Source organism: Photinus pyralis, unplaced genomic scaffold, assembly GCF_008802855.1.
Source record: "Photinus pyralis isolate 1611_PpyrPB1 unplaced genomic scaffold, Ppyr1.3 Ppyr1.4_LG3b, whole genome shotgun sequence".
Classification (NCBI taxonomy): Eukaryota; Metazoa; Arthropoda; class Insecta; order Coleoptera; family Lampyridae; genus Photinus; species Photinus pyralis.
In genome coordinates, this window is record NW_022170510.1 from 26463749 (window position 1) to 26583142 (window position 119394).

Sequence of the window (119394 nt, forward strand, 5' to 3'; positions counted from 1 at the left end):
CTCGTTCCACATTAGGTCTTAACTGTACGTAAAACCATGAAGAACGAATACGACTGTTGCAAAATCTGTAAAACATTGACGCTCATCTTAAGCTTACGTTCGTTTACGTAACATACCCATATGTAAGATCCGATCGATATTGGTAAGAGGTTACCAGCTTTGATCACGATGGGCTTATCGCATCGCATCATCGTGAAACGTAACATCCTCTTCATTTTTTCTCCTCTCGTGTACCAGCAGCTGTGATAGATTCCCAGCGAAATTTTTTGACCCTAAAATTATTTCTTCTCGGCATTTCTATGCAAACAATTAGGAAACTTATTTATTTTAATGGGCGATTCTTGGGTTAATACTAAATCGAATGATTTATACGTATGGCAGTTGTTTAGTAAGGGTCCCAAATAGTCTCCTTCACTAAAGGAGGAAATGGTGCGAAAGTTACCCATGAAAGAATGATCCCAGGTGGGGCCTATCTTACAATTTAGAAAGCTGTTCAACACTTTTGGAGAATTTTTAAGAATATTGATGACTTATAATGACCCAGTTCTTAAAAGACTTATGAAGACACTAAAAAAAGGCTCTAATGGATCTTCTGGATGCTGTCCCCGAGACTGTAGGCAATTCTTAAAACCCGTTAAAGATTATTACAAGCTTTAAGAAACTGAAAGAAGAAGTTCGTTTTTCAAGAAATTTTAAAGACAAAGACTCAATACTAAAATGTCCATTCAAGGTTCTAAAAGCCTTATCGAGACTTTCAAAGACTCTTAAAGATTATAAAAGTCAATTAAAGGCTCTTAAGTCCTCTAGCTAGAAGGAGGTTGATGAGGGCCTTTGGAAGATTTTCACTGTTCGACAGGGACGGACTGGCCCGGGGGGGCGGGTGGCGATTGCCACCTGGCCTGTACGTCATAATGGCCCGTTGGAAATTTATAAGTATGTGCTGTATTTAGTTTCTTGCACTATTCATAAGTTATTAACACGTTTCTCTAATTGGGGTTGATGTTAGGTTGTTAAAAAATTAAAAAATTCTGTTTTAATTGAAGTGTTTTACAATGAATTTATCATTTTTTGTCGTAGCATGAAAGTGATGAAATACAATGATATGCGACTTTTAATTATCAGCTGCAATTTAAAAAAACCTGTATTGTAATTGATTTCCGAAAAAGGAGTACTTTAAAATGAAGCAAAAAATGTTTTTGTGGTGCACCGCAGAGCTACCCCCCCGCCACCTTCATTACTACACTAATACTTTAATGGCCCGTAACCTATGCAATTCCACCTGGCCCGCCCCTGACTAGAAACCAATTTCGAAAGAAAATTCAAAGGGCTGTAACTTTTGAACTAGAAGCCCAATCTTGGAACTGTTTGAAATTATGGATTCTACAGGCCACATTCTATAAGAAAAATTTTTTTCCGGGTCGATCTGAGACAATTTTTTTTTTCGGGGCTCAAAGTAAGGCAGTGTATAACCTTCCTTTTTTACCAAAAATCGACTGCACCAAAATTTCTCGGGAAAACACTTTTTCTTATTAATTTTGGTGCGTAGAATCTAAAACAATTCGTTCTTTTTCGATCGGACTTCTCAATCAAAAGTTATGGACTAGAAACCAATTTCGTAAGAAAATTCAAAGGGCTGTAACTTTTGAACTAGAAGCCCAATCTTGGAACTGTTTGAAATTATGGATTCTACAGGCCACATTCTATAAGAAAATTTTTTTGCGGGTCGATCTGAGACAATTTTTTTTTCGGGGCTCAAAAAAAGGCAGTGTATAACCTTCCTTTTTTACCAAAAATCGACTGCACCAAAATTTCTCGGGAAAACACTTTTCTTATTAATTTTGGTGCGTAGAATCCAAAACAATTCGTACTTTTTCGATCAGACTTCTCAATCAAAAGTTATAGACTAGAAAAGAAACCAATTTCGAAAGAAAATTCAAAGGGCTGTAACTTTTGAACTAGTAGCCCAATTTTGGAACTGTTTGAAATTATGGATTCTACAGGCCACATTCTATAAGAAAATTTTTTTCCGGGTCGATCTGAGACAATTTTTTTTTCGGGGCTCAAAAAAAGACAGTGTATAACCTTCCTTTTTTACCAAAAATTGACTGCACCAAAATTTCTCGGGAAAACACTTTTTCTTATTAATTTTGGTGCGTAGAATCCAACACAAATCGTACTTTTTCGATCGGACGTCTCAATCAAAAGTTTAAGAAATATGAAAGCTAGTACAAAGCCTTAGAGCTCAATAAAGCCTTTTCGAAATTTTTGGGGACTCCTAGGGTTCCTTCAAAAGTTTTAATGACTTTTAAATACTAAAAGCCTCGTAAAGGTTCTGGAGGTAGGTTGTAAGGTAACTCTTCTAGCTTTTAAGGTCTATTAAGGACTCCTCAAGATGTTATAGATTCGACTTTCAAGCAATCTTAAAGACAAGGGCTCTTGAAGGCTCTTACTATTCAAGATTCTAACAGCCTCTTGGAAACTTTTAGCTCTTAAGGACTTTCAAAGATTAATAAATACCTTTACAAAATGGTACTTTTTTAATAGCTATTACGACCTTAAGAGCTTTTTTGGTTCGGCGCTTAAAGAGAAGATAGAATCTTAAACACTTGGAAGGCGCAAAGGCCCATAAAAGTAGTTTCTCAGACATTTTTAAGGCGTATTAAAGATTTACAGCCCGCTGAGGACCTTAAAGACTCTTAAAGATTATGACAGACAACGAAAGGCTCTCAAAGCCTCTCGATGGCCCTTGAAGTCTCCTGAAGCTTTTGGAAACTCATGTACCTAGGCCCTTAAAAGCCCAATACTTTTATTTTAGGCTCTTGGGGGTTTTTGGAAGTGATTCTTTAAAAAACCTAAAAACTTTTAAAATCCCCTACAGCCCTTCAAATTCACATTCGAATATTAAAAATACTAAAGATTATTAAGGGCTCCTATCAGTGGCGGTCCCAGGATTTGGTAAAGGGAGGGGCCCAAACCCAAACTTTGTCCCAACATGGAAAAAAATGAAAGAAATTTCGCATAATGGAAATAAGATCGACACAAAATTGATGAAAAAAATGGACAAGGGGGGGGGGGGGGCACTGGCTCCTATAGACTTTCAACAGCTCTTAAAAGTCTGTTAGAGTATCGAAGACATCTAAAAGAGTACTGCAGACATTGGTCGAAATTCCAGGACAGAACCATTCCAAAATCTTTCTGGAACCCCAAATGAGAAATTAGCATCGTCCATCTTGAGTTAGACGAGGAACAGGCGGACAAAGCATTTCGTGACTTCTTCCTTCCTCGTAAAGAAAGGTTCTGGAATCTGGGGACTGTAAGAGATCCTTCGAAACTATAGGCGACTCTTAAAATCTGGTGAACATTAAAAGCTCTTAGAGACTCTTCGTAAAGGTTGCCTTTTCAAGAAATCTTAAAAACAAAGGCTCTTAATACTAACAGCCTTTTGGGGAATTTTGAAGATTAATAAATACCATTCAAGGATCTTAAGTACTTAAAGGTTCTGAAGGCTCTTAAAGAGAGACACTTTACAACCATTAGATGCTGTTAAAGACTTTTAAAGGGTCATAAAAGTATAGACGAACGTTAAAGACCTTTAAGCTCTTTAATGCGAGTTTCTTAGCTACTCCTAAGGCCAACTAAGAATTTACAAAGGCTGTTAGGAACCGCTTCATAGCGAACGTGAACGAAAATATGTCTGGCGATAACAGGCTTGCGGAAAGCAAACGCGTTTTTTTCCGTTTTGTTAGCAACGTTATAAAAGAAGGTGCGTGCCATTTTTTTTGTAAGAAAATGTTTAGTTCGCTTACGCGTCAAGATTTGCGTTCGAAATTGAACAACAAAACTTGCAATTATTGAGTCAAATTTATCCGAATAATAGTTTTAATTGTGGATTACACCGGGAGGTTAGCCCTTTGTTTTTCAAGCGATAAAAACTACGGAAAGAAACACACCAATTTTGTATATATAACACGACAGGAAATTTAAAGACAATTATTCAGTGCATTGGCCCGCAATAAACCGTAGTTCATTTTCTAAGGACGAATAAGACTAATTTGTAACCTGAAAGGAATCTCATCCACGTCAATTACTGCAAGTTATTTTAAATTTTTTCATTTGTATAAAGTAGTGGTTACTTATTTTTAGGAATTTGTGTATTAATTTTGTTTGAAAGAATTTTAATATTCCTAAAGGAATTGACCTATGAGAATCAATTGCATAAAAAGATTTTTAAATCGAATCCAAACAAAGGATTTTTGTTATTTTGATTCATTGATTGAGAAAGTTGCATCTAAAAATAACTGTCGTGGTCCTTCTTGTTGTTGGGTTAACACACAATGGGGTCGAATCGATAAATAAATGGAATATTACGAACAACCATCCCCCATGAAACGTTAATGGGGGATGGTTGTTTGTAATATTCCATTTATTGGTTGCGTCCATTAAATGCTATTAAGCTCTAGAAGACAAATTTCTTCGATACTCTTAAACCGTATTAACGATTTACAAAGGCTGTTAAATACTGTCAACAACTCGTTGATCGGCCGACCGTTGATTAGTCGCCTTTTACGACATGCAGTGCCTCTGCAGTAGGGGTATTCTTTCCCGCCCCTACACGGGTAAAAACCAAGAAAACGCAAAGAAAACATCAAGCCGTGAAAAGGTGTGACACTAAGAGCTGTCGATGAGAAGGAAATTCAAAAGGCGACTTTTGTAAACGCCTACTTACCGGACAGCGCCTACAAGAGCACGGAGCGTATCCTTGGTTTGTTGCAGAAGTAGAACGCCGACTTCAACACTAAGGAATGGCGAGTGCTGAAGAGAGAGCAGGAGGGTTTCCTTGATCCTCGACCCTATTCAACAAAACCAAGTGACAGAGGCGGGAAGAAAGATGGGAAGGGTACAGAAGTGCCCTAGCCAAGTACAATTCCGCTATAAGAAGATCCGGCAAATTGTGTGAAGCACGCGCCTACAAAAAGACAACTCCAATTATTGCATTGGGAATCTTAAGAAGCTCGATAGGAAATACACAGCGAGCAGTCACTTTCCAGGCTCAGAAGAAATAAACACTTCTCTTCGACAGAGGCCGAAGGCCAGGTAATGCCTCACTCCAGAGTTAAAAGCGAAGCCTCAAAAGTCTTAACAGGAGAAGGTAGAATGGGCTCTAATGGCTTTTTTTGTAAGACGTCTGATGGAAATGGAATCTTTCCAACACTCTTCCAAAAGCTTGTTGGGCACATACTGCATACCACATGTAATCTGTTGAAGGGGATGGAGATAGAAATTCACATTCAGGGGCAACATCGCCACCAGGTGTTCTTCCACTTAATCCATTAGAGGGTACTTTTGATAACACCTCGCGTGAAGCCATGGAAGCGGCCACTGAAATCAAAGGCCTCCCCTCCAAAAGAACAATAGGCTGGATAACGGCCATTTTGAGGAGCAGGAAGATAACGGCAAGGCTAGACGAGTCAGTCACGAGAGTGTGCCTTCAAGGGATAGATACAAAAAAGTGCAAGATAGGTACTCTAGAATGAGAGTCTCGTTAAAAACAACATTTCGAACGTTAGGTACCCTTATTTTACTTACGTGCTCCGTCAGTTTGCTCGAAAACCAGCAGAAGAAGTACAATTCGGAAAGTTCTAAAACTATATGGTTAACCAAGTTAATAAATGCGCCATTGAATGCACTCATCTGCAAATAACCGCTAAGCATTTTAAGTTTTCCAACACCTCTTCATGTTACCGAAAATGTAGCAAGAGCAGCAAAACACAAACTTATGCCAAAACAGAACTGACAGACCATTATGCCATTAATGCACTTTTGCAAGTTAGCGCAACTTCTAAAAACAAACTTGTTCAGCTGAAATCGGACTCGTGGCCTTACTTTAGTAATCGTTGATGGTATCGAATGCACTGTTTAGCTCGTTCCAGCATTTCGTCTTCCATGCACATTTCAAGACCTGTATGAATGCATTTAAAAGAATGCGAAATAATATCGAACTCTTCTGCAATTACGGCCATAACTTTTCCGTAAAAGACGTGAACATTTATGGTGTTTCCGCCGCCGAGCACCCCCACGTAAGTGTGCATGAACCAGAGGTAGTAGTAATACCGTTGTGTATCGAAGGGAAACCATGGATTTCCAAATGGGAGCTTTCCCGATCTTACAACCAAAGGTCTTACAACCCACATAAACACGCAAAATTCGCCAAAAATGATATTATAAAGCCCCAACTTGTCCAAAAGGTCAACGGCTTTACCCATTATCGTCTTCCTATACGAGTGCATTGCGAACTGAGGCCGCCATGTACTAATTGTCTCCTCCAAATCGGTGAGAAGCTCCTCAATATTCTCCTTTTGGGCTATTATGTTGTAATACTCGTACGATACCATAAAGAATGCCATGACCATGGGAAAATCTTCACAAAGTCGCTCAAAATCAACGAAGCCGTTTAGAACTAAATCCATAACTAGACTCACTTCGTGAAGTACGGTTATTAGTAACGACACAAGAACAAACGATTTTGAGAAAATTCCCATTTTTTCGTTAATGTGAACATTCGCGAGCCATTTAAATGCTCGTATGTTGAACGTAAACAAACCTTTTCCAGCCATTTACTCGCACCAAATGCTTTCATTCAAATGTCCGCTACGTTTTATTTGTGCCACAAAGTTTGTTAATTAATGTATCGCATGTTAAATAAGCAGGTAGCTAACTTATTAATGCGAAGTAAGAAGTTAGGATATTTCTTAATTATGTTATTATTTATTTTCATGGTGCATTTGCGTGCTGCATCTGTTTAATTCCCATTTCGTCGAGTCAAACCGAAAGCGAGAAAACTGAGAGTAGATTATTCTAATTGGGTTTTAATGGAACTATCTGTACCTACTAATATACCGGGTGTTACATAAAAGTAATTAATGGAAAATGTCGCAAATAAAAAAAATGTGCCAAATTCTTCACAAAAAAGCTTCCTAGCTTAGACCAAAAAGCGCTCTTCGCCCTACGCACGCTTTTTTGACTTTTGTTCGTGTTTATTACTAACATTCCATTTATTACCTAAAGTCAGTAAACACAATCGGCACGTGAGAATAAGAATGACGTTTTACAACTTATCCCTTAATAGGGTACGACACCCTCATTAAGTTGTCAATGGCCTTCTTTTTTGTCGGCGGCCTGGTGCAGATGTTAGGTTCTACTTTTCTTTACACTTTACAGTATTAATATTAACACAGATTTTAGTATTTAAATGTGATATTAATTAATCATTATATAAACTGCAGTATATATACATACATATAGCTAGGAAGCTAATAACGATGCACGGCTTAGCTTAGGGTCCAAAATAAAAAACCTCCACGGCACTGGCAAAATTTTTAATTAGCCCCACGGTTGGCTCAGTAATAAAAATATTTTAAAACCCATAACCTGTCGAAAGTTTGGCCCTTTATCTCCTTTTGAATGATCTGGTTTGATTGAACTCAAATAAATACGCATATGACTTCAGTGGATTGAAATACAGAGTGACCCAACGAGAAGTATACAGAGGGCTATTAAATTTAGGAATTTCGAAAAATCCTCGAACACGTCAATTTTGTATTCGAGGGGGGCAACTTTTGGAATACAAATCACGAACCCAAGTCTTCACCCCTCTACGTAGGGAGCTTAACCCCTAAAATTTTAAATGGAATCTTATGGCAAATGACACACTATTTGAAAGCAAATTTAATCGTGATTACTACTGCTTTGCTTTTTAAATTCTATTGATTCGGTTCGGAGTTAATTCGCATTTGAATTGGTTTTTTCTAAAAAACCAAAACAAATGCGATCTGTCACCTTTATTAAAATTTTATTTTGACGCTTCAATTTGTTTGTTAAACTTAAGTGAACCTGTCAGTTCTCCTTGGTCTATTGTGCTACCCTTCACGTTGATAGGATGAATCCTACTTAGCTTTAAGATGGACGACGCTAATTCCTCATTTGGGGTTCCAGAAAGATCTTGGGGAATGGTTCTGTCCTGGAATTTTCGACCAATGTCTGCAGTACTCTTTTAGATGTCTTCGATACTCTAACAGACTTTTAAGAGCTGTTGAAAGTCTATAGGAGCCAGTGGCGGTCCCACGCCCCCCCCCCCAATTTCCATTTTTTTCATCAATTTTGTGTCGATCTTATTTCCATTATGCGAGATTTCTTTTATTTTTTTCCATACATGGGACAAAGTTCGGGTTTGGGCCCCTCCCTTTACCAAATCCTGGGACCGCCACTGATAGGACCCCTTAATAATCTTTAGTATTTTTAATACTCGAATGTGAATTTGAAGGGCTGTAAGGGATTTTTAAAGTTTTTATGTTTTTTTAAGAATCGCGTCCAAAAACCACCAAGAGCCTAAAATAAAAGTATTGGGCTTTTAAAGGCCTAAGTACATGAGTTTCCAAAAGCTTCAGGAGACTTCAAGGGCCTTCGAGAGGCTTTGAGAGCCTTTCGTTGTCTGTCATAAACTTTAAGAGTCTTTAAGGTCATCGGCGGGCTGTAAATCCTTAATACGCCTTAAAAGTGTCTAAGAAACTACTTTTATAGGCCTTTGAGCCTTCCAAGTGTTTAAGATTCTATCTTCTCTTTAAGCGCCGAACCAAAAAAGCTTTTAAGGTCGTAATAGCTATTAAAAAAGGACCATCTTGTAAAGGTATTTATTAATCTTTGAAAGTCCTTAAGAGCTAAAAGTTTCCAAGAGGCTGTTAGAATAGTAAGAGCCTTCAAGAGCCCTTGTCTTTCGATTGCAGTCGAATCTTTACAATCTTGAGGAGTCCTTAATAGACCTTAAAAGCTAGAAGAGTTACCTTACAACCTACCTCCAGAACCTTTACGGGGCTTTTAGTGTTTAAAAGTCATTAAAACTTTTCAAGGAACCCTAGGAGTCCCCAAAAACTTCGAAACGGCTTTATTGAGCATTAAGGCTTTGTACTAGCCTTCATATTTCTTGAAATTTTTTCTCCCCGATAGGTTTCTGCAATTTTATAGTCTCTAACAGACCCTTTGAAGGGTCGTTAAGCATCTATAAGGTATTTTAATAATCTTTAATATTCGAATGTGGAACCTGTAAGTGCATTTAAGATCTTTTAACAGTGAAAATCTTCCAAAGGTCCTCATCAACCTCCTTCTAGAGGACTTAAGAGTCTTTAATTGATTTTTATAATCTGTAAGTCTTTGAAAGTCTCGATAAGGCTTTTAGTACCTTCAATGGACATTCTAGTATTGAGTCTTTGTCTTTAAAATTTCTTGAAAAACGAACTTGAATCTTTAGGCCGATTCTCACTTTCGTGCAAAGAACCGGCCCGGCAACAGCACGGCACATACTCGGCACGGGCAAAGTTTTTTGAGTTCAATTCACACTGCGACACGCTTGCCGCAGGTAAGCAGTTTCTACGTGAGTTTCAACTGTGGAAATGTTCGAAACTTCCACGTTAATTAAAATAGGTCTAATATTAGATGATGAAGAACAAGAAAGTACATATTGCAGAAAAATAAAAATACGTTTTTGTGTATATAAAATGCATAAGAAGTATCTTTTATGACCGAAATCATTCTCTCGGACACATTCAATCAGCATCTCATCTTGTTCCGCTGAAAAAGTGTTCCTTTGCTGACCCTTCAACCTTTCTTGTACTATGAAAACTGAACTAAAGTCGGTGACCTGCACAGATTGTATTCACACTTGTCGGAACGTGCACGGTACATGCCCGGCAAATATTGTTTCAGAAGAACACCGTGTGCAAAGGCCGTAGCTTGCCGAGTCGTTGCTCGCATAGTGTGAATTACACCCCAAAAAATTCATAAGATTCAATAATATAGATATTTTGCTGAGTCGATGCCTTGCCTGTGCCGAGTACGTGCCTTGCACGAAAGTGAGAATCGACCTTTTAACGGGTTTTAAGAATTGCCTACCGTCTCGGGGACAGCATCCAGAACTTTTTATATGCTTTAGGCCCGTTAGTCTTTTTTTAGTGTCGAACTGGGTCATTAAGTCATCAATATTCTTAAAAATTCTCCAAAAGTGTTGAACAACTTTCTAAATTGTAAGATAGGCCCTACCTGGGATCATTCTTTCATGGGTAACTTTCGCACCATTTCCTCCTTTAGTGAAGGAGACTATTTGGGACCCTTACTAAACAACTGGCATACGTATAAATCATTCGATTTAGAATTAACCCAAGAATCACCCATTAAAATAAATAAGTTTCCAAACAGCATACAAATGCCGAGAAGAAATAATTTTAGGGTCAAAAAATTTCGTTGGGAATCTATCACAGCTGCTGGTACACGAGAGGAGAAAAAATGAAGAGGATGTTACATTTCACGATGATGCGATGCGATAAGCCCATCGTGATCAAAGCTGGTAACCTCTTACCAATATCGATCGGATCTTACATATGGGTATGTTACGTAAACGAACGTAAGCTTAAGATGAGCGTCAATGTTTTACAGATTTTGCAACAGTCGTATTCGTTCTTCATGGTTCAATTTGTTTGTTAAACTTAAGTGAACCTGTCAGTTCTCCGAAACGAATCAATTGAATTAAAAAAGCAACGCAGATTAGTAATCACGATTAAATTGGCTTCAAATAATGTGCCATTTGCCATAGGATTCCATTTAAAATTTTAGGGGTTAAGCTCCCTACGTAGAGGGGTGAAGACTTGGGTTCGTGATTTGTATTCCAGGTTGTCCCCCTCGAATACAAAATTGACGTGTTCGAGGATTTTTCGAAATTTCTAAATTTAATACCCTAAAAGCCCTCTGTATACTTCTCGTTGGGCCACTCTGTATATGTTGTTGAAATTTTAATCACAGATACTTGTAGTAAAGGCAAATATATCGCATATAGTAAAAATCAGATGTGCGCATGCGCAATGCCAACTTTCTTATTTATGGAGATATTTCTTTGAAATTTTAACCAAAGATGCTTATAGTAAAAGCAAACGTATTGCATATTGTAAATATCAGATTAATAAGCGCATGCGCAGGACGCACAATATCAACTGCGCAGTAAGTGTCAACTTCCTTATTTCTGTAAAATTTTAAACGTATAGGTATGCCTCTAGTAATGAAAAACATAGCGCACATAGGTATGGCCTTTGGGGAAGTAGGTATTGATCATTTACCTATGGAAAATGCGCTGAAGTTACTCGCCTTAGGGCGAAAACCTTTTTACTTATTTAGTTGTATTTCGATTTGTACACAAATTGTTCATTCTACATATTGTGGAATATAATGCTTTCTAGATTACTGTTTGCTACATACGCAAAGTGAATTGTGTTTAATTTCAATTTAAGGGCGATGCCGAAGTGATGAATAGTGAAATCCGCGCATGAGCGTTGTAAATTTACATGTTACAAACGTGAGTACACGTAGGTAAGTGATAAATAATGTTTAAAGACCATTTAATTTAGTTTCTCGTTAATAGTGCTGGTTCCTGTGAGCATTTATCTAAATAAACATTTAAATATATTACAAATTTAAATGTACGCTACTACAATACGAATTTTTAATTCTTAAATTACATATACCACTCATTTACTACACATTTTCCAGATGTAGTTCAGAATTCGTCAACTTAAGAATCTTCTGTACCTACCACTGTACCCAATGTAAATTTTAATAATAGCGCGCGCCATAAACACTCAAGTTGTTTTTTTTAAATGGACCTTTTAACTACAAAATGTGTGGACTATTTTTTAAAAAAAAGTTTATAAACAACTGAATACCGGTTGTTTAAAGATTAGATGTTATTTTCAAAGATAAATACAAAATATTGCAAAAACTGAAGGAATTTTGACGAACAGACGGGCAGCGGGCGGATAAAACGCAAACAATAGCACTTTTTTTGTTTATTTTTAAAAAAATACTTACTGTATATTTTTTTTATTAAAAAAATGTGCAAAATTCTCGAAAGAACACCTTCCTAGCTCAAACCAAAAATAGCGCCTTTAGAAGTGTCTTCAAGAAGTAGTAAGTGTAGGGGAAAAACGTTTCCCGCGATTAAATAAAGGTTTTTCTAACTTTGTCGAAAACGAATCGACGTATTTTAAAAAATCAAACGTAAAAATAAAGGACTTCGAAAGACCTTTCAAACAAACTATTACTCGATATCACTTGTTTAAAATTTGTAAGGGAAGTGGTGGGAAGTTTTAAATGAACACCCTGTATATTATGAAGCTTCAGTTTGATACTTTCATTTGCAAAAATAGACAGTGCATAGTTACCTAAACCTTTTTGAATTAAAAAGTTCAGCATAACTTTATTTTTACACGGATTATTAACGAGCTCCTAGCGAGTTTATAATTTTGCGGTCTGTCTGTCCGTACGTTAGCACGATAACTCATAAACGAATGGACCGATTACAATTAAATTTTGCAGCTAGATTCTTTATCAAATTTGTAGATCCGAGTTGTGAATTGGCAATGCAGACCAAAAAATAAAGTAGGCCCTTTTGACATCTCCATTAGTTATGAACCGAAATGCATGAAATTCAATATGCGCATAGCTTTAGCCATATAAAACACAATTCCAAAAGTTGAGCCTAATCGATCAACATTCACAGTGCCCTTTTCGCATCTCGACCATTTACAGACAGAATTGCATACTTTCTTATTTAGGAAGGTACCTATTTAAATAAAATCTGTTACATAGCCACTTGGAATAGAAGAAAATATAACGCCAGTTTAAAAATTTGGTTTTGCACATGCTATAGCCATACCCATCAGGAGCGCTGTTTAATTTATGTCTAGAGAACAATCAAAAGTATGTAATAAATACACAGAAACCGAAACAGAAAACCTTTTTACACAGATGAAATAAGTAAATAACATTCCTTTAATTTAATTATACCTTTTAATCTCCTACCAGCGACACGTCTGCTTTGTACGGTGACCTACATGATGTTTGCGTTCTAATGTCCGCATCCCAATATCTGCGGTCTACCGTCTTGCAGTCCAATATCCGCGTACTAGTCTTACAATCCAATACCATAGCGTCGTGTAATCTTTGACACAGGGTTTTCTCAATTGGCTAAAAACCGAAACAGGAAATGATCCTACACATTCGACCAAACCATGGCCCATATGAATAAAAGGAAGCACATTATGCTTATACTTGCAAAATTCAAAGTAAATACGCGTAAGTGCCCCTTTATACTGGATTGGTCTCTTATTGAGTATTTACTTTGAATTTTGCAAGTATAAGCATATGCTCCCTTTTATTCATATGGGCCCATATAATAGCTGAATAAATGTTCCTATGGATATGTACTAAGCGATCAAAAATGAGTTGCTGTCGAGTCACCTTTGGAATTTTTGTTTACATAGAAACTCAAAAATTTCCAAAGGTGACTAGACAGCAACTCATTTTTGATAGCCCGTTATCTACTCCATAGGAGCTTTAATTGCAACTGTATCAAAATGGGTTTCAAATTAAAAAAACACCTTTATTTTATCTTATTTAATTGTTCCTCATAAAATTAAAATTTCTTAAAGCTCTTCTTAGAGCCAGTTTGTTTGGTCACTTTAAGAACGTTGAATCTAACAGTTTTTGAAAGTGGACGACATTCACCAACAGTCACAATATCACCAATTTCAACATCCCTAAAAGAAATTACATAAGTTTCCGAATTAATAGCGCACAACCGAAATGTACCTGAAGCAAGGCGAAAGATGAACAGACATATTGCGATGTCTCTTCTCGAAACGGTTGTATTTCCGAATGTAATGCAGGTAATCACGTCTTATAACGATGGTACGTTGCATTTTCATTTTTTGTACGACACCGGTAAGGATGCGCCCACGAATGGAGACATTTCCAGTGAATGGGCACTTCTTGTCGATGTAGGTGCCGTCGCTTGCCTATAGTTTATAACATCATTATGAAAAGCATTTAACAACCAGTAACCTTTTTTGATTTACTACAACACCAACACAAAACTCTCATTATCGAGTCCAACCGAAAAGACATAAGGCTGTATGTAAATCGAAAATGGTTCGTAACGCATTATGTTAAGCAATACCACCAACACCACAAAGCGATTAAAGCAAAAAAAACATGCAATTAGTTCCCTTCACCGACGTTGACTTGCCACCGCACCACCTGAAATAGTCAAAAATAAAACAAACCTCACGAGGCGTTCTAAAACCGAGACCAACATTACGATGGCGACGAATTGTCTTCTTCTTCGTATAGTCCTTACGATGAAGATTAAGGTGCGGTTGTTTTTGAAAAGCTCTCTCTGTCTACACACAAAAAAAACTCGTTAGCATGCAAACGACTGTACTAACCTCGCGTGGCGTTCTGAAGCCGAGCCCCACGTCACGGTGGTAACGTAAACTTTTACGCTTTTTACCACCGAGAACCTTTTTACGGTTTAAGAATACCGTCGGTTGGTGTTGAAATGATCTTTCGTTCTGGAAAATTGTGCGGTAATTCAATTAGTATGAACGCAATAACCTCAATTTAATTGTTCCAACACGTGGTAAACAATATCGAAGTTATTGCAGTAGTTACACGGTTCCTTAATGGAACAAAGGTACTTTTTTAATAATAAATACGAAAAACTATAAATCGGTATGAAATACAAGATTAAATAAATAAATTTGTAAATTTTACTAACCTGGTCAGCCATTTTGTAACTGTAAAAGAGTGGCCTTTCACTTGAAGTTTACTATCTACTGCTTCAGTGACACCAACAAAAAATTGGTAAGTACCAACTACACTGAATTGCACGTGGTCGAAAATAATATCACACACAGGGTGTGCCATAAGTTACACATGTACAAGACAATGCATGTTATTCTTCTCATGGATGTAAAGTAACAGAATATTTACAGTTACTACATTGGTAAAATTAATAATGTGCAGCGCAAACTAAAATCTACAAAAAGAAAACTCGCAACGGTGAAAATAAATTTTATTTCCACATTAACAAAAAATTAAAACTTCACTCCTAGCTGTCGGTCTTCAATGCAACCATTAGATGTTTTAAAACTCGTTTCCAGGCATTATTTATAACTACACTGTAGCTGTTTCCAGTTGTTAATTGAAAAATATAGTATTGCTTATACTTTTCTATTGCTTCTTTACATTCTTTTATGGCGAGAGCATGCCTAAAATCAATCAATGTAGTTTACAGCAGACTAATGAGTAAATGCGGATACCTACCTTCTATCACAATGAAATTCTATATCACTTTTACCTAATTTTAGTAGCACTTGATCACTGGAGGCGTCCTTTGACTTTATTTCGTGTAGCTAAATGGTAAATTAAAGTGTACAATACAAAATATAGGCTTTTTTTTACCTCAATTTCACCAGGTGCAAAAAATAATACTGCTAAAGAAGAGACGGTACTAGTTTCCCGTATTAAGGACGTTTTACGCACGTTAAGAATTATTTCATTTATATACACCAAAAAATCGGGGGGCAATTTTCTAGTCATCGCATTAACGCTACTGGAACTGACTGTTGCTCTTTGGTTGTGCCTATAAAATTTGTCAATCAAGGATTAGTGCAGATAAACTGACCTTGTCACCAAAGCGGGTTTATTCCTACGACGTCCTTTTACAATATCCCATTCGCGTCGGCGCAATAGGTTACCAACACCAGATAATAAAACGGCCTTTACTAACTCGTCATAGTCGGAGAGATCGTCTGATATAGGAAGCACATCATACAGCCCTTTGTGAAGGTAGTCTAAATGTACCGACCGCAGTTCTATAATTAAAATGATTGTTATTAGGGGGATGCGTATAAATTCTAAAATTGGGTTCAAGTGAGAGGTGCGGCCGGTAAAGTGAAAGAAGGTGCGGTCAGTAAAGTGACAAGTGGTAGGAAAAATAGTCTGGTCTGTTAAATTGTTATCGCTGCGTATGCTAATTAAATTCAAAAGAATACACAGGTGCAAATTATTCAAAGACTGCAATTATTTTTGTCAAGAGATAGGGAGGAAGGGAAAGGGAAAAGGTTTTAAAAATGCGAACGGGACGTTAATCTATCAGGGCTTCTTTTGTGGTGGACATTTGCAATGTAGCTTTTTGCCGTGCATGGTGTTTGTGTTCATTGTGCGTCTCATACGAAAAATCGCAATTTTGGTCAGATCAAGGAACACAAATAATTAAGATTTGCTTTAATTAATTGTCTATCGATCGCTTGTTTGCGTAGCACATATTTGTGGGCCCTGAATACTTGTTTTTCTTTCAGCCTGAGTTTTAGCTCAAATAAATTCGTCAATTTTATTTGCTTTATTTATTTTGTTTATTTTATTTATTTTATTTATTTTATTTATTTTATTTATTTTATTTATTTTACTATTAAAAATTGCAAAAAATGGAGTACTTACTCTGTAATGTAAACAATTTAGGTTGCACTAAACCCAAATCCTGGCACATAGCGTCAGCCATTCGATAATCTTGAGATTCAATATAATACAGCCATTTCTCAAACAATTGCATCATTGCTAAATGGTCGCTAGTTGCAGACTCTTTGCGCAAATGATCAGTAATTCTCGCCTTATCCAACAAATCGTTCGAAAATAAAGCGCTTTCATCAGAATACAATGTGACAATGTCGACAATTGGAGTAACACATTTAAACAAAACCGCATTAACCATTGCCTTTCCTAATTTGGGATGTAGATGAAAATGCGATAGCGTTCGACCTAGCGGCGTTAGGTTCTCATGTTCGTCTAGTAATTCCAAATCTTTCAATTCTTGTACGGCCGATTCAATGGCGGCTTTCTTGGGCGGAGTGATTAACCGTTGGAGGAAATCGATCGCCTTCATGTTATTGCTATAGATTTTCGAATTGAGGACTATTTTCGTTAGTGACGTACGAAGAATTTCTGGTATCGAATATTCCATGAAACTGTCGTGGTGAAATTGTGGATATAAATGGTAACATTCGCCGTGTTGACAGCGACCCGCTCTTCCTTTTCTTTGTTTGGCACTTGCCTTCGATATCCAATGATAATCAATACAAACTATGCCTGAAACAAAATAATGAATTTATTCAGTTCACTCCTAATACACCAACTCAATGTTTCAGGATCAACCTATAGGTACGTTTGTTTTTGATATACAGGGTGAAAACAAAAAGTTTGACTTTTTGGGATGTTGGGATCGCATCTTACTACCCATGTAAGATAGTAGAAAAAGGTAAAAACTGCCTATTTTAAATATTTTTACGTAGAAACCAGTGACGTAGCCAAAAAAATTTTTGGACCACAGTGTACGAGTTTATTTTAGCCATGAAAACCTTATTTTTTTTACTGTTTTTAAATAGTAGGCCATGGATTCAGGAGATTTTGTTGTATTGTATCCATGGCAATTAAGGCAGCTGATACACCAATCAATATAAATGGCCGACGGTAGAAACATCTAATCAAGAAAAAGAACCCAAGAAACTGACGTTAAAATATACAAGGTGTTGCTTTTAAAAATACCAACTTTGGGTCAAATTTCAGAAAGCGGATCCAAAAACTTTTTTGACTGCGCCATTGGATTCTACGTAAAAATATCTAAAACAGGCAGTTATTGCTCTTTTTCTATCTTACATGGATAGTGAAATATGATAACATCCCAAAAAGTCAAAATTTTCGTTTCACACTGTATCTCAGGAATCAACGTACTTAGATTGATTCTGTTTGTGGTATTAAAAGTTTAACAAAAAAGTGGCTCCGAGTCACGGAAAACAACTGACATATACTGCAGTCTCAACCAAAATAGGACATAAGGTCCATGCACAATGACTGTGGATTAATGTATCTACTGTAAATGATTTTTCGAGCAACTGGTTTGCTATACCTGTAGATCCTCCTAACAGAAGCTAGAAATACTAAAAAAATACTAACCTTTCTGTTCATCCAGTCGCTCTTCCTTCTGAATCCCAGGATCAATGACATAAACGACATCATCAATCGTTATCGATGTTTCTGCAATGTTGGTAGCCAAGATTACCTTTCGAACACCAGGTGGAGCTTTAGAAAATATTTTCCTTTGTTCGGCCATACTGAGCCGAGAATGAACGCATAAAGTAACCATGTCGGTTCGTGGTGGTAATAAATCTTTTACTTTGGTAATGTCCTCCCATCCCGGTAGGAAGCATAGAATAGCTCCCTCCGGTTTCTTTTTATGGATGAATTTAATGCAGTCGGCCACGTCCTTTGGAAGAACACGGGGTATTTTCGACATGCACATCTGGAAAGACGGCAATTTTTCGTCAGTTAGGAAATATTGTTCGACAGGATGCGTAAATCCGGGAATATTTAAAATCGGAGCGTCGCCGAAGTAGTCCCGAAACAGTTCCGCGTCCATAGTGGCACTCATTACAAGTACTTTTAGCTTGGGGTTCAAAGTGAGAGCACGACGGACAAGGATCAGGAGCAAGTCGATGGTGACGTCTCGTTCGTGTGCTTCATCTAAAATGATGTGCGAACAATCTGATAACTTGGGATCCGTTTTTAAGCGATTTAGCAAAATTCCACTTGTACAATACATGATATGGCCGGTTTTCTTTGAGAATTTAGTATTGAAACGGACATTATAGCCAACAGTGGAACCAACCTAAAGTTATGCATTCAGTACGCTTGACAACTTACTGTCACTGAGGGGTGTCACACTTGGAAATGGTGTACATTTGAGTTTGTGAGAAGTATTTACACATTTTTGAAATTTATATAAAATTTTTCAAAAAATCTGGTACTGAACTATTACCACCCACGTATTGGTAAAGTAAAGGTGGGCCATGAAGGTAAGGCTTGATATAGTAAGTACCCATTACCAACACCCGTGCGTAATGAAAAACATTAGATCATGTAAGTTTAAAAGTGATAATTATCTACAAATGTCAAAACTGTCAACAGACGTCGTTTTGGGCTTAGCTTAAGCGTAATTTATTATTTTTATTCAAAAATGTAAAAATATACAGGGTGTTCCATTTAAAAATCCAAAACCTGGACCATTTCCTGAAGTGAGCGGAAAGAGAAGAATATGCGAAAACTCTCCTCTTCACGTACCATTTACCTGTAAAACCAGATCTCATTTTGATACACCTAATACTGTAGAAATTATGGCTTGTCTAATAGATTCGTTGTCACCCAGTATACTGGGTGGTGACTTGAACAACACAACATAGGAATTTCAATAGTCATTTTTTCATTTCTGATTATTGGCTCTCCTAATTATTTTAGAAAGAAAGTCTATTTAGATTTTTGTATAGAAAAAATTACGAATCCATGCTTTTAATTTTTTGAACTTTGAAACCAAGAAATTGGATATCTAAAAACTGACGCTTTTAAGAAAATCAGTGGTTCCATGGCAGTTTGACATCAAACAAAGCTCTTACAGTAAGTAATAAACGTCAAACGCGACAGTTTTTAATGGTTAAATTTTTACTGTTTCTGTATTTATAAAATAGGACACAATAGTATGTATGGATTCGTAATTTTTTCTCTATCACCCCGTATATGCTACACAGGCTGTGTAAAAAATTGGAAAAAAAGTGATACCGCTTTTTTACATTTAAGAAATATGGAAAAAATATTAAGACAGGGGTAAAGTGGAGGAATCTAAAGTGAGAAGAAAAAAGATATGGTTCTTCCTGGCATATGTTGATGGCACAGTAATTATGGTAACAGAAGAAAACAGATGAAGAAAATGATGAAAAGATTGATGAGATACTGAGAAAGGAAAGGAATCGAATTAAATGTCAAAAAATCGAAGATGATGACATTTCAGAAGAGGAGAGGAAGGAGAAGGGAAGTAGAATGGAAGTGGAGGAAGGGAAGGGCGGAGAATGTAAATATTTATGATTGCAGATGCAACCAAATAGTGGGCGCATATAAAGGTATTAAAAGAAAAGGGGGAATTGGCGATGAGAGCGGTGTGGATAATTAGGAGAAAGGAAATTCAAAAACGAGTTTAGAATAAGAAAACATCTTTTTGAAGCAATGGTGAGAGGGGTGTTGATGTGAGGAACGAAGAAGACAAGGACATACAAAGTTCAGCAAAATCCAGAACTCGAGGGATAAAAAATGTACAAGGAGTTGATAGTGGAGGGGACGCCGAAATATCTATAAGGGAGGGCAAGAAAAACATTAAACTAATAGCGAGGTTCAGATGCGGAAACGCGGAGAGGAATGGAGAAGTGGAGAGAAGAAGAGTGAAAATGGAGACTATGGAGTGAGAAAGAGGAAGATGACAATCTGATATGGGAATACAAGAAGTAGAAAGAACAGGCGAAAGCGGGAGGGAACTATTGGAGGAGCGGAGAAGAAGAGAAAAATGATATAATATCTCAGAAAGTAGTCGAAATTTTTAAAGTTTCAAAACTGCATTTTGTTAAGCATCAAAACACGCAACTTTGCCAAATTTAAACTGCCTATCTATCTCTTACAGTTCCCGAGATCCCCATGGTGGCCCTCGAATTTGAAGCAGCCTGTATAGTAGTAAAAGCTGAGCTCTTTATATATTATTTATTTATTTAATGTCCGTCTTGTTCTAGGCCCTCAACAGGATTACGCCCAATTACAGAGTGAATTTAGTTAATTGAGTTAAATTTGTACAGGGTGGGGCACCTTTTTGTGACTAAAAAAAAACCTAAAAAAAATGCAGTTGAAATTTTTTAAAAATCTGAAAATAACTGAGATATCACTGAAAAACTGAAAATGTCAAATTTTGGCATGGCGATATTGGATTTTTATGGAATTCGATAAAAAAAAGAAATTTATTTGAATGCATGGCCATCATAGCCATGTTGATTCAGCAAGATCCAGTTACCTGTGGATTTTTTGTTGAAAAATGAATGTCAAGCATTTTTCTTATTTATTATTTTTCTTTTTTGTCCTTGATCTCTTTCCGTAAAAATTCAATATGGCGCCCATAAGACATAAAAATTCTGCTAACACATTCAGATTCTCAGAAAAAAGTGCCCATAGAAAGTGCTAACGAAAACCCTCCATTTCCAATCGTTTAAGCTAGGGAAAAAAAAAAAATTTGACATTTTCAGTTTTTCGGTGATATCTCAATTATTTTCAAAGATATTAAAAAAATTTCAAATGGATTTTTTTGGTCATAAAAAGGGGCAACTTTGCCACCATTTCGCGCACCACCCTCTGCTGTGAAATCGAAGTAAAATTCATTGAAATCTTCATAAAGTGGCAAGGATTTTTATTGGAAGATTTTTAGAATTTTGAAAAACTTTGTAAGAAAAATTTTGAAAAAAAAATGTACACAGATTTAAGATGTGACACCCCTCGCTTCTCACTTACGCTTTCCCCTCTTTCCGAAGCAACTCTTTCGGCCAGTGATGCTGCGGCAATACGTCGCGGTTGCGTAACAATAATTCTGCAGGGCGAATTTGCCGCACCTAAATCCCTGGCCCAAGCTTCCATCACATACTGCGGGACGCGAGTACTTTTGCCACAACCCGGCTCTCCCTTAATAATTACAACCGAATTGCGTGCAAGTAAGCCGATTAATTCCTCCCTACAAAACAGCGATGAGTACAATTGAAAAGAAATTAGAGAGCACAAACTTATAATCGGAGATTGGTAAACGTGTAGGTTCCTTTGCGACGTAAAAGTTCCTATCGGTATACTGCTGTTGCGGCACATCGGATTGCACCCATTCCTCGATAACAGGCATATTCTCCTCTTGATTACAACTGGTGAAGTTCTCTAAAATCGCTCGCACCTCTCCACTTTTAACGCTCTCTGCGATACTAGTCATACTTTGGTACTCATTTGCGCCTACTCGCAATTTCCTACACTTTTCTTCTTCCGGAGGCACAACAACATTTTCGGGAAGAATCGGCTGTCCCTTAGCGTTGAGCAATTTATTATGGTACAACCAGATTAACGCTTCAAGTGCGGCTTTGTGTGCGGCGTCTTGCTTTCGATTTGCCGTCGCCGAAAACTGCCCACTCCTAGGCCACTTTAAGGTGTAGACGCACTCCCATAAAACTGCATTCTTACCAGCTTTAACCGACTTGTACGTGGGAGATATTTTCAATTTCGGGTCTTCCAATGCGTTGCTTACTAATAAAAACCAATTGTGTAGTACGCCCTTGGGATGTGGAAAAAGAGATTTAATTTTATCGGTATCAACTGCTTCAGTTCTGGCTACATTGGTAGCATTTGTACGCTGTGTTGAAGTTGAATAAAATAATCTTTGGCCGGTTGTTAAAATGTGGTGTTGCGAGTTTAATATGGGTTTGTGATGGGAGTCCATGTAGGTGTTACTTTTTAGCCAGTACAACACGTTCTTGCTGGCATTACGTAAGGCATCCGTTTCGTTTATACCGTAACTTGAAAAACTCAAAGGTTTCGGCCATAGCACGTTAACCGTTGATAAGTAAACAAACGGTTTCAACTTGAAAATAGTTTCTTCCTCTATTAAAGCTGGTGACTTTAGTTGGTCAGAGACTAAGCTGAAGAACCATCTCAATGTTTCACGAGGGAAAACATCAATTGCCCCATCACTCACAAATTCTTGCCGGCTTGGTCGCGAGCTCATACTTAAATCGTTCCTATTATTACTTTGAAAATTAGGCACTAATTTTACACAGTCGCTTCTTCTGCATTCAATACCCACAAGAAAAGGCTTCGCTGAAGGAAAATGAAATTATTATTTTTGTTAACATTAACACTAAACTCTCCATTCATACATTTCAATCTAATCTTGCAGTTGTGCAGATAAAAGCCATATGTCCACATCCTTATAAAATTCATATTCTGTGAAATACTAAAATTTTAAATTTTCGAAACTTTTGAGGTTATTTGCTGTGGTGCCGAGTGCGCATGCTCCATTACCACGTGCGACTTGAAATGCACAACGCCAAATTTACGAAAATTTTGAATTTGCGAATTGAAATTTGGATTCGCATTTGGAATTATTTTGAGTTTAGGGCTACTTTAATTGCTAACGATTACCGTCTTCCGACATACCAAATGTAAAAGCCGGTTTTAAGACTAGAAAAACCGACCACATTCTTATACCTATAGCATTGCCTATAGGTTCCTATCCTATTATCTTTGTTTATTCCATTTAAATAAACAATGCCATTATTATTGATTTCAAATAATGGTTATTTTATTTTTCATTTGCCTCTTATATGCCAATTATATCTGTCATATGAGATATACGGGGTGTCAATTTTAAAACTTGCAGTCGGCCATATTTTCCAAACTAAAGAACAGTGGCGTATTTACGGGGGGGATGAAGGGGATATATCCCCCCCCCCCAGAAGAATTGAGTTATCATCATAGCTATTAGGTATTTAGGTAATACTTCCGCTATCCGCTCCGCCCACTTTAAAATAAAGGCAATAATATATAGGTACCTATATATAGAGAGCAATTTTGGTTTTGGTTAAAGTCTAAAAGCACTAAAATCTAAATATTCTGTAGTATTCAGTATTCACTATTCAGTAAGTGTTGGCAGTCAACGATTTGGCTATTCGGCATCGATCGGCAATTCGCTACATTGATGCCCAAAATAACAAATAGGTATCAGGTACTTAGTGCTGCTACAGTACTGAGGTGAGGCACCTGCGTCCTGGCTTTCACGAAATGACGAAAATAAGAATTTTAAATTTTAAAAACAGGAATTTTTTGCCCATAACTTTTGATTGAGACGTCTAATCGAAAAAGTACGAATCGTTTTGGATTCTACGCACCCAAATTAATCAGAAAAAGTTTTTTCCCGAGAAATTTTGGTGCAGTCGATTTTTGGTAAAAAAGGAAGGTAATAACTGCCTTTTTTTTGCCCAGAAAAAAAAATTGTCTCAGATCGACCGGAAAAAAATATTTTCTTATAGAATGTGGCCTGTAGAATCCATAATTTCAAACAGTTCCAAGATCGGACTACTAGATCAAAAGTTACAGCCCTTTGAATTTTTTGTCGAAATTGGTTTTTTTGCCCATAAATATACCTATTATTCAAAGTTTTCGTTGACTAATTAAAGCAAAAGCAATAAAGGGGCCTGTCAGCAGTAAGAAATAAAATACCGTTCTAATCTAATCTTTTTCGCCTGTACAATAATAAATAGATAAATGACTACCAGCATCAGCAACCTGCAACCCAATTTCTATTTCTTACCCCCCCCCCCCCCTTCTAGTACGCACTGGGTGACTGTATGTGCCACGAACTTGTTTAATCCCCCCCCCCAATGACGTTATGAGTGACACCCCCCCCCCTTTAACCCCCCAGTCACCATCCTTCATATTCAAAAATCCTAAATAGCTACCTCATACTTGTGACGCATCGTTGGAAAGCTTCTAAAAATGCTTTCCAGTGGTACCAATATTCACTCAGACAATTTAACAAAAAAATAATAATTAACACAAAGAAATAAAAATTAAGCCATGCCTATATGTTAAAAGATTTGGTCGGGATCTGTTATCAATTATAAAAAAGGAAAGCGACCAAGATTGCTTAAGGAGGCAGCTCAGGTTGAAGTTCTTGGCCAATTTGCCATAAATAGCTCAATGTCACCATTTAGTTTTTTTGTTAATTATTAAACTTTTGTTAAATTGTCTTAATGAATATTGACTTTATTGGTACCACTCGAAAGCATTTTTCAGTAGGTTTCCAACGATGTGTCACAAGTATGGGGTTGCTATTTAGGATTTTTGAAGAGGGGGGGCTGGGGGTTAAGGAGCGTGGGGCGTTGTAACTCATAAGGTCATTCTGGTTCCTCCTCGATACCCCAGAAACGGTTTTGCGCCATTTTCAATATCTTTTTTAGTTTGTAAAATATGACCGACTGCAAGTTTTAAAATTGACACCCCGTATAAAACATTCTATGACGCCCGAGGGCATAATGGATTGTCATTTCCTTATGCCCTAAAACGGCCTGTCAAATATATTGACGGGAGTTATATTATGTAATAAAAAAAAGATCCTACTTGATTCGTATGAAGCACAAACAATAATCATTACATTTGTATATTGGAAATGCATTACCTATTTGGAACGATGAAAAATAAAATTTTGTATGCCCTTCAGGTATTACTCGACAATTTAACCCTCGGGCGACTTACAATCCCTTGGGCCGGAGGCCCTCGGGCTCTGTTGCCCTCGGCATAAATATCGCTTTAATGCTCTTGATGCATAAAAATATAAACAAACCTATGGAAGCGCAGAAAAGCCATAAATAATTTATTTTAAAAGTGCAGGGTCAATCCCAATGCAAGCTCCCACTCCCATACTAACTACGGGTGGTGAAAAGGATCCAAGGGGTTTCAGTGACCAAAAAGAGGCGAAAGCTGCAGCTTGGGCACATTTTGAGGCCAAACCGAAAATAGAGTTTAGGGATAGGTACCTCTATGTTAATTGTTGTAGCGATGTAATAAATACAGTAGTTAGCCCCCCACTTTTTGAATTTTGAAAATATTTTTACGCCAATCGTTTGTTGGTCGTTTGTTGGTTACATTTTGACGTTTGTTGGTTGACCGCTATTTAATTATTCAAATTTCAAGATTTTCACAATTTGAGCGTATAGTTAGCCTCCCACTTTTTGAATTTCCAAAATATTTTTATTTCAATCGTTTGTTGGTCGCTGTTGGTGTTTGGTGGATATTATTTATCATTTGTCGGTTGGTAGTATCTTTAGAATAAATGTTTACGTTGAGCGTGACGACATCATTCAAACGTGCTTAAGTTTTTAGCGCATTCACAAAAATAAAAAATAAATGCGCCATTGTGGCCACCTTGTCCGTCCGTCCGCTCGTTCGTTGAGTATTAACTATCAAATTAGGGCACTAATGTTCTGATAAATTTAAAAATTCGTAAATCTCTACATCGGAATTTTGTATTTTTAGATTTTTTAAATTTCAAATGAAAAGGTTGGATGTGGTTTGAAAGTGAAAACGTTACATCGGCATGGACACTTAATTTTTGAATTCTTGAATAATTAAATAACGATCAACCAACAAACGTGAAAATGTAACTAACAAACACCAACAAACGATTGAAATAAAAATACTTTAAAAATTCAAAAAGTGGGGGGCTAACTATACGCTCAAATTTTGAAATTTGAATAATTAAATAACGGTCAACCAACAAACGTCAAAATGTAATTAACAAACGTCAACAAACGATTGGCATAAAAATATTTTGAAATTACTTGACACCGGTTGTATCAATTTTACAACAACACTGTTTCTCTATCTACTATATACAACTCTGTGGGGTTGGAATCAAGGTTAGTAGAGAGCCTTAGGGGTTGGAACATAAAAAGAGAAAAATCGTTTTAAGTCCTTCCGTACAATTTTTTGAAAATTATCTTGTAGTGTACTTAACCCCCAGATTTTACGCTAACTTCACACTCCATGAACACGGAAATAAAATCAACCCGGCAATGTTTAAAAATGGCCACCGGGAATGGTCCGGTGGCCATTTTTGGTTGATTTTCAAAACATTTTCAAAAAATTGTGCGGAAGGACTTAAAACAATTTTTCTCTTTTTCATAGATGCCGCCAGTACTATGGATGAGTAACAGTGACTCTCTACAGTGGCGACAATTGAGCCCGTCCGCCATGTGGCAAATTCAGACCTTGATTATACGGTACCCATTTATAATGATAGAAGGTATCATGATAATAAATTAAGGACGCGCTGCAAATGGAAAGGATATACTAATACTTTTGCTTTGTAAAATTACCGAAAGAGACGCGCAATGGCATAAGATATTAGGGACACGGCGACAATAGGAGCGTCTGCGCCATGTTGCATCGAAAATTGAAATTAGACAATAGGCAACACACAATACACGTATGACATGTGTTGCATACGTTGCAATATGATATTCCTGGATGCAACATGGCCACCGCTCTCAACAACCAATCAAAAATTAGACACTCTATTGTCGCCACTCCCGTTATAAAGCACGGTGCAAGATATAAATTAATATTGTTCGCGCTACTTCTGCTCGTCATGAATAGATGTCTCTAGTTACGTTCAAGAAAATTCGTCTGTAAAAACAACACATGTTGATTCAAAATTTCCCACTCGTAGTACGAGTAGCTTTAAATACCTACTCTTCATTATAATTGACGTTTGTTAATTTAAAGTTTGACACACAGAATAAGACCTTTTTTTTTTGGTTTAACAGTCTTAAATCAATTCTCACCGGACCACTACAGACAGATTCGTTTACCCGGAAACTCACATATCAAGGTGATGTCCTTGACCATATTTTATATGCAATTATAGCAGTCCATGCCCAATGAGCAAAGGACATAGGTACATGAGATGTACATTTTTTGTCCACTTGATATCCGTATGTCCAGATATCCAGTATGTACATTCTATGTATGTACATTAATGTAATGACATCTTAGTAACGTACATTCAGAATGTACTATTATTGTGTTTAAAACAAATTCTTTCCTTTCCACATTTGGAAGGGGCAGACCAAGGAGTATATGCTTGTTTGTACTATTTTATTTCGCACAAATACTGCTCTGAGAATTAACGTTAAAATAAACCGGTATAGTAATTATTATAATAGGTATAAGAAACTAATCTTAATCAACTTGTAAAATCGGAAATAATTGATTTGAAATGGATCTTATCGAATTTAAAGTTGCAAAACCGAGCTCACTAGCGTTCTTCCACCACGGCCGGTTTTGCCGTTTTTTCAAAACTCTTCTCATCAAGATAAGGCAAAACTTCAGCTTATAATTTTCTTCTCTTGTTTGCTGATTTCTGAACTTGACCACGACCAGATTTCTGCAACAGAAACGTTTTTTATCATCTTCTTCAACCAGAAGACAACATGAACTAACTCTGCCAGCTTATTTCTCATTTGCTCATAATTGTCCCTGCAGAAAACGGCGTCGTGCATCAGCAATTCTGCATTTAAAAGCGTCTCACGTAAATCTGCCGTTTTTAAATTATAGTGATCGATTTCTTGTTTCAAATTAAATTCCTGCAAGTTAATTGCGATTACGAAAACTTTTAATGCAAACTCAGACACGAACTTGCTCAATCAAAGTTCGCTTTACAAGGCGTAGGCGTTTGATTTTTTTCTTTTCGACTGATACGCAATGCTCGATTTTCTGCTGCTCGTTCTGTCTCAGACGTAAGTCGTTTGTTGTACTTTCCAGTTCCACGTGTAGGGCATATGATTTGTTTTGTAAAACGCTTAAATCTCTTTCGGCGATGGACTTGGACTGAAGAAAGGAGGTGGTTAGTTGTTGTTGTTTGCTGATTAGGTTACTTTTAGTAGTTTTTTGTTCTCAATAAGGCTGTCTTCGTGTTTACGATGGAGTACTTGTGCTTGGGCGACTGCCTCATTACGTTTTTGACTTTCTGACTTTCTTAAATGGTGTAAGGCGTCCACTTGCAGCTCCAGCTCTTTGTTCTGATAATGTTGGTTGTGCAAGGCCAATTGTAATTAAAGATGCTAACTAGATACCTGATCTTGGAGTGCGCGCAGATCTTCTGTACGTAGCTCTCGCTCTTTGGTTGTCTTTCTCCATGCATTCAGCAATAGAACTTTGAAGATACGCCTCGCTGCGGCGTTAGTATCACTCATTGTAGTTACCTTGCTAAAGCTATAAGTTATTAACCAGTACTCACGATCATCAACGAACCGATTCCGTGTGTTGCCTCTGGTGGGTGTTATTTCGGCTAAAGATAGGGATTTCCTTCGGCTAACAGTGAAAGCCGAACGAGACACCTCCTGGATTGCGGCTTGTAATTTGGCTTTACAGGTGGGATTGGGTAAGGTTTTTGTGCTAAAGCGGCGGCTAGATGGTGTTCCTCTCTTGGAATCATTGCAAGTATTTACACCGTCTCCACAACCCAATTTTTCCTCTAGTTTCATTTTAAAATAGGTAAAGGTGAGAAAGTTTTAAATGACATGTGAATATGTCACTTGATTTTTGTTACTTTAGCTATCCTGATAGGATTATCCTGACTTGTATAATGGGAACCCTCTGTGTTTGTGTTTCCTTGTGTACGTTTAAACGATAGGGAGGGATTCGTCCACTTGTCGCGACTATCCTCGCCCCTCAGTCTTTTCTATGAATGCTTGCGCCTGGAACTCCCACCGAAGAGAGATCGTTATCCAGCTTCTCTGAGGTTTTATTCTACGCCGAGACCTTGAGCCTGAAGAAATTTATCTCTGGCGTTAAGGGCCAAACACTTTTTCAGAGAGTGTGATGTATTAGGTATACGTATAGTATACAGGGTGTTTTTTTGGGAGCTTTAGTTAAACGTTTCTGGGAAAGTAAAATACGTAGGTTTTTGAAAATTTGTACTTAGGAGTTACTCTGAAGGCCGAATCTATGTAAAATATTTTCAAAATGTCCGCACTTCCGGAAACACCGGAAGTAGATAGTAATTCCGTTATTTTAAATGGCAACCCCTATTTTTTATTGCATTTTTGGATTCTACGTGAAATTTCAGTTCTTTTGATACCCATATGTCGATATCTGCCATTTATGGTTTTTAAGTTATTTTGACTTTAAGAAAAAAAATGGCGGATGCAGATGGTACCTTGATAATTGATTACTTGAAAAAGGTTATAGTCATGGCAACCCATTTTTATCAGTGCATAGAGAATGAATAGGGCTTTCTTTTAGTGTACTTAAAAAAAGTTAAGTTGCGTACAACCGCACCTATGGAGATCCAAATTTCAGAAACTTCAAAGTCTATAAACTCAGTTTTTTTTAATGGAATGACCATGTTCTTAATATTGCATGAGATAGAGAATCGAAATTGGCATATTTTGATATTACATGTTCCTATAGCTATCTTTAACAGTTTCTGATTTATTCCCATTTCATTGAATTGATCACGGAATTGATGCCATTTTTTTTCGCATTTTCTTTTTAGTAGTTGGACATGATTTTATAACAATCGAATTTTAAACAAATCAAGGAATGGATTCTTTAATACCATTGATTCTAGTTCTAGTCTAAATAATTAATTAATAAATAACTCATTTATTAAGGATATAGGACGGAAAATTTTTGAAAAATCTAAATAGAGTCGTTCAACTGAATTTCTTAAACAACGTATAAGTCTGGAAATTAAGAGAGGTAATGCGATATCTGTTCTAGCAACAATTCCATACCAAAAATGTTTCAACGAAGTTTTTTATATTTTGCATTGAATTTATTTTGTTAATCTTGCATTTGCAATTCAATTCATTTTCTTAAATATTCTCTTGTAGAGCTTTGTATCACTTGTGCTTCAACGGTTTGTAGTGCATTAGGGGTACAACATTTCCAAAATCCATACAATTTCGTTCCAGTTTTCAAATGAATGTACGGAAAGCACGCGCCGCGATTCTGCCCATTTCACCATAAATAACAATTAAATTCCAAAATAGGTGAAACCACTGCGAGTCATTCTCCGATTTTTGAAAAACTTATGTTAACCTATAACAGTGGGTGATGGATTAGTGTCACTAGATTTGTTTAAAATTCAATTGTTATAGAATCATGGCCGACTACTAAAAAGAAAATCCGAAGAAAATAGTGTCAATTCAATAAAATGAGAATAAGTCAGAAACTGTTAAAGATAGCTATAGGAACATTATTGTCAAAATATGCCCATTTCGATTCTCTATCTCATGGAATAGTAAGAACATGGTCATTCCATTTAAAAAAACTGAGTTTTTAGTCTTTGAAGTTTCATAAATTTGGATATTCATAGGGGCGGTCGTACGCAACTTAACTTTTTTTTAAGTGCACTAAAAGAAAGCCCTATTCATTCTCTATGCACTGATAAAAATAGGTTGCCATGACTACAACCGTTTTCAAGTAATCAATTATCAAGGTACCATCTGCATCCGCCATTTTTTTCTTAAAGTCAAAATAACTTAAAAACCATAAATGGTAGATATCGACATATGGGTATCAAAAGAAGTGAAATTTCACGTAGAATCCAAAAATGCAATAAAAAATAGGGGTTGCTACTTAAAACAACGAAGTTACTATCTATTGCCGGTGTTTCCGGAAGTGCGGCCATTTTGAAAATATTTGACATCGATTCGGGCTTCAGAGTAACTCCTAAGTACAAATTTTCAAAAATCTACCTATTTTACTTTCCCAGAAACTTTTAACTAAAGCTCCCAAAAAAAACACCCTGTATAGAATCTGCAGTACCAAACGTTTCATTTTGAAATTTAAACGAAATTATAGGCGTGCGATTCGGTTTTGCGGGTAAATGGGACAACTGCGCGCATTAATTCACATTTAAGAGAGACCTGTAAACCCAGGCAAAACAAGCACGACGTAAATTTTTGTGGCGCCCAATTAGTTGTATTTGGTGGAAATAGTGCTAAATATTGTTCCAAGAGTGTTTCTTCATTTGATCAACGAATGGAGAATTTTCAATGCCAATCGACCAGTTTAGAAAAGAAGGAGGAGGATCGCCATTACATGGAAAGCTTTTGTTGTTAACGCTGGTATTATTTATGAAGCATTTTCCATTCAAATTAAAAATTGCTCTGAAAAGGATGTAATATTGGTAGGAGGCCTTTATCGTCATAATCCTGCAATTGTAGGTAAGGTAGTAAAGGTTTTCGCCCTAAGTCAAGTAACTTTCCGTGCATTGATCAGTACTTTTCAAAAGGCCATTGCTATGTGCGCATACATAATTTTTACAATATGTGACATGCTGGTCCTTAAATGGAAGCATCTTGCGCACCTGGTGTTTACAATATGCAATATTATGTTTTTGGTTAAAATTACAAAGAAATATCTCCACAGCTAGGAAAGTTAATATTGCGCAGCCTGCGCATGCGCATATTAATCGTCAAGATTTTTCTTGGCTTAAGCGCCAGAGCTTCTTTGGAAAATGCGCTAAAAAAAGTTCCAAATGATTCTTGTAGTCCTTGGGTTCAATATTAATTATGACAGTTTATTTACCATGTAAAAGCGTACAGAAAGTGACTACTTTTTGCCGTTCTCAAAAAACAGTTCCTCTGAATTGCGATAAATTACTTCACCGATTTCCGATGGATCTTCTTTTTTTAATGCCGCAAGTACGTCCAAAACTTGCCTAAAATTATCACCGAAATAGAATTATTAAGCAATATATCGTAATAGTGTTTTCATCTCGAATTGTCAAAAACGAGATGGTTTGGGGGGGGGGGGGGCATTAACATTACCTTATATTCATCGGCTCATTTCTGCTTTTTATTAAACAATCGGCCTTCCACTTCTCTTTCTTTACACTTGGATGGCTACGATTTTCTTCCTTTACATAACCGTATCCGGCATGTGTAGGTCGAATTTCACACCACGGACAATCGGTTTCCAACAAAACTCGATTGCTAGGCAACTGAGCGACAGTTTCCAAATTTTCCTTAGTTTTCAAAGAACTAAAGAAATGAATGTAACTTATCCACGTTTCACTTACCAGCCATTCAATCCGATGTAGTAGCCCAGTTCCATAAATCTATTCGCTTCATCGATTGTTCCGTCGAATGAATGAACGACCCCTCTCAAATTCTGATACTTCGATAGTATAGCGTATAAGTCATCTGCGGCGTTTCGGCAATGCAAAAATAGAGGTAGGTTTAGAGATTGGGCCAGGTGGATCTGCTTTTCAAAGTACCTAAAAATATGATTAATGGTCATTTAATTCATTTTTTTTTTGACATTTTTAAGATTGGGAATTATCGCGACGAAAGAGGCAACTAAAGACTTTTCAAGGGGACCAATCAACTTGATGTTCCTGCAGTTATCTAAAGGCAATGAAGCCAGCTGCCAGTAAACCCAAACCCCAACACTACTCCAACACAAACGCTGATTAGGTCAGGGAACAAGTAAACACACCCCCACCCTGAAGGAACATACGAAAGTTCCATATTAACCGCCTTTGTTGAGCTAAGAGCCAACTTAGTCGTAAACCGGAGGGTCCTGATACGATTTGCTTTACGGCTCTCTTTTTTTATTGTAATAAATAATAATAATAATAATAATAATAATACAACCCCGCCGGTGTTGCAATGACCATATGTAGACAGTAGCCAGTAACTTCCTCCAAAGCGACGCATGCGCAATGGAAAACTCCTTATTTGTGGAGCAATTTGATCAAAATTTTTGTTGTAGGTTCCTCTAATAAAAGCCAACAAAATGGGCGTGGCAAAAAATTTGTATCGTTATTAGGTACTCTCCTACCACTTCTCTTTTTGTAAAGTACAAACAAAATGTACCTATAAGACCACCACGACTACCAATAACTGACAGAAGATCGAAAAGGAACCGTCCTGTGGAGATTTTTTTATTGACTCTAATATTGAGTACTCGATCAGATCGCTAATCAATTCCCGAAAAGTTAAGATTGGGATATGTCAAATTTGACAATCAAACTGACAACAGCAAAGGAGGAACTCTTATAGCAGTAATAAAAACGTTTCTGTTTTGTTTCTCCGTTTTTATACCAAGTAATACTATGCGATCGAGTCACCTTTGGAATTTTTGTTTACATGGAAAATCGTATTTAACTTAAACTTCCAAAGGCGATTCGACAGCAACTCATTTTTGATCGGTCGTTAGTATATAATACACAACCACAACACATTTGGATTGTTCCGCTCTCTTCTCCAGTCATACACCAGAAAACACAGATCTGGCACCTAGGTGTCGCCAGGCTTGGTACTGTATCTATAGCGCGTTTGTACCTCCAAATGCAGTATGGTGCTTATGGACATACAGTACATGCTTGCCAAACGTGACAATGACACCACAAGGAGATTATGTTTTGTTTTAATACTTCAATATTTAATCATATGTCAATTTGACATCAATGCGGTCAGAAACAAGGATAGTATTATCGAAGAATGACGCTAAACTAGTAAGAGAGGCAATTAGTCCATAAGACCCCATACTGCATCTGGAGGTGCGAACACGCTATAGTATTTTATAAGAACGTTTATATACTTATTGAATGTTATGATTGGCATATAGCTTGGGAAAGTAATTGAAATCGTGCGTGTTGCTTGTACGATTATGGCTTCTAGTAGTGAACCTCACAAAATGTTTAAACAGCCCTCAGGGCTTTCGCAATTGTTTTTGGGAAGACTGTCACATCCTCTTTTCCAAAAAGAATTTCAGTAAACGTACCACCGGGGGGTCGGGGTCTGGGGGGTATGGAATACCCCCCAGTATACGATTTTCATTTCTATGGGGTATGGAATACCCCCCAGGAGTACTCCGCGCAAAGGAGGACCTGATAACTCCTTTTCTTATAACCTTCTGTAATTATGGGCGTTTTGTGGAAATGAAAATCGTATACTGGGGGGTATGCCATACCCCCCGGGACACTTTACCTCACAACATGTTTAAACAGCCCTCAGGGCTTTCACAATTGTTTTTGGGAAGACTGCCACATCCTCTTTTCCAAAAAGAATTTCAGTAAACGTACCACCGGGGGATCTGGGGGGTATGGAATGCCCCCCAGTATACGATTTTCATCTCCATGGGGTATCGAATACCCCCCAGGAGTACTCCGCGCAAAGAAGGACCTGATAACTCATTTTCTTATAACCTTCTGTAATTATGGGCGTTTTGTGGTATTCCATACCCCCCAGACCCCCCGGTAACACTTTACCTCACAAAATGTTTAAACAGCCCTCAGGGCTTTCGGAATTGTTTTTGGGAAGACTGTCACATCCTGTTTTCCAAAAAGAATTTCAGTAAACGTACCACCGGGGGGGGGGGTTGGGGGGTATGGAATGAAAATCGTATATATTGCGCTACTCAATTGTCAAAAAAATACAATCTTTGAGAATAATTTTCCTTCAATAGTGAAAGCGGATAAGTAGAGAGCGACTATACCTCACAATTTCACAATGGCTTAAAAAATTAATACTATTAGAATAGTAAAATCTGCAGCAAATGCTATGTACCTATCTACTCTCAGGGTAATACAAACCTCTTTTGCACATCAATAGGACAAAATTGTGTTCTATCATAATCAAGGCCACATTCGCCGATGGCTACAATTTTGTTCCTATTGGCAGACGCTACATCTTTCAGTTGCGCCAGATATTCCTCTGGATTATCCTCAAATTCCAAACAGCGTGTGGGATGGCAACCCACAGTGGAGTATAGCCTTTCTGCAAAATACCGGAGTTACTACCCACTCTGCCCGTAAATTACCGTTCATAGTACCATCACTTGTAGATAATGATAACGCATTTTTGCTTTCCTCTAAATTTCCGGCTGTTATAATAATTTTATTCAATCCATTACTCCAAGAGCGGTGTAAAACGTCCTTTAAATCAGGTTCATGTTTCTTACTGCCATTGTACACCCCTGTGTACATTGCATCCAGTAGGTTAGCGCCAATATCTATTATTAACAAATTTGTTTAAACAAAGTGGGAACGTTATAAATAATCCGTTACCTATAAATTTCGTCATAGCCCTTATCCTGTGCAGAGGACCCGCCACGTTCAAATTTAAAATGTTGTTAAAAATAGTTTGTAACTTTCGATATTATGATGTTCCGGGCACATAGAACGATTTTAATGTTGTTTATAGCTTTAATTATTATATTTACACTAACAAGTTTATGTTTTATAAAGATATTGAACCGCAGAGAAGAGGCCGACGCTTTTAAAATTAAAGTGCACGATTATATTTTAAGTGAATTGCCCTTTGTGCAAGACAAATTTAGGCAGAGGCACAATTTTAACGATACCTTATGGGATAGTTTTCTTAAAAATACCAAAACTCTCACGCCAAACTTAAAACCAGAACATGTATGGAATAAGGTTAGATCATGGGTGTCCAAAACTCAACTGTACGATCCCGAAAGTCCAGACTTGGGTAACGCTTTGGGCTTGCTGAGATCTGCTAAGATCCTTAAGGCCGACGTCGATTCCAGGGGAACGCAATTGAAATTGCTGTTAACTTTGGAGGTATGTGAAATTGTGAACCGTGCGTTTTCAGCTGTAGGTACGATTTCAGGGCGGCCAACAAGCCGTGTTTAAGCCGAAGTGGTACCCCATCGATAAAGTCATCGACGGGCACGTATACGCGGGGAAAGATAGGTACGGCTCGGAAATTTTAGCTCTGTATTTATCGGCAATTTTGCATAAACCACTTACGCCGCTCGTGACCGAACGTAATATTTCTCTAGGCCGAGAAATTGTCCCTGTTGCAACGAAGAGATTACTGTCGACAATTTTCAGTTATAAGTCGCTTTTATGTGTTTACGGGAAATGTTTTTATTGTAAACGAGAGGATCCCGTCTGCGAAGATGGGAGTAATCTGCTTTCGGGCGCAATCTTGGTGAATGTCAATGTGACATTTGTAAACAATCGATCACCGTGGCAACGGACGTACAAAAAGGGAAAATTGGCACTTTGGGAAACTCTGGATGATTATTGTCAGTAGGTTTTCGTTTGGTTTTGCATTTCCACGTCATAAAATCCCATTTTAGATTGGTTAAGCCGAAGATATCGACTCACAGACTGTTGGACTTGGTGGATGTGTCCATTTTTGATTTTTTACTTCAAAATGGAGATCGTCACCATTATGAAACGTTAGATGGTAATGTTGTCTTATTAGATAATGGTAAAGGCTTGGGAAATCCTTACACTCATCATTTGGATATTTTAGCCCCTTTGTATCAGTGTTGCATGTTAGTTTACAGCACAATTGCATGTTACGTTTATTATCTGAGAAGTTTCAGATTAAGAAATGCAACATGGTCAAGGTTGCAACAACTTGGGGGTGGTATGTTGAAAAGGCATCTAGAATCTGTCCCTAACATATCGAATTTTGTCACTAAGGAACACATAAATGCTATAGAACATAGACTGAATATTATTTATGCAGCTGTTGAATTTTGCAGGAAGAATAGAGGAATGCCATAAGGTATTATTTTTACAAATATTAATTTATTACGAATAAAAGTATATTTGATAATAATTTTTGTTTGAAATACCTAATGCACCTCAATGGCGATGAAACCAATCGTGGGAATACATGTACCATGTGTTCTATTTCGGTAGTATCTCAGCTGTTTTTGTTATACTCATCCATGATAGAAAAAAGGTAAAAACGGTCAATTTTAGATATTTGTATGTAAAATCCAATGGTGCAATCAAAAAAAATTTTTGGACCACAGTTTCTGAAATTTAACCCAAAGTTAATATTTTTTAAATGCAACACCCTGTATATATTAACATTAATTGATTGCATTCTTTTTCCTGATTACGTTGATGTATCACAACCTATATTTTTTTATTTTTGCCATGAACCAAAAATAAAAACTTGATTTTTTACGGTTTGTAAATAGTAGGCCATGGATTCATGGAGATTTTGTTTTGCTTATTGTATCCATGGTAACTACAGCAGCCGATACTAATCAATAAAAATGTCTGACGGTAGTTCAAATATTTGAAAAATATGAATTACTGTGTCGAGGGGGTAACATCTTCCTGCAATACTGTCATAAATTGTCTGCAATCGCTTGCAATCCCTCTGATTGCTGTGGCAATCTCCCTCACAGTCTCACAATCGCCTAAAACAATCCTGCAATCAGATTCGCAATCGCTGCAACAATCTACCAATCAGATTGGCAATCGTGCACGCCCCGACCTGTTTTGAGGTACAATCACACACCTCACGGGGTTAGGCAAAGAAGTTATAGGACCTTACCTTATTTTTTTTAATGGAACATCCTGTATTATTTAATAATCTGAAAATATAGCGTAGTAACTTTTAAAAAATATAATACACTAAGGATAATATTCAAAAAGGGCTCAGAAAGGATTTAAAAAAATGTCGAATGATTTGATAAATACAACAAAATTTTAAAAAATTGTTTGGATCTTTCGGTTTTTAAATCTTTTGAATCTATTTAAATCAATATGGAACTTTTGTAGTGTTATATTTTGAAAAGAGATTTTTAATATGATAGTTTTTGATTAAAATATTTCAATTTAAAAGGTACGTAGGAGAATCAAAAAATTGTCAATCTCGGAAAGGAGATATAGAAAGAGAAATAGATATAGAAGATTGTTGAATAATCTGCCGTTTTAAAATAAGCGTAAAAAGCAGGTAAAAAAGTTATAGGACCTAACGTCATTTTTTTTAGTTGAACGCTCTGTATATTTTATTCAAAAAATAGCATATTAAATTCGCTTTCCAAAAATATAACACTAAAGAAATTTAAAAAATGCAATATTAGATTTTTCAAAAAATTAAAAAATTTCAGTGTGTTTTAATTCTTTTTTAATCATTTTGAATTTTTTTTAATGACTTATATTTTCCCTATTTATTGCGATTGCTTTATATATTAAAAAAGAAAATGTTAATATGCAATTTTTTAGATTATACAGGGGTTCCTATTTAAAAATGAGGTTAAGTCCAGGAACTTTTTTGTTGACATCGTATATATGTACTTATTTTGAAAACGGCAGACTACTCTGCAAGTAATTTCGTAATAAGCATTTTTTCGTGTCTCTTTTCATTCTGATATTAACAATTTTTGATTTTCCCTTGTATCTCTTTAGCGAGCGAATATTTTCAAATTTGATTTTGCTATTTTTTAAGATTGGTACAAAATGTCACTTATATTAGAAGCTTTTTGAATAGCAGTAAAAATTACCAAATTCTTGCTTTATATCATTTTTGAATAGTTTGTCATTCGGTATGTATGATTTGAGTGGGCCACTTCCCTATTAGATTTATCGGACTGCATAGAACTTGAAACACTCTTCTTTTTAGCATATTTCCACAAAAATAATAAAATTCACTATTGTGGCCACTTTGTCCGTCCGTCTGCCCGTCCCTAGTTCTACTTTTTTCGCTATTTGGTCTGTCTGTCCGTCCGTGTGCACGATAGCTTTTGTATTTACGCAATCCAATTTTTTATTTGTTAAATACTTAAATGAAATTTTGTATGTAAGCTTTAGATATAGGTGTAAACCTCGAATAAAAGTAAAACTAGTAGTCGAAATCGATAATCAATATCTCCTTGAAGCATGTCCATCATTCACCGATCAGTAAAAAGAGCCTCCGCTCAACGATGACTGAGACGTAGATCTCAAGAATGCCCGATAATCATATCTCAGTCCCCAAAATCGCTTTAGTTCAGAAATCACGGGACCTTCAGCGGGTTTTTAGTTTATACAACAACCACGATGACCTTCAGTGTCATTAGTTCAGGCAAGAACCCTAGTTAGTTTTAACAACAATCACCATGACCTTCAGTGAGTTTAGACAATGACCTTCAGTGACTTGGTGCATGCGCACTAGGCAAATCTGTCGCTGTCACCATGTGTTATTTATCGCGGTCCGCGAGCGCGTCACTCGATTTGTCTTCGGTCCTCGCTCCGGTTCATCTGTCTTTATCTGCATCATGCCAATATTTGTTCAAAGATCAGCATGTATATAGTATAATACTGTTTTGATCAAAGTCACTTCAAATCAAAATGTTGTTTGTGTAGTTAGTAATTACATTTAATTATGACAATTTTATATTTTACTTATTTATTTATAATCCTATTTACTGAAGCTATTGCTGCACAAGAGTTTAGGTAACGTTTCGTTTTAGATTACAAACTCGGTCTTAAAATCGTTTTGCAATGGAGACGATAATGAAATATTCATATCACCCGAAGACGGGAGTTGCTTCCAAACTCGGCACAATCGTATACTTGCTTCTGGTCCTTCGATGATGAGTGATATGCAAGGATTTCATTATCGTCTCGTCTTATGGGATCTGATTATAAGAAAATGTACCAATAGGTTAAGAAAACGAGACTATGGTGCTCAGGCGAGGGAACCTTTTGGACTTGTTTATAGCAAAGGGCGGCTTGTAGGTGTACTCGAAGTAAGTTACCTTTAAAAGTTGACTGGATATCTCCCACAATGCTTGATTCCAGCCGTACACTGATCTTTATAAGTTAGCCCCAATTTCAAACGTCCGTCAGAATATTGAAGAGATACCACTGCAATCAGTGAGCGAAAGTAGATCTCTTACCGACCCTAGCGAGGACTCGGAAAAAGACGAAAGCGGCCAAAATGATTACACACGCTACACAGACGAGAAATATCCTATGGTTTTGACAGATTTCAAAATTAACAGTAAACTTAGCGCGATGAAAGCCAATAAGCAGGATAATTGGCAGTCTTCGAGAGTTGAGGGGAAAAGCCATCATGCAACGGAAGCGGATGGCTATGGTGGGCCTGGCGCCGCCCACCTAAAATCAAAAAAAGCGATATCTAACGAACAAATATCTGAGCTGAGTTCTGCACTCGGTTCTGCATTACATCGAATTAAAGAATCTGATTCTTCAGAAAAAGTTGAAGCCATAGAGGAAGATCTGCGTGGATTGTTAAGTGATGTGGGTTTAATCGACTCGGAAACATTACAAAATAAAAGAGAAGCGATTAAAAGGGACTCGAATGTCGAAGACGAAAACCTAGAAGAAGGGCAAAATAATATTCAGATTGTAAAAACCACCGATATCGAAAGAAACAAACGGTACGAAGCCACACCTGGCGTCGATGTCACTCTCGACACTAAAGCAGAGGAAGATCTAAAGGCGACCGAGCCCACTGAGAACGAGGAAAACAAAAGAGAGGCGACTACTGTTAATATAAAAAATTATCAGAGTGAGGGGGATGTTTATATACGAAATAAGAGGCACGAAGTAACCACGGAAAACAGTGATATAATGAAAAATCTCGAAAAATCCGGCGAATTAACTGTGAGTGGGAACAAATCGCCGTTGGCGAGTTCTGAAACTTCCGCCGTGAATACCGAAAAACGCAAAGAGGGTGGTGACAGCACCTCGTCCACGGGAGCAGCGATTGATGACTATGAAAAACGACTAGAACAAAATTTACAACAGAAAATAGAAGCGATAAAAGAAGAAGTAAAAAGAGAAATAGCGTCACTGCATGCAAGAAACGCGCCTAATGTAGACGAGTCGCAGCGAAGGAAACGCGGAACTTCCAATACTCTACAGGAAAAAGAATCCAAAGAAATCAACCCTTTGGATCATCCCGAAGAACCATTAGTATCTTATATACGCACAAAGAGGAATGTGGGTGGACGTAACAAACGGGAGGCGTATGAACTCGATGAAACTCCGATGGACGAGGGTGATGATCTAGAAATTCTTGAAACCGAAGAAGAAATTGAAAACGATGAGGATCGTCTTCCCAACAACGATTTCATAAACAACCCAAACACCACAATCACTGTCTTAGAAAGTACGACAAGGTTGATTAACACGACGTCCTCAACTCCCGCAATTAAGTCAAGTTTGCCTGACCCGGTGAGCCTTGCTTTAGCATCGCACACCGAAAGCCCAGTAGTTGACCTGTCGAAGCGCCAGCGGCTTAATGGTGTAACACACGCGCGTAGAAAACGCGCAGAAACCCTAGTGCCAGATGGCTACGCAGCTTACCGTGCCGAGGATCAGGAAAGCGACGAAGAGGGCGACGAATCCGAAGACGACGGTTTTGATGACCGTACAGCCAATCTTCGGGAACTCAACCGATATTTGCTAGATTACCGGAATCCGTTGCAATACGACGAACCCTATGGCGAAAGTGACTACCCCGTTAGGCGATACGTTTCCAACCTAAACTCCGACCTTGCTCCCAGGTTTTTGCACGACCCTTCCGCCTACATCCGGAGAAAGCGACACAATTTTGATCGAATGGTGGCGTTGCACGGAGAAGCGCCGATGATTCGCCACTTGGCAGCCGCGAGGGAAAGAAATATGAGACAATTCGAAGATAGAGCACGACAGAAACGCAATTTCGGACGTAAGTCGCAACCTGTCGAAGACGAGCAGCAGCGCATAGCCGATTTGTCCGATACCGACCTATTTGGTGCGCTTCCACAAAGTTACGAAGGCGAATTGTCGCGGTTTAAAAGAGTGAAAAGAAAAGTCGGCGCTGTAAAGGGGGCGAGTTGAGTATTTTGTGCTCATATTAAATGTATTAGGCACACAGAATTATTCGAAGTGATATCTAAAAACTATTAAGCACTGTTTTTCATTGTTGCAAAATTGTATACATAACAGGTACGGATTGTGTACACCCTCGTAGGCTATAAGTCATATGCTCATGCTCTTTTCTTGTAAAGCTAGGAAATGTGCTTTCTCGATGACATAAATAGATTCTATAAAAAAATGTCATCATAATAAGGAACAGAACTGTTACGATCACTCGTGCTTTTGCGATCGAGGCTTAAATAAGAGCGCCGACTTTTCTGCTTCGTTGCCTATTTGTAGATGCCCCACTTAAAATCCGAAACGGAACCTCTTTAAGCCCTTGAGTTCAAGCGTTTGTTTCCACACACACCTTCACACATTTTAAATCCCCCCCCCCCCCCCCAACTCTCCGTTTAATAGAACTGGCAACACGCCTGGGCCAGCGCTTCGCCTATCGACCCAACCCAAGGATACTATATATAATGACCCAACCCACATTTAATTCTAAACGCGCTTCGCTTATCCCCAGACTTACTTACGTTCACGTTTCCTATGAAGCGGTATAAATGTAAATTTCCCTATGTTGAACTAAATGTAAGTTCGATCAATGCAAAAAGGTGACCCGTTACTCTATGTACTCCCAAACGAGTGTAGAATGCTTTGGAGCGTTTTTGGTGACTAACTTTTGGAAGGCTTGTATATAACCGTTTAAGTTTTTTTCATGGAACCCTTATGGATTATCAATGTCCTCCATAGAAGCCCCTAGATAGCACTTAAAATCATTTACAATTTAAAAACCTTTCTCTCCATAACAACAATGTAGGGGTATGTGCATGGTTTTAGAGGTCAGGCGCCTGCCATTTTGGTCAGGTCATAATATGTATAATACAGGGGTATAATATTTGCATACAGAGTATGTTTACGAGGCTTATCACATTTGGCATTTATGCAAAATAAGATTGTGGCAAATAAACTTCAAACGAAAAGGAGAGTAACATGATAATAAAATATTATTAGCATAATTTGTACTCCATCATAAAAGAAAGAGAGGGGAAAGGAGTGGAAATAGTTCCGGGCCGAGGGAAGGACTGACTTCCCTAGTCAATTGCATATCATTTACAATTACAATTGAATCATATAAACATGGTCTTGAGGTGTTAATTCTATGGATCTCAATAGATCATTTGAAGCTCCTTGCGAGGCTTTCTTTCGACTGGCCAAAAAAAATCGTACTTAATTCAATTCAAAATTGCACTTCGGTTATCGATAAGTTAAATGTAAAATGCTACAACGACAACTACAAGATACTCCTTTTTATATCAACTCCCAGGACATTAATCTTAAATAAAATTGCCCTACTTAACCTACTTATTTCATTATAAATTTAAAAAGAGAAGTAAACTTTACCTAAGTGTCTTGATCAAACGCACGCGCTTAGATCTACCTACGTTAATAATTCTGCTGCGTCGACTAAAAACAACGCTAGCTGAAAAGCTTGACGCACTCCTGTCAAATTTGAATTGTAAAAAATGCGCGGTAAAAACATTTCCAGTGCCGTAGCTCGCGTTTTTCTCCATAAATGAAATGCATAAAAGCGGGAATGATTCAAATTTAAAATTGCCAGATACTGTTAGCATCACAAGATTTTGATCCAGATGTTTTTTAAAGCAGTTTTCTTAATAATATTGAAGAGTTGCCCGAAAAACCGAATAATAAGGAAGAACTTACTCGGTTCACTGACAAAAACCATAACAAACACCAATCGAAAATATATAGCGACCTCGGAGGTAATCCCCATATTTTCCAGGAAATTTGTCCGACATATTTTCGCATGATTAAGGCGTTATGCGCGCCTGTGCACAATCCTGTTGGAACCAACAGTTTCCAACTTTTATTTTTGTGTGCTTTTGTTACGGGCCATATGAAAATAAAGTTGATGATGATTTCTCCGAAACGAAACATTGTATTGAAAATCTCTCAACGGCGTCTTGTAGAGCTCAGTGACAATGAAAAAGAGTTTTTTTTAAATTGAAACTATCCAAATAACAGAAAAAAATAAAAGCTAAATCGGAAATTTTCGGTTTTTCTGGCATATCTTCGGAAGTAATCCGAATTTTCTGGGTTTCTTTAAAGCATGATATTAACTGCTTAATTGCGCATCTTTTCTCTATCGTATTTTCTATTGCTTCGGAGATCCCCATGATAGACATCCTTATACCTTGGACACAGTGTATAAAAATCTCATGTGACGGTGTTTGCGATCGCATTCCTCCGAAATGGCTCGATCGATTTTTACGAAATTTTTTTTAGATAGATGTGTACATATGTTTCATACCACTAGGTGATTATGTATGTAGTTCGCCGGGTACTGTGGGAGGTGAGGCGGCGCAGCCACCGAAACCAAACGTATGTCTCATCCAAGAAAACATTGACTGATAGTCGTATCCCTCGAAGACGCGCGCCTTGCAAAATGCGCTTGATTTCGCCCCTAGGGAAATACAATCGGATGAAAACTGTAGAAGCTCACATCATGTAGGTACATGCGTTGTTCTACGGGCCCGCAATAGGACCGTCTCTGACAGCTGGGATCACTAGTGCGACTTTTCAAAACTTAAACAGGTACTAAAATTGTCATATTTAAATAAATCCATCGACATATAGAGATGGACTGCGCGTGCGAATGCTAAACGCGAATATTGCAGGTGAGAGAAGGGAAAACTAAGAGGCCATAATCTATCGCGTTTCTGTTAATCGCATTTTAGTTATTTATGCATCAAGGGCATTAAGGTGATATTTATGCCTAGGACGACAGAGCCCGAGGGCCTCCGGCCCGAGGGATTGTAAGTCGCCCCAGGGGTTAAATATTGAGTAATGCCTGAGGTGCATACAACATTTTATTTTTCATCGTTGAATACATTTCCAATATACAATGTCATGATTATTGTTTGCCCAACATTAAAGTGCTCCATACGAATCAAGTTGCATCTTTTTTATGACATAATATAACTCCGTCAATCAATTTGACAGGCCGTTTGAAGGCATAATGAGATGACAATCCATTATGCCCTTGGGCGTAATAGACTGCTTCATATATCACATATGACAGATATAATTGGCATATAATAGGCAAATGAAGAATAAAATATTAAATAGACATTGCTGTGGTAGTGCTTGCATGTCGTTGGTATGAGAGAGAGCAGTATTCGTACTATAGCGCGTTCGCACCTCCAAATTTAGTATGGTGCTTATGGACATACAGTACATGCTTGCTTGACACTGACAGCACAAGGAGATTATGTTCAATTTAATCATATGTCAATTTGACATCAATGCGGTTAGAAACAAGGATAGTATTATCGAAGAATGAGGCAAACTAGTAAGAGAGGCAATTAGTCCATAAGACCCCATCAGTGGCGTAACTAGGTATTTTTCGAAGCGGTGCCGGATCAGGTTTTTGCGCCCTACCAGATTTTGGCGCCTAATCAGTTACCATTGCGCTCTAATTAATAAAACACGGTACATTTTTGAGAGAAACTTTGCACACAAATTTTGCATACTTAAATTTTAGAAAGATGCTTTGAATAACGAAATCTTTCACTGAATGAAGAATAGAAATACATTTATTTATAGTGTTTCCAATTCTCATGTCAAATTTAACTATGGCATGGGGTACAAGTCGTAGAAATGATTGCGTGCAAATGCTGGTTACACTAATACAGACCATTGTATAGATCACAAATAAAGTATTATTATTATTTTAAATCTGCAGCCTTTTCCTACCGCTGTAACTTTGTACTACAAGGGCCACCCAGAAAGTAACAGACGTTTTGAAATAAAAAATTAAGAAAGTGTATGAAACAACTTTTATTATATACATTTGGAAGCTACACTCTTAGGCTATTTTTCAACACAGTCGCCATTCATATTGAGGCACTTAAGATAGCGTGGTACAAGTGTTTTGATTCAAACTGTGTATACATCCGCCGTCTGTGGGGGCGTCGGAAGCGGGTAGGTACCGACAAAGGGAGTGTGGTAGCTCTCGACAAGATCTTACTAACGGTGGAGTCAAAACTTCAAACGCGAATTCCAGGCGAACGGGATGTCGGAGGTGGGTACCGACAAAGGGAATATTGTAGCCCCCGACAAAATCTTATTGATTGTGGTTAATATGCCTGCCACACAAAATGCGCTGAAATCCCTTACATCTCACACAAAGACTTTGATCATTTTTTTACTTTTTAACAATGTTCGGTTCATCCTAAAGGAGCTAAAATTTAGTTTTAATTATATTTCAGTGCACCCTATAGTCGACTTTAGCAAAGTATTAGAATTTAACTGCCGTTCTTGTCTTTTATAACTGGCCTATACGGTACACCACGTACTGCCCATCCCGACTTAGTGCTCTAGGTGCTTCAGCGCCTCTGGCGCGCCCTCCCTCGTTCAGAGCGCGGTGCCGCGGCACCTTTGGCACCTACCTAGTTACGCCACTGGACCCCATACTGAATCTGGAGGTGCGAGCGCGCTATAGCATTGGCACGCGCAGTCCATCTCTATATGTCTACGATTGGATCCTATAAATTTTCCATAGCTAGGATTTCTGGGGATTTTTTCCCTGTTAAAAACATTGTCTGAAGAACCATCAATTGTCAGATGTTATGAATTACTTTTTTTTGATCCGAGGAGCTAAAGTTTTATAAGTATTTTATTTATGTATTTTGATTTTTGCCTTTATTTTTGAGTGGGCGGTGTTTGAGCCAAGGCTGTTCTACCAACCCAACCCACTATACATTCACAAATATCCATGCCTGAAATTGGATTCCAACCAGGGACCCTTATTTGTACCGCAGTCGAGCTTCAACTGAACTGCGCCACACGGGCCGGCGGCTTCTGTAGGTACTATTTTGGTCCTTAAAAGTGGCCGATAATTGGGACATTTATCTAATAAATGTAGGGGGTTCCGCACAGATGCGAAGGCACAAAGTGACGTCTCTTGTGGTGGTGAAGACGCCATCGGATTCGCAGCGACGCATTTTGTAGGGAAAAGACGCGGAGATACCCAGCGACGCCTCTTACGACTGCGACGCCTTCAAGTTCAGATCGACGCACCTTATAGATGGAGAGAAGCCAACATGATCGGAGCACCTCCGCACAAAAGCGAAGGGCGCCTTCTCTATGGCTGCAAAAGCCACATTGATAACTAACGACCTGATTACGCACTTAGATTGTGCCTTCGGCACAGCAAATTCGGTTGTATATTTTTTAAATCGTAGGGGGCGTGCGCTTTTTGACCGCGGCAATGTAGTTACTATCTATGTTCGATAGATGGAACCCGAAATAAAATTCTGTCGTCGATGACAACTTCTGCGCAACGCAGATGGAAAACCAGCTGTTTACCTCAATCACAAATGAATGAGAAACAGTGCAGCGAAGGTAAAAGTCGAAGCCTTTGTTGTGACGACCGTTAAAATTTCGTTTAGCATACGCATCAATTTAGTAAAATATTACACTAAAAACCCGTTACTTCGAACAGTTCGCGTTTTCACAGTGCAATTGCGGTAATATCGTCGTATAAATGGCGTCTTAGGTTATTGTTGTGTTTGTGTGGTTTGTGAATTAACACTCGAGATCGTAGAAAAATGATGGCAAATCCAAGAACCAGTGGTGCTCTACGCGCTTTGGCCGTCGAATATAAATCCCTACAGGAGGAGCCGGTCGAGGGATTCTGTGTTAAACTTGTTAACGAAGACAATCTCTTCGAATGGGAAGTTGCAATTTTCGGACCACCAGATACCCTCTACATGGGTGGATATTTTAAGGTTTGCAATTACATTTTCATTATCGGCGACCTACATAATCATTACTTAATTAATAAAACAATTTCGCTTTTGAAATTTCCGTAAGTGAAATTGGGTCGCAATTTTACTTTTAAATATTAACTTTCTTCGGTGCTAATAATAGACAATTTCGCAAATTTGTTCCCGATTGCATTTGTTTATTTGCGCCAGTGATGAGGAACACAAAAGATAAATATCGAGCATATAAAATTGTGCAATTCAGATAACCTCGTTTCTATAGCAACGTATTAGCAGATTTATTTACAGCTGTTATTTATATGTACCTACCTACGCTTTCATAGAGATAGCTTTCCATTTGTAATGAATCACTTCCCTTGAACTTAACTCTTTTTAGTGAAATGAACTTTCCTCGCAGCTCCTTTTAATTTCAGGGGAGATACTGTGACTCATTTGTACAATATTTTAGTTACATTTTTACATGCTCATAAGGACGTGTCAAGTCTACGGTCAATGAATCTACAACGTCCGCATGAGGATCGTGCTAAGGTTAACTAGGGTGTATCAACCTTTTTTTTTCTTGTGATTTTGTAGCAATATTTATTATGAAGGTCTAAGGTTATTTGATACAGTCCCACCCCTCAGCAATGCAAAAATAATAATGATTCACTGTTGTTGGATTTTAGGACGAATTTGGATTTGTCATAACGTGCAAAAACAAAGAAGGCTGTGATTTATCAATTTTGATTCATTGGATTGTATTGGAACACAGTAGGTACGCTCAAGGGCCGAATAGTCAAGGTCAATTTCTGGAGGGACGTTTGGCAACACTGTTTCCAGGATCACCCATATTTTGTGCTGTTATCATCCTGGTTCCTATGGCAGCTTAGCTACATCGTTTTCTTGTATATAAAAGTTTGGATTTAGGCTCTCTTACCTTCTTCATCAAAGTTGCTCCTGTACCAAGGGTTTTACCAACTCTGGAAGTGGGTGCCACCCTTTCTCGGTGGTGAGAAGTGTTTAATTGAAAATAAGCCCGGAAATAGGTATACATATTGACGAATTTCGAGGAGGATGGTAATTCCTGTGTACAGTTCACTAGAATTAGTGGAATGAGTATTGAAATTAGTGGAATTGGCGATGATACTGGAAATAATGCTGGAATGGGAGATATTGTCATCGGAATTAGTGTAGTATGCAAAAGGAAATTGGCCAGGAGAGAGGATTTTCTCTACATAATCCATTGTTCGTCTTAAAACTGCATTTCTAAAATGCTCCATATTTGCTTTTTTTAAATTATTTATTGTAAGCAGTGGCGGTCCCAGGCTCCCATTGTCCATTTTTTTCATAAATTTTGTGTCTATCTCATTCCCATTATGCGAGATGTCTTTTATTTTTTTCCGTGTTGGGACAAAGTTCGGATTTGGGCCCCTCCCTTTACCAAATCCTGGGACCGCCACTGATTGTAAGCAAGCGGGTTCATTATTGTTTCAATTGTAGGCCACCTTACCTTATTAAAGACTCCCAAATACCACAACGATTATTGAGACAATGGTTGCCATAGATTGTAAGCTGCGCTTAGAGCGCCGCGTAAATTTTTCGGTGAAAACGGCCATTAGGGGCGTAAATTTAACGAACATTTCCCAGCAACATGACGTCATCATCGGTATGCGTATAACCAAAACGGACCCTCCTAAAAAAGTTAGCAACGAACGATGATACGAAAAAAATATCATGGACACAGGCGATTGAAACTGTTGCGAATATCCCCTTTCGTCTGTTATACGGGATTCAATTTGCATTGATATCGATCAATAAAATCGTTAAGACGTGTATTTTTATAAGGAAAGGCGATTTAAATATGATGTTTTATATATATTTTTAACATTTGACATGCCAACATTGCAAATGTTTATGTTTTCGTTTATGGGTACAAAGTTAGACAGTTTCGTTCAAGGTCAAAAGACAACGATGTCGCATCAAGTCACGATTGTACTTAGTACTCAATTGTTTTGTTACTTCTGATCCGCTTTCCTACAATTTAAGACACCTTAAATATTCTTATAATATGGTGATACTTACTGTCACCTTGATATTTACCAAGTATGTTAATACATAATACATTTTTTTTAGAATGACGAGCTTTTTCAAAATAAAACTCCTCACGCCCATTGATTTCTTCAGAGAATATCTTGGAAGTTTTGAAGGTTCTTATATGTACTTAAAAAAAGTTCTGTGAGAACGTTGAAGACGATCTTCAAGCAATCATTAAATATTTTTCAGGTAAGTGTTGTTCAGACCGAGGGGTATTTCACTGGTAGTTGATGTAATGTAACACTGTCGGGTACTACTAGGTACACTACTGCTAACTCCTCCCGATGTACTGCAGTGTACTACCTGGTCCTACAGCCATCTTTTTAATTTTTTTCCGAATAATTCCCAATAAGCAAGCCTCACTTTGATGAATCGTAGCTACTTTCAGGGTCGTAGTCAGAGGACTTCCTTAATTCGAGTATGACGCAATATAGCACGCTCATAGATGATCAAATATAAAGAAACGTCGAGAGAAACGTGGTTGGTATTCGGAATTGTGTCAACTATTAAAATTGGACAATTTCACGTCGAGATATAAATTATGTTCTCTATACAGGGTGACCAAATTTGGTCGTTAATATTGGGTAACCTCGTCTTAAACTATAAGTGATTGACCTCGCAGTGTCGATGGGTTTTTTTGAGATAAACTGGACGCTGAAACTAAACTGGCCTACAGTCTTTTGTTTTTGAGTTATGGGCAAAAGTTGCCTTTTCGGTTTTTAGATAAAAGCATATAATTTCTATGTTTATTAAGTTATCGGAAATGTGTATTAAAAATGATTATTGTACAATCTACAGTTTTCAAAATAAGTGCACAGGGTCAAGTAAAAAATTTATCGGATCTAAACCTCATTTTTTAATGGAACACTTTGCATATTTTAATTTAAATAGACAGCATATTAAATTCTCTTTTCAAAACTGTAGCACATCAGGGGCGATATTAAAAAAGATTCAAATACCCAAATAAGTAAATCCGAGAGTAAATCTAAAATTTTTAATTTATTCTTAATCTTTTTGAATTTGCCCCATTTAAAAAATGAGGTTGAGTCCGATAACTTTTTTACCTGACCCCCGAGCTGACCCCCTTTATTTTGAAAACGGCAGATTATGCAACAATCATTACAAAGAAACTTTTGTAATAAACACATTTCCGATAACGTAATAAAAAAGAAGTTATAGGCTTCGGGCTTTTATCTAAAAAACTAAAACTGCAAACTTTGCCCTCGCTTTTGCCCATAACTCAAAAACAAAAGACTGTAGGCCAGTTTCGTTTTCGAGTTTATCTATAGAAAATTTCCTAGAAAATGAAAAATATGTTAGATTTCTCACACGAGTAGGGGTTGTGCGCAGGTGCACCATCCTGTTGAAACCAGCAGTTTCCAACTTTTTTTATGTGCTGTACATCGTTGTATTTGCAATTAAAAATGTCAGTCAATACAGTATGTACCTTTTTTACGGGCCATGTAAAAAATAACCTCAACCGAAAGTAACTAAAATTTGGACATACTTATGCGTTCTTAGGCGAAGGCGATGGCGAAGGTTAACAGATGAAAATCTTCTACAGCGACGTGGTATTTGACATGGAACACTGCAGATCTCGCTGCAAATTATTATTTCTTCCGCTCTCCCTGTAGATTTGTACCTCGATTTATACAGAGGATGTCCCTTATAAAAATTGAAGAGAACACAAAAGACTATCGAATAGCGAAATAAAATTGTGGTAATTCTATTTGAAAAAAAAAGTTATGGCACTTTGAAGTTCGGAAAATTTACCATTTCATTGTGAACACCCCGTAGGTGTCACTAAATCGCGAGCTAAATCCACGTTTCTCATTATCAAAATGTTGTCTTGGGATTCACAATATTGCTCAAAAATATTTCTTAACTTCAAGAAACAAGGTCGCTACGATTCATCAAAGTTAGGCTTCCTTATAGATAGGGAATTACCCGGAGAAAAATTTATAAGATAGCAACATTGACAAAAAAACCGAAAAGTGAATAGGTTTCAATGTAAATGTTAATCGTCTATAGGGATCAAAACGAGGATCTAAAGGATTTTTTACCAGGTATAAACTAGGAAAAATCGACACACTGTTGTAGCACTCTGTATAAATCAATATTCTATTTATGTGTTATATACAAGGCGATTCATTTATTTTGAGACGATTTAATAACTTGTGGGATCATATTTTTTTGGAAAAAAGCTTCATACAAAAGTTTTACAATTCTAATGGGGGTAATTGGCGGTCACTTTGAGGATGACCTTGATCTCGACCTTAAGGCTACTATTCCAACTTCAACATTTTGAATGAGACCCTTTAATTTTGACCTTGGTAACGAAAATTGCAAAATTATACTATAGGATTTTAAACAAAATTACTGTGGCTGTGGGGGTCGTTTTTTACCCCCAATGCAATACCTCCCTTAAGTACTGACGTGCGGGTGGTAAAAAAAGCCGACATCATAATTGTGTCATTTGGTACACTTGTGCAAAATGATATACAAAATTATGAAGTCGCCCTCTTTTTGTAAAAAAAAATGTTTTTTAACCCCTCCCGCCTTATACATGCTCGTAGGGGGTTGAAATTTTGCATGTGACATGTTTGGGACATATCTGATCATCCCTACCATTCTAGATCCAAGAGTCCTGTACTGTACTGTAACCTATTTTTACAGTACCTAATTGATAGATCTAAGCAATTCATGAAGAAGGAACTGTTGGGTAGTAAAATTTCCCTCTGTATATTTTATTCTAAGAAGATAGTATACTAAATTCCCGTTCCAAAAATATAACTACAGAAATATAAGACTGGTTCAAAAAGAATTAAAAAAAATTTTTTGTTGTTGTTTTTTAAATCATCTGAACCTTTTTTTTTCTCTTTTTTAATCTTCTTCTAATCGCTTGTATTTTTTTTTAAATAGTATCCTTAGTGTGTTTCTATATTTTTAGATTAAAATGTACAGGGTGGTCTATTAAAAAGTTAGGTTAGGTTTGGTAACCTTTTTAGCTGAGCTCGTATAGTTGAAAACGGCAGATTATTCCACAAGTACTTTTGGAATAAACAATTTCTTTTAACTAAGAACATAAGGGGTCTTTCTGAAATTGCCAATTTTGTGATTTTCCCTTATATCTCTTAAGCGAGTGAAGATTGTCCAATTTTGATCGTGTCATTTAAAGTTTGACCCAAAGAGAGCACATGACCCTTTTATTAGAAACATTTTTATAACACTAAAAACTACGGAGATACCTTATAAAAGTTTCTAGAGCACTCTGTACATTAATATTTATTTTTGTTAACTGTGTACACAGTAGGATAACTTAAATATTATACGTATTCTAGAATGTATGCTTGTACACTCGCTTGTACGTCTGGATGTATTTGCAAAACCAAAACTAAGGATTTAAACCTCGATTTAAACATTTTATCTCGCATTTTATTTATGTACAGTACGTATTGCGGTTGCCGATGTCTTGAGTCATATAATTTTTGACTCTCTGAAAGATCTGTAGATATTTCGGTAGGAAAATAGAGGCCAATACTAGCGACCAAAATTTCCGAATATACCCGAAGTGAAAATATACCTTGCAACGCATCGCATTTTTTTTTGCTTTTATTCATCTTATATCCAACTATCAACAATAATAAAACTGTTTAAAAAAATGTGCCACTAGCTCTCCTACTAATATAAGTGTCTAAAATACGTCGAGCCGATATTTCGGAAAATTGCCAACATACATACACAGATACATATGTACAGGGTGGCCAAATAAGAATGCGAGGTACTGTGTCTGGGAACCTGTCCATCGTAGAGGCTTGCGGTAAAAAAGTTATTACTAAAACGCCCACGAGAAAAACTGGAAAATACGAGGGAAAATATTTGTAAGTTTCTGAAATAGCCGCTAGGGGGTGTAACTGCAATCTGGAATCTAAAAAAGCGATGTTTTTGTGAATTCTGCTATATTAACCTAACAAAAAATGTCCGGTCTTTGGAGACGACGATAATATGAACCTTTTTTGTTTGACAATTTTTCCTGTATCTCTAAAAATGAAGTGGGGGGGGGGGAATTCAAAGGATTCCGTAAAGAACACCCTGTATCTTCGAAACGGCTGAACCGATTTTAACAAACTCGGGTTAATTGAAAAGAGTGATTCTTCTAATAGGTATTTTAAGTGTTGCTAGTTTCACATATCGCCGCTTGAGGGCTTTTTTCGACATTCCGACAGAAATGGTTAATTTTCTCAAAAAAATTAAATGGGTTTTCATGAAAAAGTAACTGATGCCTAAACAAGCTCGCGAAAACCGCATCTCGATATGACATTTCTGATACAATTCCGTTGAGAAATGATACTTCCCAATTAAAGACCGTGACAGCACATCGTCACAGCTCTTCATTAGAAATTAGAAACACCAACTCAATCATATGGCAACATCCAACAAAAGAGCGACTACTTTAAACAATTTAAAACGATTTATTTTCTTCTACAATGTAAGTAGGCGACAGGCGTCTTAAATGTGAAACTCTCAATTAAGTTATAAAACTGTTATTTGTCATGATTGCGCAATTTTAATTAACCAACAAAAAAGGACGATAGAGTTGACCTTTCGTGAATAATGAGAATTAAAATTTAATTGTTGCAAAAGATTTTTTCTACTTGCTCATAGGGTGCAAATCACTCTCACTAAAAATGGCCCGTAAAAAATACACACTGTATTGAATAGCATTTTTTATTACGAATACAACGATGTACGGCACACAAAAAAAGGAAACTGTTGGTTTCAACCTCGGTTTCAACAGAATGGAGGACCCGCGCACAAGTGCAAGAATACCTATCTGACAAATTTTCTGGAAAATGGGAAATATGTCCGAAAATCGACTGAAAAATGGCCAAAAATCGGAATTACCTTCATAACATTCAACTGTTTTTGTTTATTGAACTGAGGAAGGATGAGGGTACTTTTCCAAGGAACCACAATTAGCAGGTAGTTGATATTTTTACACTACACACTCTGACCCTTCCTCTGTTGAACGCAAAAAATCGTCTGTATCTCATACAGGGACAGTTATGGTACTATTTGCGGTGGGTGCTTAACGACACTGATTATTTAAACCCTGGGTACCAACAGAAAAACATTTACATGAAAACTCTTAGCGAGGTCATAATTTGGGCTCGATTTACAGATGAAACAAATCAATCTATAAGGCTGAAATAAAAATGGGGCCAGAGTACAGGAGAAGCATCTAACTGATGAATTTTACAACACTTTTACAAGGTGTTTCAAATTAAATTACTAAGTTGCCAGTCTTGATTTTACTTACATTAGCAGCCTATAAAATTGTTCTGAAATGTATTTAAACGTTCCAAAAATGAAAACCTCAAAATTTTATTTAAGAGACAAAGATTTTAAATAATTTTGTTTATCGAACTTGAAAACTTTTTACAATAGTGCCGTAGTGAATGCCTAAATCATTTAAAAAAAAACCCGGACCATTGTTTTATCATTTATTCGAGCATTTCACGGGTATGTGGAAATTTTTTTATATTTGATCACGTGACTGGAATATTTTCGCCGGGGAAATCCCAAGCTTGCACGATTAACCATTGGTTCGCGTAGACCCTAGATACAAACCACGCGAATCTAGGACTAGAACCTTCCCGAAGGCCACGAGTTTGCATTACAAAACAAGGTCACTCATTTGTTACGTCTTTGTTTTTTTCCTAATTGCGCTGTAATAGAAATACTTTATAATTCCCGTTAGTATTCGGCTGTCTACAGACGCGTTAACACGTATTATTGTTTTTTGTTTTGCTGGAACGCTTTGAAAAATAACTTAGGTTTGCAATATGGAATCCCAACGATATCTCCTAAAGAATGCATAAAATTTGAGATATAATGAATTGGAATTAAGAAATAAATCGAGTCCAAATTTCACGAAATTATTCAAAATTCCCAGAAATAATCCAATCACCTAAACCGGAATTTACGACGAACAGTCTCGAGTTATTGTATTGTCGATCCAGCCATTTATTTCTTATTAGTAGTAAATATGTGTGTATGGGGTATTAGTATATTGAAGAAAACTAATTGAATGTTTTGTTTCAGGCTCGGATGAAATTTCCACCAGATTATCCATATTCACCACCCTCAATACGATTTCTAACAAAAGTGTGGCATCCAAATGTGTATGAGGTAAGTGCTTAATGTTATAATAATCAACTTGAACTCGGCATGTGGCGAACTTTAGAAAAAAAGCATCACATGTTTTCGATCCTGCACCGCTAGTGTTTTATTGGCTAAAATTAGAAGGGAGATAAACAACGTGCGCCGTTCGCGATGAAAATTAAGTAGGTACCTTTTACTTTTGTATTTTGACCGCGTGGTAAATTTAGAAATTTCGTTTTAACCACACGCAAAGTTCGTTTCCACCTGCTCCTACGCTGGCGATGTTTTCGTATCCCAGGTGCAGTCTGGATACATGCATTGCGTTAGATTTTACCAGCCCCCGGTAATGGCAATGACCGACGCAGTCGATAAACTACCCCTTCGAAGCAGCGCCATGCGAAGGGGAAACGATGGCTCGTTTTATTTTTCAAAAATTTGAGTTATTTATTTTGCGCAGACGGGAGTAAGCGAATTCGCACCGGGTTTAACAAACCGTAATTATTTCCCCTTTTGTTCCTGCGGGATTTTATTGTAGTTAGTCGCACAGAAAATCCGTTTGTGCTCTTTTGACGATTTCTCACTCATTTTCATACAAACGCCCTTTTCGTAATATTTACTGTCGTTAACATTGTCGCGCCACTAGTCTGGCCCTTTTTTATTTATCTTATTTTCTAATGGGAAAAGTTTGCGTCTCTAACTAGTCTAGACGATGTCCGTCCGTCCGTGTTAATGTACATTTACTGCTTTAATTGAAAGTTTTTATGCGGGCGTTTGCACTTCTGTCGTAAATGTAGTAGTAAAATTAATTATTGTAATTTACAGGAACGAACACTATTAACCATAAATTAAAGTTCAAACGGTCCTTAAATACTGTATCAAATATTTTAGATATCAAAGCGCCATGAAAGATAAACTAAAGCGGATGTAACGCATTATTTCCGGAAAATAAGACGTGATTCTTCTAGAACATTCGGAAGCGTTCGGGAGCACCCGAGAATATTCGGTAAAGATTGTCGTTTTTTTATAGATCTGATGGCGCCCCGATGTCGCTCTAGATTTCTAGAATGTTCGCTACAGTATTCTCTCGTGATCGTTTACAGTCGGATTTCCCAAAAAACGGCAGGGATTCAAATAATACATCGATAAAATATAGTGAAGTCGGTTCTTTAGCGAACTTTAATTCAGATTATTCTTATCGATACTATAAATCAAAATGAGGCGATGTCATTTTTGTAAAAAGCGACAATTTTTTGCTTGGCCGACGAGATACTTTCACACTCGGTGGTTTCCTCGTAAGCAGGATAAATGGGCAGGCTACTACATCCTTCCTGAATATCTTATAATAGAAACACGGGCGAGTATTATAATAGGTCTAATTATGGAAAATGTGAGTGTGTTAGAAGACGACCTCGCCTTTGTTATCAACCTCGTGTTGACGACTTGTACACTGTCGATACCGAATAAGGTCACGATGTTTATTTTTAAGGAAAAACCTTCACAACGCGAGCGAGATAAAATTACGGCGAAAAGCAAGGGCACTCTCTGTCGTCATCGTCTTTACAAACTGTTCTTGTAACGTCACGTTGAATTCTATGATTGATTTACGTCGCATGACACACTGTTAAGTTCACGGACAGGAGAGGACAATGGGGGGAAAATCTTCTAGGAAAACTTCTAGTTGTTGACTCATTTCGCGTACGCCCACGTTTGGTTTTTGGAATGGGAATGGACCGCGATTAAAATGATTTCTAATTTGAATTTCGGCGCTGTTTCTTTGTGGTTCTGCATTTTCTGGCGAATGATCTCGCAGTTAACAAAGAGCTCGTCAAGGGCAACGTACTAGCAAGGTTGGAAATGCCAAGAGATGAAATTGAAAAAGCTATTGTGACTCATGTTTTTCGTGCGTGCTATTTTTACGTTGAAATGTTTACATGGGAATATTGAAAAATGGTGTGTGCGTTATCGTCACTAATCAATTAAGTTGGGGGGGACGGCACGCGTTGTGGTACCTAATCTTCGAGAGGCCCTATAATGAATGGAGCTGCCGAGTAAAGACATTTCGAGAAAATGCGGTTGTTTGCTGTCGCTAAGATCCTCCGCCTTGTCGCCTGGTATCGATTGTATCGTTACCGCAAACACCCTCAGATAAAATGTCTTGCACTTCCGCATTTTTCTACGTCCCAAAGTTCATCTCGCCATGTTTTTATTTGCCACTTCCTTTCGTTGTTTATTGCTACGCCTAAATATGGCGATGGCGAATTCAACTTGGCACACGGTACATTAATAAATTACTGCCAGTCACAAATTTTCACCTGTAATGTATTCGGTTAGTTTCTACTTAGTTTTGGCACAAAATGACGTTATCTCAAAATCAAATTTTCCTTGCATGCTTCATATCTACGCTGACATTTCATTTTTTCCGTTGGTACATCCGAAAAATGACACATTACTGGCGAGGCGAGGAAAATTCGAGGCCCCTTTAGGGCAGAGTACTTTAATTTCCGAGTGAATGATGAAAATGAAGGTTACAGGACGATTTTGGGTAAATGGTTTTATTGTTTCAAAATTGTCTGTTTACAAATAAACTGTTCGTGGATGATTTCTAACCGCCATAGTTATACAGGGTGTTACATTTGAGTAGTGTCAAAAACTCTGATAGGGCAGACTAACATTTTTTTTTTTCAAATAAACCGAGTGAAACCACCGGAAATAAAAACTAGATTCGAACATCTAGCGCAAGAAGACCAAGAAACTAATAAAAATTTGGGCACAGAAAGAAAACAGAAACACAAATGAACCGAAACCTCCTTCAGTAACTATATTCTGCGAGGGGTTGAGTTTGCTGGGAATTCGGTGTATAAATTTGGGGAATTCTCTGGGAAGTCTTAGGAATTTCCAGGAATGGTTTGGAAAGTCTTGGGAATTCACAGGAATTCTTTGGGAAGTCTCGGAAATTCCAAGGAATTCTTTGGGAATTCCAAGGAATTCTTTGGGAATTTCCAGGAAGTCTCTAGGAATTCCCCTGAAGTCTTTGGGAATTCCCGGAGAAATCAGTTGTTTGGGAATTCTGGTGTATGCGATTTTTGAGGCAGATTTAACTCTTCGATATTCTGTGTGCGAGAGAAGGTAAGAGATACAAATTTGGTTAGATGAATCCCTGAAAAATTTTTTAGATTTTGAAAAATTTTTGCAATAATCGAATTTTTCGACTTTACGAACTACATATTCTGACGTTAATATTTGACCTAGAGCAAAACCAATTACGTTTCTTCACAGCAAACTTTTAATGCTTTATAAGGTGGAGATGTTAATTTTTTAATCCGCCGTTTTGTCTTTGCAATTGCAATTTCATTCTTTTAAATACGGCCCTGATATATTTTTTATTTTGAATTCAATGATGTATAGCACTTTACGGTTTAATTGTAGTTTCGCGATCACCGTCTTTGGGGAATGTCAAAATTTCAATAAAATGTCAACGTTTTAGATCATTTAAACCGAGATTTAAACGTATGTTGGAAATTTTCTAAGATAACGGCTCGACGGATTTTGATCAAATTTTGGATATGTATCGCTGTGTGCAATGGTATGCGGTCTCTACACCACCCACGAAACACCTGTCCAGCTAGCTCCAAAATAAAGTCTCTCATAATAACCAAATTTGCATGAAACTCTTAAAATCCTAGGTCGTAATTTGGACTCATTCTGATACCAAACTGATCATTTTGAACACATCACAAGTTTATTTGATAATTGCTGTAAGGGAAATAGGCGGCAATGCCAGCGACCAAAAACCACACATGCAAGCGATCGATCAAAACGGGATTTTATAAAGTCTTAAATTGACTTGATACCCTCTGTTCCATTTATTTAGAAATTATGAAAATACGCACAATTCTCTTAACTAAACGCGCACCTGCGATAAGAACTGTTTACAAACATTGTCCATGCTATATTAATTTTACACAACAGTATCTTAGGCACATGGAAAAAAAATTTGAGCGCCGCAACGGCACCGAACCTTTTTTTTTTCAAATAGTAGCGCAACATTTTAATTAAATTATTCGAAACACTTTCTTTTTCTGTGTACAACTTACACAAATTATGTTAGATTTTATTACAAAAAAAATGGGAGAAAAAATGTCCTCTAGTTCATTTTGTAAAAATCCAATATGGCGCCCATAAGAAAGAAGTAGCCTGTAGCTTCTATATCTAGCGTGTTATGGAAATTCTGCAGAAGAAGGGATCGAAAGGGGGCGCCCTCGAGGTCCAAAAAGACGACGAAGATGCCCACGGAAAAGCCAAAGGCCGCCAAACCGAAGGAGGCGAAGCAGGCCAAGAAATAATTTCGCAGCGAACATAAGAAATTCTGATAGCAAATTCCGAAATTCTCCGAAATATTGCATTTTCCCTTTTACCTTCCTTCCATAGTCCATGTTTGAACTGAAAGTGTTGACGTCACGTTCAAGTTTCACTTGTCCTTTATGACTACTCTTTTCTGACGCGTCGTTTTCGAAATATTCGTATCGACCTCATCAATAGCCATGTCTCGTCCGATTCATTTGACATCACCAATGGATATATTCCTTCCAGACGTACTAATCGCTCTTTGCGAGTACGCTTCTCCGACACTCTGCTGTTTAGGTATGTGGAATTATAACCAATCATGATACGGAGTCGGGGAGGAGGACTGTGGTTCGTAAAAATTATTTTCTCCCCCCCCCCAACCTTCCATTTAGATAAGGGGTACGGGTGAATGGCGGTAGTTGATAGAGGGATGGATACTCCTGTCATCTTTTAATTAGAATACCACGATAGGTAAAACCAATTTCTAATCCCCCTCCCCCCAAGTGATCTCGAAAATGAGTCGCGGAAGAAAGTTATAGATTGTAGAGACCAATTCCTTTCAGTGAGACTTTTCGTTAGAATCCCATGGAGGGTAAATGGTGTTTTTAACGAGCGGAAAATCACCAAACATCCATTTAGTGTGTAAATTCATGGATATCCACTAGCCATCCTCGGATTTTTCGTGAATAGGTATCCTTGGATTTCTTTCCTTCACTCTGAAGATATAAGGAATTATAACCGATCACGACAAGGGATCGAGGAGGAAGACTATGGTTAGTATAAATTAATTCCTTTCGTTGAGACCTTTCATTAGAGTACCATGTTCCACTCCCCCCCTCTGCCCGTACTTTGATAAGAGGACAAAAAGAAGGGCAGTAGTTTGTAGAAAACTGTTCCTTTCGTTGAGACCTTTAATTAGAATACAATGAGAGATAAAATTAATTTTTAACCCCCTCCCTCAGGCCCCGTCGCTCACTGATCTCGAAAAGAGTCGCACGGGAAAAGTTGTACAAACCAATTTATTTCGATGAGACCTTTCATTAGAATACCATGAAGGGTAGAACATGTGTCCCCCCCTCCCCATATTCGAAAGTTTAACTTGGCACCACTAAAGGCGTATGCAAAATCTGAGACCAATTGGTTGTCGTATGTAAAAATTATGCACGTTTTACTTTCAAATCTCGGGAAATAATTCGTGGGGGGGGGTCCTCCCTTTTAGATGGCGAAATTTGATGGCCGTTTGGCACACCTTCAAGGTATAGTCTACCTACTGCAAAAATTCAAGGACTCTAGGACCATTCCCCTAGAAGTAGTTCAAAACGGTAGAAGTGGGTCCGGACGGACGGACGGACAGAACGCAAACAATAACACATTTTTTTAATTCTTGAAAAATGCGCTAAAAATTATAGATTGTCACCAGCTAATTAGAATTATTATTAATTTAATAAAGGCTATTATACTATAGTTTTGAAGCAATCATTTTTGCCTAGAAAAGATATCAGCTTCAGGGTATGATTTATGGGAGTTTTCCTTCATGTGGAGGGCCCATTTAATGATTTTTACATAATTGTCCCTTAAGGCTCAAGTGAAGGGTAACTTAATGTTTTCAAATAGAAGCCGAATTAAATATTCTTATTCTACAATCGGAAAATAATAAACTTCGTGGGAAACGTTTTTTCTCTACACTTGCCATTTTTTGAAGACTCTTCCAAAAGGTTCTAGCTAGGAAGCTGTTCTGTCAAGAATTGTATGGCGAAGAGATTCGTGTTAGGATCACGTCAAAGGTTTTGCTAGTGTAACATCATAATTTTTTTTGTTAACTCTTGCTGGAATTTGTAATTAAATCGAAATTTGGAACGGTCACAATTCTGAGTAAAATTTTAAATTTTATTTTCACTTTAACGCACACAGTGTAATTAAACATTTTCGCAGCCGTCATTCAATTAATTATGCAACCAATGGTGTCCTTAGTTCCTGCCAAATTAATTTCACAAAAATCATTATCTTAACAACAAAGGACATAACTTTTTGACGACCAGAAGTATACCTTGGAATATTCCAGGTGACTTGCCAGTTTTTTAATATTCATATACAGGGTGTAGCACCTAAGATCCCCCGGATCACAACTCCTTTACCATAAAAGATACCGAAAAAGTCTTAGAGCAAAACTGTCGCCATATTTCTAAAATATATACCATGGGCGTGCTGTGTTCCAGTGGCGTATCAAAATTGCATTTTTTTTAATGGAACATCTCATATTTTATTACTGATTTGGAGAGTACTTGAAAAGTACTTATTTTTTTATGTAACATGTCATACCCCTAACCGAGCCCCTAACTTTAATGATTTTGTGAGGGGACAAAGGCGTCCGGGGATTGTTTACTACTCCCAGTCGAGGAACTCCTAGTGGGTACGGCAGCCGTACGATTTCGTGATCGGAGGTTGTAAGGAACAAGAGGCAAATCTTCGTCATCCGTAGCGAATTATTTTCTCGTATATAAACGAAGTAAATCTCGATGGCTGATTTCTTTGGCCCCACGTTGGGCGCCAGTTATAAGGATCGTTTGTTGAAGGAGGTTCATTTTCATATTTAATTACGAGGACTTGTTATACAACACTCATGGACAAATTAAGCCAGAATATTCGAGAGAAAAGACGTGGGAAATTAAATGCCAATAAAACTCATTTCCTTTCCACTATTATAGCCACGTGACTTTTCCTCTTGCACAACATCGAGAATGGTTAACAATCACATCAAGTTTTCCACAACGTGATCGAATAAATGAGGAAGTAGATCAAGGTACAGATTCGTAAATAACCAACAATCGAGATTGGAGTAATTAGACCACTTATATAGACGATTGAAATTAGTAATAGTAGCAAGTGGAAGGTCAAAGTACGTTTGCTTTTGGACGTGTCCGGTGTCTTGACTCTATAGGGGGCGTTTGAGAATCGATGGGTAGCCAAAAGCCGAATTAGTTTGGGTTCAATAGTTTTTCATAGACGATAATTATCGACGGCTAAGTTGGTGAACTTCACAGTCAAACAATGACCTTCGCAACCAATTTTTTTTAATTGGAAAAAAAGTAATTATGGCAGATGGGTTTAATTGAAAGTTTAGTAAATGGCGTACATGTAAATACGTGCCTTGGTGTAGGTCGCGCTATTTTTATTAATAAAATTAACGCCTTACATCTTCTCTATTTTTTTTAATGACGAATTATCCTTTTAGATGTGAAGTATTGAGTTGACTGATTTTTTTCTTTGTGTTATTTCAGAATGGCGACCTATGCATCAGTATATTACACCCTCCAGTAGACGACCCTCAATCCGGCGAGCTACCCTGCGAACGTTGGAATCCAACGCAAAATGTTAGAACAATCCTATTGAGCGTTATATCGTTGCTCAACGAGCCAAATACGTTTAGTCCTGCCAACGTCGATGCGTCGGTTATGTATCGCCGTTGGAGGGATTCGAAAGGACGGGACAAGGAATATGAAAATATCATAAGGTACTGTCACTACCCATGATCCCAGTGAGATGTATCTTGGGTAGTAAGGAAGGTGAGCCCACGAAAGTGGAAGGACTGTTTTCATTTCTTGATCAGTCCACTCTATTGGGAAAAATGCAAATCCTGCTCCAAGTCAGAATTAAATTTCACTTCAATTTCGCCTAATGTAGAAATAAAACGTTCTTCTAAACAAACATGATATGAACGGAGTGTCTGTAGAAGTCTACATACTGTAACGGCTTAGCGACCTTTACAAGAGTTGAAATTCTCTTGTATTAAATAAAATCGAACCTCTACGGCACTGGCACTGGAGAATTTTTTATTCTCATGGGTCAATTCCTTTAGGAATATTAAAATTACTTCAAACAAATTTAATATGCAAGTTCCTAAAAACCGACCACTACTTTATACAAATTATCTCTCCTTTGAAAATGTCGCTTCCTTTAGAAATATGGAAACGGACCCCGGTACAGTTGTCTTTTTGCACCACATTGGTAGCGTGATGAATGTAAAGTTTGGTGGATGAACCTCGAATCCAAGCAAACCGGCGGCAATTTCGCAAAAGTAACACCCGACATCGTGAGGATTTTGAATAAAAATGCCAATGTTTCGCTGTATTGATATTAGTTTCGCCCCATTTATTCAGAAGGTTTTATTGTACAGGGTGAGTCAACGATTGCGGAGAGTAACTTAATGCCTTGAAGATAGAGTGCTTTTGTATTATGATATGGTTGAATATTCTCCACATTTTAAAAATATTTGGAATTATACAGGGTGCGCCCACAAAGTAGGGCGCCCAAATGGTACATTTTTTTTAAATAGAACCCCCTGTATTTGAATGCATTTTTGAATTCGACGTGTAATTGTACGTCTTTTTTATTATATGGTTAATATCCGAAAAGCTAGTAGTTTTAAAGATAATTCGATTTTTAAGTGAAATTGGGCATTTGCAAGCGACAGTATATTGTCAAAATTATTACTTAAATTTTGATTCCAGGTTTTATATCTTTTCTCCTGGGTTAAGTAAAAGTCGAATAAATACATCTACTATGAAACATTAAAAAAATAGTTTACAGGGTGTTTTTTTTGGTAGCTGAAACCATCAAAAAAAGGCAATTTTTATTTGCCTCGTTCCTGCCTCGCCAGACTTTTGTTCACGTTCGCTATGAAGCGGTATGTGTGTAAAATTTCCCATGTCGAACAAAATACAAATTGAGAACCAAATTTTTGAATCGGCAAAGCAGTCATTTTTTCTCCCTTTTCTCTATCGCTTTGCTCTGCCGCTTAATAAAGTCTACGTGATGTAGTTTACACAACAATATTGACGTATTATTTAATAGGGTCACCAAATCCATTTTAATAATCACAACGTCTATGTGGAAATGGATTATGTTAAATGAACTATGATAATAAATCGGTAATTAATTGCTATTAATTCGATCGATTTAATTATTTCGGGGATAATGTTCTTTAAACCGTTCAGCTTCTGGTATCTTGAATTCAAATTAATTTACTGATTCGATTGGTGTTTTGTTGAAATCGGGATTATTTGCTGTACGTAACCCTAAGTCATCTGAAGGTTCGCCAACTGATTTGAATGTTTATTTCGAGCTACCTTTTTAAGTCGTTCAGATTTCAATTTCTATGATAATGGGCCACTTAGATAAATATTAATTGGAACGAATTTATGCGTGTTTGTGACCGATTCAGAATACGGAACCTTCGTACATATGGAAATTTTCGAAAGAAAGAAAAATAAAGGAGTGTTTTTCAACGAGGCCGTGTGTGACTTGTTTTAATTAGTGTTATATGCATCCTACAGTGGTAGCTGCAGTGGAACGTCGAGTGGCTCAGTTCTTTTTTAAATGTTAACGGGACTTACTTTCTCATTTCAGAAGCAGAATAATATTTGTAAGTGTTTTCTTTTTGTGTATCATACTGATAAGTGAAAATGCATTTTGTGTTCGCTTTTTTTAGCCCATTTTTACAAATTGTGGCCACTTTGTTCATCCGTTTATCCGTGTTACTATCAGGTTTTATATCTTAATTATGTTCGTAACGGAGGCCCTACTCTTCTCAGACTTGGATTTCTTGAAATTCTTACAGTCCCCCCTTATAATGGCCTAACTCGCCTCATTTGCAACATTTCGGGACTTCTTTGACTGTTCGCCACTCCCGACGCCCTTATCATGGCCATTCTTCTGCTTGTGTTTGACCTTAAAGTGTCAATAATTCAAAATCTTTACTTCTCAACTTCAATTATAGCACTCGAATCTTGATTTAGACGACACTGACTTCGTTGTAATTGCAATTATAGAATTGGCTCTTTGATGGTGGCATAACTTTGGCGACAAACGCTAGATAACCACAGCACTCCGACTAATCTTCTTCGTAAACGGGAAAAACACGCTTCTACTTAACTCTACTTATAAACTTCACTTTTCTCGGTGTAACGTAACACACACTTGAGTTCTAAGACTGTATTCTACAAATTTTATAATTGACTGCACGGACTATCTTACCGACAAAACTGATTGTTAAACGCCCTCCAAACAAAAAGCGGCTACGTTTCAGCGTCCACCAAAACAAACAAGCTTTCGCCAAAGAGCCTCGACTAACGTCTTCCTCTCCTATTTAAAACAAATTCCGTTTCCTTTCAACTTCCTTAACAAAATACTCTATTTTTCAATAATCTGACCCTGTGTTTACTTTACGCGCAAAACATCTGCTTAACTCGCCGATAACACGTGGTCCATCTTGAGACTAATTAGCTTTCTCAACGATAAGAACTCTTATCGGAAACGACCAGAATAAACTTTTACAAGAAAACGAGCTTAATCTTTTAACACGCAATAAAATTGGACAAATAAATAAAATGCAAGGCGATTATTTAAAAAAATTAGCAACAATAATTCTGATACAAAACAAAATGACCTCGAATTCGACTGATATGATTGAAGCCAATCTCAAATTACAACCAACTTTTAACGTTAAAAATAATTGACATGCACATACAGAGTGACCTATCACAACCACAACCAAGTGTATCATCCGCTTGACGTAGTTTACAGAATAGTATACAGGGTGTCTTAAATCGAGTAGGGTAACATAGCTATCTTTGTTATTATTATACTTACAGATTCGGCTAAATTGGTAAAGTTGTGTACTTTTTGATGCTGATGGATATTCCGATGCGATATTTTGAACTAAATAATCCGTTTCGTAGATAATTGGAAAAAAGTAAAAATAGCCATTTTAAGTTCAAATATTTTAGTAACAAAGAGAGCTCTCCAAAAAAACTTTCAAATAAAAGTTGCAAGATTCGATGAGACAAATTCAATGGGTGTAAACCATTTTTTTTTTCAAAATGACGGTTTTTTTCGGATAATGACATCAACTTCCTTATTTTAAATGGACGCCATATTGGATTTTTACGTCACTCGATAGACATTTGGGAATCAATCTTTCGTTCGTTTATTGTCTCTCATAGTCACCCTCGACACGGCCATGGAATTATTGCCATAAGAAGTACATTGTGTCTTCACGTGTCTTATGAAGAACAGACATCACACTGATTGGGCGATAAGCTTCAGGTGCAGATAAAAGACATTTGTCAGGTGTGGCGATAACAGTTTTTATCTCCCTCCATTGTTTAGATATCTGAAAGCTATACATATACATTCTATATATTCTGATTAGTTAGATCAGTGTTTCTCAAACTTTTTTGTCTGGCGACACAGGATGAGAAGTCTTTACAAAATAAATTTTCTAAACACAAAAGCATTTAAAACTAGTTGTCAGGTAAACTCCTGACTTGACTTTCCGACTACTTTTAATAGTCATTGCAATTATCTTTGGTCATAGTATAACATTTAGAAAATGCCCTCTAGCGCCTTTATTTTGAACACACATCTTTTTTGTAATTGACATTTTTCACTCTGATGCTTACTTTTAGAGAAAAATAAAATAAATAGTTGAACTTTTCAATTCAAAACTTCTCAAAAACAAAGGAACTCACAACCAAATTGTAATGAACTTTTTAGTAGAGTTTTTTAAGCCATTTTGGCCAGTGTATGCGAAAAAATTTTAAAAAATTTTTTCAAGCCGTTATGACTTAAAATTTTGACACCTTCAACAACCTTGAAGATGGTTACGGATCAAAACCAAAATAGGACGTTTTCGATTCCCCATACCACCCTATATGCACCCCAAATATAAGTTATAAGATTGAGAAAGTCTGATGTAATGCAATACCAGCATATGATTGATTAATGAATTATGAACCATAGAAATAAATAAAATAGAAAGCAAAAAACAGAATTGTAATAAAAAACGAATATTCATTTTTTATACTTATTTTAATTCCTTTTTTAATTTATGTAATTTTAAGCTTATTAAGTAAATATTCCAAAAAATTTCGCGGCACCCTTATGAAGTGCTTGTGGTACCCACTTTGAGAATCACTGAGTTAGATGACAATAACATCTAGTCCCCATAGCAGGAGGGCTGGAATTATGCCGTCTAATCCTGGTGATTAGAACGATTTCACCCCCAGGCTACCCTCGCCACATTTACCATCTCACTGACAACCGCCCAGACATTTTCCATGGGATTGACCTCTGATCTTAGGATTGCGAATAACCCTTTTGGACAGCTCCCAGGTTCCCCTGGGACTTAGACGGCAGCCTTGCGGAGCCTAGAAAGGCAGTCTTCTCACACCATTGTGGAAGGTTGGTTGGCAACCACCTTCAACCACTCACCACTCGCACGATATCCTTATTAGATCGCGCTCGAGTTTTTTTTCCGCCTACCCGTTTGCCCGATTCTAGGAATCTGCCTCTGGGTCAGGGTTGGGTCACGGGAGGTTTGGAGCCGTTTGACCATTTGGGCCAGTCTGGCCTTCTTTCTCATTTTCTGCTCAGCGCCGGAGATGCGCTTGCGTGGTTTAGTGTGTTGTGGAAACTCGGTGACCGGTAACATAGGGTCAGGGGTATCCTAGGACGCTCCCTCTGGTTTATTATTTTGATCAGTCTCCATGTCAGAAGAGTGTAATTTCGCCCTTTTAGCTCCTTACCGACCACGGAGCCCAACAAGGGGACGTCTATCCAGATGTGTTACTAGAAGAATAGCTTCTAAAGGGCAGCTCAGAGAAGAGAGGGCGTCATACGCGGGTTGGAGCGCCTGCCGATACACGCCTTTTGACTAGGGGGAAACAACTTTGAATAATTCGCTCTTCAACCAAAATGTAGGAGTACATAGCAGCGACTCTCAAAAGTCTTCAGGGTTCCTTTGAACTGACTTTATTTTATACTTTATTAGCTTGAAGTATGTTATGGTTAAATGAAAGCGTTGACGCAGAGGGCATACAAATCGTGAACTAACAAGAATTCCAAAAGTTTAGAAAACTTGAACTCCTTATTGAAACTTGCGGTCGTACGCGTTTACTTGACGTTTTTTTTAATAAGCAATTATTTCAATGATCGATTAGTATTATTCAAGTTCCATTAGTGGTGGCACGTAGGCACCAGCAGCAACGGTAGCAATGAATAAATAAAGACCAATCTTTTATTAATGGTGAGCTAATGGTGACGCAATTAATCAATACAGTTTAAATGAGAGTGCATTTGAACAGTCTGATTAGATTCTTCACAGGAAAACCCTGTATATCTATTTCAGTTGCTAGGCAGTCATAGTGAAGGTAACCAGATTTAGTAGGTGCTATGTAACATAGCATCCTGAGGTGTAATCAATTTCTGTATAATATAACGTCATTAATCTCGTCATTAATTATTATGCGATGTAGGCGAGTTGAGTGTATTGCAAAGGGAAAAAGAAAGGAGAAGTGGAAAGGTTAGAAAACTCCCGCAACTGCCTCAAACGATTCTTTGACCTTGGTATTTTGGGAGTGGCCGCGGATTGAGGAGGAGGGGGTGTAGGTAAACGGAATGGCTTTCTGCAAAAATGGAAAGATTGAAGGTAACTTAAATGTACCCTTTTCTAAATTAAACAGGTATTCTGTTATAATCCTAAGACGAGATTATCTGAGGCAAACTAATCTTGATCCCAGATTCCCCCCCACCCATTAAACGTCAACCTGCTTCTACTACCTCAAAATTTGATCATTTGTTTTTTTTTCCAGAAAACAAGCTATGGCAGCTCGCGCAGAAGCAGAAAGGGAGGGTATTCAGGTTCCGCTAACGCTAGAAGACTACTGTATTAAAACGCAAGTGAAGCCAAATAACGACAACCAAGTCGAGATGACCGACTTTTACGACGACGATTACGACGAAGACTACGACGACCCCTCAGACGGTTCGGATTGTGCAGAGGACGACGAAAACGATAGCGGTAACGGGGAATCGTGATCCCAATAGGAGATTATGCACAGATCTAACCTGCTAAATTGTATTCTTATCTAATTGTAGGCGTTTTGATAAGTACCCCTTATTTTCTCATCGGTTTGTTGTAGCTTCGTTACGAATAGATTTCGGTGTGGTAGGAGGTTGCAGCTGCCAACTTGACAATTAGAAAGTTGCCCACTATCGCTAGCTCATACTATCTGCATAGATAGCGTATATTTTTTTAATTACACACTATTTTTGTACCGTTAATTTGCAAGACTGCCACAATAGATCAGTTTGGGGTTACTATCAAACCTACCTTGATCACATGTACATACTAGAAAATAGTTTAAGACGATTTCTTGTTTCAATACAAGGTGATGCTACGATGTTTGTGATATCGTCAGTCCATAATGAGGATCTCTCATAAGCACTGTTACAATTCACACTTTTCACATTATTTTTATTCGGAAAGGGACTATGTTAATACTCCAGATCACGACGTGGGTTCTTGCACGAATTATCCACAGGCAGTATTAACCATCCTACTTCGTTTTCCTAAACCTCCTACTTGTACATATATATCGTAAATTGGAGAGTTTACAACGCGCTATTTAGGTGTAACAAAAAAGTTATGAGATTTTCATTTCGATAGTAGGGCCTTTAGCAAAAAGATTTGTAAATAAGTTAGATTATACTATTATTTATTAAGTCCAATTCAATTTTTTTACTTGATTTTCACATGTTCGGTTAATTGATAAATCGGTTGTGGAATTTAAGAGTCAAATTGTAGAGCAACTACTGTACTAAATATCGGTTATTCGTAGATTTAAATTTTATTTTATTTACCTACTTTGTTGACTTGTGAAAATTGCAAAAGGTGTGATTTTTGTTATAATTTATGATACAGTGTGCGCACTGGTATTCCATAAATAAATGGCTATCCTAATATTGGGTATTTCTTAGTCATTTCATTGTTTATGTTAATATATTTCCGATCATACCATCCAGGTATTTATTTATTTTCATTTTTTCAAGTATAAAATGTATAAGTTTTCCTAAATTATCATATATGAATACTTATACTAAACGATTTTGGGGAAGAACGTGGGGGGGGGGAGTCTTCTTGGGGAATTCCATATACCCACCAGTAAGTGAGGATTCTTGTCTCTAATAAAAGAGTGCTCGGCTTTCAAAATTATCATAATAATTTTCGGGAAAGGACAGTTAAATTCTCTGTTCCAGTGGGCTCTTGAGGATCATGTTGCTTAGTTCGATGACACCTGGGAAGAGGAGTGTCCATTTTGTTGGTTGTGTGGAGTGGGCGGATTATGGTTGGCAATTGACTTTGTTGTACTGTGGTGGTGGTGGTGGTGTAGGTGATTTTTGTAGGGTAACGGAATACGTCGCCAGACCGTTGTGATGGTGAAGCAGTGGGAGTTTGAGGAAGGGGTTATTGTGCAGGTTTGTGTTGTGAGACGCTGGACAGGCAAAGAGTGGGCGGTCACGGTCCTGAAGGGTTGATTCCGGGGTGGTGTGGGCTATATTACTCCGGTGCAAGACTTACCAATTCATCGTTTAGTGACGCCGTATACCCAAAAGTTCCTTTCCCACACAATTTTCCCTATATTTTCCCAATGGGATTTAGTTATTGCCGTTCTGTTTCCTCTGCTCCTAAGTGGCCTGCTGTGGGAGTGTTGTGGTAGGTTTCCAGTACCGTTGGTTGAAGATTATTGGAGACTACCAGGAGGTTGCCTCGTGAAGATTGGCGGTACCGTATAAGCTCGGTTGAACCATAGACAGAATTGTGAATATCTAGAATTTTACCTGTTCACTAAATTTGATATAGAACAGGTAGTTCTAGAGGTAGGAAAAAGCTGCAAATTTAAAGTCTGTACTAGCGTGACAAGCACTTGCGCCTCTATTTCAGACTGAATCATTTCTTCAACCCCATGCCATAGCAAAATTTGACGCGCGGAATGAAAGAATTATAAATAAATGTATTTAAATCTTAGAACATGCAGCTGTATTGTATGGTCTAAGATAGATTGTACGATTCGGAATTTCGGAACGGATTACGACCGGCCGGAAATTTGAGTCATATCACTCCCAGGCGGACGATAAAGTAGAACGCCTCCATCGGACGCTAAAATTCTTACACAAAAATGAGTCGAAATTCCTAAATTAATCTTTTTGCAAATCTACGAATTAAATACTTTTGTAATAGGCCCACTGGTCTTTGTATATTTCTGAGAATAGGCTTCGTATTCGCCATTCAGATTAACAATGAGGCCTCTGGTGGCAGCACATTGTAATTAATATTGGTGGGATAATACCGTCATTTTGTGTATGTACAACGGCCAAAAATAATTAATTAACTGTAGTTTTGCATTTGCAATCAGTGTCTTTAGAATTTACACCTTAAAGAGCAAGGATAGTTTAAAACGTCACCTTTTATCACATTACTTTCAAGAATTTTAAATGTGTCAGTGCAATTATGCAATCAGCAATAAGGATAAATTCAATTTACTCCCAAATTAGTACAATTTCCACTTGTAAATTACACCAGCGCTTGTACCTATGTGCATACCTCTAGTGTTAAATCTGAATGGCGAATAGAGATAATTGTCTTGTATAAAAATTATCACTATGTATAGATTTGAGTGCGTATGAATAATAAAGTTCAATACAGGAAGTGCCAACCATCAATTTTATAAATCGTTGGCCGGAAATTGCTGGCCGCCGTATTTTGACGTATGCATTTGACATATAACAATTGTCACTTTTGAACTTTAGTTTATAACTGTTACCTTTAATTTTTTTAATTTTAATTTAATAATAATTTAATATAATGTCGAGTCAGTGGCAAGTTGTTGGAAAGAAGAAGAGCAAGGAGGCCGTTCCAGTAAAAAAATCGGAGGAGAAGAAAAAGCTGTTTGCCAGTACGCCGAAGATTGAAGAAGTTCGTGAGTCAACAATTTCTCTGCAGTTAGCGAGTTAAATGGGAAAAACGTGTTTTTAAATTTTCAGTTCCCTTACAACAAGTCAAGAATTTGTATAACGCGAGTAAGAATAACGAAAATCCGAAACAGCAGGCGAAACCGAAAACTCAGGAGAATGGCGTTAAGAAACCCCAAAAGAAACCGGACAAACCGCAAAGCTCTCCCAAACCGAAACCTCCAAAGTCTATCGAAAGTGCCCTTAATTCCGTAAGTTATTACTTTCTCGTTCCAGTTTCCTAATGAAACAGTTTAGATTGACATCGAAGAATTGAAAGTATTAATAAATGAAAGGCAACGACTTTTTCCTGATGCACCTCTGGTCTGTTTGAAGGATGTTGTGAAGTTTTTAAGTCAACAAATTCCCGTTGAAGTTTCTGATCACACATTTTCGTCACATCCAGATGGTTATCCATGCTCAATTGTAAGTGGAACACCTTGGTTTGAATGCGCTATTTATTCTGATTGTAGATTCCAAACCCGTTGAAACTCATGCTTGAAACACCACTGAAGGGCATAGGGAGAAGTAACTTGCAAGTATTTTTTGACTTACTACTTACATCGATGACAAATGATATGAGTAAAAATGTACATACGTTAGGAACTAAGATTTATATTCAACTTGTTGCGTTAATGGAACCGAGTCTTGTTCTCGCTAGCTTAAACAAACATGCCAGTTTAAGAACGTCGTATCAGAATCGGCCGCCTATCGGTCTTTCAATTCTGTGGGGACTTGGTCAGGCTGGTATTAAAGACTTACATGCAGGTTTAAAAGGTATGTCGAAACTTTTGTGAATGGTAGGTAGTAAACGAATTATTTTGTAGTATTTCAAGAGATCATGTTACCAATTATAGAAATGAAAAGCTTCTCACGATACATAGTGAAGTATCTAATTTCCTTAATCAATCGTCATGGCTCAGGTGATATTAACATAGATCAGTATCTGCTAATATTAGATGTCGCGTTTGCAAACTATAAAAATGTTCCAAATGATCTCAAGAGTGATTTACAAAAGGTAGTGCCGAAGTTAGAGTCCATGCTGCTCGGCAACAAAGAGAAGCTTCACACGTTTGTTGATCCTTTAATCAAAAAACTGCTTAGCAATGGCACTAAAGCGTACCGAGATGAAATTTGCAAGATTTTAATTAGGTGTTTTACTCAGGATCAAAATGCCATCAGTTCGTGGAGTAAAATGTATTCTAAATATCTGCCACAAAGTGCCATTTTGTTAAACTACTTAAGTAAGTAGACGTAGATGGTGTTGCTTTTAAGTGTAACACTGTCGGTGCTTTTGCAGGTGAGAAATGGAGTTCGCTCTCAGGTAAATTTAATAAAACCGCTCTCGTCAATTTATTAAACACTTTTGCTGCCACAAACGAGGAGCTTTTGACCAAGAAACGGAAGGAACCTGGTCTTTCCGATTCTATTGCAGTTATTAAGGTAAGCAGTATTTAAATTGGGAAATTAATCCGTAATTAAAATTCAGGGTAAATATGTGCGTGCCTGTTTAAATATAATTTTGACGTCAATAGTAAACGAGAAAAAAAACGCCCTGTATATTGAAACTACACGTGACAACGTTGCATTCGTTTTCCACCTCGACCTTGAACAAATTATGACAGCCCCCCCAATTTTAAATTATCGATTAGAAACGGAAGTTAACAATTTTTGTGTTAATATTACGAAAAAAATTCGTAACATACAAATTGTCCAAATAACTGGCGCTTCAGGAACAATAAACGACTCTTACAACAGTTGATTTTAATGGTGTTGTGTTGTTGATATGCAACTGAGTCAGTTGTGTTGATGTGGTCTTCTTTCTGAAAGATATCAATAATCCCCTTTAGACCTTCTTATCTTATTACCACAGTGCCCAATCAGTAAGTGTTGTCATGCTACACTTTGGTTAGCATTGTCGAGCAAAATGGTCAGTAGTGTCACAATGGCAATATGTCAATTTATCTTTACGGGATTTTTACAGTTTCTATATCCTTTTTACAGAGATTGAAAAACAAGATGACACCCAAAAAGCGTTCGAAAGGCTTTCCGTACAGATTTTGGACAATTATTTTAATAGGAGCGATCGCGGGTGTTCTCTACTATGACATAAATCAGCACGGATCGTGGCCAAGTAAGTATCTAATAATGTTTGCGATTAGTGTTAATTTGTTTCGTAGAATCGCGAACGTTTAACTGTCTTAAGGACTTTGGTGTTATTCAGTACTATCACAAAGCACTCCATCGCACATCGGACGGCTTGTATTGGTTGCACTTGCGGGTTAACGAGCAAATTCCAGGATATTATGAGACAGTGTCAGAACATGTCGCTCCCTACGGGCAGTTGGCGAAGGAACTTTCGGTCATCGTTTGCAACCTGCTCAAAAATTTTAAAGACGCCATTATTAAAAAATACCCAGACGTACTTGCTTCGGTAAATTCGATCAAAATGCAAACTGACTGTTAAAATAATTTGTTGCAGATTGAAGCATATGCACCTGGATTGGTGGAGCATTCTCAAGAAGCGCTTCGCAATGCTTGGTCAGCATCGGTTTTCTACGCACATCGAAGTGTCGACTACTTAAAAACCGAAGTTTTTGTGTATGTTGAATTTTCCCGGTTTCTAATTAATTAGTATTGTTTTTCGCAGTGGCCAATTGGCACCCGAAAATATGCAGAGGGTGGTTTTTGAAGCTTTTAACAATACCCAACACAAGGCGGCTGAATACTACTCTTGGATTTATGAGAAAGTTCAGTCGAGCATTAAATAAAGGTTACCCTTAATTGGTTCTTATTTGTGATTGTAGTACTATTTAAACCCTTTTTTTATATTACAGTTGGATTAAACGTGTTGTTATTAATTATTCGTGGTGCACTGATCGGTTGTTTTATATTTAATTCGTATACTTTTAAATGTACATTCCTATGACATGTTTTGCATGTGTTTATAATTAAAGTACACTTTGTTAGATGAAAACATTCTTTCATGTTATCTTCTAGAAGTTAAACAAAAACAATTGCAACACATTAATCGCATGGAAAGGTTATTCAGTGTGACATTCTTTGCATATTTTACGTGCCATTGTTGGGAATATGTCAAAATGGATGGGTGGGGGAGGGCTATTAGTTTCAAATTTTTTACAGGATGGAAGTAGAAAAGGTGTGAAATAATTAGTTTAAATGCAGTATTGCATACAATAAAGAAATATTAAAAGTATAACGCTAACATTTAGATTAAAAATAATTCAACATCTCAAATATATTTTAAATGTTGCTGATCATTTGGTCGTCAAGAAGATAAAGGGATGTTTTAAAGTGTGTGAACACAATTTTATTTTATAGCCATATATTGTTTTATGTTCTGAACCTCATTTTATTTCGTGCTCCGCGTCCCATTTTTAATATGATTCAACATGTCTGTAAGATGAACAATCGTTTGTTTCATCTTATCTACCCTTGTGGTTAACAAATTACTTTTATCTGTGACGGGAAAAACGTTTGACATTTTATCTCTGTTGACAGGCAACATAATGTCACTTTTTATGAAATTAATTTTGTCCCCGGGAAAAACGTACTCACTTTTTTATACTCGCATATACACATAAGTGAAGATAGATATTCAATTTTTGAGACGCTACTTCCACTGCTTCTACTAACTCGGGTGAAGTCAGAGAAAATTCAGAATTGTTATTTCATGTATTTGTGGGGGCTGTGCCAGGGTTTTTGTCCCGAAGAAGGTTTCTGATTATGTTCCACGTTCCAACACATAAAAGAACCGATTACACAAGTAAGAGTTTCAACTTGAAAGTTAGATGGGTTTGCCCAGAGTTGCCAACTGTAAGTATAGGGTAAGTCACGTTGCAGTCCCGGCTTTGGAGGCCCCCCCCCAGTAACATTACAGTAGCTTGTGCGACTTTAGAATTATATTTTGATGTTAGTGTTCTCAAAACCCCTAGTCTACAGCGGCAGCTGTTTATTTAAAAAAATTTAAATTAAGATTTGTGGAAAGATACCGATTTCGCGCTGATGCGCGTTTTATCGCTCTGACTTATTTTCACACACAATTAAACAACTTTAAAAAAAGCAACCTAACCTACTTTCTTTTCCAAAATCTTTTCAATATGCGTGTCCATTTCAAATAAGGATTAAAGGGGGAAACATGACCTAGAAAACCGAGGAGCAATGATAGTTGAACCAATTCCAATGAGATGTCGCCACGTACGAAACTACATTCAAAATAACATTTTAATTTATGCACTTAATAGCCACGTCCGACTCAATTTTCCTTAAAAAGCAGTTGAAAATGTGCAATTTCATGTAGGATTTGTAGAGCAATTGTACTTCAATGATCCAGTATCTGGAATTGCCTTTTGTGTATGCAATTGGTACATTTGCGCCATCTCTTTGGTAATCCCTATACTTTTCCAAATTAATAGATAGACTAGAAACCAATTTCGAAAGAAAATTGAAAAGGCTGTAACTATTGATCTAGCAGCTCAATCTTGGAACTGTTTGAAATTGTGGATTCTACAGGCCACATTCTATAAGAAAATGTTTTTTCCCGCTCGATCTGAGACAATTTTTTTTTCGTGGCAAAAAAAAGGCAGTGTACAACCTTCCTTTTTTACCAAAAATCGACTACACCAAAATTTCTCGGGAAAACACTTTTTCTTATTTATTTTGGGGCGTAGAATCCAAATCAATTCGTACTTTTTCGATTAAACCTCTCAATCAAAAGTTATAGACTAGAAACCAATTTCGAAAGAAAATTCAAAAGGCTGTAACTTTTGATCTAGCAGCCCAATCTTGGAACTGTTTGAAATTATGGATTCTACAGGCCACATTCTATAAGAAAATGTTTTTTCCCGGTCGATCTGAGACAATTTAGTTTTTTTTTTAATTTACATTTTAGAGCATCCTGTATAATGGAAAATAACCTAATATATTGGCAACATCGCCTTTATGTGTCGAAAAATTGTAGGGTTGCAAAAGTAATTTATTAAAAAAATATTTTTTAGCAAATTAAGAATGATTAGAAATGTCGCACGATGTGTACCAAACTCTCGAAAGGATACCTTCGTTATTTTTAAAAAGCAGCAGACAGCAATGAGGACCATTTCAAACTTCAACATAACCTCAAACTATTCTACTAAGTCAAACAAAAATCACAGGAACGCCAGCGTTTATGAAGTCTGTAAACGTCTTTTAAGCTCAGAGGGTGAAAAACCGCGTAGAAAATTGCCGCAGCTAATGAATTTTCCCGAGATCGTGTGGCCGTCACTACTGAAGTCTATGAGGAACTTTATTCTGTCGACTTTCATCATAAAGCCTTACATGGATGGTGATTTTAGCATACCCCAGTTTGTGAAAGGCTCGAAGAAAGCTGTGGAGGTGTATAACATGTATATTATTGCTTGCATACAGTGTAGGTTTTAACACATACAGTTCAATTTATAGGTGGTGTCTAACAAACTGTCGGAAGGAGATCTAAAATCACTCGAGGGCTTGGTAACAAACGACGTAATTCCCGATTTACAAAAGTCTGTTTCTTTAATGTCCCTCGCCGAACGAGAACAATTGGCCATTAATATTGACGATATTTACTTTTCATTTCCGTATCAAGTATGTGCAAATGGTCTAAATATTCGACATAAAAAAAAACATTTTTAGCTTGGAATTATATTTGATGACTCGAACAATCAGAAACGTTTCGTAGAAATAACAATGGTCTACCATAGCCTAAAGGGACTGTCTATGATGCGATCTAGAGGGGAGGAACCTCCCTTAAATATGGGCATGATGCCTGAATACCAAGGAAAAATATCCGTTTGTAATTATAGGTTTATTAGAGAGTTTACGAAAGGTGTTGAAAGTCAGTGGACTGTAAATCTTTTAAATCACTTCAAGCCGGCCGATTATTTAGATTAGGTTTTTGCGAGGGTTTTTGTACATCCTTGTTTGCTTATTCTTTATTGTATTATCGGCAGGTTGGTACAATCACAATTTTTTCTTATACTTTAAGTAGTGTAAATAAAAAGAGTATTGGGGACTGGAGTAGTGTAAATTGTAATCCTTTAATACTTTTATCACAGCTTACTTACTATAGTAAGTAAGCTGTGCTTTTATTTTTATATAGGGTGTCCTACAAGCTGAGTCAATCTAAATGCAATATCTAAAATATTTTCAAGTTAGTGGCAGGTCTATCTGAAGTTGATACTAACTTGCTTATTATATATGAAACACCCTATACATTATTTCCCTATCATGGTAGCCTTTGGAAAAAGATAATCGAATTTTTTGGGGATGGGATATCCCATATCCACCTATATTATGTCCCACACAGGCAGGCTCAGCTTTCACAGGTTTTTGGGAAAGGAAAGTTCAATTCTCCTTTCATTAGGGCTATTCTGTACTACAGGATCGTGTTGCGATGGCCTTTTCTCGCAAATCATACGGATTATTTTTGAGGAGGTTAGGTACAAATTTGAAGCTGTGGCAACAATGCAATGCAGTCATTTCATTTAAATTTGAAAAGAACATTCGTATTCCCGATAAATGATGGCAAATAAATTCGGCGTTGACTAATTTGAAAGGTTATCCATTAATCGTTTAACGGGCACGTCGATAAGATTGATATCGCGTTTTACGTTCGCAGCTGATAAGAGTGATTTTAGTATGTAAACAAAAACAGAGCCGCTTGCTTTGTTTGACTGTAAACAATTTCCGGGGAAAATTGCGTTAGTATCTGACGTTGTGATTGGACGAAGACGTTGACTGCGTTTTTGTTTTGTGAGGAAATTTTTGTGTTTGGATTTTTGTTTTTGGTACAGTAGTTTGGTAGGAAAGACAGCGAGCGTAGATATCGACTGAACGCGACCCTGAAACAGCGCGTGTAGTCGCTGCTATACTCGCGCAGTGCAGTGAGCAAGTGTTAGTGGCCATAATCATGGCGAATCCTAGAAAATTTAGTGAAAAAATAGCGCTACATACGCATAGGCAGGCCGAGGAAACGGCTCGTTTCGAACAAATAATGAAAGAAGTCTCCGATGCGACTGCTAGGGTATGTAAACCACAAGAGGCCATTTTTGTAGTGTACAAATAACTGTCAGATGACGACGTAAACAACAGTCGCTTTTATGCTATGCTGCAATCAATTGAGCGCGTTTTACAATAAAATAAACAATTGCCAGCGAATTTTTTTTACGCAGTGCGTAAAAGGGGGATCCTGGTCATACCATGGCAAATCGTACCGACCTGTTGACCAAATTTTTATGTGCATTTATTGTAATCAATAATTCTGTTTTAGGTTTTTGACAGAACAAAACAAGCATAAACAAAAATACTGCATGAGTTGCATATTGTTTACCTTGTAAATTGCCGAAGATCATTTATCAATGGAAATTCTTTTCTTCAATTACAGGATGCTTGTAATTGGAATTAATGTAAACAATGCATTTGTTTATGGCACTTTGCATAGACCACTAACTGAATATTAATATTATTACCTTTTGTTGTCCCTTATGATCAATTTGTATTAAATTTGCCTGTATTGAAAAAGGTGAAAGGGTCAAATAGGTTCGACTGCGTATTTGATTAATTGAAATTGGAATTTCCAGAATCTATGTAAGGTAAAGGTCTATGACTGAACTTTCATCTTATTCTAAATTGGAAATTCCTACACTGAATTACTTTAGTTTATTGTACGTGTGAAACTTGGCCCCTGATTTTGCAATTGTAATAATTGGAGCTCTGGAGACCCCCTCACCCCCCATAAATCTTGGGGAGTTCGGACAAGTCATAAAAAATTGAAATAGTTCCCCAAAAGATCAACCAATGTAAATGTTCTAATTTTAATATAAAAGCTCCCAATATTGACCATAGTTAACGATTTAAAAATTGGTGTTTCTACAATTGGTCCAATATTTTTCAAGAAACTCAATACCAATACTCGCCCATACTGAGTTTTTTTGCTCAGTTAACTCTAAACGGGAAATCTTATGCTCATTTTCAACAAGATGGGGCAACTTGTCATACGTCGAATCTGTCATTAACCAGCACACATTCTGACTTTACAGAAGAAAGGACCGTCAGCAAGGGCTTGTGGCCGTCTCACTCTTCCGACTTAATTACCTACTGACAATTGCTTTCCATAACATGATTCCTGGTGTAGACATTTCTTCGAATGTTGGAGGGGAACCGAGAGGGGAACCGTTCGGACACGGTCTTCAAATCCCTCGTTCTATAAAACTGTATTTTGTAAACCGATACTATAAACTGTGAATGAATTAAACTTTTTGTGGTTTTGAGAAGTTTTTGACTTTTTATTTTTTTTTTTTTGGTTACACCAGATTTTCATTTCCAAAACAATTGACATAGGTACTGAAGTATTTTCCAAACTTTCTCCAAATATCTTGTACATTTCCAAAATTTCTTATATATTTCGGGTTTCTAAACTATTTTTGACATTTGTTTCATATTTTCATTAATTTGGTCTTTTCTACGCATTCTCAAAATCTTATGCAAATTTTAATTTTTTCCAAGTATATATTTTCTGTTCTCTCCGTCTGCCCATAATTTCAAAAAATTAAATATTTTTGAAAAAAATAAATGAAAATCATCTCCAAATTTCAATTGTTTATCAATTCTCATTTTGTTTATATCCAATATATGCAGAATGAATGTCTTAATTGTGCGAGGTGTCTATTCACTTTGTCCACACACACATTATGTTAGTCACTACCTATGAAAAAAAAAAATGATTCTGTGTGTGATCAGAGTGCATTGTTGTACGTATTCTTAGTGAACGGCAGACTAATATTGTGTGGGATGATTTTTAGGTTCACCCTGATCGTGGCTCCAATAAAAATGCTCTACGAGTTAACAGCAGTCAAGCACTGGGGTCATTTCGAGGGGGATCCCTGCCAAACGTATCAGCAGGGACCCCCACCGTCAAGACTACGTCGCATATCACTGATTCTAAGGTGATCGTTTTGACAGATGTCTTATTATTATGAGTTTTTTTTTTTGGTCGCAAATTTGACCTGGATACTTCATGATTTTCGACTGCAATTAATTGAGGGACCTTTGTCCAGGTCAAATTGATCAGGTCTTTGCATTCAGATTTATTTTGCATGTCTACTTAATGTGCTTGAACTGTTTGTCGTGAGTAGTTGTGTGCATGTTAATGACGGCCCTTTTGTCGTTATGACCCAACAATTTGTTTGCCACTTTTATGTATTTTATGTAGTGGAGTTATGATGTTTATGAACATGAAAGTAGCAAGATTGAACTTGACAATATATAACGTCACGTTACACTGTCCCCGCCTTAAATTGTGTAGCGTCTTAGAGCTTCGTACTTTCTGCCAACCACAGTCCTCCTCGACCCCTTATAGTGATCGGTTTAATTCCTCAGTAACTATCTGAAGAGGGTACTCATAAAGGGCAAGACATATTTACTGGCGACACCCTGTACATTGTTAAATATTTTAATTCTTCTAGTAAAATTTGTAAAAAGCATAAAGTATCTGCATTCAATCGTTTGCGGGTTATCGACTTTTGAAATAAAGAGAAGATTTGAAATATCAAAAAAGAAACATACAGGGTGTTCCATTTAAAATGCAATTTTGGTGTGCCACGCCTTTATGACCAACCCTGTACAATTAAAACATTTAATGCCTAATAGAAATTGTAGAACTTTGAAACTAAGTATTGTATACAACTTTTTTCGTTACCTTGTATGTTTTTCGTGATTTCCCGACTTACCAGCGACCCTGTATATTTCCTGTTCGTGTTCATTAGGAATGTTTGACTATCAAGTTAAAATTGAAAGCTGGGAAAATCTTCCAAGAAATTTTGTTTCCAGATTTCTTGTACAGTTTTTGATCTGTACCTCAATTTTGTTGTAGAATTGTATTATTCTAAATCTTGACAACTTTTAAGTTAAAATTGAGTGAAAGTTGGCGACTATTTTCTAAACTTTAAATTTAAAAATTTTTATGGCTTTTGAATAGCTTTCCTGGTCCCAGCTTAAAAATTTTGATGTTCAAATTGAAATTCAGAGGAGAGTGTTTCTAGGTTTGAAATTTGATTACAAGGTCTCTGCGAGAAATAGGTACCCCCACAAATGTATGGATTCACATTAGAAGTTAGGTCTTGGATAAATTTAATCGAAATTATTTAAAAACTTATTCTATTCGATTTAAGAATTCTACAATTTATTTAAAAGATTGTAAAAAACCCAAATTAAAATAGGAATTACTTCAAGATTTAAAATCAGTGAATCTTGCATCAAAAATTGTCTGAAATTCCAATACGAGAATCTTAAAATTTTAAAAAAGTTTGCATTTCAAGATTCTGATTTTCAAAAAAACTAACTTGGGGATGAGAGCGGGTAGTTAGAAATCAGGCACTTTGGTGTGAACGGATATTCCTTCCTCTGCCAAAAACCCGCAAGAAAATATCTCTACAAATAAGCGAGTTGCGAATTTTTTACTGGGATCATGTTTATGTCGGATTTTTGGAAATTTTAAGGGTCAAAATTGGCGCCGCCGTTCAAAATTGACTTCATTTTTAGATTCTACGCGCTCGATTTAGTAAAGAAACAAGTTTTTGTCAATTTCTTTTTGGTTCATTATCCCATAAAAACACCTTATGAATAAGATTGTTAAAAAATGTCAATACAATGTTTCGTTTCATGGAAATCATCATCAGCTTTATTTTTTATATGGGCCACAAAAAATACGAACTGTATTGAGCAATTTTTTTTTATTACAAATACGATATACATACTTACGGCACACAAAAAAAAACAAAGGTTTCAACAGGACGGTGCACCTGCGCACAACGCACTAACCATGGGAGAATACCTATCGGAAACATTTTCCAGGAAATTTGTGCGATAGGTATTCTTGCATGATTAGAGCGTTGTGTGGGGGTGCACCATTCTGTTGAAACCAACAGTTTTAAGCTTTTGTTTTTTTGTGTGCCGTATATCGTAATAAAAAATGGTACTTAATAGAGTATGTACTTTTTTATGGGCAAAATAAAAAATAAAGTTGCACGATGATTTTTCCGAAACGAAACGTTGCATTGAAAATCCCTTAACGGTGCCTTGTAGAGCTCAAAAAGTGGCAATGTGAAGTGTTTTAAAATCTCTCAAATAAGAAAGTGTTTATTTTTTATTTTTTAGTATCTGTTCAAATAACATCAGAAATATTTTATTTTTTTTGTATCTGTTCAAATAACATCAGAAAAAATAAAAACGAAATCGGCAAATTTCGGTTTTTCTGGCATATCTATCAGAAGTAATCTGAATTTTCTGGTTGCAGGCCATATCCATGGAACCGTTATATGCACAGCTTAGGCAAAAAGAAAAGTTTTTTGGGTATATTTTAGCCATGAATCGTACGCCCTCTAGCGGCAAACCTAGAAACTTGAAAATAATGTCCAGCGATTTCTCTTGGCTCCTTTTGTTAACAAAATCTTTTTCCCCATGCTCTGCAATAAAGGGTTCTATAGATATGGACCTTTATTAATAGGACACCCTGTACTACTTTTCCCTAATTTGATCATTTTCGCCCTCTAGCGGTAGACATAGAAACTTTAAAATAATGTCCAGCGATTTTTTTGGCTTCTTTCTTGAAACTTGAAACTTTGACATATGCCTGGCGAAATCTTTTTTCCCATGCTATGCAATAAAGGGTTCTATAGATGTGTACCTTTATTAATAGGACACCCTGTACCTTTGACCATCTTCGTATTAAAGTCACTAGGTATAGAAAGTACCGCAATCATCCGCCATTTTTGTGCAAATTTGTTGCCAACTTAAAAAAATTGACAAATAAAATCTGAATAGCTGTAATTTTTTATAACCTAACTTCATAGTACTGTCATGTTTTATAAAAATATATACAGATATCTCCAAACAGGTGGAACAATCCCTAACATTAAAGTTACTAGAATCTGGTAACTTCCGCCATTTTTGGGCAAAAATCATGCGTTCTCTCTCTAACACACGAGCCCAATGGATTGCGGTACTTTCTATATTTAGTGACTTTACTTCGTATCTTCTATGTACGCCCTCTAGCGGTAGACCTAGAAACTTGAAAATAATGTCTAGCGATTTCTCTTGGCTCCTTTTGTTAACAAAATCTTTTTCCCCAAGCTGTGCAATAAAGGGTTCTATAGATATGGACCTTTATTAATAGGATACCCTGTACAACTTTTCCCTAATTTGACCATTTTCGTATCTTCTGTGGTTTCTGCCATCCCCATGATAGACCTCCTAATCTTGGACACAGTGTATGTTGTGATTCTTATATACAGTGTGTCCCCAAGAATTGAGTCCATAATTATAAGGTGTACATATATGAACAATTTTTTTAGAGTTGGATCTTCATGTTCTGAGGATCGCTCCTGCTTAGCCTCAAACTGAGATATGAAAAAATGAGCCAAATCAATTAATATACAGGATGTTTTTTGCCGAATTCTAAAAGTCAAGAGTAAACTGTTTTTATTTTAGCAAACAACAAAAATGCATTTAATAGAATTAAAAGGTATGGAAGATTCAATTTTTATAGGAATCAGCCTACTTTGATTTTTTCATCGCCATCCAATACTTTTGAACTCATGTTTGCGAGTATGTTTGTAATGAAAATCAAAGCAAGCTGATTTGTATGAAAATTGAAAGTCTACAATAATAATTTTAAACAACTTTTGTTTTCGTTATAAGTACATATCTGCTAAAGAAATAAAGATAGTTTACAGTTTTTAAATTAGGCAAAAAAACACCCTGTATCGCGATAGATTCGTATTCGGGTCCTTTCGTAGAGCTAAATAAAGGCAGGCAAACAAACAAATGACAAGTGATCTCAAATTTTAAAATTTTTGATTTCAAAATGAACCTCAAAAGGTTTCAAGCTTGATTTTTTGAAATTCTTTGGCTAGAAAGTCTATAAAACATACTCGTTTGAAGTTGGAGAGCCCAATACTTCTGGGAGAGCTCCTCTTTGGTTCTTTATCCCATAAGATTTGCTAGTACCACCTTTCCAATAAGATTGTTAACAAATGTCCTAAAACATTTTGTACTACTACTAATTTAAAAAACAAAAAAGTTTTGAAAATTTCAATAATACTGGGGGGTAATTGTTACTTTCAAGCTACAACCTACTGCTACAAATCACTATGGGACACCCACATTGCATATGTGTACAAATGTTTATTGTTGTTAACTGATAAGTAATGGAATTTCGCAGTCCATAAATCATAATTGACTGGCAATATAGTGGAGGTCATTTCTTTATTATCCAGTTTCTAACTGTTCGCGATTTAATCGTGAGAGTGCGAAACAATAACCAATTTTTCCCAAAGAGGTATGGTGCATGCAAGAATTTTAGCGAGATACCCATACTTTTAGGTGAAAAGAATGGGAATTTGAATTTTTGGTTAAATTTACAAACCTTGGAATATTATAAATTTTAATTTGCAGAATAAGTTTTGGTGTTAACACAGTTTGTATATTATTTTAATACAATATGCATAAACACTAGACAAGTGTAACATATGAAGGACGCTAAATGATTTAAAAATTAGATGGAACTTGCGATTATTTTAATTGGACAGGTTTCGCGGGCACAATTTTTTTTGTTTCTTGTTGAAAAAATTATTTGAATATTTGCTTAATTCTCGGCTTAATTTCATGATGCGTCTTCGACAAAGTACATTTTTGGGATAATTTTTAATACTAGTTCAATATCTTATTGGCTCTAATTGTTGTAGCTCGAATCTCGAGATTTTAAACAAATGCTTATACTAATTATGAGTAACTTGTAAACATAAATTAGAATGTAGTAATTAATAAACCGTACTAAAACAGGTTGTCTTTAGATATAATTATTTCAACTAGTTTCTTATTCATCCACCTTTGCCTTGATTTCTACTCGAAGTTATTTCAATTCGAAATATGAATAAATATTAATTTTTATGGTTTATGGTTCCACAATTTTTTGGGGGACAAATTTCACGTAAACAAATGATTCAAGAATTATTTATTACTATTTCCTGCGACAGTAATACTTTGCAATAAGTTCTGTTACTTTTAAGATGCTGTAACGACAAGGGTCGAAGACCTCATTTGCATAAAATAAAATTGAACCTCTACAGCATTGGTAAACATTTTTCTGTTTTTTTATTTACCCTTGGCTAGCTCAGTAATAAAATTGTTTTACCCTTAATTTAACCCTTAGTTTGTGGAAGTTTGGCCTCCTCTTAAGACCTGAAATTCAAAATCTAACCCTCTGGTTTCATTGAACTCGAATAAATATGTATATGATTTTAGTTGATTGAATATACAGCGTGGCCCAACGAGACGTATACAGAGGACTTAGGGTATTAAATTTAGAAATTTCGAAAAATCCTCGAACACGTCAATTTTGTATTCGAGGGGGACCACTTTTGGAAGACAAATCACGAACCCAAGTCTTCACCCCTCTACGTAGGGAGCTTAATCCTTAAAATTTTAAATGGAATCCTATGGCAAATGGCACTTGTCAATGTTGCCATTTTTCCCAAATAATTCCTTATGGGCAGGCCTCACTTTTATGAATCATAGCGACTTTGTTTTTTGAAGTTAAGAAATAAATTTGAGTAATAATCTCTTCACTTTGATAATGAGAAAGTTGAATGTAGTGATACAGGGTGTTCACAGTGAAATGGTAAATTTTCCGAATTTCAAAGTGTCATAACTATTTTTCCCCCCGCGAGTTAGTAAGAGAGGTATTGCATTGGGGTTAAAAATGACTCCCCGCCCACTTTTTCTACGAAATGTTGACCTGTCTGTCTGTCTGTACTCTCATTTCCAGCTAAACAGCTGAATCATTTTTGAACCAAATTTTGTACATATATTCTTAGATATAAAAGGAAGAGCTGAAAAGCTTTTGGTCAGAATTGCGCATGCGCTGGTGGACGAGTGTTATCAAATTTTTTTCAAATGGAAGTACCACTATTTTAATTCGCTATTCGATCGATAGTCTTGTGTGTACTCTTCAATTTTTATAAGGACTGTTCTGTTTCTAACCTCGTAGTTTTTAGGTTATTCAATAATTTTCACTAAAGTACCTACCTATTAATTAATTACTTACGTCATGTTTATACACCGAAGTAGGCCATGATAATAAAAAACAAGAAAATGTGTCACAAATTAATTATTTACTGCAAGTCTACTCCCTATTTCATAGTAAAATAAGATTAATTAAAAGGACTAATTCATCTTTATTGAAATTCATCATTTTAATTAATCTTATTTTACACTTGCAGCAAATAATTTGCAACCCTTATTTACTTTCGGGCATTCTTTTGTTTTTTGTATTGTATTTCGGAAATTTTACCATTTCATTGGAAACACCCTGTATCTCTAAATCAAACTTCCTCATTATCAAAGTGTTACCCGGTACTCGGATTGGCACTATTACTCAAATTTATTTCATAACTTAAAAAAAACGTGATAGCTACGATTGATCAAAGTCAGGTTTGCTTATGTGGAATTATTCAGAAAAAAATTAATAGAATGGCAACATTGACAAAAAATCAAAAGGTTTCAATGTAGAGGTTAACAAATGACATTAAAACAACTAAAAATATACAGGGTGTTCTATTTCAAAAATCAGTTATTTATTTACATGGTAAAAATGGGACACTCTGTACATTCAAAAATAATTTGTATAGATGCGCAACCATCTAAAGTTGACATTTGCACAAATTTATATTTTTTACAATGTATGAGCTAGCATCCAGTATAAGCTAACTGGACATCCCAGGGGATAATACAGGGTATTTCATAATTGTCTTGGGAGTTACGAGAATCAGTACAAAAAAACTATTACGTTTTTTTGGATGAGAGAGCTATATAATCACCTAACGGTATGAAATATACGTTACAACATATTCTCATAAATACCAAATATACAAAAAAAATTCATAAAAATCGGTCAAGACGTTTCGTTCTCTCTATACAGGGACAAATGTCCCCGATCTATATCTCGAAAAGAACGCCTCGGAATATTTGAAAAATTTAACAGTACAGGGTGGCCAACTAAGAATGCGAGGTACTGTATCTGGGAATCTGTCCATCGTAGAGGCTTGCGGTAAAAAAAATTATTACTAAAACGGCCACGAGAAAAACCTGGAAAATATTTTTAAGTTTGTGCAATGGCCGCTAGGGGGCGTAACTGCAATCTGGAATCTAAAAAAGTGATTTTTCTGTCAATTCCGCCATATTACCCTAACAAAAAATGTCCGGTCTTTGAAGTTGACAATAATCTCAACCTTATTCAAAGGTTTCCGTAAAGAACACCCTGTATCTTCGAAACGGCTGAGCCGATTTAAACAAACTCGGGTTAGTTCAAAAGATCTATTCTTCAGCTACAAATATTATACTATTTGAAGTTTTGTTAGTTTCACATATCACCGCTTGAGGGCTTTTTTCGATATTCCGACAGAAATAGTCAATTTTCTCAAAAAAATTAAATGCATTGGTTCGATTTTTTTTCATGAAAAGGTATTGTAGCTAAATGATGCCTAAACAAGCTCGCGAAAACAGCATCTCGATATCTTGAGATATATACAGAGTGGCCCAACGAGAAGTATACAGAGGGCTTTTAGGGTATTAAATTTAGAAATTTCGAAAAATCCTCGAACACGTCAATTTTGTATTCGAGGGGGACCACTTTTGGAAGACAAATCACGAACCCAAGTCTTCACCCCTCTACGTAGGGAGCTTAACCCCTAAAATTTTAAATGGAATCCTATGGCAAATGGCACATTATTTGAAAGCCAATTTAATCGTGATTACTAATCTGCTTTGTTTTTTAAATTCCATTGATTCGTTTCGGAGATATTCGCATTTGAAATGGTTTAATACCCTAAAAGCCCTCTGTATACTTCTCGTTGGGCCACTCTGTATATATATTTTTTTTTTATCGTGATGGCCAGCATTTCGAGCATTTACGGCGGCATTAAAAGCTTCATTTTTTAAATCGACCCACCTTAGGGGCACAAATTATATATATAAAAATAATTTCGGAAAAATTAGCTTAAAAAAATAAAACTTTGAGGGTATAAAATTTTCTTTGACCTAAATTTTAGGTTAGGAACAAGATATCGAGATGCTGTTTTCGCGAGCTTGTTTAGGCATCATTTAGCTACCTTTTCATGAAAAAAAAATCAAATCAATGCATTTAATTTTTTTGAGAAAATTAACCATTTCTGTCGGAATGTCGAAAAAAGCCCTCAAGCGGTGATATGTGAAACTAACAAAACTTCAAATAGTATAATATTTGTAGCTGAAGAATAGAATAGAACCCAAGTTTGTTTAAATCGGCTCAGCCGTTTCGAAGATACAGGTTGTTCTTTACGAAAATCTTTGAATACCCCCCACCACTTCATTTTGAGAGATACAAGAAAAATTTTCAAACAGAAAAGGTTCAGATTATTGTCAACTTCAATGACCGGACATTTTTTTGTTAGGTTAATATAGCGGAATTCATAGAAACATCACTTTTTTAGATTCCAGATTGCAGTTACGCCCCCTAGCGGCCATTGCACAAACTTAACAATATTTTCCAGGTGGCCGTTTTAGTAATAATTTTTTTTTACCGCAAGCCTCTACGATGGACAGGTTCCCAGATACAGTACATCGCATTCTTATTTGGCCACCCTGTACATATAATGATGTCGATAATAGGAAATCATCTGAAATATTTTGTGAGATCTGTGGTTATACCGGTTGTTGCCAACTTGCTTATTTTATAGTTACAATTTGCACACTTTTAATAATTTTTTTTGTCTTTATTTACAGCCTGAAGATCCGATACAAATGAAAATCCAATATAACAGAGAAGGTAGATCGTCACGTCCACAGGGCGGTCCGATGCGAAGGCCGCCCGATAGAAAACACGATACCTCGCCCTACTCAATTAGCCCTTTTTTAAGTCCTCCGTCAGATACAGGCTGGAGACGCACAAATAGCGATTCAGCTTTGCACCAAAGTGCCATGCAGGTTATACCGGCGAGTGTTTGGTTTACCAATTGATTTGCGTGTTTTTAGGGTGGAATGGGTGGTGAACGAAAGGAGAACTCGAGTAGTAGGTGGATGTTGCAAACGTTAAACGGTCCAGAGCAACACGACGGACGGCCAAGATCGTGCGAGGTGCCTAGGGTACCTGGAATAAAGTAATTATTTGATTTTTACTCAATGGCACAATCAAATACATTTCTAGCGTTCGGTAGTTAAAGTAATTGTTTCTTTCAGCATATACCCTTCGGCGCATGAACCAGGTACTGTACAAATACCAATAGGTAACAATACAGGTTCATTGCCTGATCTTACTAGTGTTCATTTTCCATCACCTATTCATACCCCTCTTGACCAAGATCAGGACCAGGGTAGTTCACCTTACAGCTCTGTACGTAATCTTAATTTTATCGCGCCCACTAACCCGTCACATTTCAGAGTCCTGTCAATACAAGTCCATCATCGACGTTATCACCAACTAGTGTTCCAGCAGGTGTCCGGCAACAGCAAGGGCGCTTTCCGTTTTCAGGTCCTCCAATCTCACATCATCAAGTAAGCACTAGTTGATTAGTGAGCTCAAGATCACTTGGTAGCATGCCGTTTTGCTTTATCGTTTTTTTTTCTTACATTTCTTTTGCATGTTTTCTGTTATTTTTTTGTTACAGAATCATTTGTCAGTTCCAGTTAATTCTAGGTATCTTCATCATAATAAGGTAGGCTTTCGAGTATCGCTATAGAATTATAAATGTTGTTATTTCCACAAAGAAATCATGTTTAAGTTCATCTTTGTAAATGAAGAGCTGCTTACTTGAAGTATTTGCGTACCTAAACTCAATTTGTGTTGTGTTGTGTTTTTTATGCTCAGGTATGTAGATTATTAATGTGTATTAGGAGAAGGGCATGATGACCCCAAGTGCATAAAATAAAATTGAACCTCTACCAGGTTGGAAAAAGGTGGGAAGCTAATGAAACTTTGTGATGTTGTTGAGGGACTTCGTGCGAAAAGACATTTTCGACCAAGGACCAGTTGTTAATTGTTAGCGATCCGAAAAACTTCTTTGCCTATAACATTTAATGGCAGTTCTTAATCTCGTTTTTTATTTGAAAAGCGTTTCTCCGACTCGAAAATGTTCCTTTGCGTATATTTTACCACTAGTAAATAAAAGGCCTTGCAACAAATCAGGCTTGTAAAAAGTTATTTTTGTTCCAGAATTTAATGTAATTCATTTATTCGTACATATAAAATTGCAGGTAACTCGTAATTTGGCACAAGCCCGAATTTGTTTAATGTTCCTCCACGGCGCACTCGCAATTTAGAGGACCTCGCTACTTAATACGCTTATACCCAAAGATAAACTGCTAATTCTTTACTACTGTTCGAATAGATTTCACTCACTAATTGCACATTCTGGTTCCCGAATTCCAACTGGAAATTCTCACACATACGCCAGAATATTTCTTGCAACGTAGCTAAAAGTGTCAGTTACGAACCAATTTTTTCACACACTGTGGTCTTGAAGTTACACGAAAACCTTCCATTTTGTACTTGAAATAAACCAAGAATAATAATTTTTTGTTCACGTTCGCTATGAAGCGGTATTTGTGTCAATTTTCCTATGTTGAACAAAATACAAATCCAAAATTTTTGAAATTGCAAAGCTGTCACCCGTTATAGGATTTGGTAATGGAAGAGTGATCCATTATACTTATAACAATTGTTCAACAAAAAATGTAGTATTTAATTGTGTTAAAATGGAAATTTGGTAATTACAGCCCTATATCGAAAATAAATTCATGTGTCTTCCCCGAGGGGTCTCTCACTGCCCCCAATATGTGTACACATTTTGTTTTTGCACTGTACAGTGTCTAGCAGTGTTCTGCAGTGTGTCACAGTGCGCCACAGTGCATTGCAGTATCCCATATTTCCGTCCACAGTGCAGTTCCGAATGCTGCAGTGTGACGCCATAAATTTATTTTATGATTGTGGGCAATGTGCTGATTTTTGCTTAATCGACCGTTATCGACGTGTTTATCCTTGCGGTTGCCTTTGAAAGGCCAGGTGTATATAATTCAGTTTCGTTTTTTTTAGTGCACATCTTGAGGAAGGTCGGTGAATCTTAATTTATAATTAATGTTTCTAAATCAATAATAATTTAAAAAAATAAAGCTGGGGATCAAAGGGGCAAAGTGTCGCATTATTAGTGATCCTAGAGATCGTTTATAATTTTGTATTGCTGTATGTCTGTCTTCGTGTCTGTCCGTGCGTATGACAGCTTTGTTTAGAAACGCCCGATCGCTTTGAAAATTGGTACACATATTCTTAAGGATATAAGAGAGGTCGCTATTGTTACAAAGAACATATGAATGTCTCGTTTTTTGTCTTGGTACACATTCTTTAAACCTCGAGCAACTATGCAAATGAAAACAAAAATTACGCATGCGCAACCCAATTTTTGTATTTGCGCATGCAATGTTTTAAAAGCGATGCTGATCTGGTGGGACAGAATCAACCCCTTAAGGTGTATTGTAAAATTTATGGATGCGTGAAGATCTCGAAGATCGTTCGGTATACAGTTGTATCAGATTTTTATCCTCGTTTTTATCAATACATTTCTTTGTGCGACATGGTAACCCTTTACATATGGAATATCTTAACAGAGATTAACTATTTATTTTAAACTGATTTTACATCAACAATAAATTGATCAATTTCTTGTTCAAGTCGCTTTGACAAGAAAACTTGTCGAGTGTAAACACACAATTGGATGGAATAACTTGATCAATTTCTTGACCTCAAGTTCTATTTTTCTGACAATTTCAATTAAAATGAATAACAAATGATACACTGACTGATGCTGATATAGAACAAGAAGAAATAAGTAAAAAGGTTTTCGTCCTAAGGCACGTGACTTTAGCGCATTTTCCATGCACGGACCAGTACCCCCCAAAAGCCCATACCTATCTCTTTATGTTTCTATTTACGAGAAGTATATATGGTTAAAATTTCAAAGAAGTGTCTCCATAGATAAGGAAGTTGGCATTGCGCACTGATTTTTGCAATAATATGCGATAGATACCATTACTAGCAGCATCTATGGTTAAAATTTCAAAGACATCTTTATAAACATGGTTGTTGGCACTGCGCATGCGCACATCCAATGTTTACAATATGACATAATATGTTGCCTTTAAGAGAAGCAGCTGTGATCAAAATTTCAAGAAGATACATACCTCGATAAATAAGAGAAGAAGTTGATATTGCGCATCTTGCGCATGCGCTAATTATTTCGATGTTTACAATATGCGATACGTTTACTTTTACTAAAATCATTTTTGATGTGCTACTTCAATTTCACAAGAATCCTGCCCTAAGATTTTAGAAGGATTGGTTCACAAATAACGAATGTGGGGCTGGGCATGCGCAATAATTGTTTTACGTGTTTTTAGTCGCATCGGGTTATGCATGCGCAAAACACATTTAATGTATTTGGCCTTAGTTTTATCTTTATTCGAGGTGCCTACATACAAAATTTCATTTCAAGTATTTTAATAAATTGAACTGCGCAAATACAAAAGTTATTGAGCACAACTGCACATAGAAAGACAGACTGACGGAGGCAGACAGACAGACAGTTCAAAATTATAGACGGTCTCGAGCATCTTTAATAAACGGCAAAACTGTAAAATTATGGTAGGTTCATGAAAAAAATTGAGGTTTTACAATAACTTTTCGTAAGAGACGCAGAAAAAATTCCTTCCTTGGCCCTTGGTGCTTATCTGGACACCATAACGAACAATTGTAAATAGCAAAAAAAGTAGAAGAATAGCTCTTAATATAAAGAACTAGTAGCGATCGAACACCGGTAGGAACAGACGGACAGTAGCCACAATAGCACTTTTTTTTAAAATAAAAGGTAAAATACAATAATGAAATATAGTGTTTGAGTAGTCTTATTTATTTATTATTATCTTCATTTCTTTTAACAAAAATACCAAAATATGCACTGCATCGCAGTGTCTTGCAGTGTTCCCATTTTTAAGAACACTGCAGAGCATGTGTACAAATTTTTTCGAGTGAGAGACCCCTCGGTCTTCCCTTAATCTTAATGTAATAGTAGTTCTCACAGGGAAGATCCGCCTAAACATTCACTCCCAACGAAAATTCACGTTCAGGAAAGTTGAATTCTAATGGATTAATCTCACCTTTGCATAGTCTGTGTCAAATTGTTGGGTACATTCCCATAATGACACCCAAAACCAAAAGCAAGCAGTGAAATTGTATCTAAGGGCATGTAATATAGTTATGGTATATAGTGGGTTCGCTGTACAAAAGATGCAAATTGCAGTAGTCCGTGGTAATTTCAGGCGCCACCAGGGTATAATAAAAAAAAAACTTGCTCTTGGTCCAGCGGTGTCAGAAAGGTCTCCGAAGCCACGGGCAAGTCAACTGGCCGAAAGTTTAGCGCAACACATGCGTGCTTATCTCGCACATGGCATTGTTATCACAGAACAGACTGCTATTTCCAATACTTAAACCGAAATTACGTTCACAGCACGTATTTTTTTCACTACAGGGTGGCTCGCTCTCATCTTCAGAATTGTTTCGACCAAAACTACACCACCCTGTAGTTCACACATCAATATAGATGAGTTATGGCCCATCATCTTTTATTTTACTGTATTTTTTACGGTGTTTTTATGTTTATATTATGAAATACGGCGCCTATGTACCCAGTACGCAATTGGACAAGTCAAATTAAATTTAATTATGGAAGAATATTTGGGAGAAAAGGCGTTGAAAATTGATCAGGGTGGTGTATTTGCTGCAAATTGTTGGGGGCGGGAGGGGGAGCATATTGAAAAATAAAATTATTAGTCTATGCTACGCCGTTTTTCCTCATTTAGCTCCAAGACGACGATCCGTTTGCTTAAGGTTAGTGCATTATTTATTGGCCTTTGACACAGTTAGTAATTTGTTTATGTTTTTCATAATAAAAAAGTGTGTGTTTTTATAATTTGCATTTTTTAAACCAACTCCTGCTAAGTTGTGAGCTAGGGTGATGTATTTCAAGTAAGTGTCTCAGACTGTGCTTTTAAACAATTGGAAAACAACAATATACTTCATTTGGGCTTGTTACCAGTGAATAATATAGGCCACTATTTTAGGGTGTAGCATTAGAAAACAACCTCATAACGTTATTAGAAAAGACAGATTACACGCAACTTAGCGGAATGGGATCAATATATCAACAAATACCCCCTCAATCGCCATCACCGACGGTAAGTCAACGTACTACCGTCAAACCTCGCTATATCTTGCGTTCTAGTTACAACAGCCGGGTTATAGAAGTCCTAGACCGAGTCCGCAGTCGTCTCCCGGCGTCGGCCACCATTCCGCACCGTGTAGCCCGGGTGCACCTAGTCCGCTATCGAACGACTATTTGTTAAATCAACACCAAGCAAATCAGCTGCAGCAACATTTTGAACAATTCTCGATGGTAAGTATCGACTTCGTCGCGGATTATTCTTCATTTCACATAAACATAACATTTGTATTGTTTTGCGCTAACAGGGCGTGGTAAGTAACGGTTTCACCCGTGTTGCGATTTAACTATACCATTACCTATCGTGTCATTAACATTTCATTAGCATAAGCCGTTGGAAACGCACTCATCAATTAGGTAACAGTTTAGACAGGTCACTATGTACTAGCATATTAACTCGCCGAGAGTTGTTGTTGTGCTGTTTAATAGAAACAAACTTGTGACAGACAATCATGTTCGTTAACACATTTAAATAAGGAGGCCACGCCCATATTGAGTGTGTTAACGTGGACTAATCAAGAGAAAGTAGGACGTTACATTTACCTTGTGTCTGTGTATTTTAGTTAGTTACATGTTATAATTGTTGCTAGGATTGGGCACAACTGGTTGCCAGCCTTGTCGAGTCAGGCTGCACATGGACTGCTCAAGTGCAGGTGACTAATTTAATGAAAGTCAGTTCATGTTCGTAGTCCTGTCAGTTTTTATCGCTTAGCTTTCATTATTTTTGCACATCGTTATCGTTTCACCCATTAATTGTCTTTGGAACGGTCTACGATACGTTATTTTTATTACTCCCCAGTATCTTCCAGATTAATTTTATTTATCTTTGTAGTGAATATTTTACTATAACAATTTCTATCAAAAGTTATAATAAAATATTCGAACAGTTTCATTAAACAGCTCAACTTTTCTTAGCATGTACTTAGTTTCTATTTATTTAACAGTAGTTTTGACTATTTGTCGTGCAATCGATTTAATTAATATAAGGCTTACACCATCTGAAATTAGTTTCTTATCCATATTGTAGTAGTTCTGCATGAGTTTCTTACACCATCTTGCAGTACAAGATGATTTTTGGACTATCGCATCGATCGTGGTGGATGTTTTGTTTAGTACCATTTCGATTTCTAGGTGGACCAACCTCTTAGTCCAGTTAGCAATATGTCGTACGTCGATCAACCGGGGACAATTCACCTTACGCAGACGCAATCGCAAACGCTGTCTGATATTACCGGCGTCGGGACCGCGGAACTGTCCGGCGATGCAGGTTACTACAGCACATCTCCGTCGCAAATGGTCTACCCCACAGCTCCAGCTAGTCTACATACAACACCAAATACTCCAACTAGCATACCTGATATTATACTAACAGGTACAGACAAAGAAATTCTCAGTTTCACATTTGTTGAGGGTGGAATAAACATTGTGTGTCAGGTTGTACAGGGTTGCCAAATAAGAATGCGAGGTACTGTATCTTGGAACCTGTCCATCGTAGAGGCTTGCGGTAAAAAGAGTTATTACTAAAATGGCAACGAGAAAAACCTGGAAAATATTTTTAAGTTTCTGGAATGGCCGCTAGGGGGCGTAACTGCAATCTGGAATCTAAAGTCACTAAATATAGAAAGTACCGCCATCCATTGGGCCCGTGTGTTAGAGAGGGAACGCATGATTTTTGCCCAAAAACCAGATTCTAGTAACTTTAATGTTAGGGATTGTTTGTTCCACCTGTTTGGAGATATCTGTATATATTTTTATAAAACATGACAGTACTATGAAGTTAGGTTATAAAAAATTACAGCTATTCAGATTTTATTTGTCAATTTTTTTAAGTTGGCAGCAAATTTGCGGTACTTTCTATATCTAGGGACTTTACTGGAATCTAAAAAAGTAATGTTTCTGTGAATTCCGCTATATTAACCTAACAAAAAAAATGCCCGGTCTTTGAAGTCGACAATAATCTGAACCTTTTTTGTTTGACAATTATTGCTGTATCTCTAAAAATGAAGTAGTGGGGGGTATTCAAAGGTTTCTGTAAAGAACACCCTGTATCTTCGAAATGGCTGAGTCGATTTTAACAAACTCGGGTTAATAAAAGAGTTATTCTTCGGCTACAAATATTATAATATTTGAAGTTTTGTTAGTTTCACATTTTGCCGCTTGAGGGCTTTTTTCGACATTCCGACAGAAATTGTTAATTTTCTCAAACAAATTAAATGCGTTGGTTTGATTTTTTTCAAGAAAAAGTAGCTAAATTATACCTAAACAAGCTCGCGAAAACCGCATCTCGATATAAACCAACCAATTTAATTTTTTTGAGAAAATTAACCATTTCTGTCATAAAGCCCTCAAGCGGTGATATGTGAAACTAACAAAACTTACAAATATTATAATATTTGTAGCTGAAGAATAGCTCTTTTGAACTAACCCGAGTTTGTTTAAATCGGATCAGCCGTTTTGAAGATACAGGGTGTTCTTTACGGAAACCTTTGAATACACCCCCACCACTTCATTTTTAGAGGTACAGCAAAAATTGTCAAACAAAATAGGTTCAGATTATCGTCGACTACAAAGGCCGGACATTTTTTTTGTTAGGTTAATATAGCGAAATTCAGAGAAACATCACTTTTTTAAATTTCAGATTGCAGTTACGCCCCCTAGCGGCCATTTCAAAAATTTAAAAATATTTTCCAGGTTTTTCTCGTGGCCGTTTTAGTAATAACTTTTTTTTCCGCAAGCCTCTACGATGGATAGGTTCTCAGATACAGTACCCCTCATTCTTAGTTGGCCCCCCTGTACATAAAAGACCAGGTCAGTTAGTTATCAAAATCCATATATGTAGTCCAATCAATGATCGTTACCGATTTTCATACAAATCTGGATTTAAGTTTTACTTACCCTCTTCTTCCGAGTTGACCGGTACCGAGGGTTGCTTTTACCCTGGAAGTGGATGCCACTCTATCTCGGAGAGGAAAAATTGAAAGTTGACTAATTTTAACCAACTTGTGTTTTATAAAGTTTTATAAAGCATGTAGAAGCAACATGGAAAATTGCATGACCTTATGTATACCATAGAGGTGTTTATGTTAGCACAGTGTCACCCCTCAGATGGGTAAAGATGGACTCTCCCAGCCTATAGTTGAGATTCGAGAACAGCCCCGGCATTAGGTGTCGTAACTAATGCGTAAACATAAATTTAGCAAACATTTACACCAAAAATGAACGTGACTACAAAACAATAAAAGTTAACGGTATCAAACACATGATTCAGTTCTGTTCTGAAATTTCAAAAACAATTTGGAAATTTATAAAAATATAAATAAACAACAAAGAAATGCAAAGTTTACTACTTGCATTAAATAACACAAAAATAACAACAAACTTTATGCTTTCATGACGCAAATTGACGCCAAGACGGCGTTTCTTAGCAAACATTGGTGGTCTCGAGGGGTTACAGACAGCTTTCCCCTTCTAATCAGTTGCCAGCTCTCAAGCAAAATGTGTGCATTATCGTAGGTAGTATATACAGCGTGGTCACCTTATTTTTTGTGGAACTTTTGTTTTATTTGGTAGCATTTAGTAATACTAAGCAAGTGTGATACCATACTCATATCCCCTAGACCCCCCTGTGTTGTAATTTCCCCCAAAACCGTCTGCCTGACTACTCTCATTCCAGTTTTCAGTAAGACGCTATTGAACGTAGCACTGGGAGTCTGGGGCATATGGAATACCCTCCACTATACGATAACTTTATTTATATGAGGTTTATTTATTTACTGGATGGTATCCCCCTTCCCCCCGACCTCCGGTGTTGCAACTTTCACCAAAATCATCTGTCTGACACCTCTGATAATTTTCCATCGTTCTATTTGGAAACATTTTCTTCTCTATCAAGTGTAAAAATCCAATATGGCGTCCATAAGAAAAGAGCAAGTTGTAGTGATTTACTCAAAACCCACAAATCATAATAATTTGATTTTTAAATCATCGGAAGGCCGAGGAAAGATCACTAAGGATTATTTTTGTTGTCTTTGGAAATAAATGAACGCCATTCTTGCAAAATTAAATTTTTCTAATTTTTTGCGATAACTTCCCTCTTTGTAGAGTTACAAGAAACGTTGAAAGGGAAAATTAATCAGGAAAAATTCCATGTATCATTGCCCAATGTCCATGTAAGCCACTTAGCACCTCATAGTGAAAATAAAAAAAAAACTCATCCTGTATATTAGCACAGAGAAGATGAAAGTAGTAAGTTGAATAAACTGAAATGAATTACATTTTTTTATTTTGTAGCGGATGTTAAATTGACATCTTAGTCTTAGTCTAATACCATTTGTCATTCCTATTAGAAATGGGACACGGAACACGAAGTAAAATGAAGTTCAGAACTCGCTTGATGCTGAAAACATCCCATTATCAACCTGTATAATACATAACTAGGAGTCACTCTATCATGTTAGTGTATCTACCTGCTTTAATGGTACAATAGAAAATACCTTAGTACATCGGCCATTTTATAGGGAATCAAACTGACTTGGTCTGTGTATTTTTTGGCGTATGTACCTGACAAAATCTCCAACCTTGACCTTTAAGAAACACTAAATTATTTAGCGATATTCACTGTCACTGATAGTATAATAACAACATGTTTATGAAAGATTATCTTCTAGACTTTTCAACGGCAGATGATATTACAAGACAGGAACTGACATTATCAAAACAGCTAGAAGCCGAACTGCTTTCCGAGGAAAGTTTGCGCGAGGGCCTAGGTCCAATCGATCTAGACGGATTGCAGATGCTATCCGACCCTACGATAAATCTCATTTCGGATGGTGTAGAAGACAACTTCCGACTCGATCGATCATAACAATGGTAAGCGGTCTCGTACGGATTCGATCGTTAACGTGTACGTTACAGAAATTTCCTCTTCTTGATATATTAAGAGGTAGTCTTAATTTATCATTTGAATAGCATCTCAAGCCCCCTCAACTTAGTTTCAGATATAAACTTATATTAAGTGTGATCGTAGACTTTTAGTGACTTCCTAACAGTGTGGCCAACATAGTGATTATAAGTTGTTTCGACTTGGTGATACTGGTTTGATTTTAATTATAAGAAACATCACATATTTAAACAAAATAGCAGTTAGAATTTGTTGTACCTGAAACGGGGAATTATGAAAATTCCTTATTGCTATAATTTTATTGAATTTTGTACACTGGTGGCTTTAAATGATTTTTCTCACACATTCATTTTATCACCAAGCATTCTTTGAGTGACGAAAAAGTAAATTAGAAAGACTGATTCTGATACAGCGTTGTGTCTGTAATTTATACAAACGAATATTCGAATTTTTCTAAGTTTAAATCCTTAAAAGACCTTGGGTTTTTCATATTGTACTATTTACGTAGGTATAAATTCAATTATACAATAAATTTTTATATATAAGACATTGTAGAGAATATGTTTTTGTAATATACATTGTGGCAATGTAGTTCAATTAGTTTCAGAGGTGTTTGTACAAAAGATTTTATTTGTATAGTTTAAGTGTTTCAGATTTTATTTTTGAGAAATGTGTGTATGCCGTAGGTAGATGTTTTTTTTTCATAGTCTCAAGTTTTTCTAATTTTGCTTAGGCTTACAAACTAAAAATTTTATCAAATGACAACAATTTATTTATATTTTAGCAATCTCCTATCTTGCCATTCGTTATATACTTCTGGATTTTATTGTGCAATATTAAATTGTTAGTTTTTATTTCAAATTTTACATGACTTTATTTATTTCTTTTTTTTTTGTAAAACACTCATATCAGCCATAATCACGAAGGCGCTCAGTATGATCTTGATGCATTTATACAAGATGAGAGTTTTTACAAACAAGCTACTTGATTTTATTCTTAGCGTAGTAATAGATAACTGGGGTGAGTGTCTTGCACAAATCATACAATGTGCACAGTCTTATTATTTTGTCAGTCTAGAATAGAACGCACAATTCCAATGAAATTGGAAAAAAAAATGTGGTACTTTGTACCAATAGGCGGCTCTCTTATACATTATTAGGTAATTGTAGGTTACCGAGACCATAGAAAGTCAAGTATGAATCTCAATAAATGCAGTCTATGTAATTTTTTTAACTTTCATATTAAATATCATGATCTTAAGAAAATATAGTCAGTCTTGTATAATATTCACTTAAACTAAGGGTATGCTAGCTTCTTGGTGCTAATTAATTATAAAATCGATTGTATTTCGTTGTGCGTTAAATTTTGTTATTACAGACAGTGAGCAAATATTTCATATTGTTTGTCTATGCGTCATTCTGGAACAAATAAGGGTCGCTCCCCACGTGCTGCTCTCTATATTAACGAATTTCTGTTCAAATTTTTGTGTCAAAAAAAGTGAGGCATAGATAAAAATTAGCTTAAGATGATATCGTTTATAAAGGTTGTTTATTTTGTGCCATTTACTTTGTTAATAGCCGCATGTGCACAAAGAAGTTGAAATTTAAATTGTTTATGGTGGCTTAAGTGCAATATATAAGTTAATTGTAACATGTTTTGTTGCTTCTTCGGATTGGTCGTTTAATTGCAATTGGACCTAAGTCGAAATTTAATTTGTGGATAAGACTGCAGGTTAATGTATTACGATTGAAAAATTCAAAAACTATAGTTCATTATGACAGCAATATGGATATATAGCTTTTTATAATTGAATTATTGGATAAGCTGTAATTAAGCGATATATAGGATACCCTTTATCAACAATATATATTACATATTGTCAAACGTGTATATAGAATTATGTATTATATTTATTACTCTTCGAAATTTTTACATTTACATGTATGTAAATTTATATATCAATTGTTTAGGTTGGAATTTGATTCATACACAAATGTCAATTGTTGCATGCTTCATTGTTATTTTTTTTTAATTTAAACGAACTCTTAACTATTGGATGAATTTTTATTTGCCTATAACCATAGATTTCACCATTCCAATATATATGTTATTTGTTTCATAATCGGTGATTTTTTGTATTAATTGCTTCTTTTGCAGTGAATTCTTCTACTTAGAGGAAAGGTAAGTGAACGACACTTGTTTCTTCTATTTTCTAATAAGTATTTTTTATTAAACACTTCCAGATTGGCGATAACTCACTAATGAATCAGAAGTGGGATAACATATACATAAGTATACACATTTTTAAGGTTTACAAAAGCATTGCACTGTAGACTACATTCACTAGAAAAGTCTTCATGATTACCTAGTGAATGTGTGATCAGCAGTCATTGATTTAGACTCCAGCCTGGTGTAATGTAGCGTGTGTCCCATTTTAGTTGAGACAGCAGTGTATCTCAGCTGCATTTAATGTTGGTTGCGGTTTTCGTAACTTTGTAACACTTAATACCGTAAACAGAATCCATCTAGCTACGTTGGTTTCTGAGATACAGGGTGAAAACGAAAAGTTTGGCTTTTTGAGATGTTATCATATCTTGCTACTCATGTAAGATAGAAAAAAGGTAAAAGCGGTTTATTTTAGATATTTTGACGTAGAATCTAGTGGCGAAAATAATAAAAAATTTGCCCACCGTTTCTGAGATTTGACCCAAATTTGGTATTTGTAAATTTGTAAATCCTGTATATTTGAAAGTAAATTTTTTGCATTATTTTTTCTGATTACGATGTATCTCATTTTAAATTTTAGCCATGAACCAAAAATAAAAATCTTATTGTTTCAAGATTTTAAATAGTACGCCATGGATTTATGGAGGTTTTGTTCTGTTTATTGTATCCATGGCAGCCGATAACAATCGATAAAAATGGTTGACTGTAGACACATGCCATTTCAAAATTTGAAAAATATGTAATATAATTATACAGTGTGTAAAGCGATAGGGTATACAACAGGGAATTTTTTTTAAAATATTTTTATGAGAAAAATTTATTCTTCATGATATTTTTTGCTTGCTTTGAAAGTACCAATAACGTTTCGATAATCTAAAATTTATTTATAGAAATCTGGAAAAATAATAAAATTAATTTTTTTTATTGAAAGTTACCATTCTACATTATAATTAAGATAGAGTATTGCTATCAATCCACAAACAATCGAAACGTTATTGGTACTTTCAAAGCAAGCAAAACAAAAAATTCCCTCTTGTATACCCCATCGCTTTACACACTATATAACCTTCCTTTTTTACCAAAAATCGACTGCACCAAAATTTCTCGGGAAAACATCTTCTCTTATTAATTTCGGTGCGTAGAATTCAAATCAATTCATACTTTTTCGATCAGACTTCTTAATCAAAAGTTATAGACTAGAAACCAATTTCGAAAGAAAATTCAAAGGGCTGTAACTTTTGAATTAGTAGCCCAATCTTGGAACTGTTTGAAATTATGGATTCTACAGGCCTCATTCTATAAGAAAATTTTTTTTCCGGGTCGATCTGAGAATTTTTTTTTCGTGGCTCAAAAAAAGGCATGTAGTATAAAAAACAAGTTGTAAATCAGCATATGCATGATTAAAGCGCATTTTTGGTAATGCAGGTCAGTATTTTATTAGCGAAGTTTAAAATTATCGATCTCACAAGTAATTTCGGCTGCATTAAATAATTAATTTTATTTAATTTCTATTGACGGTATGTACGTCGTCATTTTGTAAAACAAATCACAAAGTAAATAATAAGTTTTTATACTGGTAGCGCTATCTAACGGTAAAATTATAGCACCTCCGAAACCCATATCGAAATTATTTTCTTCAATTATGGATCTCACAAGTAATCTAACTCAAAATAGACTAGTGCCTGCACATCTACACTATAGCAGAAAGCTTTTAGTGAAAATTTGAAGTCTCTAGCTATTGTAGTTGTGGAGATCTAACGCGGACAGCCGGCCTGCCAGCAATGACGAATATAATAGCGTATTTTTTTCAAAAATGCGCTAAAAATATAGGTTGTGATACATCAATGTAATCAGAAAAACGAATGCAATTAGCGATAAGATACATAGGGTGTTATGCCTATTTAAAAAATACTAACGTCGGCCATAGTTAAGAAGTGGTGGTTTAACATTTCTATTAACTACGCCACTGGATTCTAGATAAAAATATCTAAAATAAACCGTTTTTACCTTTTTTTTACATGAATAGTAAGATATGGATAACACCCCAAAAAGTCAAACTTTTCGTTTTCACCCTGCTAAATTAATTCTGTTAGTGGTATTAAAACTTTCTCAAAAAAGTGGCACAGGGTCGCGAAAACCGCAAGTCTCTATCATCTATCACTTTATCTTTTTTTTTGCTAAAACTTTTCAATTAGATTGATAGGTATATTATTTATAGTATTTCTTAGTTTTACAGTTTTTATAATTTGTCTATCTTTTAATGTAAAAATCAGGGGCAGTTATTATCTGTTTTTTTTTTTGAAAATTCACATCTTTTTTTCTCAATTTTCTTTTGTTATTTAATGCACAATATGTTCTATATATATAAGTTGACCTGTAAATGGATGCGTTCTGTTGGTCAATAAATTATTATTATTAAAAACAGCCAAGATACACTGCAGTCTCAACCAAAATAGAACACACTGTACATTAATAAACTTGGCGTAGTGAAGTGGATGCTGGGCTACAACCAGGAGGATCAATGGTTTAAAATACAGATTTGGGCAAAGAATTTTTGTAAGTATGTAGTGGATGGGTTGGTAAAACGGCCGAAACTCTACCCTTTAATAATAATTTAAAAAATCAATAAGAGCCAGGTTTTCCATCTCAAACTTAGGTGATGGTTAAAACACTTCCTCTCTAGCTCTGTGAACAGACAGCCGGAGCAATATTCCACTAGACAGTTGGGCTCATTAAATCCGCGTCTAATACTGACAGGAGTTGACGCCGATTACAATGGTAATATGCTTGTAGAAACCCTCCTGACTCAAAATGACTGAGTATTTGAGGATGGGGCCAAAATAGCCGGTAAAAGGCCGTGTCGCAATCCCCAACTCGAAGTCTGGGTAATAGAGGTGAATCCCAGGGACTCTAAAAATATTTAAAAAAGCGGGTACGTTAATCTGGACTTTGTGAGAATAAGAGTAGAGGACCACGCCCACGTTAGGAGGTGTTTCAGATGTTACACTTTTGGGCACTTGACAACTAGTTGCCCCAAGAATGGGGACACGTGACCACGGTGTGTAAAAAAACATTGCCTAGCGAACTGTAAATCGGAAACCCTTACATGCATCAACTGTGTAAATGGCTGGGACTTTTTTATTATCCCTCTCTTGTTCTGGGCCCTCAACAGGCTTGCGCCCAATTACAGGGTGACCCGCATAATGCTTTTTAGAGGTACCTCTGCAGAATATATATAAATTATATTTAATTAATAAATATATAATAAATAAAAGGTAATGAACGATTTTAGCCCATAATTTACCACTTCGATTAAAAAATAATATTTAGGTAATAGATTTTTTAGCCATGAACCTCGTATAAATTACCGAAAATGATTCGACAGTGTATAAATGTATGAAAGATTAATTTTGCTCAAATGCATTGATATGTGAGTACAATATGATTCATTCATTAAGTGCGCGGGATTATATATTGATATTCATTCGCAGACAGACTTCGAATGCAAATTTGTGTTTTAAATAGCGAATAATCCTTAATCGCGAGGGCTGCATTAAAAGGGCACGTGTACGTAAGAAGAAGTGTATTGAAAAAGAACGAATTCCATAAGGTACTTCGACGAAATGCATGTTCCCATTTTGGGAATCTATAAAAGAAGCTTGGCAATTTATTTTCATCCGCCAGCGCCTTTTCTTTAAACAGCATGCGTTTATTTTGCACCGGTCAGCGTGAAGTGATATCCAGCCGAGATCGAGTAGAAACAGTGCAGATATCTCAGGATTTAAAATCACCACGCAAAAATCTTCACGAAAGCCGATCTTCGGAAATTATACGCGAGACGTTGAAAATTTCCATCCGCTTGGAGGTCAGCGCGACTTTTGCTTCAATTGGCGTAATTAAAAGGTACATTTTTTCCATTACTTTGCTTGCGTCATTTTAGACGTTTAGCAGATATAGATTTGTTCATTTTAGAATTTAAGATAGAAGCGGAAGAAAAGTGAATTAGAGACCCCCCTTCTCGTATTGATTACGGACCGTCCGTCGGCAGGCACGAGATAAGAGCGCAACATATACAGAATCGGAACGGTATGTGGTACTCTCTTCACGGAAATAAATTGCTAATAAAATCACATTGATTTTCTTGAATGCATAAATAAATACTTGATAAAATAATATAAAGGTAATACCTATATTTTTATTTTTGTATAGTCATCGCGCTTTATCAGAATAAATTCCTGCTCACGTATCCATAATCTTCTAATTGTGATAATGGACGTTTTAATGTAAATATTTGAAAAGTAATTGCTTAAAGTCTATTGTATAACATTCTGTTCGATCAGTAAAGCACCGAAAATGTTTATTCAAAGACCTCATCGCTACGTTTCATTAATATTATGTACTGCTTTTGCGGATTTGGAAGATACTCCAACCATTTTCAAAAATTATGCATTTTACATTCTACGAGCGGTAATATACAGCGTTGTTTTTGTAGTAGGAAATTTTTATGTAACTGAGGTATTGTACATGAAAACTTTGGATAAAATAGCATTCCTCGTGGGAAACGTGGTGTTAATCGCCTTGACGGTATACATTATGCTTTGGAGTGTTGTGTACAAACGTAAATACGTGAGTATACTCGTTCGGTTTAAAGGAGAAAATCTCCAACTGCAAGAGTGGATTGAGGTGCTATTACTTTTGGCATACCTCATGTTGACATGTGGAACGGTAGCATATGAAAGTAATAATGTATATCTTGTGCTGGAGTTTGGAATTTTATTTGTCTTACCCGACATGCTTACTTTCTCAGCAGTGTATCACTTCGCCAATTTAGTGACTGTCCTAAGAAGAAGGTTTATTCAGCTTAATCGTGACACTCTAAACGGAAGCGATTTAGCCAATAACATTATTGGGAGATATCAAGCTTTGTATAAAATTACTGTTGAGGTCAACAATTTGTATGGATTACTAATTCTGTGGACGATTGTGGCATTCTTTATATGGATGATGATCGATTTGTACAGATTTCTGAACGACATTATGAAAGATCAAGTTGAAGAAGATGGAATGATTTTCGGAAATTTAATTGCGACAGTTTACCATTACTTTACACTTTTCTACATTGTAATACTGTGCAGCTCTACCAAATTGCACTGTTATAATTTTAGAATTTTTTATTTAAGAACTCTTCTTCGCCAACAGCCAAAAATTGAAAATGTAAGATACGGTTTCTGATGATACATTGCTAAAGGGTGTTTTTTTTTTAGAAAAGAATCTGTCTGTCGCTGTTTCATCAAAATGCTCAATTTAGTGCTCTGGATTGGTTTGAGATTGATTATCCTTTATTATATGGGGTAAACGTACCTATGTTTTTAATTTATAGATAATTATGAGTTGCGTCTTTTAGGTCAGTGGAGCTATAGTAACGTATCTTGTACTACTTCAGCAATTACACTTATAAAATAGTGTGTTATTGGTGGTCCATAATTTGTTTTTTTTTGTTAATAAATTGTTTAGCGAATTTATAATAGCCAACAGTGACGTAACTAGGTATTTTTCGAAGCGGTCCCTGATCTGGTTTTGGCGCCCTACCATATTTGCGCGCCTTTCTCACTTACCATTGAGCTCTAATTAATAAAACACTGTACATTTTTGAGAGAAACTTACACGAAATTTTAAAAGCACTGCACTACTTAAATTTTAGAAAAATGCCTTGAATAACGAAGTCTTTCACTCAATGAAGAATAAAAATACATTTATAATGTTCTCAATTCTCGCGTCAAATTTAGCTATGACATAGGGTACAAGTCGTAGAAATGATTGCGTCTTAGAATAAGGGTGCAAATTCTGGCCACACTAATACAGACTATTGTATATATCACAAATAAAGTATTATTATATTAGCTTAAATCTGCAGCCTTTTCCTACCGCTGTAACTTTGTTCTACAAGGGCCATCCAGAAAGTAACAGACGTTTTGAAATAAAAAATTAAGACTTTATTATATAAGTACATTTTGAAGCTACACTCTTGGGCTATTTTTCAACATATTGAGGCGCTTATCATAGCGTGGTACAAGTGTTTTGATTCAAACTTTGTATACCTCCGCGTCTGTGGGGGCGTCAGAAGTGGGTACCGACAAAGGGAATGTGGTAGCCCCCTGACAAGGTCTTATTGATTGTGGAGTCACAACTGGCTAATAAAAGTACTGATCTGCCACACAAAATTGCGCTGAAATCCCTTGGATGTTCCGTTCATCCTAAAGGACCGTAAATTTAGTTTTAATTATATTTCACTGCACCCTGTATTCGTCTTTAGCAAACTATTAGAATTTAACCGCCGTTCTTGTCTTTTATGACTGGCCTATACGACACACCGCGATGCCCATCCCGACTTATTGCCCTCGGTGCTTCAGCGCCTCCGGCGCGCCCTCCCCTATTCAGAGCGCGATGCCGCGGCACCTTTGGCACCTACCTAGTTACGCCACTGATAGCCAAACTGTACATTTGATCAATCAAGAACAGTCCGAATAGCAAAATCAACCGCTGCAAGGACAGACAAGACAGACAGACAGACAAACTACAATATACTTATAGATGAATTGTGAAGGAGGACAAAATCAATTTTATTCAATAAAAGTAGTCTACTGATACCAAAATTCACACGATTCGTAAAATTTACTGGTAGTATGCAGCGAACCACGATAAGGGAAAGGGAAATGGGTTGTCTAGTGAAACGTTCACCGAGGCTTGACAAAGCTCATATAATTTTGGGCGCCGGGCGTGCATAAGTCACGTCAAAAAGTAAATAAGAATATAAACTAAAAATAAAACAAGAATACATTCTTTGTGAATACTCGGGCACCAGCACAACGTACAAAGAAAAATATATCCAAAAACTACAATGTCAGAATCAGATCTAATTCCAACTTACGTGCCCCATTCGTAAATGGGTTTCGGATTGCGATTAAGGTAAAACAAAGATCGGTAATTAATTTTTTAAAACATGGCATGATCAAATGGGGCGTATTAACAAAGAGGTATTATATGAATGAGGATTACACTCCTTTCATTCGCGCGATAAATAATTTAAACAATTTTAGCGTGATGACTGCAAATTTTCCACTTCAAAAATCACCCTCTTTCGCAAAAATCAGACCTGTCATTTCAACGATAAAGGCAAAAGTGATATTTTTAGATCATATATATTCCATAGATATAGCGTCCGGTCATTAAATCTGTGCTAACATACAGGGTGATTCCTATAGTACCTGCCACCGTTTGGGAGCGTGTAGGTGGTGCGTAGGGGAGTATTTTGATATAGGACACTTGGGGTCGGAAATCTAAAATAAGGGTGCCAGAGCCAAATTTACCTTCTGGAATTTCGCGCCTGTAGGTAGGCAACCCAACCGGCCGGCGGTGCACACGGAGCGATCTCAGGCGGCGATGTGTGGCTGACACTTGATCAGAATTTTGTTTAAACCCACGAAATCCCGTCTGCAACGACGCGTATCAAGTGAATAAACACTATGGCACGTTTTACTAACACGGAATACGCGGACATGCACTTCATGTACGGATTGGCAAATGGTAACGCACGAGCTGCGACGAGCGAGCGGTATCCAAACCGTCAGTTACCCTGCAGACAGGTCTTTCAAGAAGTTCACTTCCGACTGTGCGAGACAGGGCAATTGCAGGTAAGCTGACGGAGGCTTAACTTTACACACAGATTCGTGATGCACATCGATACTTGGGTCATTTAAGCACCCATATATCTATGCATATATGATCTACATTTGTACGGTATTATCTTTGTTGTACGTAATGATAACAGGAACCGCGTAGGCGCACACACTTTACGATGCACAGTTTTTTAATTGTATTTATTTATTTATTTTATTTTGCCCTTATTTTTGAGTGGGCGGGGTTTCAGCCAAGGCTGCTCTACCAACCCAACCCACTATACATTTACAAATATTCATGCCCTAACTCGAATTCGAACCATTCAGCTTTAACTGAACTGCGCCACACGCACATATAACAGTTTTTTATCCTTGTCGGCAAATTCTGTAGTGTTATAAGAACGATATTAACAATGTTATTGTCATCATATACTGTCAATCTCATGACATGACATTACAATCTCTGTTTCGACCGAGATATCTTGGTTTTAAGATATTTGACGCATCCTATATACATGACTACGCCACTGCCTGGTTGCGCGATTGGGCCACTTCACCTGCAGTATTTTTAAATTCAAAGTAAATTTTGGCGCCGTGATGAAAATTAGGTATTTTTAATTGATTTTTAAAAAGATAGTAATAAACGCCTTTTTTTTAGGGCAATTTTGGCTTTAGGCGTTGAAGTAATATGAGAATGCGTCTAGAAGTAATTAAATACAATGAATACACCATTTCAAGTACAAATTCCAAACGTGAATCATACGCATATCGAAATTGTTACACTTGCTTCCATCGCGTAGTTTAAATCACCTAATGTCAACAACAAGTGTAATTGACGAGAAAAAAACCAGGTAATTTGGAATGGGTAATTAGAAAAATAGAAATTGTTTAACATAACCTTTGCAACATTAATTCTTAAAAAGTAAACGATTTAAATGTTCAACTTCTTTGTATCTCTTTATACACAGTTCTTTGTATTGTTTGTTAGAATTTTCATCTACATTTTAAGGTATAAAGGAAAATTGCGCTTCATTTTAATTTGCATTATGTAACAAACATAACCTTAAAATTTGAATAATAAACATTTCTGTTTAGCTGGATTATTCCAAGCTGGTGTTCATGGAATAAATTTTCGGAGAGTATGCTGCGTGCCGTGGAGAAGAAAATACTGTCATGTGAGTAGTACTTGCTCTCATACACAATTTATCATTTAAATTGAAGATCTTAAAACCGCCTATCGAGGATGGTACGTTGACATTGGACCGACAATCGGTGCAGCTGACAAAATATGGACCATTTCGCTAAACGCAGACAATCAAAATACTCCCATAGTTTTGCTACACGGTCTAGGAGCGGGTGTCGCTTTGTGGTGTCTTAATTTGGACGCGTTTGCGGCGACGCGGCCTGTGTACGCGATAGACATGATAGGTTCGGTGAAGGCGTAATTCAAGGGGGTAGTCATTCTGGTAAAGCTGTACTCATAATGCACCAACAAGATAAACTTATTCCCAGAGTGGATACACCCTCGCCGTAATTTAACTGTCAAGTGTACATTTTCTAGGATTTGGGCGTAGTTCTCGACCGGCGTTTAGTACAAACGCAATGGAAGCGGAACAACAATTTGTACGGTCGATAGAAGAATGGAGGCACGAAATGAACCTCGACAAATTCATACTGCTCGGTCACAGCATGGGCGGCTTTTTGGCAGCATCTTACTCGCTCTCACATCCGCAACGCGTCCAGCATTTAATACTCGCCGATCCGTGGGGTTTTCCGGAGAAGCCTCCGGATTCGGAACGCAGACCTTTGCCTGTTTGGGTACGTGCCGTCGCTTACATGATGTCGCCTTTTAATCCACTTGCAGCTATTAGAGCGGCCGGACCATGGGGTAAATTTGTTCGTGCGATCTTAGTTTGTTTCTAAAATATACGTTGTGCAGGAGAGTGGATTATTGACAAGGCAAGACCAGATATTGCAAAAAAATTTACCCCCGTTGTCGAAGAATGTGGTTTAATAACGCAGTACCTTTATCAGTGTAACTCCCAGACGCCCAGGTAAGTTGAATTGTGTTACTTATTCTCATATCGGGAGTTTCGGTCTTATTTGTTACAGTGGGGAAAGTGCTTTTCACAGTATGACTTCTGGTTTCGGTTGGGCGAAAAATCCTATGGTGCAACGGATTGACAAGCTGGATAAAAATATTCCCATAACCCTCTTGTACGGCGCAAGATCATGGGTGGATAATTCAGCCGGTGAGATTATTAAAAGTAAACGAGTTGGCTCATACGTTCAACTACAGGTAATGTATTGACGATTATTAAACATAAATTATACATTTTATGTCTAGATCATATCCTCTGCGGGTCATCACGTTTACGCAGATAAACCGGACGTTTTTAATAAATATGTAATTGAAGCATGTAAATACGCCGATAGGGTAGGTAATAAATACGAGTATTTAAAACCTTCAAATGTTGATAAAACAGAATCGGATATTGAAGAAGACGTAGAACAAACATTTCCCGTAATTGAAAATTAACCAGGGTTTAGTTAGTGCACATTTTAGCTAATTGTAGCAGGTGGATGATATTTGTATTAACCAGTGATCATTTTTATTATTGACTTCCATCTTGTCTGTTATTTATAGAGGAAAGTTACTGTGAATATATCGGAATAGGTTCACTTCTTATTTATTTTATTATTGAGTAATTATGTTTTATTATAGTAAGGAGGTTACACAATTCTTGTGTAACGGATTTTTTCATAAGATACCTAGTTACAGCAGCTGCGGTTTTTTTAAGTAACTGAATACCACTTTATTTCAGTGGGCATTGAAATTATGAATGTATTTATTTGTGTTGTATTAAACATTCTTTTAGTTTGATTTTTTTGATTAAGAAAATATCTTCTAATCTCTAGTCTGTCACTCTCTCCAAGAGACCTGTGGAAAAAAATTGTAGCAAATATCTCGTCAAACAAAATTAATGCAGTGGAACTTTGTGTAATGGTTCTTTTTGAATCTAATTACTAAATATCATTTGACAGTGGCGACATCTATGAGAAATAAATAAAACCAAAACTGATAATAAAATATCTTCCAATGAGATGTCGCCACGTACGAAATTACATTCAAAATAACATTTTAATTTATGCACATAATAGCCACGTCCGACTCAATTTTCCTTAAAGGGCAATTAAAAATGTGCAATTTCATGTAGGATATGTGGAGCAATTGTACTTCAATGATCCAGTATCTGGAATTGTCTTTTGTGTATGCAATTGGTACATTTGCGCCATCTCTTTGGTAATCCCTACACTTTTCCTTATTATTTTCTTGTAATAGTTGAACCAGTTCCAATGAGATGTCGCCACGTACGAAACTACATTCAAAATAACATTTTAATTTATGCACTTAATAGCCACGTCCGACTCAATTTTCCTTAAAGGGCAGTTGAAAATGTGCAATTTCATGTAGGATTTGTAGCGCAATTGTACTGCAATGATCCAGTATTTGGAATTGTCTTTTGTGTATGCAATTGGTACATTTGCGCCATCTTTTTGGTAATCCCTATACTTTTCCTTATTATTTTCTTAATAGTTGAACCAGTTCCAATGAGATGTCGCCACGTACGAAACTACATTCAAAATAACATTTTAATATATGCACTTAATAGCCACGTCCGACTCAATTTTCCTTAAAGGGCAGTTGAAAATGTGCAATTTCATGTAGGATTTGTAGAGCAATTGTACTTCAATGATCCAGTATCTGGAATTGTCTTTTGTGTATGCAATTGGTACATTTGCGCCATCTCTTTGGTAATCCCTATACTTTTCCAAATTAATTTCTTGTAATAGTTGAACGAGTTCCCATGAGATGTAGCCACGTACGTAACTACATTTAAAAGAACATTTTAATTTATGCACTTAATAGCCACGTACGACTCAATTTTCCTTAAAGGGCAGTTGAAAATGTACAATTTCATGTAGGATTTGTAGAGCAATTGTACTTCAATGATCCAGTATCTGGAATTGTCTTTTGTGTATGCAATTGGTACATTTGCGCCATCTCTTTGGTAATCCCTATACTTTTCCTTATTATTTTCTTGTAATAGTTGAACCAGTTCCAATGAGATGTCGCCACGTACGTAAATACCTTCACAAGAACATTTTAATTTATGCACTTAATAGCCACGTCCGACTCAATTTTCCTTAAAGGGCAGTTGAAAATGTGCAATTTCATGTAGGATTTGTAGAGCAATTGTACTTCAATGATCCAGTATCTGGAATTGTCTTTTGTGTATGCAATTGGTACATTTGCGCCATCTCTTTGGTAATCCCTATACTTTTCCTTATTATTTTCTTGTAATAGTTGAACCAGTTCCAATGAGATGTCGCCACGTACGAAACTACATTCAAAATAACATTTTAATTTATGCACTTAATAGCCACGTCCGACTCAATTTTCCTTAAAGGGCAGTTGAAAATGTGCAATTTCATGTAGGATTTGTAGCGCAATTGTACTGCAATGATCCAGTATTTGGAATTGTCTTTTGTGTATGCAATTGGTACATTTGCGCCATCTTTTTGGTAATCCCTATACTTTTCCTTATTATTTTCTTAATAGTTGAACCAGTTCCAATGAGATGTCGCCACGTACGAAACTACATTCAAAATAACATTTTAATATATGCACTTAATAGCCACGTCCGACTCAATTTTCCTTAAAGGGCAGTTGAAAATGTGCAATTTCATGTAGGATTTGTAGAGCAATTGTACTTCAATGATCCAGTATCTGGAATTGTCTTTTGTGTATGCAATTGGTACATTTGCGCCATCTCTTTGGTAATCCCTATACTTTTCCAAATTAATTTCTTGTAATAGTTGAACGAGTTCCCATGAGATGTAGCCACGTACGTAACTACATTTAAAAGAACATTTTAATTTATGCACTTAATAGCCACGTACGACTCAATTGTCCTTAAAGGGCAGTTGAAAATGTACAATTTCATGTAGGATTTGTAGAGCAATTGTACTTCAATGATCCAGTATCTGGAATTGTCTTTTGTGTATGCAATTGGTACATTTGCGCCATCTCTTTGGTAATCCCTATACTTTTCCTAATTATTTTCTTGTAATAGTTGAACCAGTTCCAATGAGATGTTGCCACGTACGTAAATACCTTCACAAGAACATTTTAATTTAAGCACTTAATAGCCACGTCCGACTCAATTTTCCTTAAAGGGCAGTTGAAAATGTGCAATTTCATGTGGGATTTGTAGAGCAATTGTACGTCAATAATTCAGTATCTGGAATTGGGTTTGTGTATGCAATTCATGCAATTGGTACATTTGCGCCATCTCTTTGGTAATCGCTATACTTTTCCTTATTATTTTCTTGTAATAGTAGAACAAGTTCCACTGAGATGTCGCCACGTACGAAATTACCTTCACAAGAACATTTTAATTTATGCACTTAATAGCCACGTCCGACTCAATTTTCCTTAAAGGGCAGTTGAAAATGTGCAATTTCATGTAGGATTTGTAGAGCAATTGTACGTCAATAATTCAGTATCTGGAATTGGGTTTTGTGTATGCAATTGGTACATTTGCGCCATCTCTTTGGTAATCGCTATACTTTTCCTTATTATTTTCTTGTATTAGTAGAACCAGTTCCAATGAGATGTCGCCACGTACGAAATTACCTTCACAAGAACATTTTAATGTATGCACTTAATAGCCACGTCCGACTCAATTTTCCTTAAAGGGCAGTTGAAAATGTGCAATTTCATGTAGGATTTGTAGAGCAATTGTACTTCAATGATCCAGTATCTGGAATTGCCTTTTGTGTATGCAATTGGTACATTTGCGCCATCTCTTTGGTAATCCCTATACTTTTCCAAACTAAATTCTTGTAACAGTTGAACCAGTTCCAATGAGATGTCGCCACGTACGACACTTACTTCACAAGAACATTTTAATTTATGCACTTAATAGCCACGTCCGACTCAATTTTCCTTAAAGGGCAGTTGAAAATGTGCAATTTCATGTAGGATTTGTAGACCAATTGTACTTCAATGATCCAGTATCTGGAAATTGTCTTTTGTGTATGCAATTTGTACATTTGCGCCATCTCTTTTGTAATCCCTATACTTTTCCTTATTATTTTCTTGTAATAGTTGAACCAGTTCCAATGAGATGTCGCCACGTACGAAATTACTATCAAAAGAACATTTTAATTTATGCACTTAATAGCCACGTCAGACTCAATTTTCCTTAAAGGGCAGTTGAAAATGTGCAATTTCATGTTGGATTTGTAGAGCAATTGTACTTCAATGATCCAGTATCTGGAATTGTCTTTTGTGTATGCAATTGGTACATTTGCGCCATCTCTTTGATAATCCAAATACTTTTCCTTATTATTTTCTTGTAATAGTTGAACTAGTTCCAATGAGATGTCGCCACGTACGAAATTACCTTCAAAAGAACATTTTAATTTATGCACTTAATAGCCACGTCCGACTCAATTTTCCTTAAAGGGCAGTTGAAAATGTGCAATTACATGTAGGATCTGTGGAGCAATTGTACTTCAATGATCCAGTATCTGGAATTGTCTTTTGTGTATGCAATTGGTACGTTTGCGCCATCTCTTTGGTAATCGCTATACTTCTCCAAAATAATTTCTTGTAAGAGTTGAAACAGTTCCAATGAGATGTCGCCACGTACGTAACTACCTTCATAAGTACATTTTAATTTATGCCCTTAATAGCCACGTCCGACTCAATTTTCCTTAAAGAGCAGTTGAAAATGTGCAATTTCATGCAGGATTTGTAGAGCAATTGTACTTCAATGATCCAGTATCTGGAATTGTCTTTTGTGTATGCAATTGGTACATTTGCGCCATCTCTTTGGTAATCCCTATACTTTTCCTAATTATTTTCTTGTAATGAACCAGTTCCAATGAGATGTCGCCACGTACGTAAATACCATTCACAAGAACATTTTAATTTAAGCACTTAATAGCCACGTCCGACTCAATTTTCCTTAAAGGGCAGTTGAAAATGTGCAATTTGATGTAGGATTTGTAGAGCAATTGTACTTCAATGATCCAGTATCTGGAATTGCCTTTTGTGTATGCAATTGGTACATTTGCGCCATCTCTTTGGTAATCCCTACACTTTTCCTTATTATTTTCATGTAATAGTTGATCCAGTTCCAATGAGATGTCGCCACGTACGAAACTACATTCAAAATAACATTTTAATTTATGCACTTAATAGCCACGTCCGCCTCAATTTTCCTTAAAGGGCAGTTGAAAATGTGCAATTTGATGTAGGATTTGTAGAGCAATTGTACTTCAATGATCCAGTATCTGGAATTGTCTTTTGTGTATGCAATTGGTACATTTGCGCCATCTCTTTGGTAATCCCTATACTTTTCCTAATTATTTTCTTGTAATAGTTGAACCAGTTGCAATGAGATGTCGCCACGTACGTATATACCTTCACAAGAACATTTTAATTTAAGCACTTAATGGCCACGTCCGACTCAATTTTCCTTAAAGGGCAGTTGAAAATGTGCAATTTCATGTAGGATTTGTAGAGCAATTGTACTTCAATGATCCAGTATCTGGAATTGTCTTTTGTGTACGCAATTTGTACATTTGCGCCATCTCTTTGGTAATCCCTATACTTTTCTTTATTATTTTCTTGTAATAGTTGAACCAGTTCCAATGAGATGTCGCCATGTTCGAAACTACATTCAAAATAACATTTTAATTTATGCACTTAATAGCAACGACCGACTCAATTTTCCTTAAAGGGCAGTTGAAAATGTGCAATTTGATGTAGGATTTGTAGAGTAATTGTACTTCAGTGATCCAGTATCTGGAATTGTCTTTTGTGTACGCAATTTGTACATTTGCGCCATCTCTTTGGTAATCCCTACACTTTTCCTTATTATTTTCATTTAATAGTTGAACCAGTTCC

General features: G+C 36.6%; 13 protein-coding genes and 1 long non-coding RNA gene across 29 annotated transcripts; 9 read left to right on the forward strand and 5 right to left on the reverse strand.

Annotated features, from left to right (window-relative positions):
* Positions 1–11: 11 nt before the first annotated feature.
* LOC116166449 (odorant receptor Or2-like) lies at positions 12–6614 on the reverse strand. Its single transcript, XM_031481400.1, has 5 exons — positions 5884–6614; positions 5743–5839; positions 5587–5691; positions 117–272; positions 12–65 (listed from the first exon to the last, which is right to left on the reverse strand). Exons 1-5 carry the CDS (start codon positions 6612–6614, stop codon positions 12–14), a joined length of 1143 nt encoding a protein of 380 aa, XP_031337260.1.
* Positions 6615–13476: 6862 nt separating this feature from the next.
* Positions 13477–14718, reverse strand: LOC116166737 (40S ribosomal protein S11). Of its 2 annotated transcripts, XM_031481825.1 has the most exons (5): positions 14654–14694; positions 14322–14447; positions 14160–14276; positions 13687–13892; positions 13477–13634 (listed from the first exon to the last, which is right to left on the reverse strand). In XM_031481825.1, exons 1-5 carry the CDS (start codon positions 14663–14665, stop codon positions 13511–13513), a joined length of 585 nt encoding a protein of 194 aa, XP_031337685.1. In that variant the 5' UTR covers positions 14666–14694; the 3' UTR covers positions 13477–13510. The 2 variants fall into 2 exon arrangements, with proteins under 2 accessions (XP_031337685.1, XP_031337684.1); XM_031481824.1 differs by lacking the exon at positions 14160–14276 and having other exon boundaries at positions 14654–14718.
* Positions 14719–14933: 215 nt separating this feature from the next.
* Positions 14934–23007, reverse strand: LOC116166736 (ATP-dependent DNA/RNA helicase DHX36-like). Its single transcript, XM_031481823.1, has 9 exons — positions 22701–23007; positions 21570–22641; positions 21304–21520; positions 17887–18598; positions 16378–17022; positions 15563–15752; positions 15340–15520; positions 15202–15290; positions 14934–15146 (listed from the first exon to the last, which is right to left on the reverse strand). The coding sequence occupies exons 1-9, from the start codon at positions 22762–22764 to the stop codon at positions 14987–14989; spliced, it is 3330 nt and encodes a 1109-aa protein (XP_031337683.1). The 5' UTR covers positions 22765–23007; the 3' UTR covers positions 14934–14986.
* Positions 23008–27475: 4468 nt separating this feature from the next.
* LOC116167073 lies at positions 27476–29281 on the reverse strand. The gene is made up of 6 exons (XM_031482310.1): positions 28636–29281; positions 28458–28590; positions 28260–28403; positions 28021–28212; positions 27826–27968; positions 27476–27769 (listed from the first exon to the last, which is right to left on the reverse strand). The coding sequence occupies exons 1-6, from the start codon at positions 28866–28868 to the stop codon at positions 27565–27567; spliced, it is 1050 nt and encodes a 349-aa protein (XP_031338170.1). The 5' UTR covers positions 28869–29281; the 3' UTR covers positions 27476–27564.
* A 1857-nt stretch (positions 29282–31138) lies between these two features.
* Positions 31139–35551, reverse strand: LOC116167221 (putative deoxyribonuclease TATDN1). 2 transcript variants are annotated; one of them, XM_031482495.1, is made up of 7 exons: positions 35411–35551; positions 35176–35355; positions 34937–35120; positions 32417–32614; positions 32166–32378; positions 31924–32056; positions 31139–31857 (listed from the first exon to the last, which is right to left on the reverse strand). In XM_031482495.1, the coding sequence occupies exons 1-6, from the start codon at positions 35424–35426 to the stop codon at positions 31948–31950; spliced, it is 900 nt and encodes a 299-aa protein (XP_031338355.1). In that variant the 5' UTR covers positions 35427–35551; the 3' UTR covers positions 31139–31857; positions 31924–31947. The 2 variants fall into 2 exon arrangements, with proteins under 2 accessions (XP_031338355.1, XP_031338354.1); XM_031482494.1 differs by lacking the exon at positions 31139–31857 and having other exon boundaries at positions 31895–32056.
* On the forward strand, positions 35465–36941 carry LOC116167220 (glycosaminoglycan xylosylkinase homolog). Of its 3 annotated transcripts, none has more exons than XR_004144483.1 (4): positions 35465–35926; positions 35976–36396; positions 36451–36651; positions 36697–36830. XR_004144483.1 is itself a non-coding variant. In XM_031482491.1 (4 exons), the coding sequence occupies exons 1-4, from the start codon at positions 35504–35506 to the stop codon at positions 36884–36886; spliced, it is 1239 nt and encodes a 412-aa protein (XP_031338351.1). In that variant the 5' UTR covers positions 35465–35503; the 3' UTR covers positions 36887–36941. The 3 variants fall into 3 exon arrangements, 2 of the variants coding, with proteins under 2 accessions (XP_031338351.1, XP_031338352.1); XM_031482491.1 differs by having other exon boundaries at positions 35976–36400; positions 36697–36941; XM_031482492.1 differs by having other exon boundaries at positions 35976–36400; positions 36703–36941.
* Positions 36942–39455: 2514 nt separating this feature from the next.
* On the forward strand, positions 39456–42098 carry LOC116167092. Its single transcript, XM_031482332.1, has 3 exons — positions 39456–39556; positions 39768–39852; positions 39905–42098. The coding sequence occupies exons 1-3, from the start codon at positions 39486–39488 to the stop codon at positions 41951–41953; spliced, it is 2205 nt and encodes a 734-aa protein (XP_031338192.1). The 5' UTR covers positions 39456–39485; the 3' UTR covers positions 41954–42098.
* A 5255-nt stretch (positions 42099–47353) lies between these two features.
* On the forward strand, positions 47354–71169 carry LOC116166727 (ubiquitin-conjugating enzyme E2 R2). Its single transcript, XM_031481806.1, has 4 exons — positions 47354–47787; positions 55963–56049; positions 63645–63877; positions 70017–71169. The coding sequence occupies exons 1-4, from the start codon at positions 47608–47610 to the stop codon at positions 70240–70242; spliced, it is 726 nt and encodes a 241-aa protein (XP_031337666.1). The 5' UTR covers positions 47354–47607; the 3' UTR covers positions 70243–71169.
* Positions 71170–72965: 1796 nt separating this feature from the next.
* LOC116166961 (transmembrane protein 214-B) lies at positions 72966–76094 on the forward strand. The gene is made up of 10 exons (XM_031482182.1): positions 72966–73184; positions 73249–73427; positions 73474–73641; positions 73689–73992; positions 74043–74459; positions 74516–74658; positions 75220–75349; positions 75396–75649; positions 75698–75816; positions 75866–76094. The coding sequence occupies exons 1-10, from the start codon at positions 73070–73072 to the stop codon at positions 75984–75986; spliced, it is 1950 nt and encodes a 649-aa protein (XP_031338042.1). The 5' UTR covers positions 72966–73069; the 3' UTR covers positions 75987–76094.
* Positions 76095–78173: 2079 nt separating this feature from the next.
* Positions 78174–79262, forward strand: LOC116166883. Its single transcript, XM_031482072.1, has 3 exons — positions 78174–78606; positions 78673–78837; positions 78886–79262. Exons 1-3 carry the CDS (start codon positions 78244–78246, stop codon positions 79141–79143), a joined length of 786 nt encoding a protein of 261 aa, XP_031337932.1. The 5' UTR covers positions 78174–78243; the 3' UTR covers positions 79144–79262.
* Positions 79263–79759: 497 nt separating this feature from the next.
* Positions 79760–104068, forward strand: LOC116167476 (CREB-regulated transcription coactivator 1). Of its 7 annotated transcripts, XM_031482848.1 has the most exons (15): positions 79760–80275; positions 82053–82196; positions 91069–91269; positions 91318–91442; positions 91522–91675; positions 91723–91836; positions 91950–91997; positions 96451–96564; positions 96612–96782; positions 96857–96862; positions 97199–97261; positions 97740–97980; positions 101264–101477; positions 103666–103689; positions 103752–104068. In XM_031482848.1, exons 1-13 carry the CDS (start codon positions 80162–80164, stop codon positions 101470–101472), a joined length of 1704 nt encoding a protein of 567 aa, XP_031338708.1. In that variant the 5' UTR covers positions 79760–80161; the 3' UTR covers positions 101473–101477; positions 103666–103689; positions 103752–104068. The 7 variants fall into 7 exon arrangements, with proteins under 7 accessions (XP_031338708.1, XP_031338710.1, XP_031338707.1 ...); XM_031482847.1 differs by lacking the exons at positions 103666–103689; positions 103752–104068 and adding an exon at positions 101523–102683 and having other exon boundaries at positions 79761–80275; XM_031482849.1 differs by lacking the exons at positions 103666–103689; positions 103752–104068 and adding an exon at positions 101523–102683 and having other exon boundaries at positions 79764–80275; positions 101276–101477.
* Positions 104069–105959: 1891 nt separating this feature from the next.
* Positions 105960–109693, forward strand: LOC116167478. Of its 4 annotated transcripts, none has more exons than XM_031482859.1 (4): positions 105960–107637; positions 107707–108948; positions 108999–109085; positions 109139–109693. In XM_031482859.1, exons 2-4 carry the CDS (start codon positions 108088–108090, stop codon positions 109190–109192), a joined length of 1002 nt encoding a protein of 333 aa, XP_031338719.1. In that variant the 5' UTR covers positions 105960–107637; positions 107707–108087; the 3' UTR covers positions 109193–109693. The 4 variants fall into 4 exon arrangements, with proteins under 4 accessions (XP_031338719.1, XP_031338720.1, XP_031338721.1 ...); XM_031482860.1 differs by having other exon boundaries at positions 105960–106666; positions 106721–108948; XM_031482861.1 differs by having other exon boundaries at positions 105960–106290; positions 106528–108948.
* A 2260-nt stretch (positions 109694–111953) lies between these two features.
* Positions 111954–114092, forward strand: LOC116167477 (1-acylglycerol-3-phosphate O-acyltransferase ABHD5-like). 3 transcript variants are annotated; one of them, XM_031482856.1, is made up of 8 exons: positions 111954–112018; positions 112069–112261; positions 112506–112585; positions 112632–112838; positions 112972–113298; positions 113350–113464; positions 113523–113709; positions 113758–114092. In XM_031482856.1, exons 2-8 carry the CDS (start codon positions 112224–112226, stop codon positions 113947–113949), a joined length of 1146 nt encoding a protein of 381 aa, XP_031338716.1. In that variant the 5' UTR covers positions 111954–112018; positions 112069–112223; the 3' UTR covers positions 113950–114092. The 3 variants fall into 3 exon arrangements, with proteins under 3 accessions (XP_031338716.1, XP_031338717.1, XP_031338714.1); XM_031482857.1 differs by lacking the exons at positions 111954–112018; positions 112069–112261 and adding an exon at positions 112301–112419 and having other exon boundaries at positions 113758–113847; positions 113897–114092; XM_031482854.1 differs by lacking the exons at positions 111954–112018; positions 112069–112261 and adding an exon at positions 112303–112419.
* A 541-nt stretch (positions 114093–114633) lies between these two features.
* Positions 114634–116429, forward strand: LOC116167479. The gene is made up of 3 exons (XR_004144546.1): positions 114634–114679; positions 115266–115448; positions 116292–116429. It is a non-coding gene; the product is annotated as an uncharacterized LOC116167479 (long non-coding RNA).
* Positions 116430–119394: the final 2965 nt, after the last annotated feature.

Coding starts and splice junctions, on each gene's coding strand:
- LOC116167073 (XM_031482310.1), bottom strand. CDS start 28,868: ATGAAACTAGAGGAAAAATTGGGTTGTGGAGACGGTGTAAATACTTGC. Junction 28,591..28,635: donor AGAGGCAACACACGGAATCG/GTTCGTTGATGA, acceptor TTATAGCTTTAG/CAAGGTAACTACAATGAGTG. Junction 28,404..28,457: donor TGCGCGCACTCCAAGATCAG/GTATCTAGTTAG, acceptor CAACATTATCAG/AACAAAGAGCTGGAGCTGCA.
- LOC116167092 (XM_031482332.1), top strand. CDS start 39,486: ATGACAATTTTATATTTTACTTATTTATTTATAATCCTATTTACTGAA. Junction 39,557..39,767: donor ATTGCTGCACAAGAGTTTAG/GTAACGTTTCGT, acceptor ATGTACCAATAG/GTTAAGAAAACGAGACTATG. Junction 39,853..39,904: donor GGCTTGTAGGTGTACTCGAA/GTAAGTTACCTT, acceptor GCTTGATTCCAG/CCGTACACTGATCTTTATAA.
- LOC116166727 (XM_031481806.1), top strand. CDS start 47,608: ATGATGGCAAATCCAAGAACCAGTGGTGCTCTACGCGCTTTGGCCGTC. Junction 47,788..55,962: donor ACATGGGTGGATATTTTAAG/GTTTGCAATTAC, acceptor GTTTTGTTTCAG/GCTCGGATGAAATTTCCACC. Junction 56,050..63,644: donor GGCATCCAAATGTGTATGAG/GTAAGTGCTTAA, acceptor GTGTTATTTCAG/AATGGCGACCTATGCATCAG.
- LOC116167478 (XM_031482858.1), top strand. CDS start 108,088: ATGTTTATTCAAAGACCTCATCGCTACGTTTCATTAATATTATGTACT. Junction 108,949..108,998: donor AACAGCCAAAAATTGAAAAT/GTAAGATACGGT, acceptor TTTTTTTTTTAG/AAAAGAATCTGTCTGTCGCT. Junction 109,086..109,138: donor ATTATCCTTTATTATATGGG/GTAAACGTACCT, acceptor TGCGTCTTTTAG/GTCAGTGGAGCTATAGTAAC.
- LOC116166449 (XM_031481400.1), bottom strand. CDS start 6,614: ATGGCTGGAAAAGGTTTGTTTACGTTCAACATACGAGCATTTAAATGG. Junction 5,840..5,883: donor TACCATCAACGATTACTAAA/GTAAGGCCACGA, acceptor GTTTGTTTTTAG/AAGTTGCGCTAACTTGCAAA. Junction 66..116: donor CGATCGGATCTTACATATGG/GTATGTTACGTA, acceptor AATGTTTTACAG/ATTTTGCAACAGTCGTATTC.
- LOC116167476 (XM_031482848.1), top strand. CDS start 80,162: ATGGCGAATCCTAGAAAATTTAGTGAAAAAATAGCGCTACATACGCAT. Junction 91,443..91,521: donor CCTAGGGTACCTGGAATAAA/GTAATTATTTGA, acceptor TGTTTCTTTCAG/CATATACCCTTCGGCGCATG. Junction 97,262..97,739: donor CATGGACTGCTCAAGTGCAG/GTGACTAATTTA, acceptor TTCGATTTCTAG/GTGGACCAACCTCTTAGTCC.
- LOC116166737 (XM_031481825.1), bottom strand. Junction 14,277..14,321: donor GCTTCAGAACGCCACGCGAG/GTTAGTACAGTC, acceptor TTTTGTGTGTAG/ACAGAGAGAGCTTTTCAAAA. Junction 13,893..14,159: donor GTTTTAGAACGCCTCGTGAG/GTTTGTTTTATT, acceptor TATAAACTATAG/GCAAGCGACGGCACCTACAT.
- LOC116167221 (XM_031482495.1), bottom strand. Junction 32,615..34,936: donor CCTATTGATGTGCAAAAGAG/GTTTGTATTACC, acceptor TCATATTTTTAG/GTACTTTGAAAAGCAGATCC. Junction 32,379..32,416: donor TACATCGGATTGAATGGCTG/GTAAGTGAAACG, acceptor TCATTTCTTTAG/TTCTTTGAAAACTAAGGAAA.
- LOC116167477 (XM_031482854.1), top strand. CDS start 112,346: ATGTTCAACTTCTTTGTATCTCTTTATACACAGTTCTTTGTATTGTTT. Junction 112,586..112,631: donor GGAGAAGAAAATACTGTCAT/GTGAGTAGTACT, acceptor TTTAAATTGAAG/ATCTTAAAACCGCCTATCGA. Junction 113,465..113,522: donor TGTAACTCCCAGACGCCCAG/GTAAGTTGAATT, acceptor TATTTGTTACAG/TGGGGAAAGTGCTTTTCACA.
- LOC116166736 (XM_031481823.1), bottom strand. CDS start 22,764: ATGAATTTTATAAGGATGTGGACATATGGCTTTTATCTGCACAACTGC. Junction 21,521..21,569: donor TTACCAATCTCCGATTATAA/GTTTGTGCTCTC, acceptor GCTGTTTTGTAG/GGAGGAATTAATCGGCTTAC. Junction 17,023..17,886: donor GCGACTGGATGAACAGAAAG/GTTAGTATTTTT, acceptor ATTTTGTTTCAG/GCATAGTTTGTATTGATTAT.
- LOC116166961 (XM_031482182.1), top strand. CDS start 73,070: ATGTCGAGTCAGTGGCAAGTTGTTGGAAAGAAGAAGAGCAAGGAGGCC. Junction 74,460..74,515: donor CATTTTGTTAAACTACTTAA/GTAAGTAGACGT, acceptor GTGCTTTTGCAG/GTGAGAAATGGAGTTCGCTC. Junction 75,650..75,697: donor ACCCAGACGTACTTGCTTCG/GTAAATTCGATC, acceptor AATTTGTTGCAG/ATTGAAGCATATGCACCTGG.
- LOC116166883 (XM_031482072.1), top strand. CDS start 78,244: ATGATTAGAAATGTCGCACGATGTGTACCAAACTCTCGAAAGGATACC. Junction 78,607..78,672: donor GCTCGAAGAAAGCTGTGGAG/GTGTATAACATG, acceptor TTCAATTTATAG/GTGGTGTCTAACAAACTGTC. Junction 78,838..78,885: donor ACTTTTCATTTCCGTATCAA/GTATGTGCAAAT, acceptor AAACATTTTTAG/CTTGGAATTATATTTGATGA.
- LOC116167220 (XM_031482491.1), top strand. CDS start 35,504: ATGATGTTCCGGGCACATAGAACGATTTTAATGTTGTTTATAGCTTTA. Junction 35,927..35,975: donor AATTGCTGTTAACTTTGGAG/GTATGTGAAATT, acceptor GTACGATTTCAG/GGCGGCCAACAAGCCGTGTT. Junction 36,401..36,450: donor ACTCTGGATGATTATTGTCA/GTAGGTTTTCGT, acceptor ATCCCATTTTAG/ATTGGTTAAGCCGAAGATAT.